This window comes from Leopardus geoffroyi, chromosome C3, assembly GCF_018350155.1.
Source record: "Leopardus geoffroyi isolate Oge1 chromosome C3, O.geoffroyi_Oge1_pat1.0, whole genome shotgun sequence".
Taxonomy (NCBI): domain Eukaryota; kingdom Metazoa; phylum Chordata; class Mammalia; order Carnivora; family Felidae; genus Leopardus; species Leopardus geoffroyi.
Window position 1 is genome coordinate 53967364 of NC_059338.1, and position 144179 is coordinate 54111542.

General features: G+C 41.4%; 3 protein-coding genes, 3 long non-coding RNA genes and 2 pseudogenes across 11 annotated transcripts in view; 4 read left to right on the forward strand and 4 right to left on the reverse strand.

Annotated features, from left to right (window-relative positions):
- Positions 1–16399, forward strand: part of SLC9C2 (solute carrier family 9 member C2 (putative)) — a 93190-nt gene extending 76791 nt beyond the window's left edge. For 2 of the 3 annotated variants that reach the window (XM_045452885.1, XM_045452887.1), the window contains 5 exons: positions 2057–2224; positions 4339–4470; positions 9728–9913; positions 11368–11452; positions 13575–13687. In XM_045452885.1, coding sequence (XP_045308841.1) covers positions 2057–2224; positions 4339–4470; positions 9728–9913; positions 11368–11452; positions 13575–13672 — 669 coding nt within the window. In that variant the 3' untranslated portion in view covers positions 13673–13687. Of the gene's footprint in view, positions 1–2056; positions 2225–4338; positions 4471–9727; positions 9914–11367; positions 11453–13574; positions 13688–15819 lie in introns of those variants that run through there. The other variant, XM_045452886.1, reaches the window with a different exon arrangement.
- LOC123585730 (60S ribosomal protein L23a-like) lies at positions 2844–3387 on the reverse strand (the record flags this gene model as incomplete). The annotated part of the gene is given in 1 exon segment (XM_045454160.1): positions 2844–3387. A coding segment is annotated over 1 exon segment (501 nt), but the record flags the coding sequence as incomplete, so codon positions are not given.
- A 3304-nt stretch (positions 16400–19703) lies between the features above and the next one.
- PRDX6 (peroxiredoxin 6) lies at positions 19704–31756 on the reverse strand. Its single transcript, XM_045452888.1, has 5 exons — positions 31441–31756; positions 27167–27323; positions 23730–23876; positions 22354–22500; positions 19704–20701 (listed from the first exon to the last, which is right to left on the reverse strand). The coding sequence occupies exons 1-5, from the start codon at positions 31533–31535 to the stop codon at positions 20573–20575; spliced, it is 675 nt and encodes a 224-aa protein (XP_045308844.1). The 5' UTR covers positions 31536–31756; the 3' UTR covers positions 19704–20572.
- Positions 31757–31800: 44 nt separating this feature from the next.
- On the forward strand, positions 31801–108240 carry LOC123585083. Of its 4 annotated transcripts, XR_006705895.1 has the most exons (5): positions 31801–31937; positions 60790–60999; positions 62320–62604; positions 91541–91593; positions 93872–94528. It is a non-coding gene; the product is annotated as an uncharacterized LOC123585083 (long non-coding RNA). The 4 variants fall into 4 exon arrangements; XR_006705893.1 differs by lacking the exon at positions 91541–91593 and having other exon boundaries at positions 31802–31937; XR_006705894.1 differs by lacking the exons at positions 91541–91593; positions 93872–94528 and adding an exon at positions 65302–65538 and having other exon boundaries at positions 31802–31937.
- Positions 54322–62545, reverse strand: LOC123585084. Its single transcript, XR_006705896.1, has 4 exons — positions 62437–62545; positions 57737–57855; positions 56523–56728; positions 54322–54720 (listed from the first exon to the last, which is right to left on the reverse strand). It is a non-coding gene; the product is annotated as an uncharacterized LOC123585084 (long non-coding RNA).
- Positions 108241–108994: 754 nt separating the features above from the next.
- Positions 108995–114892, reverse strand: LOC123585085. The gene is made up of 3 exons (XR_006705897.1): positions 114439–114892; positions 113630–113701; positions 108995–109113 (listed from the first exon to the last, which is right to left on the reverse strand). It is a non-coding gene; the product is annotated as an uncharacterized LOC123585085 (long non-coding RNA).
- A 3847-nt stretch (positions 114893–118739) lies between these two features.
- Positions 118740–120500, forward strand: LOC123585082 (annotated as a pseudogene).
- Positions 120501–138278: 17778 nt separating this feature from the next.
- The window catches only part of LOC123585078, an 18620-nt pseudogene continuing 12719 nt past the window's right edge, over positions 138279–144179 (forward strand).

Genomic DNA, 144179 nt, shown 5'->3' on the forward strand with positions numbered 1-144179 from the left:
ATGAACAAAATAAGCAGTTAGATATACAGTATGTTAGAGGTGATTGAGAGATGAAGAAGTTAGTTGTAATTTTTTAAAGGGTGGTCAAAATGGCAATATACTATGACAATTAATCCTTATAATAACCTTTTTTTTTTCATAGAAAAAAGCTGATGTACAGAGAATTAATTCGCTTGCCCCTGCAATGGCATATAGTAACAGGTCGAGAAAGGCTTTGAACCCATAGAGTTGGCCTCAGTAATGTCCTTAGCCATTATTCTCTTCTGATTCCAGTAGATGTGTCATGTTCCTATTAGAATCATAACAAAAGTACACTGCTACCTGTATTTATTAAGTATGTCGAATCAAACACTTAAAAGCTGCAACGTACATTTTCCTTGGAGGAATTTTCCTGCAATGACTGGGCTAGTTAGGTCTTCTTAAAGTATAAGTCCAACAATATTTGGGCTGGAGATGTTATTAGTGTTTAATCGATGCCATAGCAACTCAGGACAAATTTAGCAGTTTAGATTATCTCATAGTTCAGAAGTCCTATGGGCTTAGTTGCTTTCTCTGCTTGAATCTCACAAGGCCAATATCAAAGGGTCAGTAGGGCAGTGTTCCCTTCTGGAAACTCTGAGGGCAGAATCAATTTCCAGATTCATTGAGGTTGTTGGTAGAATCCAGTTCCTTATGGCTAGAGGACAGACGTCCCTGCTTCTTTGCAGACTATCAGCCGGAATCCACCTCCAGCCCCCACACCTCCCTTCCATCTTTGCACGCAGCCCCTCCCCGCCCCATCTCAGAGCTGAAGTACAGCCAATCCCTCTCTTGATGCTGCATCTCTCTGATTGACTCTACTTCCTTTTCTACTTTTGAGGGCTTGTGTGATTACATTGACCCAGCAGTATAATCCAGAATTTTCTCTTTAGAGTCTGCTGATTAGTAACCTTTGTTCCTTCTGCAAAGTCCCTTCCCAAGAGCTACCTAGATCAATGTTTGCTTGAATAACAAAGAGACAGGAATCTTGGAAGGATGCCTTTAAATTCTGCCTATAGATGTTATCTTCTTTTCTTGGTTGGTAAAAAGCAGAGATTGGGTTCACTGCTCAAAGAGCCTTTGAATTGCATTCAAAATTAAATTAGAAAAATGTCAAAGTCCTTTGGAAGCATGAATGCCTCTAAAAGTTTGAATGGTGATCACTGGCGGAGGGGACATTTTCCTAGCAACTTCTTCAGTGACCCTCCATTCCCTGTTTCCTGTGTCCTGAACAATAGCCTTCCTCTTTGATGTGCACAGCTCAACTTTCTGGAAAATTCTGTAATCCTTCTGGTCGGTTCCTGCAGCTTCCTCTGATAGCTTTTTTATTTCCCCCACCCATGCCTATCCGTTCTTTTCCTAAAGTGACTCAGCCACCCTGTCTGTATTCTCCCTAAAAACTTGTTCTGTTGATGTCCCATGGAAATTACTAACCATTTAAAGGGCGACTAAGTTGTGCTGAAATCATGGCTTGATTTGGAGGCATGTTAATTCATGCTGTCTGATTTAGTCTTCTTCCACCAGAGGCACTAGCTCATTATAATAAGAATTTCTAATAGACTTGAAATGGCTGGTTGAGTTAGTTGCAGACAGCAATCACTACTTTTGGTGGGATTTTTATAGAAGGAAGGTGTAAGTCAGTAGAAAGTTGTAAATAGGGTCATCTGTGAAGATAAAGATTAGAAACGATCCTTCCTTTGGAGAATTGAAATGTGAAAGAAAATTGTGATTTTTTTGGGGGGGGTACCTTAATTCCTTTTTCACACCTGAAAGTGTAGTAAAGAATCTTTTCCTTCCTGGAGGGGTGGTGGGAGGGGGGATGGGCTAAATGGGTAAGGGGCATTAAGGAATCTACTCCTGAAATCATTGTTGCTCTATATGCTAACTAACTTGGGTGTAAATTAAAAACTTAATTAATTAATTAATTAATTTTAGAAAAAGAATCTTTTCCTTCCATTGTTAATAATTGAAAGAAACAGTGGGAGCTCCTGTGGCTTGGTTTGGTGAAGGGTTTCTAATTTTGTATTTCCCTTTGCAGTTGCATAGCTCACCTCCTACCTTTGGAATAGAAAGTAGCCTAAGGTCTGATAGAGAGTTCAAAACCATGTTTACAGAATACTGTACCAGTGGGGACGTCATTGGAGAGCTGAGCTGTCTGCTTAAGCGTGAAATTGAATATACTGCCATTTGTGAAACTATTTTACAGGTAAGAAACTGGTTCTGTCTGTATTGTGGGCTATTAGTTAATTCTTCCTGAAGTAAATAAGGAATACCAGAATCTTTTCTTCCTTTGGGTTCCGTTATCTTATGCAGCCACCTACCCAGCTATTGTGAAGCAGTGTAGACTAGCTGAGAAAAGATTTAGTGTCTCACATCCTGGCTGTGGGACCTGGAGTGAGATATTTTAATCTCTTTGTGCCTTAGTATCCTTGTTTATTAAAAGAAAGAATGTCTAGCTTTGACGTTATGAAGATTAGGAAAATGTCTAAGTGCATGGCATGTATAGACAATAAATGGCCACCATTATGAAAGTAGTATTTTTAAAGAATACTTGTTTTTTTTTTTAATTTTTTAATGTTTATTTATTTTTCAGAGAGAGACAGAGCACGAGCGGGGGAAGGGCAGAGAGAGAGGGAGACACAGAATCCAAAGCAGGCTCCAGGTTCTGAGCTGTCAGCACAGAGCCCGATGTGGGGCTTGAACTCACAAATCGTGAGATCATGACCTGAGCCAAAGTTGGCTGCTTAACTAACTGAGCCACCCAGGTGCCCCTAATTGTTTTTTTTTTTATTATTATTTATGTACTATTATTATTTTTTTTTTTATGTTGAAAAAATTCATATTTAGATTTAGCCAGCTGGACTCAGTTTAGATGATCCCAATTTTGTTGGCAACATCCAAAGCATCATAGTCAGGAGCCAGTTGAGCATATGCTTTCTTTTCTCCATCGGGCCTGATTAGAGTGTTGGCCTTGGCCACATCAATGTCATAGAGCTTCTTCACGGCCTGTTTGATCTGGTGCTTGTTGGCCTTGACATCCACAATGAACACAAGAGTGTTGTTGTCTTCTATTTTCTTCATGGCTGACTTGGTAGTCAGGGGGAACTTGATGATGGCATAGTGGTCAAGCTTGTTTCTTCTGGAGGTGCTCTTTCAAGGATATTTGGGCTGCCTTCAGAGATGCAGTGTCTTGGGCCGTCGGAATGTAGGTGATGTGCAGATCTTTTTTTTATGACTGTGGACGCCTTTCAGCACTGCTTTCTTTGCCTTCAAAGCCTTTGCTTTAGCTTCAGCTTTGGGAGGGGCAGGGTCCAGAGTCTTAGGGGTGTGTGGGACAGAAGGGAATGTTGCTTTATCAGTTTCATACCATTTAGGACAGGAGGCATGAATTTAGTCACAAGGTTGAAGTGAAGTCACTGAAGTCCATGTAGCTTGAATTCTTAAAGAGCAGTCTTCCATATTCAGGTAAGCAGTTGGCCTCTGGAAACAAATCCTGTGAATCAGTCTATAGCCAACATGCAGGGGTACAAGAACACCCAGAGTGGGGCCCCAAGTCAGGTTCCACCACCCACTGCTGACAAAATCCAAAGGCAGAGAGACATGAGGGATGGTGAAATAAGAAAAAAATTTATTTCAGTGAGGCCAACACCAGGAAGATAGTGGATTAGCAGCTCAAAGATGATCTCCAATGTGCTGAAATACTTCTGGGCTTATATAAGGAAAATGTGGGGCAAAGGTGGATGGGTGTGAGCAGGTGGACAGTGAAGGTCAAATCCATCACTGTCTTAGAGTTAATCACAGGTGGGGTCTTGCTGGCTCAGAGCAGTTCCTATTGTTTGAGGGGGTAGTTTCATTCCCAACTAAGGATGCTTTGTCCCCAAGGCCTTCAGCCTGAGCCAAGAGACAAGCTGGAAAGAAAAACCCAACTAGAAGTCTGAGGTCAAAATTGAGGCAGCAGGAGTCCTCTTTTGAGCCCACTTCACCTACTGTGGCAGTAAAATAGATAAGTTTATGTGGCTTACTTCCTGAATCTTGGGCTCATGAGCTGTATCCTTTACCATAGCTATTGACTGGTATATATTTTCCTGGCTTATCACTAAGTGTATGCTTTAATTGAACTGTAAATTTTATCATCTTACATATGGCAAACAATTTCTCCACAGTACAATGCTTTTAAATGGCAGAGTATCATAATTTTACTAGAGTTGATGGTTTTTCTAAGGGGTCAGGTGAAGATTAAATCTATAGGCACCTTGTCTTCTGATGGCCTTATAATTTAGTTGTGAATCAAGCTTGCTGCTCGATATCTTGTGGTTTCAGGCCTGCTTTATCTCCCTGGAGGATTTGTATGAAGGCTTTGATGTCTTCTGGCCATCCTTGGAATATAAAATATGGCTAAAGCTTGCACTCAGTATTGCCTATCAGTATTTTGAATCAAGTCTCATTGATGAGGTAAGTTATAGGATTAAAATATGAATGGACTTTTATTTACTTTTACGAAATGCGTATCATATTTTTGAGACAGAGACAGAAAGGAAGGTTGTATCTGATATTCTAAAATGAGATTCTAGAATTTTAACCACACTTGTTCTGACTTCCTGCAGATCTTCAGTTCTCTTGTCACAGCTGATTTTCCAGGCTACCTGCAGTCATGCCTTAAAAAAACAGATTCAGCAAATATGAAATAGGCAGATTCCCAAGAACTAGGAACTTATATTTTGTGTGTGCTTTCGGGCTTTGGCATTTTTAAAAAAGCCCCCGGGTGTTTCGAATGTGCATCCAGGGATGAGAACACTGCTCTAAACTCTGTCAATAGGGAATACAAGAGGAATAGCAGTTTTCTGGAGGAAATAATGGTTCCTTTTCACTAATATACAGAAACATAATGACTTCTGCTTTCAAGCTCGAAATCCCCGGCATTATGAGCCAATCTACTCAGACCCAGGTAGATGCTAACTGAGTTTCCTCTTCGGACTGGGTGCTTGTTCTATGCAGCTTTTTGAATGATCTGAGTGAGGACTGATTGGCGTAGTGTTTCTTTCTTTTAAAAAAAATTTTTTTTTAGTGTTTATTTATTTTGAGAGATAGACCACAAACGGGCAGAGAGGGAGGGAGACACAGTGTGACAGCAAATACTTGGTGCCCAGGAACAGACAAGCCACGCACACTTGGGGAATCAGGAAAAGACTGTTTACTGCGCACTGGTCCTAGCCCAGCGGAGTCACCTCCAAAGGCTGAACCCTGAACCTTGGCATCAGCCTGTTATTATGGCTGGGATGGTAGCAGGTTGAGAGACAAAAGACAAAGGGGAGAGGGCACTTATCAGTGGTGCTATCTGGGCAGTTCATGGACACAGGAGGCAAACAAGATTGCAGAAGCCAAAAGTATGCAGGGGAGTATCCAGCTTCCGACATCTGGCTGGCCCCTTTTATCTTGTTTTTATTAGCTTTTCTTCTCAACAGAATCCGAAGCAGGTTCCAGGCTCCGAGCTGTCAGCACAGAGCTCAACATGGGGCTCGAACCCACGAACTGTGAGATCATGACCCAAGCCGAAGCTGGATGCTTAACCGACTGAGCTACCAAGGCATCCCTGGGGTGGTGTTTCTTAGTCTCCTCTACCTATGTTAATATGAATCTACTGTCTTTTTAAAATCTTTATTGGGGTGACTGAGCCTCTTTTATGAACTTTTTCTCCAACAAGTAATAGCATTGGCATAATTTACAATCCATATTTATATCCTATTTAATAATTATTTGAGCCCCTATTATAAGTTAGGAACTGGGAAAGTGACAGACCAGAGTTCAACAATGTTTGTTGCATCTCAGTAAAATGAGACTGGATATGAATGTTGGGTTAAAAGATTCGCACGTCTGAAAAGAATGAGAAGACAAGTCACAGAATGGGAGAAAATATATATTTGCAAAAGACACATCTGATACAGGACTGTTACCTAAAATATACAAATAACTTTTAAAACTCAACAATAGGAAAACAAACAACCCAATTAAAAAATGGGCCAAAGATCTTAACAGACCCCTCACCAAAGAAGATATACAGATGGTAAATAAACACGTTCTATCTACATCATACATCCTCAGAAAAATGCAACATTGTGATTCCATTATGCACCTATTAGAATGGCCGACATTTGGAACATTGAGAGCCCCAAATGCTGGTGGGGATATAGGGCAACAGGAACTCTCATTCATTGCTGGTAGGAATGCAAAATGGTACCGCTACTTTGGAAGACAGTCTGGAGGTTTCTTATAAAACTGAACATACTCTTACCATATGATCCAGTAATCAGTATCCTTGATATTTACCCAAAGAAGTGGAAAACTTATGTTCACACAGAAATCTGAACACATATATTTATAGCAATTTTATTCGTAATTGCCAAAACTTGGAAACAACCAACAAAAATGTCCTTTAGTAGATGAATGGATAAATTCATTCCTTTGTGGCACATCCAGACAATGGAATATCATTCAGTGCTAAAAAGAAATGAACTTGGGGCGCCTGGGTGGCTCAGTTGGTTGAGTGTCCAACTTCAGCTCAGGTCATAATCTCACGGTTCGTGGGTTCAAGCCCCGTGTCAGGCTGTGTGCTGACAGCTCAGAGCCTGGAGCCTGCTTCGGATTCTGTGACTCCCACTATCTCTGCGCCTCTCCTGCTTGTACTCTGTCTCTCTCTATCTGTCTGTCTCTCTGTCTGTCTGTCTGTCTCTCTCAAGATATAAAATAAACATTAAAAGATTTTTAAAACATTTTTAAAAGGAAATGAACTGTCAAGCTGTGAAAAGCCATGGAAAAAAAACCTAGATGCATATTACCAAGTGAAAGAGGCCACCAGAAAAGGTTACACACTGTATGATTCCAATTGTAGGACATTCTGGAAAAGGCAAAACTATGGACACAATAAAAAGATCAGTGGTTGCTAGGAGTTGGGGCAGGAGGAATAAATAGAGGATGTTAGGACAGTGAGACCACTCTGCATGATACTATCACAATGGATACATGTCATTACACATTTATGCATAAAATTTACAACACCAAGAGTGAACCCTAAAGTAAAACTATGGACTTTGGCTGATTATCATGTGTCAGTGTAGGTTCATCAGTTGTAATAAATGTACCACTCTGGTGTCGGATATTGATAGTGGGGGAAATTATACACATGTGGAGGCTGGAGTATATGGGAAATCTTTATACCTGTCTCTCAGTTTTGCTGTGAACCTAAAACCACTCTAAAAAATTCTTTAAAAATTAGCATGTCATGCTAAGGAAGTCATGTTTCTTTACTATGTGGCAATAATTTTCAGAAAAATTTTAGTGGAAGAGCAAAAAGATTTAGATTCTTCTCCTTTCCTTTTGCTTTGCCTCTTCATGAGAAGGTGGACATGTTTAGGGTCTAGTATGAAACTCCAGAGGAGAGAATTAAGACCAATAGGTTGAAAGCGTACAGAGTCAGATTTGACTCAATAATAAGGTGAATGTCCTTTCATTTGTTTTTAATGTTTATTTATTTTTGAGAGAGAGAAACAGAGCATGAGTGGGGGAGGGGCAGAGAGAGAGGGAGACAGAATCTGAAGCAGGATCCAGACTCCGAAGTGTCAGCACAGAGCCCAATGCGGAGCTTGAAATCATGGACCGTGAGATCATGACCTGAGCTGAAGTCGGACCCTTATCCGACTGAGCTACCCAGGTGCCCCTCCTTTCATTTTTTAAGAAAACAATTTGAAAGCCATGCATATTTATTATCTAAATTAGAAAATACAGATACAAAACATAAGAAAATAGTAATAACTTTCTAGCCTGATTTTACTCCCCCAGAGAATCTCTATCTAACACTTTGGCTTATCTCCTTCTAGTCTTTTCCCATCAAAGAACTAGCCAATTAAGACTTTTAGAACCTACATAAAGAGGTTTAGAAACACTGATAAGCTTATGCTGCAAACCCTCCTCTAAATCATAGAACTCAAAATTTACATGCATTTAACAGCCAAAATAAGGAGCTTGGGTGACTCAGGCAGTTAAGCATCCAACCCTTGATCTTGGCCCAGATCATGATCTCATGGTTCGTGGCTTCAAACTTCCGCATTGGGCTCTGCGCTGACAGTGTGAAACCTGCTTGGGATTCTCTCTCTCTCTCTCTCTCTCTCTCTCTCTCTCTCTCCCTCTCTCTCTCTGCCCCTTCCCTGCTCATACTCTCTGTTTCTCAAAATAAATAAACTTAAAAAAAAACCCAAACATTAAAAAAAACCAAAAAGCTTATTTTTTTAAAGATTTTCTCGTAAAATTTTGGATATTTGCTAATTTTCTTATGCTTTTCATGCCCCAGGTGAGCTGCTGCTCTCAGCAGTTAAGTGTTCAGTCTGCCCATTAGGGACCAAGGTCTGAGGGCAGGGTCACATAGCTGTGCACGGAGTGAGGGCACTGTCCAGGGGATTCCTACCATGGGACTGACCTCTAAGCAGGTGTACTAGTTTTCTGGGGCTGCTGTCACAAAGTACCACAACCTGGGGGGCTTAAACAACAGAAATGTATTGTCTCATAGTACTTGAGGGGAAATCTGAAATCGAGGCGTTGGCAGGGTTGATTCCTACTCAGAGGTATGAGGGAGGGAGAATCTGGTCCAGGCCTCCTCCTTGACTTGGGGATGGCGGTCTTCATCCCACATGGAGTCCCCCTGTATGTGTACCTGTGTCCAAATCTCCCCCTGGCCTTTTTTTTTTTTTTAAAGTAAGCTTTATACCCAGAGTGGGATTTGAACTCAAGACCCTGACATCAAAAGCTGAATGCTCTATTGACTGAGCCAGCCAGGAGCTCCCAAATCTCCCTAAGGACATCAGCCGTATTGAATTAGTTGTTCATCCTACTCCATTATGACCTCATGTGAACTTAATTATATCTGCAATGACCCTATTTCCAAATGAAGTCACATTCTTTATTTATTTAAAAAAATTTTTTTAATGTTTATTTATTTTTGAGAGAGAGACAGTGAGAGCCAGGGAGGGGCACAGAGAGAGAGAGAGAGAGAGAGAGAGAGAGAGAGAGAGAGAGGGAGACACAGAATCCAAAACAGGCTCCAGGCTCCGAGCTGTCAGCACACAGCCTGATGCAGGGCTTGAACTCACGAACCGTGAGATCATGACCTGAGCTGAAGTTGGACGCTCAAGTGACTGAGCCACCCAGGTGCCCCAACAAAGTCACCTTCTAATGTACCGGGGGTCAGAACTTTAACATACGAATTTTTGGGGGACACAAGTCAACCCATACATAATAGCTCCCTTCCAGCTCTGAGGACTACAATTCTGAGCTTTGAAGTATGACTCAGACTCAGTATATTACCTTGTTTTGTTTTAGCTTTTTGCTATTGTTTGTTCACTTGTTAAGTGGGGTGTTTGCTTACTGCTTGGTAAAACTGAATCCACAAAGCATAGCTGACCACCCTGCTGAGGCTGATTGAGAGGTCATGCCAGCCTGTAAATCAGGCTGGCATCCATATCGAGGGCCACTAGTAGTAATGATGTAAAAACTCTTGAGTTATAATCTTGTTGGAGGCCATTCTGAACTCTAAATAAATCATTTCTGTTGGTCTTAGGGTCTATATGCCTTTTGACAAGCCTGTAAATCAGTGAGTTTGCTTTCTTCTTGATTCCATGTGTCATCTGGTATGATTCATAGAAAAAATGTCATTTTATTGTAGAACTTAGAGTTTCAGAAGTGTGCGGCGTTCAATCTGGCATATGTGGAGACTTTATCAAGCTATAACGAAATGGTCATCGATAATGTGACTATGAAATTCGTTATTATTGTGTATGGCAGTGTGATTGATACTAAGACAGAGGTACAATATCTTGCACCTTGCATTTTGCCTAAAACCTGTGAGCAGGTAAGGACCGTTATTTCTAAAGAGTCATTTGCTTTCCATGGTGCCCCATAAGTGACTTTAAAACTCAACTGACCACCCTAAAAAGAAATTTAACCTGTAGTTCTTACCGCCCTTAACAAAACAGTCAGAGCATGCTTAGGGCTTCCCATGTACAGTTGTGAGGGTTGGGCCCTACACAAGAGTGTGCCCGAGGGGGAACTGAGAGCTGGAATCTGTCTGCTCTCTGCTTGCCAAGCCATTTGCCCTGGAGTAGGGTTGTACCTCCCAAAGGACGGGAGACATTTTTCCTTAGTTCACACCGAGGAAACGACACCATATGCTAGTGTGGCTCTGAAGGGGTCTGCACTGGTTAGTAAGAAGAAAGTTGAGTAGGGGCCACATCACTTTGTTGCCACGTGAGGGGCTGTGAGCATACCTTGACAGTGGGCCCTGGATAGCACCATTCCATGGATCTGTGAGGGAGAAGAGTGTGAACACCAAGGGTGTGATAGGATGGGGTGGCAGGAAGGTGGAGTACAGGAGTGGGGAGGAGGAAGAGGGAGTGAGAAGAGCTGACCTGTCCTTAATCGGGTAGGACGTTTCTCCTCTTGAGGAGAGACCCTTTCTGCCGGTTCATTTATTAAATGAGAGGTTGCTAACTAAATGAAAAATTTATGTCTCGGAAAAGTTGGTAAACCTCTTAAAAAGTGCATTCGTCCCTTTCGCGACATTATTATTTTGTACCTCTCAGCAATTCCGAGGATGACGGTAATTTAACTGCTTTTCTAATAGAAAATGAAAATCGCTTTAGCTTTGAAGTGGGGGGTGGGAGTGAGGCAGGGAACAGCAGGAGCTGTTTGGGATCAGGCATACTTGGGTGTAAAGCCTGGCCCTTGTGCCCACCAGTGTGTGAGCCATAGGTGACCTGCCTTCTGACCCTCAGTTTCCTATTCGTGAAGTTAGGATAACAGTTGTGGCCATCTCCTGAGGTTCTTGTGAGGATCGAGGGAGAGGGGACCTGGTATCTAGAAATGATAGTTATAATTGTTACTTGCACCCTACTTGCCTTCTGGGAGGGCAAATTTTGGAGGACACACAGGGCAAAAGTTCTGAGAAAATAAGACAGTCCTGCTGTCTGGGACGGCAGGGCTCTAAGCCCTTGGACATCCATGTAGGGATAAAAGCAATTGAGTGTATGTTGGGGGTTTCCCTGTTTTCCCAAACAGAATTTCCAGTCTGGTTACAAGTAAGGTGTGGAAAGTTCCTTCCTGATAATTGTAAATGTGCAAAAGGTAATTTTCTGGGCCAAGACTTCATGAAACCATGTTAGAGGGGATTTGAAATGAAAAAGATAGAGAGCTTAGGGTTGAAGCCCAGTTCTGAGTTTTGGCTTCTTATATTCTTTGAAAAGGTTAGGAAGCAGCCAGCTTAGAGATCAAAGTCTGCTCTTTTGACTAACTTCTTTTCTTCTTTAGATTCAGGGAACTTCAGATTTAAGCAAGCTGCTGGTTATCCAAGCATCCAAGCCTGCCAAAAATACCAATGACTCCAAAGTCATGGGTAAGGAGTAGCCCTTTCCGTGATAGGAAAACCATGAAACATTCATCTAATTCTAAGAAAATGATCTGAGGGTATTGCGTGGGTTTATCACCAGTCTCCATCCTTGGGCCCACCCTGGCCTCCATGTTACTTCTGGGAGGCCACCTGAGTCCTCCAGACGCTGAGGTAGCCTTTCTCTCTCCCGTCCCTTCCTTCACAGCTGGTGTAGGGCAGCTTCTGTGTGGTACTCTGTTCCCGTCCTGGCGGCCTGGAGACCCACCGTGCTGCTGGGGGTAAAGCAGGAATGGGGCGGGCATAGACTTTCTCACAGTGCGTCCAGGGGTGGAGAGCTGGTGTGTTCCCAACAATCAAGGGGAATATGGAACCTGAACCAGGCTCTTTGACTACTCCAAACCAGTCGCAGCCACAACTCAGCTCTCTTGCTTGAGGTGCGCTTCCATAGTTACGACCTAATTACAATCGCTAAACGTGTATTAGTGCCCCACTGCATGTATCACGGTGCTAAGCAATATTACTGAGCAGATGAGGTAGCAAGGCCTTGCTCTAGAGAAAATGCGCTGAAATCTTTCACGTAGTGCTCGGCACCCCTGCCTTGCCAAGCCCAGTGTTTTCATTTCCCCAACTGCCCGAGCTCGGAACCAGGCAGCCTTAATATGCGTCTCTAATTGGCACCATCCTGGTGTTTCTGACCCGCATGATCTGCTAGCTTAGAGGTTATGCAGTTCTTCACGAATTGTTACTTCGGGGGGAGGGGCTTACATGATTTCAAACTGCGTGCAGAAAGTGCATTTTATTAATATTTTATACCTCATTTCTCATTTGCACGATTCTTGTAAGACGCAGCCCCATCGTGTGCTGGGCACTGTGCCAAGCGCTAGGTGGTGAGCAAGCCAAACCAGGTGTCTGCCCTTGTGAGGAGGAGAGACAGACATTCAATAAGTGATTCCACTTCTGCCCTAGCAGCAAATTCAACCTCAGGCATTCTTGTAGCTTACTTTCTAGGCCCTGTTCTGGGGTCACGTGCAGCACTTGATTTGGGGGAGTTCTCTGTGTTCCCAGGTCTCCTGTCCAAGCTGGCTTAACACTGAGATAGTCGTTACCCCTAGCCCTCACGGTGTCTTCAGTTTGCCTTTCACAACACTCTTGGGGCACTGGGGTCTAGGGTTTGGAGCTCAGGGCCTAGTGTCAGCCCCCTTGGGGCACCCTGAGGGCTTTTGAGTCAGAGATCTTAGCACTGCCAGAAGCAGGGTACAGGTCCTCCTCTGTTCCTGGGCCTGTAGGCCTCTCTCTTTCTTCGGGCTCTCTGCAATCACTTTTTAGACCGAGGGTAATATATCATGCTGTATTTCCCGATGAATTTGGAACGAGAATCATAAATGGTAGGTCAGTGCACTGGATTGGGCCCACATATATGTTTTCTTTTAAAAATTTAAAATAAGTTGCAGGGGTGCCTGGGTAGCTACGTCGGTTGGGCGTCTGACTTCAGCTCGGGTCATGATCTCGTGGTCCATGAGTTTGAGCCCCTCGTCGGGCTCTGTGCTGACAGCTTGGAGCCTAGAGCCTGCTTCTGGTTCTGTGTCTCCCACTCTCTCTGCCCCTGCCCCCCTCACACTCCGTCTCTCTCACTCTCAAAAATGAATAAATGTTAAAAAAATTTTTTAAAATTTAGAATAAGTTGCAAAAAATGAACATCGACAAATTTCACATAAAAAAAAATCCAGATTTTGAGCTTTTCTTGAAAAACTCAGAAAGTCTGCTAACGCTTGGGCCTCGTTCCTGTATGTAGCAACATTCAGAGCTGGTTGTGGGGGAAGCAGATAATGTGCAGTTTGCCACAGTCCACACCTCACCCTCTTGTCTTAGGTATGGCCTGCTTCCTCTTTTATGTGACCTCCCTGTTCTCATTTGAGTTTGTCAGCCCTTCCATTAGGTTCTGGGGACCCTAAGAGCAAATGCCCTTGAGGGAAGAAAGGGAAGAAAGTAAAGAGCTCATATGAAAGGGGGGGAAGGGAGACCTACTGAGAGAAAGCAAATTGACATTTCAGACTATTCTTCTGCTACCTTTACTCTTAAATTCCTAATTTAGTTTTTCTGTCTGATGCATGTATTTGGATTGGTTCAGTCAACACTGGTCTTCGAACGACCCACAGAGAATATAATTGGAAGAGAAAAAAGGAGGTAAGAAACTTGACACATGGATTAGATTTTGTCTTACTGTGAATATTAAGCCACATAGCTGGAATCAATTGTGAAGCCAAGTAGCAAAATGTAGGTGGTAAGAAAAGAGATTCATAGTGGCAGCTCATTAATTTAGAAAAATTGGGATAAAACTCACCTGGATTATTAAAAATATTTTTTGAATGTTTATTCATTTTAAAAAATTTTTTAAATTTTTATATTTATTTATTTTTGAGAGAGAGGGAGAGACAGAACATGAGCAGGGGAGGGGCAGAGAGAGAGGGAGACACAGAATCCGAAGCAGGATCCAGGCTCTGAGCTGTCAGTCCAGAGCCGGATGCGGGGCTCAAACCCATGAACCGCAAGATCACGACCTGAGCCAAAGTCGGACACTTCAGCCGACTGAGCCACCCAGGCGCCCCTGAATGTTTATTCATTTTTGAGAGACAGAGAGAGAGAGAGAGAGCGCGCAAGCGGGGGAGGGACAGAGAGTGAAGGAGACACAGAAACCGAAGCAGGCTCCAGGCTCCGAGCTGTCAGCACAGAGTTCGAACACACAAACTGTGAGACCATGACCTGAGCCAAAGTCGGGCACTTCACTGACTGAGCCACCCAGGCGTCCCTCACCTGAATTATTTAAAGATGAAAATGATAGAATGTTTCTGGAAGATGTGATTTTGCCCCAGGCTGCCCCCACGCTCTGGCTCAGTTTCCCCCTGTGCACCTCCTTCCCAGTAGCTCAGTAGTAGGGATCTATGGGTTAGGGATGGGGAGGGTCATGCCATGCACACAAACTAGATGTTAGCATCCACAGGCCTGTGCCTCTCCGTGTGGAGTGTGTATTCCCTGAGGATGTGGGTGCTGTGCCGGGGAATGTGCAGCCACAGGCTCATCCAGGGCATCTTCCTAGAGTATGAGTTTTACTTGGTGCTCTTTTAAACAGAGGAAACTCATTTAACCATTAAATTCTTTAAAATGTTTTATATTAAAACACACATGGAGTAGGATGAGAAATTTGCATGAATTTTTAAGATAAAATAGAAGACTCCAGGCCATTTTATTATGAAGAGTCACTTAGGTTTTGCCCTGACATCTTTTCCTACTCTCCTCAGCAATCAGGGCTAATTTGGAAAATTTTGAGAAGTCCATGTCTGGAATAGGAGGGGGGAAGGCTGGTCACATCAGGCCAGGACAGAGTGGAGGGAAGTCTGGGGAGTGGGGGACCTGTCTGTGGGCCTAGTTACTCAAGGAGTCTCTGTCAGGGCCCCTAACAGAGGTCGTTTGGGCCCAAGCCCCCTGCACAGTAGAGGAGAATGTTGTTCTGACAGGGCGATGGGGCACTAGGTGAATGCAGAGGTGGGCCAGGGAGCAGTGAATGGGGCCAAGGATGGGCTTCAGCGGCCTCCAGCACCCTCTGTCTCCCAGCTGCGAAGTCACTCCACGTAAATACGTTTTCCGAGGGAAAATGGTATGCTGTGTAAGCGCGGCTTCAAGAGAAGACCCTTGTGCCACCACATCTCCAACCAAGGAGTCCTCCTAAGACCCTTTTAACAGAAATTCGGGGCCCGCACTGTCATTTATGACCGTCAGAGTGGTGTGCAGAGTGTTTGTTGGGGGAAGGAGAGTTGCATTGACCGAATGTGTGATTAATGGTTCCTTTAAAGAGAGCAACTTAGTTCTTTTTAGGCAGCCTTCCTAAACGGGAAAGGACCCTCTTTCACAAATGGGAAAGGACCCTGTTTCACAAATGGGAAACCTAATGGGGGGTCAAGTAATTGGCTTCATTGACTCCTCATTTTCACTGTTCTTTTCCAGGCCCCATTATTTTAAAAAGTTTCTCCTTGTGATTTAGGGACAAAGTTTCTGGTTACCTGGGAATCAGTCACAGAGTTACCCGGAATTCAACTCTCCTGACATTTCTCTTTTCCTGAAGTGCACCTTTGTTTGACTACTCTTAGTGAATTAATGGAGTATCTCTTTCCAAGATGATGCTTGATAGCACAGAGATGCATATGTATTTACTCGTAACTGATCTCTCAAAGCCCTTAATATGTAAGATCTTTTAGAGGGAACGTTCCAGATAATAAAATGTGAATTTTCAGTTAAGTTTTCTGATTGCATTTTGATAGTTCATGTTTTTTCCTGAAATGCTCATAGTCTAATATTTTGCTTTTGACTTTCCTTTATAGTTGGAAACTGGACCCTATTTTAAAAAGGAATACTAATGGTGCTAAGGTGATATGTGGAGTCAGGTAAAAGACTGAGCTAATATCCTGGCTCACGTGCTGAAGGATTACCTGGCAAGGAGGTTACTCAGAAGTTGCTGAAATGGCTAATAAATACTGCTGTATTTATTTCACAAGCAACTGAGCTGCTGGAAAAGCTCTAACTTTAAGCAGTTGCATTATACTTGAGATGTTCAAAATTCTTCAGGATGATAATATAATTCATGGCCTACCAAATGAAACCAAATAGAGCCATTTATGAGAATTCAAGTAATCAGAAGCATTGTACACTTAATATATTACTGACTGAAGCATACAACTTATATAATTTGATTTGTTGTTAATGACCCCCTAACATTTTCCAGTGAAAAGTTATTCCCTCCCTCCCCAATTTAGTATATGTTGAAAAATGGAACTATGTTCTCTAACCTTAGTTGCTGAAAGCAAAGTTTAGGAGAGGTTAATAGTCTTGCATTGCATAATACTGTTTGATATCACTTTTCAGTTTCTTTTTAAAAGTCAAATAAAGTTGAATGTTATGGTCTGATTGTTTATTATTTAGAATCCATTATGCCTTTTCATTTCAACAAGATTTCGAAAGGATATTTGATGCTGTACTCTAGGGAAAACCCTAAGAGAGGTAAGAATAAGAAGAAAACTAAGACAAAAAGTCAGGCCTATTTATTGGAACCTTTTGGACACCTGCCATAACAGGACAGTATTTCAGCGTGGACTGTGGATCCCCTGAGTGTCAGCAAATACTGGATGTGGCTGCACACGTAGGAACCCGGCCACTGTGAACCACAGAGGCTTCATTTTTTCTCTTTTTGATTATAGTTGATGCACTATGGTTACATTAGTTTCAGGTGCACAACATGGACAAGTGTAGACGTCACGCCGTGCTCACCACAAGCATAGCTACCATCTGTCACCACACGATGCTACTCAAACGCCATGGACGATATTCCCTGTACTATACCTTCCATCCCTGTGACTTAGTCTAATTAAAGGCTTCATTTTTCTTATAGTAACAAAACATCTAGAAATAGGCAGAAAGGGATGGGTGCAGCTGGTTGAGGAAGTAAGTTATCACGGACTAGGCTGCAGCCTCCTCATCCTCGGCCTGTGCCTTATCCCCAGGGTGGCAAAGTGACATCTGTACCTCCAGGCATCCTATTTGCTTTCCAGGAGGGCAAGGAGCTTTCTCTTTATGAGGTTTTGCCTTTGAGTCAGGAATGGACCTCATCCCAGGCCAGCACGGTCATGTGCCTCAACCTCTCACCTTAAGATGATTTTTTGGCTGGCATCTCACTCTGCCACCCTTAATAATGATCTGGGCGGTTTTAGTGAAAAGTACGGGGTAAGTGGATACTGGGTTAAGGGCAGTACCTGCTGTGCTCTGCGCCAGTCACATGGCTTGTTACAAATGAACACCAGCTGGCCACCTGCAGAGTCAGTCCCTGGGGGTAGGCCCCTGGGCTCTGCATTTTCACACTCCTGTGGGATTTAGTGCATTTGAAACTTGAGATACTTTAGTCTGCTCTACAGTCTTGCTTAGAGGCTCATTAGCATATCTGATGGAACCAGGAGATACTTCCTCCCACATACATCAGTTAGGATGCGTTTGGCCTAAACCCAACTCCAAAAGGCTTATGTCCTAAGGACATGTATTATTTTATGTAGTGTCAGTCAAGAGGTAAGATGGGTTCATGGTTGATGGACCCAGCGAAGATGATGATCAGATTTTTTCTCTCCACTTTGCTGTTGACCAGCCTCATTCTGTGGTTCCCCGTGCACAGGTAGTCAGATGGCTGCTAGCAACAATCATGTTTTGAGACAAAAAGGAAAAAAAAAGGTCTCCAATGCTGTCAGGATAGAATTCTTCTAGAAACTCCAATGATCCTGTTTGTGGCTCATTCTCAAGAATTGAATCACGTGCCCATTTCTGAACCAGTTACTGCCAAGAAAAGTGGTAATGACCTTTTGGCCAGTTAATACACCCTTTAAGCTAAAATTAAAGTTGTCAGGGGTGCCTGGATGGCTCGGTTAAGCGTTCAACTTCAGCTCAGGTCATGATCTCAGTTTGTGGGTTCGAGCCCCGCATCGGGCTCTGTGCTGACAGCTCAGAGCCTAGAGCCTGTTTCGGATTCTGTGTCTCCCTCTCTGCTCCTCCCCCATTCATGCTCTGTCTCTCTCTGTGTCTCTCAAAAATAAAAAGAAAAAAATAAAGTTGTATTTCCTCAATTCACATTGCCCCAAAGGGGTGGAGCCAAATGGGAGTAAACTACACAGCCATTCTGGCTCCCTACCCCTTTGCTGAGTATCTCAACGCAGATCCCTACACTTAGGGTGGAGGTTAGAGGCGAGATCAGACTTGTGGCAAGACCACACAGGGGGCCACAGATTTACCACTGTGAGAATCTTAGAAGACTGAGAAGGCAGTCCCATGGACTTCTCATGCTTCTCTCATAATCACAATTGTCATATGTGAATTCACTTTCAATAAATCTTGAACACATAATGCAGTTTATTCTGTTCTTCCATGAAAATTGAGAGCAGCAACTCTTGATGGGAACTCTATTCTCCACGCCCACTAGGGCACTGAAGATGTACTTAGGATCACTTCAACCCTGGAAGTGCGTATTATGTCACATTTTACATCTGGAAAAGAATCTTTTCACAAAGTCTCATGGCTTCATGGTGACAGAGCCAGAAATCCATTTGGGGATACCTGGCTGCCTTTTCTTTCAACCTTTTCAGCGTCTTTGTATTGACATCATATATGTGGACAGAGTAGAGATGGCCAAAAAAACACCAGGGTTTGGGTGCCTGAGTGATGAGGGGTGCAATACATTTATTGCAGGAAGTTGATGAATTTGATTTTGAATTTGCAAATCCAATGGCACACGTTCCATCCGTCAATAAAGATCAACACTCAAGTGTTGAATAACTGAAAAATTAACGTTGGAGATTTAGATGCTGGATTGTCACCATGAAAGAAAGTTGAAGCCAGACTCCAAGAGACAAGGACAAGAGGCATCAAATAGCCAAGGGAAGAAAAGAGAGCAGCAAGGAACTGAATAGTTGGAAAGGTGACAGGAGACGGAAGATCCAAGGACTAGTTAGGAGATATCCTATAAGAGGTCCAGATATTGGTTCTTTAAGGGCAAAGTATATTGTGACTCGAAGAGGTTAAGAGCAAGACACATTCCTCTTGGGTCTTTCAGACCAGGACTCCTCAGGATATTGGGTAACTTGAAATTTTCACTACCTTCCCAACCTTCTTGGTGTCACTCAAATTTTACATGTGGAGAATTCAAGGAAACTAAAGACTTAATGACTCGTCTACCATATGGCACCAGGCATCATGTTTTATATTATTCTACTCAATAAAAAAATATGGAGGGCTACATGCAAGGGACTATACTAGGTATGGGACACTTCTTTCTAAACCCAGGACTTATCAGCACAGCCTAACAAAAGTGTGAGAGACCATGAGTTCATAGTAGTTAGTATTCTTTCCAGAAACGCACAGGTGTACTACTCTCTTCAAGATTCATATTCTTAAGCCTTGTAAATCCAATTAAAGTAATATGTTAGGAGAGCTCTTTACAGCAGGGGGGGTCACAAACCCAAGGACCCAGGGAAGTAACAGGAAGGAGCGAAGTGGGCCAAGAGATGTGGTGAAATCTCCTTGTTCGTCAGCTGCTCCTCCACTTTCGTCACAAGAAATTTCACGTATCTGCCTTTGGAGAAAAGTACTGATGCCGATCCTAGCGAGCAAAGCTCTGCCCTTCGGGTCAGGAGTCTAAACTAGTACTTCAAAACGTGACAACAGAATTCTCTGATCCAGTTTTAACAAAGAATTTATTTGCTGATCCCCAAAAAGCAAAACTCAGAAAACAGCCCCACCCCCTCACTGCAAGAATAGTTCTATAACAAAACATTTTCAATCATTTCCTCCTTTCTTCCCAAGGTGTGCTCTTGCTCGCGCCCATCAGTGTAGAGCAGACAGACATATGGAAATACTTTGCATGAAAGGCACATGGCACTGTCGTATCGCTCACACCTCCTGGTCCACCTCCCCGGCAGGCAGGCAAGTGGAACTTCTATAGCCTCTCTTTTTTAATAGAAATTTCTCGAAAATTTTTCGTTATAACAAAATATTTAAAGATTCCTCCCCCGCTCATCCCACTTCAGTTATCTACTGAAAAAGTATAGAATTGAAAAGTTTGTTGCCCCCGCTGCGATCAAAACCCTGAAGAGTGGAGAATTTCTGGATACTCTACAGGTTTTTGGGTTATATACTCGTATCTACAGGGGAATCTGAACGTCAAGTTCTGGATTTGACTGGAACAGCTGAAAACCTGACAGTCATTCTATGATGGAGTAGAACAGACTTTCTCCACCATCAACTGACACTACCTCATCGACCCCACATCCTGTAGACATCCAAGACTTGAATCTCACATACAGACTACATTTCAGAGACAGCAGAGAGTGCTACGGTGGAGGAACAGAACAGAATGCTGGTGAAGGCACAGAGGAAAGGATCCCAAGAAATTTTTAGTGCCATTTTGTTTAATAAGCCAGTAGTATAGCAACCTAAAGGCCTTGGCTGTGATCACACCAGGATGTTGTTATGGAACAGGTGCAGGAGAACATGACTGGCAGCCGGTGTCCCCTGGCTCACTGTGCTAACCACCTCCTTGGGGGACTATGGCTGGGGCGTGTAACGGAGGTACTTCTTGCCAGACGGGAGCTCTTTGGTGAAGACTCCTTTAGGGAAAATTTTTTTGGCTTCATCTTCAGGGATGGTTGGAAGAACCATCACGCTATCACCATCCTATTGAAAGACATTGAGAATAATGAAATTCACTCTTACAGTGAAGCCTGAAGGCCAAGAAGTAGCTTCAGAAAAGTAGCTACAGGTGCTCATGAGAATAACCCAGTATTGGTCACTCTCTCCCCTCTGAGGAATTTTGTTTTCACAGGATGATCTTTGACACTTTGCTGAGAGAACAATGTCCCCATCTTAACAAGAAATGGTCTTGTTTTAAACCCAGTGACGTCTTGACACCACACTTTAAAATTTAAATTCTAAGTCCTTACCGCTGCCCTGTGTGAATGAATCGTGTCTCCTTGCCCCACCTCCCACTCCTGCTCTTCCAGGCACCCTGGTTTTCCTCCCTCATAAATAAGCACGACTTGGTCCCTTGCTTTCTTCATGTCCTTCCCAAAGTTCCCTTCAGAGAAAGGCCTTCTTTGACAGCCAATCATAAAACCTACCCTCCCACCCCTATGCTCCCACTCTCTCCACCTCTGCTTGATTTTTCTCAGTCACACTTATTGCCACCTAAAACACGGTAAACTTGCGTACTGTTTGTCTCCGCCCACTGGCATGTAAGCTCTCTGAGGGCAGGGACTCCTATTTACATTAATATTTATATTGTTCACCTTTGCTGTAGCCCAGAGCCCACTGCCTGGGCTCAATAAACACATGTTCAATGGACAGATACAGACTTTAAATGATTTGCCTGTCAGGAAAAACAAATCAACACAACCTGGTATTCAGGTGAGCATATTTTAAAAAGGTAGCAATGTTAAGATGCCCTTGTGATATTATCCCTGTCTGAGAATTCTACATGGGGTTTGAAAGACTAATTGACGGGGGCGCCTGGGTGGCTCAGTCGGTTAAGCATCCGACTTCGGCTCAGGTCACGATCTCACTGTCCCTGGGTTCGAGCCCTGCGTCGGGCTCTGTGCTGACTGCTTGGAGCCTGGAGCCTGTTTCGGATTCTGTGTCTCCCTCTCTCTCTGACCCTACCCCATTCATGCTCTCTCTCTGTCTCAAAAATAAATAAATGTTAAAAAAAAAAAAAAAAAAGGCTAATTGAAGCTTAAGAGAAGTGAAATGCTCCAGACATTAATACACTAAATAGTTTTATAGCCATGACTCAAGTGGCCAATCTAAGTTTTGCTATAAATATTTTGCCAACATTTTGCTCGTTTTGGGAAGGGTTAAAGGTTTTTTAAAAAAAAATTATTTTATTTAGAAATCATTCTGGGTGGCTCAGTTGGTTAAGTATCCGACTCTTGGTTGCAGCTCAGGTCATGACCGCACACTTCGTGAGTTTGAGGGCCGCCCCAGGCTCCATGCTAAGGGATTCTCTCTCTCTCTCTGCCTCTCCTCTCCCTTGCTCGTGCTCTTCCTCAAAATAAATAAATAAACTTAAAAAAGAAAAGGAATCATTCTGACCAATTAATTTGATCAAGTGATATGGAAGTTAGAAAGCAATACGGGGAGTTTGTATTTCATATAAAAATACAAAGAAGACCTTGACAATCTGAAACTCAGCCATAAGAAAAAGTCCTGCCAGTGTGTGTGCGTGCCAGAAAAAGAGCCCCAAGTAAGAAAGACCCAGAAGATAGCCATTTAGAGACTGGCCCCTTAGGCCTTGAAGGTGAGCTGGGTATCTGCCCTTTTAACGTCTTTACCTTCCAATCAACGGGGGTGGCAACCCTCTTTTCCGCTGTCAGCTGGAGAGAGGTAATTACCCTGAGAATCTCATCAAAGTTCCTGCCAGTGGTTGCTGGGTAGAGGATAGACAGCTTCAGCTTCTTATCAGGACCAAAGATAAATACCTGCAAAGCACACAGATGCATAAATAGGAATAATTCTTTTAAGTGTTTTTGATATCAAAGCCTCTTTGAAAGCTCTTTAGTTATTAGAAATGTTCAAGGGTGTAGAAAAAAACCAAAACCCAAAACCCTGCCCCCAACCCTGCCCTCAGCAAACATCTAGGAGGATACATCAAACTGTTAATCTGGGTGGCTTCAGTGTAGGTAATTTTCTTCTCCAGGTTCTTTTCTTTTTTTTTTTTTTTTTAACGTTGATTTATTTTTGAAGGAGAGAGAGACAGAGTGTGAGTGGGGGAGGGGCAGAGAGAGGGAGACACAGAATCTGAAGCAGGCTCCAGGCTCTGAGCTGTCAGCACAGGGCCCGATGCAGGGCTTGAACTCACAAACCGCGGGATACGACCTGAGCTGAATTTGGAGGCTTAACCGACTGAGATACTCAGGCGCCTCTCCATGTTATTTTTCTAAACTTAGAAGGGAATTCTATTTGGTTCTGGGTGTCTCAGTAAGAAAACCTGATATGCAAATTGAATCCAGGAAAGGCCTCAGGAAGGTAGTATGTTAACTAGGGATGATTACCTTAAAAATATACTAATGGGGGTGGGGGACACCTGGATGGCTGTCGGTTAAGTGTCTGACTTTGGCTCAGGTTATGATCTCACAGTTCCCGAGTTCAAGCCCTGTGTCGGGTTCTGTGAGGACAGTTCAGAGCCTGGAGCCTGCTTCAGATTCTGTCTCCCTCTCTCTCTGCCCCTCCCCCGCTGGCACACTGTCTCTCTCTCAAAAAATGAATAAACATTAAAAAAACTTTAAAAAAATATACTGATGGGAGTTGATACCGGTCTTCAAATAGTTGTATAGTTTTGCAGATGAGGGATTAAGTCTGTTCTCTAGTAGGTAAGGACAAACAGGAATTCCCAGCCACAGTTGCCTTATGAAGAAGGGTATTATGGCCCACCACTTTCAAAGAGAGGGCTGTTAGGAGAGCTGGGAAAAAGATTCCTCAAGTCTAGATGATATCTTATGATCAACTACTTATTTTATGTACATTTCCAAAAGTTATCAAATTTAGCTGAAAATTTTACTTTGCTTCAGCAGTACAGATGGTCAGTGAGATTGCCCCTAATTATTTCATAACTGGAGATATTCCCCTATTCCTCGAGTCGGTGTAAGCACTCAGCTGTACACGGAGCCTGGCCAGTCATGAGGACAACTAATGGATTTCTACAACTCACCACACGAGCTGTCACAGGCATGCCCTTTTCGTCCTTCTCTGCTGGGTCCAGCATGCCTAACAGGATGGCAAGGTCCCGACTCTTATCATCAATGATGGGGAAAGGTAATTTTTCTGTGGGCTCCTGACCATTGTAAGCATTGATATCCTGAAATGCAGGTGAAAGGGGAAAAAAAAAAATCTAAACCAGCCACATTCTCTGAATTCAATCAATGAACATCTTGCAAGATAGGGAAGATGAACAGAATCATAATTTTCTCTAAGCGATTTTAGTAAAAAAAAAAAATGAATGAATGAACACTCCTCATCCCAATCACTCACTGACAGAAATAACAGTACAGTACAGTACTTAGGTTATAACCAGACCCTTTTCATGCCCAGGTCTCTTAAAATTTGGCATGATTTTACTGCCCACAGAAAGCAGCAAGAAATGCTTTAAAAGTTGAATGCTGTAGAGTTAGATCCCAATCTAAGGTACCTCTGGGTACCCAATAAGCAAATACCATCAGAAATAATGTGTTCATTAAGTCCATCACATCTAAAAGTAATGCCACATGCAAAGATAATTCTACAGATCTGGTCCCTGCCCGCTAAGAACCCCGACCCAGACATTAAGCTACTATACAGCAGATATTAAGAAATGAAAAAAAAAAAACCCATAAAATTTGAAGCAAATCCAAGAATGGAGAGTTGAACATATACTTTAAGGACAAGTCCAAGGTAAATTTACACTAGGGTGAAATCCACATAGAAAACAAAGCATTTCAGGTCTGAACTGAAAGACAATAATGTACTTTCCTCCTTATTCTACTCTCTTCCCCTACTAAACTTCACTCATTTACTCATTCATTCCTACTTTTTCTATCCCTAGAAGCCTTTGAAAAAGAAAATCTAGCTCCCGTATTTGATCAAGTAATGATACAGCACTTCCCATGGGGTAAGCACGAGGGCAAGTACATGTGGATGAGTGAGGTGTGGCACCTGCCTTCAAAGAAACTTCTACTTTGGTTAAGATGATTCCCATGTGAAGTAGCAGCAAATGCAAGACTCTAATATTTACATGGCAGACTGTAAATGCTGAAGTATACTAATGTCCCCATTGATAGATAGGTCTCCTGAGTTAGGAAAGACTTCAGGAGAGATTCTACCTGGGGCCTTGAAGGATGGATGAGATTTTTCACAGGGAAGAGGAGCAGTATTAATGAAACATGCAGGCAGGTCTGAGCATAAATAACTGAGAAGAGAGTGAGTAACTTAGCTGGGTAGAGCTTTAGGAAGCAGCGGGAGAGAGGATTTAAGGTTGGAATAAGGTCTGTTTATTATGTGGAGCCTTAAAAGTAACATAGGGGTTGAGGTCATGGCGGATATAGAGCCTCTGTCAATTTCTCAGCAGAGATGCAACAGGACAGAAGTGGTACAGGTGAACTTTGAAACGGGTAACAACACATTTTGACGTGTTCCTTAATTTTATTATCTTAACTTCCTTTCTGTTGTCACTGGCCCCCCATCAACTCATCACAACTAAGTAATAATCAAAAGGGCTTTGTGCTAGAGGGGTCCTGAAGTTTCCTATGTAACCAGTTGAGTGCCAAAGTTTGGCCACTGCTTCTGATAGGTGGGACTTATTTCCTGTTCAGTGCTCTCACAATTCTGAAAATTCAAGGCAGAGGCTCACAAGCTAAAATGAGCCCGGGCATGCTCCTACTTTAAAAGGTGTTTTACAAGAGGCAATCAATTCTTCCTTTGGTGGTTTCTAGTTTCAATGGCTGCTGTACGGTAATAAACGGTCAACACTGCCACTTCCCTGATGGGCATTACGTTATATCCACGAACATCAAAGAACCACATGCTTTGGCTTTATTCTAGCCTAAATCAGATGAATTCCTACTCTCTATCATGTAGTATCAATGACAGCATTGGTTTGAGGTTCCAATTGCACTGCCATCCTTTCCTAGCTGGCTAACCCTGAGCAAGTCCCTCCAACTCTGTGGGAGGAAAAGTATTCTCACTGGCAAACATGAGAGCATAGTGCAGAAATGCACTTATCAGTCGCAGCCAAATGTAAGGGATGAAAAAAAAATGCCACTGTAAGCAAGAGAAAGCCCCTTCTCTTTTCTCCTGTATATGATGCTTCTAATCTCGGGCACTTAGAATTAACTAGCAGGAAATGGCCAAGGGCTGCAGCCCCAGGTGGCCAGCTCACAAGTCAGTACCACATCTTTTATTCAGTTGCATAACAAGTGCTTGACAGAGTGCCTAGTACATTGTAAGCATTCTTCAGAGCTTACCTATCATCACTTTTTAGTGGCACATCATCGCAAAGTCATCAAAATGTCAAGTTTAGATCACCACATTTATTGTCCAAGTAAATCGTTTGTTGAAAGTAGACAATTCCTTCCGTTCGTGCATTCAACACACAGAGACTGACTGCCTAGGATACACTGAGTGCCAAGCACTGTTCGACAGCACAAAACAGGAGTCTGCCTTGCTGAGCCTGATGGGTGTGGACAAATGAACAAATGAAACTAGCAACGTGCAGAACATTTTATTTTAGATGGTGACAATGCTAAAGAAAAAATCACAGGGCGATAAGGAACATGGAGGGGAGTTATAATTTTAGATAAGGAGGCCATGGAAGAAGGCCTTGATGAGGTAGCATTTGAATCAAGACTTGAAAGCAGGAAGGGCACAAGCCACAAAGCTACCTGAGGAAAGTCTTCCAAATAGTATTTTGCATCATTTTAAAGGCAGAGCAGACAAGTTTACTGATGAACCAGACGTGGATATGGAAAAACCAGAGGAATTCAGGATGATGCCTAGATTTTGGCCAACTATGAAAACGCAGTGTCCATTAGCTAAGATGAGTAAGATCTCAGATTAAGAAAAGGAAGCCAGTGTCAGACATACTAGGTGTGAGATGACAGGACATCCCAGGGGAGATGGGAGTTGGCGGTGGTCGTAGCAGTCTGGGAACCAGCAGTGTCTGGCCTAGAGATGGAAATTCGGGAATCACAGCATTTAGACGTGAGTGGATGAGCTCACCAAGGGGAAGGGTATAGGTAAAAAGAGACGGTGTCCAATAAATGAATTCAGGGCAACTTTAGCATAACTAGGAGCTGGGGGTGAGGAAGCTCACTCTGACCATAAACAGGAGTAGCTCAAGATGTGGTGTCTGGAAGCCATGAGAGGAAAATGTTCCAGGATATACAACGACCAGTGGGTTGAAGGCTGCTAGTGGGCCGGGAAAGACGAGGGCTAAAAACCGAGCATTGCATTTAGCAAGGTAGAGATCATTGTGCAGTTTAAGTCAGATTTTCAAATAATAGGTGAAGTCTGAACTTGAAGTTACTTGTACCTTTACCTCAAAAAACCCAAGCTACTCTACATAATTTATACGTTGATTTATAACCTCAAAGCACATACCAATTGGTACTATACCTTGCTCCAGGCAAGATGGTCTTCAACACTATCCACTGAGAGGGCAATCATTTTCACGTTCTTCTTGGCAAATTCGGGTGCCAGCTTTGCGGCTCTGCCGAGCTCTGTGGTACACACAGGGGTGAAATCCCGAGGGTGCGAGAAGAGAATGCCCCATCTGAGATGAAGAAAAAGGAAGCCACAGCTTATTGGAGGGATTATCACCGTCATGTAGAATGAGAAATCACAAATCCTATGTCAAAAATGACTTACTTTTTAAATAAGTGCTTATGAGGACAATTACTTTTAAATTTTTGTTGAGGAATGCTTTTTGATCTTCTGACTTCCAGAAAAGCCTATGTTGAAAGCCCAATTCAACCAAACATATGAAATTCCACATGATAAATGTCTTAGGAGACTGTAATTTAAGGGTGTTGCCTCCTTAAATAACTACAGGGCCACCCTGACTCTTTTTCAGCTCATAAAATCTATGCTACTCAAACCAACAAGCTTACTGAAATACCTTTTCCCCCCTTCTTACCCACTTCTACTTTTTTTCTAGGCTATAATAATGGATGTCCCAATATGCCCCAATCCAACCAAATGCCTGACTGCAATAATAAACAGGTTACATAATCTCAAATAAATAGGCTTCTATCCTCTATTTATATGTAAAATTAAAGCTGACACTTGGCTTCTTTGTAGTGAGTGGATATAAAAACTTTTGTAAAGCTACCAAGCCTGCCAAGCAGGACACCCAATCTCTGCACCCTGACGAAGCTACCGCACTTTTGAGTTTTACCTGTCTCTTCCTTTGCAGTTTCTTTTCCTTTTTGCTTTAGTCCAAGTAGGCAAGAAAACTGGCTGCCTACAACACAGATTTTGACAACTACAGATTCTTAGGTAAACATGAATATCTAAATCATCATTACCTAGGATGAAACTTTATATAGATTTTTAAGCATATTTCTAGCTAAAAGTCACCAAGAACTTTTGGAATACCATTTCCTTCTCCTTGGCAACAGAACTACTCTTCTGACTGAAAAGGAAAATTTAACACCGGGTTCTCCACACCCCGCTGGACTTGTGTTAAACCAGGATCCTAAACTACTAAATAACTCAACTCAGTCTAGATGCCAAGCTTGACCTCTCAAAATCTGCCAAGTTTCTTGAGGCACAAAGAACAAAGCAGAGACAAGGGTACCTCTCTCCCACCTACATCTGCCACTCAACTCCCAAGGCTTCAGGAAAGGAAAAGCCTTCCTACAATGAGGATAGAGGGCCCTATGGCAAGACTGGGAAGAGAGAGGTAATATTTTGAAGATTCTGGAGGTTTGTGGTATGTTTACTTTTTTATAAAGGACAATAAGAGGGCTATACATCTTGTGATATAAATAATCTAGGTATGGGTAAAAAATCTAGGCCTTTGATTCTATGGTAAAGGATCTGCTTAAGGGTCAGATGAGACTTACGAGAAAGTTTCCAAGAGTTGAGAGAAAAACAGGGCATTTCTTCCTGAGTTGTTAAAGGGCTGATGAATTAGAAGCGTCAGACACACTCTTTCCATTGTGCATCGAAAAGGTTTTGCTGAATCATGCTAAGGAACTCAGTTTAAGCCACTTCACATCCTGTCCCCCTCAGAGGCCAAACTCCAGCGTGCCACATGGCTAGGAAGAGGGTAAGTCTGAGGATGTCTTACTATGGTCTGCATTCCCCTCTAAGTCTCCCTAACTGTGTGTGCTCTTAAGAGGAGTCAATTACATTATCCCATTTCCTTCCTTCCTCATTTTCAAAAGACAAAAGGTTTCCTCCTTTAAGGGAAGGGTCCTCACTCACTAACCCCCAGAAAACCCCAGGAAAACAAGTTTTATTTGGTGAAGATGTACTGTAAAGAAGCTACTTCTACCATATACACAAAGAAACAGAGCTAAAGCTCATTAAATTCACTGAATGAAGCACCCAAACCCCTTAGTTGTTTCCAGTTGTCAGGGGTAGGGCAGGTACCTGTAATGTTTGAAATTATTATTATTTTTTCTCCAAAAAACACCTAGATCAAAAGCTGACCTCTGAATTGAGATCACACACAGAACGGAGTCCCTGGGGAAATTGCATTAGGCAAAACCATGTATTATAATTATAAAAAGAGCTCAAACTTCTTTTCAAGGTAGGGGAGGGAACACAATCCCAGGCGTGACCTGAGGCAGACTTGTTATATTTTTGTTTGTAGATGCAGATATTTTTCTCATCTTCCTACTGGTGGCTCCCTGAGAAGGCACCGCTTTTAATAAAATCAGGATAGACCCAGGGGCAAATAAACAACAGCAAGAAACCCAAAAAAGTAGGGTTAGCTTAAATAGTGACGGCATTTATAATTATTGCTATAATAAATGTTTTATGTCAATATTTATCTTTATACAATCTAAGAGTTCTGATAAGATTTTGTTCTATGGGGATGAGAACTGTAGATAGGAATGGAAAGGAACATACTCTAAAAATCCCATGGACTTTAGGAGAAATACTAATACCTAGATTACGAGATTGGACACAGTCTGTATATCTCTCCCTGCCTTTAAGGTCTGAATGTTCCATTTTTCATCTTTTTTCTAGCCTAGTCCTCTCTTTCACAAAGCTTAGCTTTTCCCTTAAATTGGCAGCTGGAAAACAGACTTAAGAGAGTGTAAAGGGCTGTGTAGGCCTAAGTGGGTAAGAATCCCTCCCAGGTTCTCTGCATAGCCCTGTCCAGTCATTGATGAATGTCATAAACTTCCCTCTCTCTGTCTATACACATATATATATCTGGACACTGTAAATAAAATAAGGACACAAATCATGGAGGATTTGTTAAGCCTCAGAACACCACAGTGCAGAAAATACGAACAAAAAGCCAGGAGCAGAATCATAAATGCAGAGAACTGGTGGCTGCCAGAGGGGGTGGGGGGGATGAGCGAAATAGATCAAGGGGATTAAGAGGTACAAACTGCAGTTATAAAATAAATTAGTCATGGGGATAAAAAGCACAGCATGGGGAACACTCAATAATATTATAATGCATGGTGACAGACGGTGACTACTTACTGTGATGGGCACTGAGTAATGTATAGAATTGTCTAATCACTATATTGTACACCTGAAACTAATATAACACTGTGTGTCAACTATACTTCAATAATTAAAAAAAAAAAAAGGGAAAACCAGTGTGGTGGGACCACTGGAACTCCAGAGCCATAATATAATGACACATATCTGGGAGGTTTCAGATTAAAACCAAGCAACTTAAAAGCTTGCTGATTCAGGGGCTGTAAAACGTAAAACCTGGGCAACACCAATTTACTCCTAGTCATAATGGTCTGACTGCCAGGCCAGATCTGGCTATCGCTGGCAAGGCCACGTGCTGGAAGCAAAGCAGTGGGGGGAGGAAGCAGTGAGGGGCACACGACTGGGAAACAAAAGGGTCTCAAAAGCGGGGAGGTCCAGGCGTCCAGGAGCCTGCAGTGGCCTACCGCGGCAAGAACAGGCCACTGCAACTGAGCAACCTCAGAAAGCCTTTCACTTCAAGTGTTGCAAGTTCTGGAATGAAGGACACACCTACATACAGAATGTTCTTGGTTCCTCCCAAAGCTGTTATCAAATCATATCCCAGCCACAGGAGGAGGCTCTGGACAAAAAGTCTTTCAGCCACTTATTTGGCAGCTGGTGGTTTAAATTTTTACATTTTGTGTCGAGAAGCCTGCAAATACCACTGCAGCAAGCAAGTCCTCCGCGCGCTGGGCCGTCCCGAACCTTCCGCCCACAGCAGTGTCCTCAGACTCTGGCCTTAGACACTCACCTTCCCCCAGGGAGCAAATTCCAGCACCGAGGGAGGGAGTGCGACCCTGGGCACAAGTCCCGTGAAGTGACCCCTGATGCAGCCCGGCCCTCGCCCCAGCCGCCTCAACTCGGCCACGCTCCTTGCACCCCTTACCAAACCGAGTGATACGGGCAACAAACCCTCCGCATCGGCCTCCGGTGCCCGTACCTGCTGGAACCCAATTTCGTTCCCCTCCCCCTTTCCCGCCGCGGAGCCGGCTCAGCCACATGGGGGCCGCCGGCGGAATGGGGTCGAGGGGCCGGCCCCCAGCAGCGCTCGGCCGACGCGGGGCAGGAGCCACTCAGCCAGAGGCACGTGCAGGAACCGGTGCGGGGAGGAGGCGGGCGGCGACCAGGGGGCTGAGCTGGGAGGACGGAAGGTAGAAGAAATAGAGAAGGCACCTCCGAGGCCGGGCGTAACCCGAGGACGCTACGAGGTGGCCACTTACGAGTCTCCCAGATAGTCGTGGAAACGGATACGGCCGATGGTAGTATTGGCCTCGAAGTTGGGAGCCTCGTCCCCAAGAAGGAGACCTCCAGGCATGGCGGCAGCAGTGACGCGGGAAGACGAGGACGCGCAGCAGCGGCAGTCACCAGCTTGCCGGCTCCGGCGGTGTGGGTGCCCGCCGCAGAGTATGTGGGGCCGCGAGGGGCGGGAAGCGAGCGGCGTGGGCGGGGCCAGAGGCGGAGTCTGAGCGGGGCTGGGCCGTGGCACGGCGAGGGGCGGGGCGGAACCGGGCCGCCGCACGAAGGACAGAGCCCCTGCTGGCGCGGGTGGGATGGCGGCCGGAGCAGGCCGGGGCAAGGGGCGGAGCGAGGGGCGGAGCAAGGGCGGGTCAGTTCTGGGTGCTGGTCTCCTGCCTCTGAACCTGCCGGGAACCTGTGGGCGCCGGCACCTGTCTCCACTCACGTGACGTGGGACTCAGTGACCCCTGAAGGCTTGGGGGTGAGAAGGTTTGATCGTGCAGTGCGTCTGGGCTTTGGTGGTGCAAGGAAGCGGGTCGCAGAAGGGGAGCCCCAAGGCGGAGAATCGGGGTGGGGGATGACGAATCCGCGATCCTCCTGTACGCTCACTCTTGGTCGCCTGACCCCTCCACTTACCCCTCTTTAAGTGTGAGCTTCTGGAATCCTGACCGCCCCAGCCAGCCTAGCCATCACGAACTCTGTATATCAGAGGATGTGGCAAGACCCAGACGTGTAAGGGACCTTATGTCAGAGGAAGTGGCTTTCATATTGCAGCAAAAATTCCAGCACCTATGTCAGTCAGTGCTTGGGGGAATGTGACTAAATTTTTATTGCCCTCCCCTCTCCCAGAGTTCATTATGAACCATAAAATATTCAACACAATTATCCTGAAATCTACATATGCATTTTAAAACATACTTCTTGTGGTCTGCTGTATGCAAGTCAACTCTACCACCCAAGGAAGTGGGAAGTTTTTTTTATATATAATTTATTGCCAAATTGGTTTCCATACAACACCCAGTGCTCATCCCAACAGGTGCCCTCTTCAATGCCCATCACCCACTTTCCCCTCTCCCCCACCCCCCATCAACCCTCAGTTCTCAGTATTTAAGAGTCTTTTATGGTTCACCTCCTTCCCTCTCTGTAACTTTTTTTTCCCCCTTCCCCTCCCCTCTGGTCTTCTGTTAAGTTTCTCAGGATCCACATATGAGTGAAAACGTATGGTATCTGTCTTTCTCTGCCTGACTTACTTCACTTAGCATAATACCCTCCAGTTCCATCCACGTTGCTACAAACTGCCAGATTTCATTCTTTCTCATTGCCAAGATTCCATTGTATATATATATATAAACCACATCTTCTTTATCCATTTGTCAGTTGATGGACATTTCGGCTCTTTCCATAATTTGGCTATTGTTGAAAGTGCTGCTATAAACATTGGGGTGTAAGAGCCCCTATGCATCAGCACTCCTGTATCCCTTGGGTAAATTCCTAGCAGTGCTATTGCTGGGTCATAAGGTAGATCTATTTTTAATTTTTTGAGGAACCTCCACACTGTTTTCCAGAGTGGCTGCACCAGTTTGCATTCTCATCAGCAGTGCAAGAGGGTTCCCATTTTGCCACATCCTCACCAGTACCTATAGTCTCCTGATTTGTCCATTTTAGCCACTCTGACGAGTGTGAGGTGGTATCTCAGTGTGGTTTTGATTTGTATTTCCCTGGTGAGGAGTGACGATGAGCATCTTTTCATGTGCCTGTTGGCCATCTGGATGTCTTCTTTAGAAAAGTGTCTATTTATGTCTTCTGCCCATTTCTTCACTGGATTACTTGTTTTTCGGGTGTAGAGTCTGGTGAGTTGGAAGTGGGAAGTTTAGGTTCATTTATTTGCTCTCTATGTGCCAAGTGCGAGGTAGATAGACAAAATGACTGTTCTCTTGGAGCTTTCATTCTAGTGGGGGAGACATAACTAAACGAGAACACATTAGATAGTAGTAAATCCTATTTAGGGAAATAAAATAAGGTTATATGCTAGAGGGTGACTGGGGTGCTGCTTTGCATTGGATGGTCTGGTCTGGGAAAGCCTCCAGGATAATGTAGGTAAACTACTTAGCACATAGTAAGTGCTCTGGAAATGGTAGCTGTTATTTGGCTGATGATAATAGCTTATGCAATACATCTTGCTTTGCCAACTATGTGCATGGCACTGTGCCAGGCCTGGTGACTGCAGTCCCTGCTCTTATAGGGAAGGCAGATGTACATGCAGTTTTGATAAAATTATGGAGTAAATGCTGATGGGAGAGGGTGCCAAATGGTTGGAGTTCAGAAGTGGGAAAAATCCTCTGCACGGAACTCCTTAGCCTTAGGAAGGCACATGGTAGTGTTAAGAGAAGTGACTCACATACTGCAGTTTTAGTTTGCATCGTAGTGCTGTGTGTGGGGTGCGTGTGTGTGTGTGTGTGTGTGTGTGTACGCTAACCGGATTTACTCAGTTCTCTTCTGAACAAGGATTTACAGTAAGATTATTGGTAAAATTTCTAGCCACTCTAGAGAACTCCATAAAGCTACTGTAATTTGATATCTCAACTAATTTGATTCCAGGCTTTGGTTTTGAAAGTGCTATGTCTTAAATCCTTTTGCGGGGGAGGGAGAAAGAGAGGAGGGAAAGGAGGGTAATTTTATCTTAATGCACTATTAATAACACCATGAAGATAGCATAGGAAACACAGATATACCACAAATATGGAGAATAAATACAAAAACAGACCACTGATCGCTATAAAAAGCATAATCATGGAACTGTCTGTTGTAAATTAAGCAAATGCACGTATAATAAAATCTGATAAACGCCTGTTAGCATTTATAGCTCCAGAGACTGCACCCCGGAAATCCGCATGTACTCTGCATGCTTATTTGCTTTGTCTTTGTAGCATTTTAAATTCTTTTGAATTAGCTGACAACATTTGAAAGATAGATCTTTCTTTTTTTCTTTCTTCCTTCCTTCCTTTCTTTCTTTCTTTCTTTCTTTCTTTCTTTCTTTCTTTCTTTCTTTCTTACTTTTTGCAAAAATATTTGGATTTCTGTCTCCTGGAAAGGCAGAAGGTCTAGCCACACTGGACCCGTATTCCATGTGGGTGAACAGTGGCTGGAGAGAAGCCTTCTAAGGGTGCAAATGTTCCCTGTTATTCAGAAGGTCCTTCGCCACTTACTGATGTTAAGTGCCTATTGTCATTTTAACCCCACTCTTGCACTGTTGTTTTTCTTAGAGTAGAATTAGGAGGAAAATGGATCCTATCCTAATGTATCCCTATTCTATCAAAATTGTGAAAATGAAAGGTTGACCAAGGGCCATACGTTTCCAGAAGGAACAAGATAGAGCATATCTTTGTCAAAATAAAGAATATTCCCATATACTTAATGTGCAAAGTTGAAAGAACACCATCTGTCCTGCCTGGCCCTTGTAGGGAGTTAGTTTAACTTCCATACTACATGGAAGGCGGATGCTTCATGGGCTGAGGCCATTCCAGAGGGAAGAAGTGCCACGGAAAAAGGAGGAAGGGAGGCAGGGCAAGGAAGACATTCCAGGGAGAGGCCAGAATGTGGAAAAAAAGGAGACAAGGCTAAGGGAGGGATTTACTTTGCAGAGGGGGTAGAGGCTCTGATATCAGGGGGAAAAAAGTTTTCAGGCTGCTGGCAGGGTTGGGGAGAATCTTGAAGTCCTTAGAAGGAACTCCCTGGTGACAGGAAGAAGGGGATTGCAGGGATTTTCAGAGGGCTTTGACTCCTGTCTGATTGATAGGCTCTTCTGTCTTTACTGCTTTGGACAGACTGAAGGAAAAGGTGAAGGAATTGACAATGGTCATTTGGAAAATCAATAGTGCATTACGTTTCTCTCTCTCGTTCTCTCCTTAGGTTGTGAACTCCTAAAGGCTTGACCATATTTTTTTACTGGTAAACATTTGTGACCCGTTAGATGCGGTGGGCATTGGGCTAGATTACACAAAGTGTTGGAGAAGCATTTGTCTACCTCCTGCAGCCACACCAACAAAGTCTGTCTGCCTGCAGCTGGAAATAAAAGAGCAATGTGTCCCTAGTTACAATTGTAGCTAGGGAAAAATTCTTATGCGTGTAGGAGGAGATACGGAAAACTTGAAATTAATGTTAGGAAGGTGGGCTTGGGTTTTTAAAAGCAGTTCTTATAAGCTCTCGTGTTAAATCTGATTGTCTTTATCAGAAATAAAAATAGAAAGAAGGCTGGCCTACAGGAAACTGTTCCTGCTATTCAGGACAGTGCTGTCCACCTGCTAGTGAGTAGGGCTGTTAATCTCTCCACTGCCCTTCTTTGTCTTGTGTAACGCGGTTGCTTCTCCCCTACTGTATCTGCTACAGGACATCTGCATTCTGGAAAGAAACCGATGTGGAAGAGAAAATGAAAGGCCGACAGCTTGTAAAATGCTAGACTGATGAATAACTCTCAGTAGGGCTCTGGAGTAGTAAGTTCTGACACTTATTTTCCCAAGTAAAGCACCCTAAAAGTTTACCGTTTACCCTGAAAGAGATTGCTTAGTAAGTTTTCACAGATAATGATTGGTGGGAGTGGGGGGGGGTATTTGTTACAAAGGGTTAAAGGATTAGGTTTAGAGATGTCATACAATCGTGGGTAACTAAAGACCACATGCCAACTTAAGTTTATTTGTTAGCTAGTTCTCTCATCTGCTTTTAGTTGAGCATAAGGGGCCCGAGGCTATATAGGGAAGAATTTATTACTGTTACAGAGCGGGCAGTGAATATAAATTTGTGAAGCTTCATATCTGGAGATCCATAGAAACTGTCATAGAGAGGAAAGAGGGGAAAGGGGAAGAGAGAGAGAAAAGAGAGAAAGTGGTTAGCACAGAAGTCACAAGAGCTGGTGGGGAGGAGACAGAAGGAAAACAAGGAGAAAGGGAAGTTTGGAGAGGAACAAGTTTGGATGCCTGCCCGCCTTGCCTGGACCTCCCTCCACAGGACAGCTCGCCACATGGTCCTGCCACTCTGGCCATTGGTGATTGCACAGGTCTGGGTGTCTGGCCCAAAGGTAGTTCAACCTCTAAACTGGCTAGCAGCCCGTGAGGGAGCCTGGCACAAAGTGTTTTATTATGGGATCCTCTCTTGGCGGCTGGAATGCAAGAGCGCAGATTCAGTCAGCAGTTCACGGCCGGGACAGAAGCTGAGAGATGGTCAGGGAGGGTAGTAAGCAGAAGCCATGACGCGGTCCTGAGAAGAGCAGAGAGTGGCAGGCACTCTAGAAGCAGAGCGGCAGGTGACTGATGCTGAGGGGAGATAAGCACGCAGTCACTACTGGCCTGCTAGCTTCCGAAGGCAAACTCTCTGAGGCCTAGTGCCAGGAGCGAACTAAAGGTCAGTGTTGGGAGAAGTCGTCCCCAGGGACAGGGAATCAAGTTATGCATCTCCTGGGGATTTAAATGTAATAAGATCAGTCTGCTTGTTATTATTAACAAAATCTGGCACTTCTAAGCAATGTTGGTGATAAAACAGTCCTAGAAAAATCTGGATGTTGGTCTAAATTGTCAACAATTGTTGCAGTTCTTGTTGAGTTTTAGGAATGTATACATAAGCTCCAGCTTAGCACATTTTAATTACTTCTTCTTTGGGGAAGAAAAGTATTCTGCATACAAGTTAATTTGGAGAACTCTCCATCATATAGTCAGCTCTGTATATGTGGACCTCATTTATTTCAAGATTGATTGTGGTTCAAACTGTCTTCCAGCACAGTTTCTGCCGATAACTCTGGCCTTTAATAATTACTGCATTTAAATAGTAGATTTGAAGTTAATAACATTAGCACAGTCGTTATAAAGGAACAGACCTTAAGTTATTTTCCTGTGACTGCTTGAAAGTTTTGTGTTTAAAATTTAAAACACATGTACACCAAAAACTATAAAACATTACTAGAAGAAATTAAAGAAGACACAGATTAATGGAAAGATATCCCATATTCATGAATTGGAAGACTTAATATTATTAAGATGTCAACTACCCAAAGCAATCTACAGGTGCAGTGTAATTCCTATCAAAATCCTGAAGTTATTTTTTGCAGAAATAGAAAAATCCATCCTGAAATTCATACGGAACATCAAGGAACCCTGAATAGCCTCAAAATTATCTTGAAAAAGAACAAAGTTGGAAGTCTTTCATTAAAAACTTTTTTTAATGTTTATTTATTTTTGAGAAGGAGATAGGCAGAGTGTGAGCAGGAGAGGGGCAGAGAGAGAGGGAGAACAGAATCCGAAGCAGACTCCAGGCTCTGAGCTGTCAGCACAGAGCCCAACACAGGGCTCAAACTCATGAACCGCGAGATCATGACCTGAGTCGAAGTTGGACACTTAGCCAGCTGAGTCACCCAAGCACCCCCAAAGTTGGAAATCTTGACACTTTTCTGATTTCAAACATATTATAAAGCTATAGTTATCAAAACAGTATGGTACCTGCATAAATACAGACGTATAGACCAATGAAACAGAATAGAGAGCCCAGAAATAATCCCTTACGTACATGGTCAAATAATCTTTGGCAAGAGTGTCGAGGCCACTTGATGAAGAAAGAAAGTCTCTTAACAAGTGACATTGGGAAAACTGGACATCCACCCACATGCAAAAGAATGAAGTTGGACCCTAACTTACACCATGTACAAAAAAAGGTTGGGAGGGGGAAGCTTTTTAAGAAAACATACTACTATGAAAACTCCCTTACCCAAAATTTAGTCCACAGCCTCCATAAGATTACATATCAAGGGCAAATACAAATCCTAAAAGTCTTCTGCATAAATAGTAAAAAAGTTTTAGCAATCTGAGTGGGTAACCTAACTTGTTCCATCTGCCAGAAACACAATTAGATCCAACTGTTCTTTTACTTGTGAGTTTTTGTGTTATCTTGTCTCATTGCTAAAATGTTCAAATCAGAGCTATAAGATTTCTGTTTGTATCCGTATGTTTATATATGTCTACATATGTATGTTATATATATGTGATACTTTTCTACCTCCAGATGGTATTTTACCCAAAATAAGTTGTAAAAGGGCTCTATTTAATTGGCTTAAAAAATAGGCACTTACAAAAATTAAGACTAGTCAAATGAGCTTATGTTGTCTCTATTAGATATTTAAGATTATAAAAGTTTGAAATCATCCTAAGAACAAAACATATAATAAAAAATAAATTGCTTAATGTATGTTAAGCACAGAAGTAGAGAGGGAGACAGAGAGTGAGAAGCCACATGTTTAACTTTATAGATCCTTTGCTTCTATGATGTTTGATGTTACAAAAATTATCAGCAAGAGAAATAACTTAAGATTATGGCTAACTTTGTCTAATGTGTCATGAAATGTTCATGAGTAATCTAAACATAATCATTTAGAACATGTGAATTAAACACATGTAAGTGGAATAAGTTTAGAAATGAACTTTTCCTTGGGGTGCCTGGGTGGCTCAGTCGGTTAAGCGTCCGACTTCGGCTCAGGTCATGATCTCGCCGTCTGTGAGTTCGAGCCCCACGTTGGGCTCTGTGCTGATAGCTCAGAGCCTGGAGCCTGCTTCAGATTCTGTGTCTCCCTGTCTCTGACCCTCCCCCGTTCATGCTCTGTCTCTCTCTGTCTCAAAAGTAAATAAACGTTAAAAAAAAAAAAGAAATGAACTTTTCCACAATGATTATGTTTTATAAAACATGTCTGCTTAAAAATAGTTTCCAAAATCTTTTTGGGAAGTTGAATCTTTAAAGTTGTACTAAGTTAAACTAAATTAACATACTAGATATTTGTTGAATATCTAGATCATTTCCAGTCAGATAAAATGCTGAAACATTAAATGCTAAATATAAATTTATCTACTTTGGCTTCTTATATTAAAGAGGCAAATGATATTTGGGTCTGTTAATAACACATTCTTCTTGCCACACTGAAAAAATTGTCTATTAAAAAGCATATGCTCCTAGAAATTATGAAATGATGTGTTTATTGTACATTTGCCAATCTACTACAGAACATTGGTGCGTCATAAACACTTCACAATAGGCAGCCTCCTAGTTTTCGCTAATATTAGGGTTCCTGAGAATTAAAAATTCTAACCAACAGATGTAACTAAACGTACTAGAAATAATAAGGAAAAAAATCTGCAGGCAAAATATACAAATAAGGTAGGATATGTTTTTGGTAAAAAAAATATAACGGATGAAGATGTCTCTTGTTATGGAAAATGGAAAGTAATATTGTCCTAGTTTAGAGGCTATTTACAGTCTGTTTCCAAATTAAAAGATAAAAAGGAGGATAAAGGACAAAAACTAAATAGATATAGAAACTTGGGAAGAAGACAAGGAAGGAGAGAGAAATCTTATTTTATGTAGTCAAGCTGACCCAAATTAAATGAATTTATTATAAGGGTTTAAAAAGTCAGCTTTAATATCACTGCATACCTATGCAAAGAAACAGAATGTCACCCCCAAATACGCCTCTTTGACATAAAATTTATTTTGAGCTGAAGGCAATGAAGAAGTGGCAAAGCCAGAAAAACCTCCTCCTTTTCTTCATCAAGGCAGGGCCTAAGCTCTCCTGTTGCTGGAGGCAGACTCTTACCACTTTAGAGAAGTCACTAGAGAAATCTGCAAACAACCCTACTCAGTTCTGTTCCCTCCTGCCTTTGTGCAGGATTTATTAGAAATGCAGATTATCAAGCCCCATGCCAGACCTGCCGAATCAGGAACTTTGGGGGTGGGACCGAGCGGTATGTATTTTACCAGGTCTTCCAGGGGATTCTGATACTCTGGACTAAAATTGTACCGTGCCATTTACTGGGATTGGTTCAAGAACGGGCATTCAATCCAGTTCTTGCTAATGAGACATAACACCCATTAGGACAACTTCTGGCAAAACTGTTTTTGATCCTGCGTGAAAATCAAAGAAAGTCAGTTTTTCATCTTTCTCTGGACATTCTGCCTGGATACTTACAAATATTGCAGTTATGGTGCTACAGACCTAGGAGTGACAGAATACCAAGGGTGGCGGAGCAGAAAGATGGAAAATATCTGGATTCTTTATGGCATCATTGAACTACAGCCTGCCCTGAAACTTATTCTACCTCTAGACATCCTGCTGAGTCAAGAAATATCCTTATTTTTTATTTTATTTTTACTTTTGAGAGAGAGAGTGAGAGAGCAAGCAGGGGCGAGGGGCAGAGAGAGAGAGAGGGAGAGAGAGAGAGAATCTCAAGCAGGCTCCATGCTCAGCGAGGAGCTCAATGCAGGGCTCAGTCCCACAACCCTGGGATCATGACCTGAGCTGAAATCAAGAGTTGGCTGTTCACCCGACTGAGCCACCCAGGCGCCCCAAGAAATATCCTCATTTTTAAAGAGAATTTGAGTCAGTATTTCTGTTACTTGCCACAAACATATCTGATGGTCTGATACATTAGATTCGCTAATATTATACTTTGGATTTTTAAATGATTATTCATTAGTAAAAATGACCCAAGATTATATTTTTGCTGGCATTGTTAGCTTTCAGTATCAGGATTAAACTTCTTCATAAAGTAAATTGGGAAGCTTGTCATGATTTTTATTATCTGAATAATTTAGATAACTCAGGAATTAGCTGTCTTTTCAGGTATGTTAGACTTTCTGGTAAAGTAATTTGAACCTAGTGTTTTTTTTGAAGTTAGATCTCTTGCTACACTTTCAAGTTCTTCGATTATTTGGCTAATTTTCTCTCTTTGTGAACCGATATTAGTAATTTATCTTTTTAAAAAATCTGTCTATTTCAGGGTGCCTAGCTGGTTCAGTGGGTGAGGCATGTGACTCTTGATCTCTGGGTCATGAATTCAAGCCCTATGTTGAGTGTAGAGCTTACGTTTAAATAAATAAATAAATAAATAAATAAATAAATAAATAAATAAGTAAATATCGTCTATTTATTGGCATATATTGGAAATCTTAGAATTACAAAAAAAACTCTTTATTTTCAGTGATATTCCCTTTTTCATTATATATATTTTTGTTTCCTTGCCCTTTTCCCCCTTGGTCAGACTTGCTAATGATTTTTGTGCCATAGCATTCAAGGACAAAAAAAAAACAAAAAAACAACCCATTATTTTATTTATTGGGCCTATGCAGTTTTGTTTTGCTATGCTTTCTAGTTCATTAATCTCTCCTTTTGTTTTTATTACTTTCTTTCTCCTATTTTCTTGGCTTATTTTGAATTTTTTTAAGTGTCTTGATTGAATGCTAAGGTCATTTATTTTCAGTCTTCTATATATATTAGTAAGGTCACTAAAAGCTCTGAATTTTCTTTTCAGTTAAGGTTTTTGTGGTATCCCATAAGTTTTGAAATGTAGTTGGTTTTATTAATTTCTGAACATTTTGTATTCTAGTGTTGATTTCCATTTTAACCCAAAAGTTATTTAGAAAACTGTTTTGTAATATTCATGTAATTGGACTGGGTTTGCTGTCTTTTTCTTATTAATTTCTTATTTTATTGCAATTTGATCTGTACCTTCAGAAGCATATCAAGATTTTATTTGCAACCTAGGCTTTGATAAGTGTTTATTAACCTTCAATGGCAACTTAAAAAGAATGGATAGTGTCTGTTTAAAGGATAGGACAAATATCTACCTATGTACACCTGTCTTTCTGTCTGTCTGCCCTTGATTGCACCCCTCCTCCCACTACTTAAGCTTATTAAGGTCTTCCCTCTTCTGCTTACTGTTTTTCTTTCTACATCATCGATCTCTGCTTCTCTTTTGGCCATTCTGTTAGCATGCAAGCATGCTCTAGTACAGTTCTCTCCAACAGGAATATAATGTGAGCCATACCTGTAATTTAAAATTTTCTGGCAGCCATGTTAAAAAAGTAAAAAGAGAGGTAAAATGAATTGTATTGTAGTTTACTTAACCCAACATATTAAAAAAATCATTTTAATGTGCAATTAATATAAAAATTATTCATGAGATATTTAATAATTTTTGTATCAAATCTTTAAAACCCGGTGTGTAATTTGCACTTACAGTGCCTCTCACTCTGCACAGGCACATTTCAAGTGCTCAGTAGCCACCTGTGACTAGTAGCTACCATATTAGACAGCTCAGTTTAGAAGTCCCAACATTTCCTCCTGCTATCACCCATTTCTTTGATCCTCTCTTTTTCTCTTCCTCTATCCATTAAAACTCATCTTGCTAAATCCAGTGGATGCTTGTCTTCACTTTCAATGTGTTTGACAAAATTGATCACTTTGTAGGGAAACCAATTTCTTTGCTTCCATAATACCAAACTCTCCTGGTTTTTTTCCTCTTCTCTCTTGGCTTTTCTGTTTGCTTTACTGATGCCTCATCTCTTCTCTGATTTCTACAAGCTGGAGCTTCTCAGGGCACATTCCTTAACCATTTCATCTATCTACATTTCCTTTGGTGGCGATATCAGTGAGATCTGTGACCCTAAGTAACCTCTATATGCTGATAGTGCTCATTTTTATCTTCAGCCAGACCTCAGGTTTGCATTGCCACCTATCTGCCCATTTGACGCCTTGACCTGAGTGTGTCGTAGACATACAACATCTGCCCCAAATATAATTCTTAATTCCCTATCTTCCCCATGAAAACACATTTGATACAAGACTGAGCATCCCCAGTTTTCTCCTTCTCTCTAGAAGAAAGTGGTCCTGACTCCTCTTACTCCCCTCCCAAAAGGAAGTCCAAGTGATTCTGCCTCTCACGTGTATCTTGTAATTGTTCACCTCCCTCCATCTTTACACCCAGCCCTGGGATTTAGGTGTTTCGGTTATTAATTTACTTTCCTTTAGACAAAAATCCACCTTTCTTTGACCTACTTTGTGATCCCGGACCTGTACTCTGCAAACTATAGTTTTTCTCTGCCAGCAGGGTTGATGTTAGTCTCCATCTAAGGGTGGGGGATGTGCTGAAGGAATTCTCAAGGTTGGAAGGGACTTATTTTCTTCCTGCTTTTTTTTTCCCCCCTTCACATGACTACGAATGGATCAGCACACAGCTGGCCCCAGCAGTATTATTTGTGGTAATGGATTGCTCCCATGGCTCCAGCAACTACATGTCCTCTGGAAGGTTTCTTCTTAATCCCAGTGATGGGTGGCATGTTTTTTTAGCAGCTAAGCCATCCTAGAGAGGCCTGAATCTTAGGCTGGTACATCCCTTCTCTATATTTTGAAGTTTCTTCCTTGTTTACCATTCCTTCAGCCCTAAGTATGATAGCTGTAGTCTGTGATTGCCATCTCCATTACACCATAAACTTCTCTTTTACCATTTTCAGTAGCTAGCCACTTTTTAACCAAATGTATAGTTCTTTATGTTATGCTTTCCCTGTTTGAATAGCTGGTGGTTTCTATCTCTTGACTGGAGGCTGACTGAAATAAAAATTGGTACCAGGAATAGTCCTAGGACAAAAACTCAGCGATTGTTTTTTGGGGTTGGTTTGGTCTGAACCTCTTGCCAGTGGGAAATACAATGCTGATAACACCTGACATTCGATGGCATCACAATAAGATGATCACACATGGTTGATTTTGATGAAATCCCAACTGAAGCATGTGCTTTGGGGGCCCCGGGAGCTGCCATGCTTGGCAGTGGTGATCACCACAAGGGCCACAGTGTAGGTTGGTCGTATAGTGGAGTGGTTGCAGAAAAATGAAAATCTCAGGTCCCTGAACTCTTGGTTCAGTTCTTGGTTTGAGACTCAGAGAGTTTCTATGGCCGACCTAAAAGGATTTTTTATTTCTTATAGCCACAAGGCTGATAGAGTTGAAAAATCAATTGCAAAACTTAATTTTGTTGGTTGCAGAATTACATCAGTTTCAATTCACAGACTTGCCAAGTTTCCAGTGTGAAGGGAACCAGAAAATATCCGAAAAGAATAGGATTCTCACACTTTAAATAGGGAGTTCTGGTGAGACTCACATGAAGTCTGAGTCTCTGAGGAGTCTTCCCTTCCCCCAAACCCTGTAATCCCCTCACCTGGAACTAACACCTCACAAAAGAGAGGATGCCCATGCTCCTTAAAACCTATACCAAATACCCGTTATTGCTATTAGACCCACAGCCAGGGTTTAATTTCATCGTGTTCTAGTGGCCTGGCGGCAGCAGTGGGTCTCTCAATATAACTGGTGCCCAGCCCAGGTTCCCAGATTTGCCCCTTGTTCCAGAGAGTCACGACTTGCTCCGCAGAGTGTGTATGGGCCTGGAAAACCTCAATAAATTCTTAGACTCAAGATTCTCAACCAGTATCTTTCAACACCATGGTTTTAAAAAACTAAATTTGAGGGGCGCCTGGGTGGCTCAGTCGGTTAAGCGTCCGACTTCGGCTCAGGTCATGATCTCGCAGTCTGTGAGTTCGAGCCCCACGTTGGGCTCCGTGCTGACAGCTCAGAGCCCAGAGCCTGTTTCAGATTCTGTGTCTCCCTCTCTCTGACCCTCCCCCATTCATGCTCTGTCTTTCTCTGTCTCAAAAATAAATAAACATTAAAAAAACTAAATTTGAGAAGTAATTTTCAGTCTCTTACATAGAAGAATTCGTCCTAAAGAGCCAGAGCCATATCTATGGTGACTATTTTCAGTCCCACACCTGTCAGCCTTGTCTCCTTCCTTAACTTTCAGACTGTTTGTGTGACATGTAGGTGGCATATAGACATAAATCTGGACATACAGAATGGGGTGTTTAGCAGAGGCAGTGCTCTCTTTCTCTGCCATTTGTTCTTCCTGAGCTTTCTGCGCACTGAGTTATCTTTAGCAAATGGCCGGGATTTAGCCATTGAAAGCGAAGCTCTCTATGTTCCACGGAGAAGGAATGTGGGCTTGTTGTAGTCCTTAGATACTGAGCTCAAGTGTCGCTAAGCTAAATTCTTTCGTTGCACAGAGAGCTAGACAATGAAGGCTTTATCAACAAAGTCTCTACATGTGCTACTCAATCAGTGACTGCCTCTTCCAGGACTCCCCGTGGACAGATAAGTTTATTGTTGCGCATACTCACTTAGGTGTGTAGTCAGTTCTTGTCAATAAGCATTCAACCTTCATTTCCATCTCATGTTAGTTAAGAATACAGTTCCAGGGCAAACCAAACCATGGCTTCAGGCCTAGTTGGGAACCTGTTAACTTTGCTCTGTTCCATGGTCCTATCTCTGGGGTCAATACCTTGATCATAAAGGGAGCTGGGCGGGATATATGGCTGATTCACTTGAAATAGAGGCTACCCAGTGAGAAGCACACACTTCTTTTTTATTTTTTTTAATGTTTTAACATTTTTTTATTTTTGAGAGAGAGAGAGAAAGACAGAGTGCGAGTAGGGGAGGGGCAGATGGAGACACAGAATCTGAAGCAGATTCCAGGCCCAAAACTGTCAGCACAGAGCCCAGCGCAGGGCTTGAACTCACAAACTGCGAGATCATGACCTGGGCGGAAGTCGGACGCCTAACGGACTGAGCCACCCAGGTGCCTCCGGAAGCGCACACTTCTGACTGGAAGAGCTGGAAGGGAATATCATTGGTGTTGGCTTTTTATATAAAAGCAGATTTACTTGCTATTTAAAGAGACTTATTGAATATTTATAAATAGTTACCAAGTTAAATTATTCATACATGTAGTTTCTCTCCCCTTTCCCCTCCTCATTCACTTGTTCATCCATTCAGCAAGCATTTGTCTCTCTATGTGCAAGCCATAGTACTAGGTGTTGGTACAAGACCTCAGTGAACTTAGAGTGTAATGCTTTTTCCTTCTCAATTTTTTCATCCTTTTCCTCTAAACATTTCTTCTGTCCTATCCCATTTTTTCTTTTACATGTTTTTTTTTTTTTTTTTAATTTTTATTTCAGAGAGAGAGAGAGTGAGTGCAAGAGTGGGGAAGAGGGCCAGAGGGAGGGAGAGAATCTTAAGCAGGCTCCACATTCAGCATGAAGCTGGATGGGGGCTTGATCCCATGACCCTGGGATTATGACCTAAGCCTAAATCAAGAGTTCAATGGACTGAGCCACTCCTGTGCCCCTCTTTTACATGGTTATTCAAGCATATAATAAAAATAATTTGCTGCCTATTAAGAAACAGCAAATTCAAATCAGGAAGATTTGGGTAGTTCTTATAGCCATCATGGGCCACACTCCATTTTATATCAGTCACTAACAATGCCTGCTTGTGGGACAACTGGAGGCATGGGGGTGATAAGCAGTGCTAGCTGCCTTACTGAGATCAATTCCCTGGGGCTGGACGCTGTGCTCTAACCATCTGCTCCTTCAAATATCATCTACCTTTGTCATCCTCCAGCATGAGGATAACCCCTACTTCCCTCAGAAGCACTTTTAGGGTATTCTGTCTGCACAGCTACCTTGCCCACGTGGAGTCTGGAAAATTCCATCACCTAGAGGTGTGTCACCCACTGAAAAGAGTTTGGGAATGCTCCAGTAAGCACAATCTGTGAAGACATAAAGGCATGTGTTTACTCTTCATCTAGAATGGGCTCTTGAGGGTTGGGGGGTGGGGCTTTGGCTTTGTATTTTCTTATAGCTATGTAACATGTGATCTGTTTTACTTGCCCAGTAAGTTTGTTGTCATTACTTAATAAATATTTAATGACAGCAGTGAATAAAAACTAAGAAGCTAGGCTAGGTATTTCAGTGGTCAGGTTGACGAATTCTGTTAGAACAAACTTCCACCTTCCTTTCCAAACTTGTTTGTTTTGTACTTCAGCCTTAAGTCCTAAATTGGAGCCAGAAACTGTGGGTCAAAGGAGGAAACAACCACTGAAAATAAACAAGGCAAGAGTTGGAGGCTATGCGTACCTTAGGCTGTTTCATAACATGTATTCAGGGAGGACATGCTATTTAGATTATCTTGGCCCATACATGCTCTGCAGAGCAAGTAGTGACTCCCTGGAGGAAGGGGCAAATCTGGGAAGCTAGACTCAGCAGAGGCACCTGCTGTCACTAACAGGCCACTGGAACACATTGAAAGGTAATCCAAGTTATGGGTCTAGTGGCAACAAGGGCGATTGGAGTAGGTTTTAAGGAACGTGGCCGGCCTCTCTTTTGTGAGGTATCTGCTCCTGGTTAGGTAATTGCAGGGCTTTTGTAGGGGGAAAAAATGACTCATATGCAGAAGAGCAAGTAACATTTTTTCTAGAAGTTAATTTGCATTTATGCCTATGATCTGTTTCAAGTTGATTTTGTGTAAGGTGGGAGGAATAGATCAAGGCCTATCTTTGCATTTACGTATGTATGCATTTATTTGCATCTGAATATCCAAATGTTTCAGCATTATTTGTTTAAAAAATACCATGTTTTCTCCATTGAACTGCTTGGCAGCTTTAGCAAAGAACAATTGACCATAAATAGAGGGTGTATTTTTGGACCCTCAATTCTATTTCATTGATCTATAGTTCTTTTTTCTTTTTTTTTAATTTTTTTTTGTATAACTTAACTTTATTTTTTAAAATTTATATCCAAATTAGTTAGTATATAGTGAAGCAATGATTTCAGGAGTAGATTTCTTAATGCCCCTTACCCATTTAGCCCATCCCCCCTCCCACAACCCCTTCAGTAACCCTCAGTTTGGTCTCCATGTTTATGAGTCTCTTCTGTTTTGTCCCCCTCCCTGTTTTTATATTATTTTTGTTTCCCTTCCCTTATGTTCATCTGTTTTGTCTCTGAAAGTCCTCATATGAGTGACGTCATATGATTTTTGTCTTTCTCTGACTGATTTCACTTAGCATAATACCCTCTAGTTCCATCCACATAGTTGCAAATGGCAAGATTTCATTCTTTTTGATTGCCGAGGAATACTCCATTGTGTATATATACCACATCTTCTTTATCCATTCATCCATCAATGGACCTTTGGGCTCTTTCCATACTTTGGCTATTGTTGATAGTGCTGCTATAAACATGGGGGTGCATGTGTCCCTTTGAAACAGCACACCTTTATCCCTTGGATAAATACCTAGTAGTGCAATTGATGGGTCGTAGGGTAGTTCTATTTTTAGTTTTTTGAGGAACCTCCATACTGTTTTCCAGAGTGGCTGCACCAGCTTTCATTCCCACCAACAATGCAAAAGAGATCCTTTTTCTCTGCATCTTCACCAACATCTGTTGTTGCCTCAATTCTATTTCATTAATCCATAGTTCTTTTTTCTTTTTTCTTTTTTTCTTTTTTTAATCTTTATTTTTGAGAGAGAGAGAGAGAGAGAGAGAGAGAGAGAGAGAGAGACAGAGTGTGAGTGGAGGAGGGGCACAGAGAGAGGGAGACACAGAATCCAAAGTAGGCTCCAGGTTCTGAGCTGTCAGCACAGAGCCTGACGCGAGGCTCGAACTCACGAACCGTGAGATCGTGACCTGAGCTGAAGTCGGGTGCCCAACCGACCGCGCCACCCAGGTGCCCCTCATTGATCTATATTTCTATCCTTTTGCTAATACCACTGTGTCTTGACTGCTGTTTAGCCTTGAAATTAGGTAGTATGAGGCCTCCAACTTTGTTCTTTTTCTATTTTTTGTTTGTTGTTGGCTATTGTGGTTCCTTTGGCTCTCCATATAAAATTTTGAATCAGCTGTCTGTGTCAACAAAAAAATCCTGCAGAATTGTGATTGGGTTTGCACTGACTCTGTACATTGGTTTGGAGAAAACTGTCATCTTGACAGTCTTGAATCTTCCAATCCTTGACTATTGTATGTCTCAGCATTTATTTAGATTTTCTTTGGTTTCTTCCATCAATCTTATGTGGATTTTAGCAGACAGATTCTGCACGCGTTTTATTAGGTTTATACCTGAGTACTTTGCTTATTTTGTACACTAGTGTATATAGTATTTTTTAAATTTGAAATTCCAGTTGTTCATTGCTGGTATATAGGAATAAGATGACTTTTGTACGTTGACCTGTATCCTGTCACCTTGCTAACTCACTAGTTTCAGGCACATTAGGTCTTTGAAATTTTTGATGTACACAATCATGTTATCTACAAATAAAGCTTTTTGTTCTATTCCAATTTATATGTTCTTTACTTCTTTTTATTGCATTATTATACCAGTTAGGACATTCAGTACAGTGTTGAGTAGGAGGGGTCAGAGGGCATCCTTTCCTCATTCCCAATCTTAGGAGGAAACCATCGAATCATCATTAAGTAAGAAGTTAGTTTCAGGTTTTCCATAGATGCCTTTTATTAGGTTAGGGAAGTTCCCTTCTGAGTTAGCTGACAGTTGCTATCATGAATGGATATTGAATTTATTCTAATGCTTTTCCTGCATCCAGTAAGATACTCATGTGGTTATTCTTCTTCAGATTTTGACAAGGTGAGTTGCACCAATTGCTTTTCAAATGTTGAAAAAGCCTTGCATTCCTGGGATAAATCCCACTTGGTTGTGTCATATTATCTTTTTCATATATTGATGGATTCAACTTGTTAATAATTTGTAAGATATTTTTGTGTTTTTTTTAAAGATTTTTAAAGTTTATTTATTTATTTTGAAGGAGAGAGAGCATGCGTGAGCAGGGGAGGGGCAGAGAGAGGGAATCCCAGTGCAGAGCCTGATGTAGGGCTCAATCCCATGAACGGTGAGATGGTGATCTGGGTCGAAGTTAAGAGTTGGATGCTAAGCTGACTGAGCCCCCAGGTGCCCTTTTTGTAAGATTTTTGTATCTTTGTACATGAGGGATATTCAATTGAAATTTTCTTGATTGTAATGTCTTTATATGATAATTTTATTGGGTAATAAAATACTAACCTTACAAAATCAATTGAGAAATATTCCTTTATCTTCTTTTTCAGGATGAGAGTGTATAGAATTATTATTTCTTCCATCAGTGTTTGGTTGACTTTACCCCCTGGGCCTGGAGTGTCCTTTTTAGAAGGTTTAAAATGACAAATTCAGTTTCTTCAATAAATATTATATATATATATATATATATATATATATATATATATATATATATGTGTGCGTGTGTGTGTGTGTATATATATATATGTGTGTATATATATATATATACACACATATATATATATATGAAATAAATAGATTTCTTTAATAGAAATGCATCTATTCCTTCCTGAATGAGTTTGATAGTTTGCTTACTAAAGAATCTCATCTAGGGGCACCTGCGTGGCTCAGTCGGTTAAGCTCTGACTTCAGCTCAGGTCATGATCTCACAGCTTGGAGTTCGAGCCCCACATTGGGCTCTGTGCTGACAGCTCAGAGCCTGGAGCCTGCTTCAGATTCCGTGTCTCCCTCTCTCTGCTCCTCCCCACTCACGCTCTGTCTCTGTCTCTCTCTCAAAAATAAATAAACATTAAAAAAATTTTTTTAAATAAAGAATTTCATCTATATTATCAAATTTATAAACATAGAGTTTTTCATAGAATTTCCCTTATGATCTTTTTAGTGTCTGTGGGGTCAGCAGTAATTTACCTTCTTTTATTCCTGATTTTGGTAACTCATGTCCTCTCTATTATTCTTGGTCAGTTTAGTGAGAGGCTTATCAATTATACTGAACTTTTCAAAGAACCAGCTTTTGGTTTTATTAATTTTCTCTATTCTGTTTCTATTTTCAATTTTAATTGATTTCAGCTTTTACCTTTATAATTTCCTTCCTTTTTCTTGCTTTGGGTTTATTTTGCTCTTTTTTCCCTAGATTTTTGAAGTGTAAGATTAGATCATGGAATTGAGACAGTCTTCTTTTCCTACATAAGCATTTAATGCTATAAATTTCCTTTGAATCACTGCGTTAAGTGCCTCCCACAAATTCTGATATGTTTGTTGTATTTTCATTTTCATTCAGTTCCCCCCACCCCAATTTCCCATGTGACTTTCCCTTTGACCCATGGATAATTTAGAAGTATGTTATTTGATTTCCAAATATTTGGGAGATTTACTAGATATCTTTCTTTTATTACTGTCTAATTCAATCCCATTATGATCCAGGAAGATATTTTGTATGACTTCAGTTATTCTAAATTTGTTAAGGTTGGTTTTATGGCCCAGAATATGGTCTTTCATGGTGAATGTTCCGTGTATACTTACAAAAAAAATGTGTTTTCTGTTATTGTTGGGTACAGTGTTATAGAAATGTCAATTACATCAACTAGTTTATAATATTGTTCATGTTTTCTATATTGGCACTGATTGTCTGTCTACTTCTATCAATTACTGTGAAAAAGATGTTGAATATAATTGTGGATTTATTGTGGATTTATCTAATTGTGGATTTATCTACTTCCCATTCCATTTCTGTGTCTGTTTTCAGTTTTTGGAAGTTCTCTTATTAGCTAAATACACATTTAAGATTGTTGTTATTTTTTTTTTTATTTTTTTTTTTTTTTAGTGTTTATTTATTTTTGAGAGACAGCATGAGCCGGAGAGGGCAGAGAGAGAGAGAGAGAGGGAGACCCAGAATATGAAGCAGGTTCCAGGCTCTGAGCTGTCAGCCCAGAGCCAGACGCGGGGCTCGAACTCATAGACCACGAGATCATGACCTGAGCCGAAGTCGGACGCTCAACCGACTGAGCCACCCAGGCGCCCCAAGATTGTTGTTATTATTTGTGTGTGTGTGTGTGTGTGTGTCTGAGAGAGAGAGAGAGAGAGAGAATTGACCCTTTTCTCATTATGAAATATATTTTTTTATCCCTGATAATATTCCTTGTTTTGAGGTCTACTTTGATACTAATATAGCCACTCCATTTGTCTTTTTTTTTAAGTTGATTTATTTGTTTTGAGAGAGAGAGAGAAGGGGAGGGGAAGAGAGAGAAGGAGAGAGAGAGAATCCCAAGCAGGCTCCACACCAGCAGCGCTGAGCCCGATGAGGGGCTTGAACTCACAAACTGGGAGATCATGACCTGAGCTGAAACCAAGGGTTGGACGCTTAACCGACTGAGCCACCCAGGTGCGCTGCCCCCCCCCCCCCATTTGTCTTTTGATTAATGTCTGCATGATGTCTCCTTTTTCCATCTTTTCACTTTTAACCCATTTATGTTTTTATTCTTGAAGTGGGTTTCTTATAGATAGCATATATTGTGGTACTGTTTATTTTTAATTCAATCTGACAAACTGTTAATTAGTATGTTTAGATCATTTACATTGAATGTACTTACTGATATTTTTAGATTTGTTTTATTATTTATTATCCAGTTGTCCCTCTGGTTTTGCCTCTTCCTCCTTTCTATTGATCTTTCACTCTGTTCACTGACTCTTCTTTCTTTTCTTCTCCATTTTGCCCTTGAGGCTTCAATTGAAGTATTAATTTCAGACATTGTATTTTTTCACACCTAAAATTTCAATTTGGTTCTTTAAAACTTTAAAAAAATAAATTTCACATTTTAGAGCAATTATAGGTTCACAGTGAAATTGAGAAGAAAGTACAGAGCATTCCCATCTGCCTTCTGCCCCTGTACATGCACAAATTCCCCCATAATCAACATCTGGCATGAAACTGGGTCTTTTGTCACAATCAATGAATCTATATTGATACATCTTTATCATCCAAAGTCCACAGTTTACTTTAGGGTTCACTCTTGATGTACATTTCATAGGTTTTAACAAATGTATAATGACATGTATCCACCTTTATAGGTTTGTACAGAATAGTTTCACTGCCCTAAGAATCCTCTGTGCTCTAGTTATTCATCCTTCCCTCTCCTCTAAGCCGTTGGTAACCACTGATCTTTTTTCCTGTATCCATAGATTTGCCTTTTCCAGAATGTCTTATAGTTGAAATCATACAGTATGTAGTCTTTTCAGAAGGGCTTCTTTCACTAAGAAATATGCACTTAAGTTTCTTCCATGTGTTTTAATCGTTTTAGCGCTCATTTCTTTTTAGTGATGAATAATATTCCATTTTGTGAATGCACCACAGTTTATCCATTCACCTGCTAAAAGGCATCTTGTCTGCTTCTAATTTAGCAATTATAAAGCTGCTCTAAACATTCTTCTGCAGGTTTTTGTGTGGACATAAGTCTTTAACTTATCTGGGTAAATGCCTAGCATACATTTAGTTTTGTAAGATGGGCTTTTTTTTTTTTTTTTTTTTTTTTTACAGTTTTTATTTCTCTGCCTGTATTTTCTGTTTTCTTTTTCCTTTTTTTCAACATTGTTAATTTTTACTTCTCATAGCATGTTATAATAGCTGCTTAAAGTCTGTACCTGATTATTCTAATATCTTGGTCATCTCAGTGGGTGGCATTTGTTGATTGTCTCTCCCTTGTAAATTGGTCTTTTCTTGGTTCTTTGTGTGTTGAGTAATTTTGGATTGTATCCCAGACGTTTCGAATATTGAATATGAATGATTCCCATTAAAATCCTCCAGAGAATGTTGACTTGTTGGATTATTTTAACAGGTAGTCTACCTAGGTTATTTCAGACTGTCTGGCTACATTCTGTGCATGATAGCTCCAGTGTCAAGTTCCAGTGTTTTTGGAACCTTTGCTAGGCTGCCTGGAATATGTTCCATGCATATGCAGCTCAGGATTAAGCCTATGCCTTGTGCTAGTTTGTACACAGAGTCAGGAGAGCCCTCTCTCCAACTTCTCTAGCTCCCTTCTTCTTCTTTTAATGTTTATTTATTTTTGAGAGAGAGAGGGAGCAAGCGGGGGGAGGGGCAGAGTAGGGGGAAGAGAGGATCAAAAGAGGGCTCCGCCCTGACAGCAGAGAGCCCAATGTGGGGCTCTAACTGGAGAACTGTGAAATCATGACCTGAGTCAAAGTCGGATGCTTAACCGACTGAACCACCCAGGCGCCCCTCTCTAACTCCCTTCTATCCAGGATTCCCCCACATTCTCCCACTTGCAGAGACTCCTTGGTCCTCTGGCCAGATAGGTGGGGTTCTCTTGGAGTCTTGGATGCCTGTGCTGCTACATAGTTCCTGTAATCAGGACTACTTTTGGTGCTAAGAAGAGAGTGAAAAAAGAGAAAATTTACCCGGTGATTTATTCCAATTCTCTTTGGACCGTAAGAACCATAAAAAAAATGTTTGACCATAAAGCAAAGTTTTTACTGGGTATTAGCTTATCATGCCATTTGACACCCTGGCTGATTCTGCTAGGGTATCACCCTTGGGAAGCTCTGAGAGAAGGGACACACACACACACACACACACACAGGAAAAGAAACCCAGGTTCTCTCCCATATTTGCTCAAGGCACTGCCTTTCCCAGTCTTTCCAGACACAGGGTCCTTTCTTGAGGGGTTAGCTGTATGTGGTACCACCATTGTAGCTCTGTTGCATGACTGCCCTTAGTTCAGCACTGTGAAAAAAAAACAGGAAATGAAATGAGAGCCCCCTGGGCGCCTGGGTGGCTCAGTGGGTTGGGCATCCATCTGCAGCTCAGGTCACGATCTTGCTGCTTGTGGATTCTAGCCCTGCATCAGGCTCTGCGCTGACAGCTCGGGGCCTGGAGCCTGCTTCAGATTCTGTGTCTCTTTCTCTCTCTGCCCCTTCTTCACTCACACTCTGTTTCTCTGCCTCTCTCAAAAATTAATAAGCATTAAATTTTTTTTTTTAAATGGGAGCTCCATCCCTGCACAAATTGCTTTTCCAGCTTTTGACTCCCCTCCTAACTATGACTGGGTTTCTTTACTTTTCAGATGCTTTAGGTTGTTGCTTTTTGCATTTCATCCGGAATTTGTCACTGTCGTCAGCAGAAGAGACAGGCGCTAGTGAGCTGCCTCTTGACTGCACTTTCCTTTGTGCTCTCTTTCCACTTCCATCTCAACTGCCCCTGTCACAGTGCAAGGACAGACCCCTACCCTATCCTTGCAGTCTGTGAACGGAAACCACAGCTGTCCTTTTAAAACTATACCTTTCAACTTCGTGTTTTACTTGTGGTTTTTACATCCTGGCTAACTAGGTAAAGCTTGATTAGGTGTTGTAAAATTCAAGAACTTCACTTTGAAGTTGACTGATTGCTAGTGGAGTTTACCACTAAAATGCAAGTATGCAACCACACCAATGGATCGTCTGTCTCTCTGGTGTTTTGTTTGTTTGTTTGTTTGTTTGTTGTTTTTTGTTTTTTGAGAGAGAGAGTGAGTGGGGGGCGGTGCACAGGGGTATGTTGGGGGAGAGAGAGAGGGGAAATCTTAAGCAGGTTCTGTGCTGAGGCTCGGGGCTCAATCCCACAACTGTGAGATCATGACCTGAGCTGAAATCAAGAGTCAGAGGCTTAACCTACTGAGCCACCCAGGTACCTCTCTCCTGTGTCTTCATAATCAGTCTTCCTCCTCCTTCCCAATCCACCTATCCAATCTCTAATTCATTCTTCTGCTCCCCTCCCAGTCCACTTCTTTTCCCAACAAACTTACCCATGTTTATTCTTTCTGAAAGGACCTTATCCTTTACGAGAATTTCAACACTAACTTCTAAGAACCAATCCCACCTTTGTCTCACGTCTCTATCCACAATTAAATCTCTCAGAAAAATCCACAATGAAATATCTCAGAAAAGTAAAGGGTTATATTTTCATTTTCACTTAAAAAAGGATTATAGTTATTCTGGAACATTTACGCATTTGTTACACATTTGTTCATAAAAACAAAAAGAATTTCCCATTAGTCTGACCATCCAAAGAGAATATATGTGTGGCCTTGAGTGTAATTTAAAATTTAAGTTTGAAAAACTTATAAATTATCCATATCCTGTGTAGAAAAAACAGAAAACGTAAATAATCAAAAAGGAACAAAACTCCCCCATAATTCCACCCAGAGGTAAATACTGTTTTTAGTTCCGTGTGTGTTTATACACACACACACACACACACACACACACACACGCACAGACACATTTATGTGGGTTGGTTGGTTAGGGAGGGCAATTGGTTGGGCCTGAACTGGTATCACAGCTTTGCTGTGTTGGAGAAAGGGGTTGGGTAAAGCAGGTGTTGATTTGCAAAGGTCGATTTGCATAAAGCATTTTTGATTTTGTTATTTGGACAAGGCTGAAACTTGGAACAGATGGAAACTCCTGGGGAGCAAAATGTAGGGAATAGAAAGAATTTAGTCATGTGTGTTATGTGCCTTCTTGTCTTTCTCTCTCTCTCTTTTTTTTTTTTACCTGCTTTCCCCAAAAGCTCACCCAGCCGTTCTGTAAATCTTAAGCCTGTGGAGACAGAGACTATCGGCAAAAGGCTTAGATGACAAAGGAAACAGGAATGGGAAGGGGCTTCCTTCACATTTCAGTCAGAGCATGGCCTGTCTCCAGAGTGGTGCACGCTGAGGTCAGCTCCATTTTGTGCTGCATTGGTCTGTAGCTTCCTGGGCCTGTAAGAGGCAACCTCTTGTGTCAGGAACCAACATTCTCCCAGTAACTCTGGGCAGACTGTGGCAGAAGCCAAGGGAGGGCTGCAGTGGAGGAATGTGAGAGCATAATTTATGCCGCGAGAGCATAAATGAGGAGCACATTAATAAAAGCAACTCATGGAGACTCTAAAAAAGAATGGGAGGTGATTTTACTGGGGAAGGGTCCTGGGGCCAACAGTTTGAAGAAGTATGTGAATGTGTTTATTTCTATATCTATATTTCAAAAATGGGACTCTTCCACACATACTATTCGGTTATCTTTTTTCTTAGTAATATGCCTTGAACATCTTGATATGTTAAATATAGAGATATTTTTATCATTTTAAGGCTGTATTCCATTGCATGTGTTATCTACACGTGTCATAATGACTTTAACCATTCTCTACCTTTTAGGTTGTTTTCAACTTGTTAGTATTATTATCAATTCATTTATTGTTGGTAATTTATTAGTAAAATAATAATGCATTTTCTCGTTTTTTAAAAAAAAAAAGGAAGCCAAAACACTGTTCGAGCTCCCATACTTTCAGTCTTAGAATCCTATTTGAGTCCCTTTACCTAGTTTGGTGCCACTTAAAATGTTTTACTGATTTCTACACATCTTTTCTGTATATGTTAAATCTATTCTCAGTTTGAGTTCCACAGCCACTAGTGCTGCCCCAAAAAGAAAAACAAAATGGGCCCTAATAGTGCCCGTATATTTGTACCCTCCCTCCTGGCCCATCTCTAGGCCCACTGTCAGCAAAGGGGCTCACAGACATATATTCTAAATATAAATGTTATAAAACTGAATAGACTAGACTTCCCAGGGACAATTTCATTTTAAAGGCAACAAAGAAGTCTTGGAACCAAATGATTAAAACTCTTATGTATATGGCAAAGGTATTTGGGTTTGGGGTGGGGAGAAGGGTAGAGAGGAGCTGGGGAGCAGGGGCACTGAGATACCCTTGAATCCCACAGAACGTGACCTACTTTTTCCGATGAAAGATTGTTCCTGGCAGTACTGGATTTGAAAGGATTCTCAACGTCTTCTTCTAAAGGTTGTCACAGCAGTTAAGCTTAATGATCCATTCTTGTCATGATCAAAGACACTTTCATGATTTTTGCACCCACGGCACCAGTATTTTGAGATTAAAAAAAAAAAATCAAACATGTATTAATTACCTCTGCTTCTAAAAATAGAAATACTTAAAAAGGTTTTTTCTAATAATCAAAGAAATATGTGCAGATTGTACCAAGATTCAAGGATTATAGAAATGAACAAAGTAGAGAGAGTCCCCAGAATCCAATCCCCAGATACAAATAGTTTGTACATATCTGAATAGATTTAATTCTGTGCCTGTATATCTGCCCCCCCAATACATAACAGAAATGGAATCATACTATACTATTTTGCAAATTGCTTTTTTTCACATAAAACATATAATGGGCAGATTTCTCCATCCATTCCGATGGAGGTATTGTATAGATTTATGATAATTTATTTAACCTATTTTTCTTCATTGATATTTAGATTCTCAATTTTTTTTGATATTTTAAACAATAATGAGGATTCTTATAGTTGCACCATTGCTGACTTTCTGTTTTTTTTTTTCTGAAGGAATTTCTAGAAATAGAATTTGTTGTATCAAAGGGTATGAGTATTTTAAATTTTAAAATGTATTGCTTAATTGCTCCACGAAGGTTGGACTAATTTATATTAGTCCAGGTTTCTTGTAAAGCAGAAATAACCAGTTAGAAAACCTGTTTATTTCCACACTTCCTTGCCAAGAAAAGGGGTTATCAAACTTTTTAATCTTTGTTGATCTGACTGGTAGAAAAATTTCTAATGTGAATTAATTGCTCTAATTTTCAGTGCTCCTTTTGCCGTATGTTAAGTTTCCTCCAAAATCTAGGACTATTTTTAGGCTCTCTTTTCCGTTTTATTGGTCTTTCTTTTACTTTACCAGTACCATACTGTTTTATTAACTTTTCTAACATAATTTAGATATAGTAATATAATTGTTTTGATAGCTACTAGGGATGACCTACCTTCAGGAATTTCTTTTCTAAAAATGACTTCTTGCTTATATAATCTTCCATATAAACTATATTTTTAAATTTTTTTTTCAACGTTTATTTATTTTTGGGACAGAGAGAGACAGAGCATGAACGGGGGAGGGGCAGAGAGAGAGGGAGACACAGAATCGGAAACAGGCTCCAGGCTCCGAGCCATCAGCCCAGAGCCCGATGCGGGGCTCGAACTCACGGACCGCGAGATCGTGACCTGGCTGAAGTCGGACGCTTAACCGACTCCGCCACCCAGGCGCCCCTAAACTATATTTTTATCTATGGATCCTTCCATATAAACTTTAGAATCAATTTGGCACTTTTAAGAAGCAAATACATAAAAACACAAGAACTGGCAAAAATTAATATTGGAACTACATTAAGCTTACCAATGAAGTTGGGGAAAGGATTGATATCTTTTAAATAGTAAACTTTTTCATTTAGAGACTTGGTAGGTCTTTCCATTTTTCTAAGACTACTTTTATATTTTAATATATAAAGAATACAATTTTATTTAGATAGGCATAGCACATGTCTTGTTATTCCAAGTTGTTCTCTCTTTTTAGTTGCTCTTGTGAAAGGGATTTGTTCCCTGTTATGTTTTCTAACTGGTTATTTCTGCTTTACAAGAAGCCTGTGTATTTGTATGTAGTTATCTCATAGCTTGCTACCATAGTGAAATCTCTTTTTAGCTCTAATGGCTCTCGGTTTACCCTCTTGAGAGTTTTCTCATTGTGAAATAATAATGTATGCAAAAAATGTGTTTTCTACTTTCCAATGTTGTTAATTTTTCTTATTGCATTGAATTGTGAAACAGCCTGCAGAACAATGTTGAAACATAGTGGCGATGGTGGGTACTTTTATCTTTTCTCATGACTTTAGTGAGAACGCCATTAATTTGGTCATATAGTCATTTATATTTATTAAATTAAGGAAATTGTCTTCTAACCTTAGTTCACCAAGTATTTTTAGCAGGGATCGGTGTTGGATTTTAATAGATGCACTTTTAGCATCTTTTGAGCTGTTGGTATGATTTTTCTTAGTTACTCTACCAATAAAGTGACACATATTAATAGGTTTCCTTATATTGAACCACACTTTCAATCCTAAAAAGAAATCTACTTGTCACTTGCATTTGACCTTGAAATACACCACTGATTTTGGTTTATCAATATTTTTGTTGGATTTTTGTATTTGTAAATGCGAGATGTTTAGGGCTTATTTTTTTCAACTTTTGGTATTAGCATTATGCTCAATTTGTAAAATAAATGAAGAATTGTTTCTTTTGCTATTATATATGTAAAACACTTTTAATAACTTAAGTATTATCATTTTCTTGAAGGTATGATAGATTATATGTAAACCATCAGGGTCTGGATAATTTTGGCAATTATTTCCATTTCTTCTATGGTTATTGATATATTTTTTGTTTTATCTCTTTAGTTAATTTTGGTAACTTTGCTAACTAGCTTTTCATTTTCAAATTAAAAAAATATTTACATTACATTTAAAAATGCTTTAAAAATTTCCTCCATGTTGTGGTTGTGTTCCCTTGTCTGGCATAGCATTATATATGTGTTTCTCTCTCTCTTTGGGGGGGTCAGATTTGCCAGAGATTTGTCTATTTTACTTTTCTTTCAAAAATACCGGCTCTTGTTTTTATTCATGAGTTCTTCTATCTAATTTCTTTGTTTCATCAACCAATGGCATAACTGCCAATCAAAGTCACAACTCAATACGCAGTAACTAGCGTCATCAACCCAACTTGAATTCTATCCCAAAACAAAGAAAGTTGACATTTTATTAACCTCTGCAACCTTATTGTAAATGAAATGACAATTTTACCACATTTTACTACTGTGTTGCTCTTGATGTTATTTACACTCATCGTATGAACAGTGGGCTTACTGGGCATCTACCCCCAGCTCAGCGTTCAGTGATGTCACTTCAGTAGCCTGAAATTGGTCATTCCTCAGTTTACCAGGCTGCTGCACAAAATTCACTCTCCAGCCCTACTTTGGAGCAATGAGGAACCCCAGCGTCTTGATCTGTCGTTTTGGAGCTGCTTCACGTGGAAGATGGAGAGGACCAGTTTCGACAAACCTAGTATCTGTCCATTAACAAGAGATGATGGAGTTCAAGCAGGTTTGATGGGGCTTGTCCAAAGAAATACAGTCCCAGAGCAGGTACCCTTTTCTCTTTCAAGGTCCACTAATCCCCAAGGGGAACATGATGAACACACATGGGGCACGAAGAAACACACATCCATGCGCGCCCACACATAAAACAGTAAATTTTTATCTTAGAGTGAAAAAGAGAAAATGTTCAAAGCACCTACTTTAAAAATTAAAACGCAGAGTTCTCAGAACAAGTAATACCAATTTATCTTTGGACTTAATTTTATAGTCTTTGAATGGCAAGGGGTGGGAGGCATAAGAGAGATTAAGACCTGAGACTGAGGTAGGAAATGGGAAAAGAAAAGAGAGGGGAGAGGAAAGGGTATGGAACAGAGGAAGGGCGTGGGAAGAAAAGGAAATGTGTGGAGAGGACAGGTGTGAGAAGAGGTGCGTTGTGGGATGAATAGGAGCCCACTGGGTGGGGGATGGAGTCAGGTGACTCTGGTTCCACTTGGCCAAAGGGGCAGGAGAAGAGTTGCCCCTGCTCTGACTAGCACCCTGAGATGGTTGCGACCATCTGAGAAGTAGCTTTTATTCTTGATAATGAGAGTATTTTCTCATGAACATCTTCACCTTGTGGCAAAATTATCTAGAATTTAAGATTTTAGTAAAGTGGGGCGCCTGGGTGGCTCAGTCGGTTGAGCGTCCGACTTCGGCTCAGGTCATGATCTCGCGGTGTGTGAGTTTGAGCCCCACTTCGGGCTCTGTGCTGGCAGCTCAGAGCCGGAGCCTGCTTTCGATTCTGTGTCTCCCTCTCTCTCTGCCCCTCCCCTGCTCATGCTCTGTCTCTCTCTGTCTCAAAAATAAATAAAAACATTTAAAAAAAGATTTTAGTAAATTATTTTAGGTTTTGTAAGTGTAGCCTGTGTTTTGCTTTGGTGGATTTAAAATCTGACAGGTGATATTATTTTAAAGAGGGATTCAAAATGCTTCATTTCACCATGTCTAGAGATTACATTTGGAATCAGTGTTTATTTAAAAATAAAGCTGGGGTGTGCCTGCGTGCCTCAGTTGGCTAGATGTCTGACGACTCTCGATCCCGCTCAGGTCTTGATCTCGGGGTCGTGAGTTTGAGCGCCGCGTTGGGCTCCATGTGAGGTGTGGAACCTACTTAAAAAAAATCTTGGGGCAACTGGGTGGCTTCATCAGTCAAGCATCCAACTCTTGATCTCAGTTCAGGTCATGATCTCATGGTTCATGAATTCAAGCCCTGCATTGGGCTCTCTGCTGTCAGCACAGAGCCCACTTTGAATCCATTGTCCCCCTCTCTCTTAGCCTCTTCCCCTCCCAATAAATAAACACTAAATTTTTTTTTAAATCTGTTTTCAGTCTTTTTAGGACCTAAACATACAATGCGAACAAGAACATGAGAAAAGACACTTTCACAGGAAGCTTCCCAGGTTTATTGTTTATTTAACTGCTTTGAACGAAATGCTTGGGTCTTACCTGAATGAGAATGTGGACGAGACGCAGTCATCATGAAGATGAACACTGTGTTCCGGCTGAAGCTTCTGCTGTTGGACAACACTGTCTCCTGAGGCGTGGAAGACTAGCATCATCTTAAAGCAAGAGGGAATCGACAACGAACAGTACTGGGTCCTACCCAGGAGGAAGGTAAGTTCGAGTAATTATTGACAAGCCTCATGTTTGGTGCTGGGGGTGGGGTGGGCAGGGTATCGTGCCGCCCCCTGGTCACAAGCAAATCTGCAGAATCATTCCACAGCTTTTCTAGTGAACTTAGCCTGTGTCCTGACTGTCATTGACTGGAACCGAAAGCTGTAATTGGTGGCCTTTGACTTCTCCCGGCATACATGCAACTTTCCTCTCTTCCTCCACCCTTTCCTTGCCTCTTCTCTCCTGACTTCCATGAGTGACTGTGGCAACTGGCATGCGAGAGTGATGCCCAGGAATAGCATCCGATCTTTGATGAGACCAGGACCTAGAGGCTGCGGGTGCCCCTGTCAGCACACAGGGCAGGTGGTCGGTGACCAGACGGAAGGCACCTGTGATCGGCAATGTCAGTCTTAGTTTGAGACGTGAGGGCATCTGGAGAAGAAAAGTGTTACATGTCACTGAGTCACTAGGATTGAATGTTGTAGGTAGAAAATGGCAGAGCGGAAGAAAGAAACATGGGGATACAGGACGGAGTGTAGAATAATTGTGGCAGGAACAGCCCAGTTGGCTGTAACAATGTCACATGTCTGCGTGTAAGGCGCGCTGTTGATTAGAAAAGAGACTCTTTGTTCTGAAATGTCTGCATCAGTGAAAGTCAAGGATGTGAGCTCGGAGGGGGCACAGGGAACTCAAGTGCACTCCTTTGCCTTGAGAGGGTCTCAAGGCTTGGGTGCAGAACTCAAGTCGCATTTTGGAACAGCGTCCCCTCTCTGTTGGGCTACATGCGACACAAGAGATGGTCCTCCTGTCAGCCGGTATTGGTGGTGGAGTGGACTCGAGCTGTCTCATAGACGCAAGTTTCTCACTCTGTTAGGTCAAGGATTGTGTGTCATATTTCCCTTGCACTCCTATTTATTTGTCAAATAGTAGGTACGCAAAAGCTCGTGCTAAATGGACATAGTGCAAAGGGCTCTGAACTTGGAGGCACGTCGGCCTGAACTTTGATATGGTTTTACACCTGTCAGCCCTGGGAGCTCCGGCAAGACTTTGGGCTTCTGCGTCTCTCCACAGAGAGGAGGGATCTCTGCTCTGCCTGCCTTGCTGGGTTAACGAAAGAGTTCCCAACACCCATCCTTCAGGTCTTTATTCAGCTGTCATCTCCACTCTGAGAACTTCCTGGTTTTTTAGCTGGATCAGGGCTTGGGAAAAGCGAGACAGCCCAGGTGGTGTGACTGGTCGCAAGCCCGAACCTGCCCTTGCCTGTGACACCCTGCTCTGAGGACAAGCTACTTGCAAAGTCTCGACTGTTTACTTCTTTTATTTCTAAGGCTGGGTTTTTTTTTTTTTTTAATGTTTATTCTTGAGAGAGAGAGAGAGAGAGAGCACGCATGCACGTGCACTAGCACACTAGTGGGGGAGGGGCAGGGGAGAGGGGAGCCGGAAGATCCAAAGCAGCATCCAGCTGACAGCACAGAGCCGGACACGGGGCTCGAACTCATGAGCTGTGAGATCATGACGTGAGCCCAAGTCAAACACTCAACTGACTGAGCCACCCAGGCGCCCCCAGAGATGGATTTTAAAAAAGCTTATAGTCCAGTGAGGGAGGCAGGGCACACAAACAAGAAGACATAGATACAGAACTGGAGAGTGTGATGCTAAGTGAAATAAGCCATACAGAGAAAGACAGATACCATATGGTTTCACTCTTATGTGGATCCTGAGAAACTTAACAGGAACCCATGGGGGAGGGGGAGGAAAAAAGAAAAAAAAAAGAGGTTAGAGTGGGAGAGAGCCAAAGCATAAGAGACTGTTAAAAACTGAGAACAAACTGAGTGTTGATGGGGGGTGGGCGGGAGGGGAGGGTGGGTGATGGGTATTGAGGAGGGCACCTTTTGGGATGAGCACTGGGTGTTGTATGGAAACCAATTTGACAATAAATTTCATACAATAAAAAAAAAAAAAAAAAAAGAAGACATAGATACAGGATTAGGAATTGTGCTAAGTGCCAGGAAGAAAACAAGGACGGAGGATAAGGTGGAGGGAGACCCATTTCGAGCAGTTGGAAGTGTTCTCTATTAGCAGGGACCTTCGGCAAAAAACAAGCTGGCCAGGCAGAGATAAGATAACAACAAACATTCTGGGCTGAAGGAACAGGAAGGCCTGGCTAAAAAGTTTTCTAAATGAAGATCTGCAAGTTGGCGGGTGAGGCTGGAGTCTAGGGCCGAGAGGAAGAGAATGGCCCAGGATGCGTTCAGAGGGTAGACTGGGGCCAAGTCCTGAGTGACTGAAAGCTGGAGTAGGTAGTTTTAAAGTGACCTCATGGTCTGAGTCTAGGACATTTCTCTGTCTCAAAGTCAAACTAAAAATACTGCCTTTGATGCTCACACTTACATACCCATCGACTGGGAAATATTCTTATCTCCCCCCTCTCTCTGACCACCCCATTCCATATCCAATTTGTCTGCAAATCCTGCTAAGTCCATCTGCAAATATCTTTCCAAATCCGTCCACGTATGTTCACCTGCCTCTCACCACCCTACCTCAAGCCACTGCCCCTCCTGCCTGGTCTACTGTAGAGGCCTTCTCGATAGTAGTGGGCTGGGAAACTGGTCAGGAGAGTGGGAGGGTAGGGAAGCTCCGATCTGTAGCCTTTGCAAGTTTCTTTGGTATAAAAACTCACACCATGGCCCATTTCAGTCTACCAAACTGATGCCACTAAATGTGGCCGTGGGAAGATACGTGCACAGTCCACTTTCTCAAGCCAGAACAAGCCAGCCGCAGCACCACCACTGCTTGGGTGATCCTGTTTCCTTCCCCCGCCAAAAGGAAGAAAATCCTGCCATTTGACATGGGTGGACCTTAAGGGCAGTATGCTAAGTGAAGTAAGTCAGACAGAGAAAGAAAAATACTGTATAATCTCACTTATTTGTGGAACGTAAAAAAACCAGAGTCATGGATTTGTGGTTGTCAGCGGTGGGGGAGGAGGAGTTGGGGCAGGTGGTTAAGGGCACACACTTCCAGTTTTAAGGTAAGTAAGTGCTGGGGGTGTAGCGCACAACGAGATGACTGTAGTTAACTCTGCTGTATGGGTATTTCGAAGTTGCTAAGAGAATAAATAATAAAAGTTCATTTTTTGGAACTGTATGAGGTGATGTGTGTTAACTAAACTTCTGGTGGTAATCATTTTGCGATACACATAAGACAAGTCATTATGGTGTATACCATAAATTTACACAGTGTTGCCCATCAATTATATTTCAGTAAAACTGGAAGAAAAAAATAAGTACAAATAAAAATAACTCTTATTTTTATACCAACATTATTCAATTTATAAATAAAATAACAATTTTAATTTGCATCTAGTCTTTTCCAGGAAAGTTTTAAACTCTTAAAACTAGTTTTGGGGCAACTGGGTGGCTCAGTCAGTTAAGCATCCGACTTCGGCTCAGGTCACGATCTCATGGTTCATGAGTTCAAGCCCCGCGTCAGGCTCTGTGCTGACAGCTTGGAGACTGGAGCCTGCCTTGGATTCTCTGTCTCCCCCTTTCTCCCTGCCCTTCCTCTGCCTGTGCTCTCTCTCTCTGTCTCTCTTAAAAATAAGTAAAATAAATAAATAAATAAATAAATAAATAAATAAATATAAAACTAGTTTTAACTAAGGGGCACCTGGGTGACTCAGTCGGTTAAGTGTCTGACTTTGGCTCAGGTCATGGCCTCATGGCTCATGGGTTTGAGCCCCGCATCAGGCTCTCTAATGACAGTGCAGAGCCCCTTGGGATTCTCTCTCCTTCCCTCTGTCCCTCCCCTGCTCATGCTCTATCTGTCAAAAAAAAATAAACATTAAAAAAAAAAAAAAAACTAGTTTTAACTTAAAGATCTTTTTTTTTTTTTAATGTTTATTTTATTAGTTTTGAGACAGAGAGAGATAGAGTGTGAGCCAAGGAGGGGCAGAGAGCTAGAGGGAGACACAGAATCCGAAGCAGGGTCCAGGCTCTGAGCTGACAGCACAGAGCCCAAAGTGGGGCTTGAAGGTGGGAACGGCGAGATCATGACCTGAGCCAAAGTCGGACGCTTAACCAACTGAGCCACCCAGGCGCCCCATTAACTTAAAGATCTTTTTAAACTAAGTTTTAAAATGTATGACTTTGGGAGGCTCAGTTGGTTAAGTGTTCTTAAGCGTCCGACTTTGGCTCAGGTCATGATCTTGCAGTTCGTGAGTTTGAACCTGTGTCGGGCTCTGTGCTGATAGCTCGGAGCCAGGAGCCTGCTTCGGATTCTGTGTCTCCCTCTCTCTCTGCCCCTCCCCACTCATGCTCTGTCTCTCTCTCCTTCAAAAATAAATAAACATTAAAAACTTTAAAAAAAACAATTAAAATGTATGACTTTGATAAACTAAGTATCACTTGAAAGACAGGAAACTGTTAGGGATCCTTTCAGTTTGCAAAAATCCTCTCTGACATTAAAAACTCAATTGCCATCCCTAAGTAGGGGAAATTTCTGGAAAGACAAAAATACAGTGGCTACCCCAACTCGGGAAGGAAGATTTACATTTTATTGTATAGCCTTTTGTACTGTTTGAATTTTTAAAGCCACATGTCTGATTTCTTTTTCAAGAAGAAATAAAAACCAGTTGAAGAATGGCCTTCTAAGCTAGAAGGAGAAAAACTCCTGATGGAAAGAAGGGAGATAAGATGAAAGTAGGGCCTCCCCAGGGGACTAGAAGAGCTGGAAGGAATTGCTTCATATAAAAAGCACTGAAGTCTTATAGACTGCACAAACCTTTGAACCAGCTGAACTTTTTAATCATGTACAAATATTCCATTGACTCCACATAACTTGCATCTAACATCCTTTCTCTTTCCGGGTCTTAACACTGCCCAAGGTGGAAATGTAGGCCAGGCTTGTGAATACCCTCTGGCCAGTGATGTATGTTGAGTCATTACGGAGCTCATGAACCCGGTGCACCCAAAAGTCAAGACAAGAAAAGACAGGACTGTCTTACCCATCTTTATTTTGCTAGCTTATCTTTTCAGCACATGGTAGGTGCTCAGTAATTGTTACTCTTCTTTTTCCCCTCTCGATGCAGTGTTTAATTTGTTGAAGGCCCTGCGTGTAAGCTAAACTGAGGTACATGTCTTCCCTGGGAAGTGCTGTAGGTAGGAAGCTTGTGCGGTTCAAATGCGGGGCATGACTCTAGGGGAGGCTGCGGGTGTCCAGATAGTGCTTGCCGAGGACAGGCTGAACGGGCCAAGGACAGCAGGTACCACCTTCTCCTCCTCAGCAAGAGAAGTAGCATATTATGAGTTAAATCATAGGCTAATTAACGACTACACTGTTTGACCACTGCGGTACAGTATACACAGTACATTCATATAGGTTTTCCATTTAGTTCTCTCGACAAGCCCATGAGCTCCACCATTTTATAAGAGGGGAAGCTGAAACCCATTAAGTGATTTACCCAAGATCAAACCATTGGTAATTGAACAAGGACTTCACTCCAGGTTTTTCAGACGTTGAACCTGATGGTCTTTAGACTGTACCATATTTGCTGTCAGGAGAGGTTTTTCCTGCTTCTTAGTTCCGCCGTACGGATAGTATGTTGCTGGAAATCTTGGACTCCAAACACATTTGACTTCTCAGAGGTTCATGTTTCCCTGTGGTAGAGCAGCTTTCTTGTAAGAATGTCAAACTTGTGACTGTAAATTAATTCCTTGTGCCCTTGGGGGATTGAGCTTTCCAAGTGAATTGTAGCAACACAGTTTTACAGATGCTGTTGGAAAAATAACCTGGTTAGCTCTGCAGACTTTCAGAGGGCTCACAAAAGCCCCAGCAGGGCAGCAACTGGCAGCCGAACGATATTCCACATTCCCTAATCTAAAAGGTACCTTGTTACATACACTAGTAAGAAGGCTTCAGCTGTAATTGCTATAATTTTTCTTCATAATGAGAACATTTTATTACTCCACTGAAGGATGTGTGCCAAGAAATTCTGTACTTAAAAATTACTAAGCAAACCAAATAGCTTGGACACAGAATAACTTCCTAAGAGAAGATGCCCATTGGTCAAGGTATAGACTCAAACCAACCAACCCTTAAAATTCAAAACAAAATCCAGTCTGTACTTCAGTTATATCATACACTGGTACAAATCCAATGTGGATTAGGGAATTGAGATTTAAATAGGAGCTATAAAAGAAATAGAAGAACAAATATACGACTACAAAAAATGTACACAAACCCTCTATGATCTTTGAATTAAAGGACTTCTTGAATACAATGAAAAAAACCCACAAAGAATAGGTTTGCATAGATGGAAAAATTAAAAAATCTGTATAGCAGAAAATGTAGTAAAATTAAGAGGCAGAGGACATACTGGGAAAAATATTTCTATCTGGTAAGTCAAAGTGTTCTTCCTGTAGATTTTTTTTTAAAGTAAGCTCCATGCCCAATGTGGGGCTTGAATTCATGATCCCGAGATAAAGAATCACATGCTCCACTGACTGAGTCAGGCAGGTGCCCCAATTCTTAGTATAGAAAATAGGCAAGGGGTCCCTGGGTGGCTCAGTTGGTAAAGCCTCTGACTCTTGATTTTGGCTTGGGTCATGATCCCACAGTCATGAGACTGATTGAGCCCCAAGTTGGGATCTGCGCTGGGCAGGGAGCCTGCTTAAGATTCTCTGTCTCTCTCTCTCTTTCTCTGTCCCCCTCTCTCTTTCTGCCCCTTCCCTTCTATCTCTCTGTCTCTCTCTTTCAGAAAAAACAAACAAACAAAAAAGAAAATAGGCAAAAGATAACAGTTCACAAGGAAGGAAATACAACTGGCCAATAAGTATATGTAGAATCATTCAATCTCATGAAAAGTCAAAGAAGTACACATTAAATGCATAGTGAGATTCTTTTTTTTACTTGCTCAGTTTGGCAAGGGGATATTTTCAGTCTTATGTGATGCTGGTTGAATTGGAATTTTTCTGGAGGTAACCTAGCAATGTGCGTTGAGAGCCATAAAAGTTCTTATTTCCTTGAGGTTAACAAGAAACTTGCTGGACCTGTATGAAGAATATCAATTAGGGGCACCTGGGTGGCTCAGTCGGTTGGGCGGCCGACTTCGGCTCAGGTCAAGATCTCGAGGTCCGGGGCGCCTGGGTGGCGCAGTCGGTTAAGCGTCCGACTTCGGCCAGGTCACGATCTCGCGGTCCGTGAGTTCGAGTCCCGCATCGGGCTCTGGGCTGATGGCTCGGAGCCTGGAGCCTGTTTCCGATTCTGTGTCTCCCTCTCTCTGCCCCTCCCCCGTTCATGCTCTGTCTCTCTCTGTCCCAAAAATAAATAAACGTTGAAAAAAAAAATTAAAAAAAAAAAATTAAAAAAAAAAAAAAAAAAAAGATCTCGAGGTCCGTGAGTTCGAGCCCCGCGTCGGACTCTGTGCTGACTGCTCAGAGCCTGGAGCCTGTTTCAGATTCTGTGTCTCCCTCTCTCTGACCCTCCCCGGTTCATCCTCTGTCTCTCTCTGTCTCAAAAATAAATAAACGTTAAAAAAATTAAAAAAAAAAGAATATCAATTAAAAATGTTTTAAATATTTTTGTGTTTACAGTGGAATGGTGAAGCTGGTATATTTTTCTGCATGGAAAGATTCCATTTTGCAAATAGCATATCAATTTCCTAAAGTTAATTTTTAAGTTTAAGTTCCAATGAAAAACTGTAGTAGGTTGTTATTTTGGAAGGCTGATCAGAATTGACAAACTGATTTAAATCTTTCTTTTATGTTCTGAGTACTGCATTTCCAAGGGGTGCAGAAAATTTTATCATGGAAGAATAAATAGAGCAAGCCAAGAATATTTTATATTGGAATAATATGTAGGAAAGATCTATGCCATGGGATCTTAATATGTATTCCAAAGCCACAGAAAATAAAGACAGGGGTGATGAAAGAAAAAGACAGCCATGTAGATGGAACAGAATAGAGTGATCACATACAAACCCTAGTGTATGTGGGAATTGTGCATGTGATAAAAATATAGAAAAATATGATTATTCAAAGATGGGTCGATTGAGAAACTATTTGGAAGAAAGTAGCCATAGATGTTTACCTAACAACAAATCCCAAACAGAATTAGGTAAATGAGAGGAAATGATACTGTAAAGACTAGAAAATAAAGATGAATGCCTATATGATTTTGTAGTGAGAAAGGCCTTTTTAAGTAAATAAAAACTACAAAGGGAAAGATTGATAGAACTGAGTTCACAAGAATTTAAAACTACCACAATTTAAATTATTAGGCAAACTAGTTACAGCAACAACAACAACAACAAAACCCCACAAAGTTGAGGCACCTGGGTGGCTCAGTCGGTTGAGCGTCTGACTTCAGCTCAGGTCATGATCTTGTAGTTTGTGGGTTCAAGCCCCACACTGGGCTCTGTGCTGACAGCTCAGAGCCTGGAGCTGCTTCAGATTCTGTGTCTCCCTCTCTCTCTGCCCCTCCCCTGCTTGCACTTTGTCTCAAAAATAAATATTTTTTAAAAATTTTAAAAAAATCCCACAAAATTAAGTCCTTAAAAAAGAAAGAGCCTAGAGAGCTTGTCCATGACCACTCTCAGGTCCATTAATTCTCTGCAGTGACCACAGGACTCCGGAAAGTGCTATACTCATGATTACAGTGAAAGGAAACAGACTAAAATCAGCAGAAGTAAGAGACATGTGGGGCAGAGTCTGTGAGGGCTCTCCCCCTGGAGTCATGGGTGACATCGCCTCCTGGTCATGATGTGTGACACACAGAGTATTGCCAACCACTGAGGCTCACCTGAGCTTTTGGCATCCAGAGTTTTTACTGGGGCAGGATCACATGTTGTCCGCCCAGCTGGCTCAGTCTTCATTCCCTCCAGGAAGTCAGACTAATGCCTTTAGTCTCCTGTCCCTCCTGGGGTTGAAACTGGTACAGCATGGCTCAACACCCCCATCATAAATCACATCATTAGACTGGTGGCCAAGGCCCCCAGGCAAAGAAGCCACTCTTATCAGGCAGAGCTTCCCAGGGGCCTAAGATCACCCGTCTGTGTCCAAACACAAAGGACAGAACTCTCCTTGAGGAAGGTTCATTCTTTACTGCATAGAAAGAAACCAAGCATTTCTGGCCTATCAGGTTGACAAAGTATAGCAGAGGCCATCAGTGCTGGGACCTAGCCTAGACACTTGACTATACCCCATGGGCTTCTAACTGCCAGTATCTCCATCTCTGTGCCTGAGAACTTTTTCTGCTAAAGAACTCTGTGTGTGTGTGTGTGTGTGTGTGTGTGTGTGTGTGTGTTTTGACTACAGAAGGCCCTCTGCCCCCTTCTTCAAGCAGCCCCACTTATAACGACTCTTGGAGGTAATAACTACCTTGTTCCACCTGGGTCAGATAGTTCTGAGGCATTCCATGCTCTTTCCCAGGGTTTCTCTACAAGATTAAGCTCTAGTCATCCACTGTGGTGGCTGGGTTAGCAACACACTCTTCACCAGCTGCCTTTCCTTCTGAGTACCACTTACCAATGGAGTACTCTCCTTGTACTCCATTACTCAAACTTCTTACATTTGGGGTTTCAGGATCTGCTTCTGGGACACACTCAATACAAAATTTAAAACAAAATTCAGGGGTGGCATGAGTGTTTGGACAGACATTCTCATCCACTCGGTCATGGAGTGTAAATTGGTTCAAACTTGTCGGTGGTACTTTGGAAATAGTTATCAAATAGCCTTCAAATGTGCACAGTCTTCAATATAATAATTCTGCGAATGTTTCTGAGAAATAGCCTGGGATGCATACAAGATTTTATTTTATTTATTTTTTAATTTTTTTAACGTTTATTCATTTTTGAGACAGAGAGAGACAGAGCATGAACGGGGGAGGGTCAGAGAGAGGGAGACACAGAATCTGAAAGAGGCTCCAGGCCCTGAGCTGTCAGCACAGAGCCCGACGCGGGGCTCGAACTCACGGACTGTGAGATCATGACCTGAGCCGAAGTCGGCCGCCCAACCGACTGAGCCACCCAGGCGCCCCTACCAGATTTTATTTTTTAAACAATGAACTACTTTCAAAATGAGGAGAAAAACAATAAATAATATCCTTCACGGGTAAAACTTGTGTCTCATGTATTTAAGGTAGGATACAAATAACTGACTGCAATTTTCCCTTCACCAGCAACTAACAACGTTTTAAAATTTTTCTTCAGAGGTAGATTAACTTTTGTTGACTATAGGTGTCCATGGGAAATTATTAGTTTTCTTGTACACTATATCAGTCTGCACAGGTTGCCATTAACACAATACCATAAACTGGGTTGTCTTAGAGAACAGAAGTTTATCTTCTCACAGTTTTGGAGGCTGGGAAGTCCAAGATCAAGTGCCAGTGAGTCGCTGGTGAGAGCTCTCCTGGCTTGTAGAAGTCTGCCTTCTTGCTGTGTTCTCACATGGTGGGGAGAGAGCGAGCAAACTCTCTGGAATCTCCTCTAACAAGGATACTAATTCTATTAGATCAAGGCTCCACCCTTATGACCCCATTTAACCTTAGTTACTTATTTACTCCAAATACAGCCACACCGATAGGTTAAGGGCCTCAACATGTGAATTCTGGGGAGGCCTGTAGCATATAAGAAATCTCTCAGTTATTTAGTGAGTGCTAGAACTTTCTTATTTCCTCTACCTTGGCCATTTTGAGCCCCCCGGGTTATATCTAGAAACGATATCTCTGGTAGGCACAGGGCTGTTTTCCATCGCTTTCTGGATCCATCAAAACTTAATGTCATTACCCCAAAAGATGCAGCCTTGTTTCCCATCATGTGGCACCAGTGCCAGAGAGGGTCATGAGTACCCATCAAGCGTAGAGTCTCAGCAGTCCTCACAACCTTCCATTTGCTGTCCCTTTCCTGTCCTGTTTTGGTGGTCCAGCCTATAGGTAGAAACGCAGTATGATTCATGCCCAACATTGCAGTTTTCTACCAGGGATGGACCTTAGGCCATTTGACTACGGTTCTGTTTATTTAGTGTTTCATGTCTCCTGTGGGAGCATTGGGTTGCTCTCCTATCCCAGAGCACACTTATCACCAGACACCGAGAATTTCCCTGGATTTCCTTCTTTTGTCTGCCAGATTAGCTCTCGTGCTAATCACCATGCTTAGCTCTCATCTGTCACCATGCTTATATTCGTCATTCTCTTCAGACACTGTATATCAATTACTCAGATGGCATTATGGGTGCCGGCCTCTGCAGAGGAGGGTCTTTGCTGGCATCCCCCATGTAGACCCTATGACATTGAATATCCATCCGATTTCATGATCCTAAAACTTCCCAAACATTAAATTGTAGTTTTTAGAAAACAACCAAATAGTGGGAATGCCCCTGCCACTCCCTCCAGCACATCTATGAGCCCTCACCCAGGCTCTACTCTACCCCATTAAGAAAATTTTTTTTAATTTTTATTTATTTTTGAGAGAGAAAGAGAGAGAGAGAGTGGGAGCCAAAGCAGGCTCCAGGCTCTGAGCTGTCAGCACAGAGCCCAACGTGGGGCTCGAACTCATGAACCGAGAGATCACTACCTGAGCCGAAGTCAGACGCTCAACTGACTGAGCCACCCAGACGCCCCTTAATTTTTCTTAGTGTTTATTTTACTGCGCCCCATATTTTATTCCCACTCCCACACTGAGCCTCACTAGCATCTTCCACTGGTTCAGCACTTGGTGATAAAAAAAAAGGTGAAAGGTTAGTGGTCAAATTGGCTACATCAAAATATCCATTATGTTGCTGCACATCAGTTTGTTGGTTTGCTCACCAATTTTTCTGCCAGGTCCCCTAAATCATCTTTTGTATACAAAGAAGAAAAGATGCCACAAGGGAAATTATATGAGGTTCACCAGGGACCAAAAAGCAACTAGATCATCACCACCATCATAATTATCATGCTCATGTAATATCTTTAAAAATTTTTTTTTTCAACATTTATTTATTTTTGGGACAGAGAGAGACAGAGCATGAACGGGGGAGGGGCAGAGAGAGAGGGAGACACAGAATCGGAAACAGGCTCCAGGCTCTGAGCCATCAGCCCAGAGCCTGACGCGGGGCTCGAACTCACGGACCGCGAGATCGTGACCTGGCTGAAGTCGGACGCCCAACCGACTGCGCCACCCAGGCGCCCCATCATGCTCATGTAATATCTTAATCAGACACAAGGCAAGAAAAGTAAAGGAAGGTAAAGTCATTCAAGTTGTTTATATATTAGTTTTCTAGGGCTGCCATAACAGAATGCCACAAACGCATGGCTTAAACAGAAGTGTGTTGTCTCAGAGTTCTGGAGGCAGTAAGTCCGAGATCAAGGTGTCAGCAGACTTCGTTCCTGGTGAGCCTGTCTTCCTGGCTTACAGAGAGCCCCCTTCATGCCGTGTCCTCACATGGCCTTTCCTCTGTGCAGACAGAGCTCTCTGGTGTCTCTTCTTCCTCTTATAGGACACCTATTGGATTAAGGCCCTACCCTTATAATCCCCTTCCATCTTAATTACCTCCTTAAAGTCTCTACCTCCAAATACAGTCACTTTGGGGGTTAGGACTTCAATATATGAATTTTGCAGGGGACACAGTTCAGTTTATAACACTCTGGTTTTGACTGCAACTTTCTAACAAAGATCCAGCTGCCTTGGGCTCCGCAGGGTGTCTGAGAGGGCTGGTCTCTGGGTTTAGATCGGGTCCTTCAGTGGGGAAGAACCTGTAACCCTGACCAGCTGTGTCTTGCTTCGCATTATTTATGCACCAAATGCTCATTATGGAGGGGTCTTTTTCCTTCACCCTGCCAGCCATTAGCGATTTGGTGTTAGTTATCAATCCTCATGGCTTCCTCCCCCCACTTCCTGCAGGCCCTCTCGGGTCATTGCCACACTCTGCTTCTTTCTCTTAGCTGTTCTCATGGAATACACGTTCTGACCAGAGGGGTCCATACTGAGCTTTAACAAGAGCCCTTTGTTCATCAGACACCTTTGGTCACAAGTGAAGCTGGAGAACAAGTCCGCTGAGGAAATAAGCACACGCCCTGATGACTCACCTTGACCCTCCCCTTCTGACAGGAAGACCTCTAGTAGCCATCACAGAGGGGAACCTGGGCTCTTTCCAGTTCCCTTTCATGTGTCTCCATGACTTGGATCATGGGTGGCAGGAGGCTGGGGAGACAGACTCTTCCCTTTATCTGGCTTCCCTTTTCAGACTTGCCTCCCACAGAAAGTTTCCCTGCTTTTCTACCTCTTGGTGTTGTATGTCCTCACCTCGAGGCCCCTGTATACAAGAGGAGAGAAAGGAAGCTAACATACTTTGAGTACTTACCCAACAGTGGGTGTTTCTTATACATCACCTTACTTATTTTCCATATAGCCCATTCTGTGAGGATCAGTGGTGCTCACAGGTTAGGTAATGTCCTCAGGTTGCCCGAAAGCTAAACACTTGGCTGGGATCTAAACTCAAGTCCAAACTTCATCTGAATCAGGTTATGGTCCTGGATCCTCTTTTTATCCCATGCGTCCTGAGACCATGGAATATTTCCAGTGGAGGACGCATGCAGGGCAAGGCATGGGAAAGCAATCTGTCAACTGAGAAATACTCTTTTCAGAAATTAGTAGTATTGGCAAAAAGGATCTTTTTAGCGGCCAGCCTTCCCCCTGGGAAGGGGGTCAGCTGAGGTTGGCTCAGGAAAGGCAGATGAATCGGCAAGTTGTAGCTGAGAGCCAACAAATGCATAACAAGACAGTGTTTTCAGCTAGCAGGAGGGCTGGGCAGAACCCAAAGCCCAGGGGTCAAGGCAAGACTCTTCTTCAGTTGCCTGGCCAACAATTCCTGCCCCAACATGCTGAGAGCGCCCTCTGCTGCCCAGCATCTTAAGATGGAGCATAAAAACTTTTAAAAACCTTGACCTGAAAGGCGCCACGGTATTTCTGAATTTCAAACCCAATTTGAAGGTTATTATTTAAGGAAACCAACATGTTTTATTAAAAACCTGATTGTGCTGAATGATATTAAAAATGTAAAAGTATTCTTCAAAGAAAACTGGAAACAACTACAGTTATTCACTCACTTTATGTTTGTAAATCATAAATATTTATTTAACAATATGAATAACATGCTCTTTAGCCCTTTGGAGGATAGCAACAGGGAAAACTGAAAAATAATGATCTAGCCACTGTTGGCTGAACCACATTTTAAGAAATCTAACTAGAGGTGCTTGGATGGCCTTGGCGGTTAAGTGTCCGACTCTTGATTTCAGCTCAGGTCATGATCTCACGGTTTGTGAGATCAAACCCTGAGTCAGGCTCTGCTCTAAGAGTATGGAACCTGCTTGGGATTGTCTTTCTTCCTCTCTCAGTGCCCCTCCTCTGCTCACATATGTGCTCTCTCTCTCAAATAAACATTAAAAAAAAAAGAAAAGAAATCTAGCTAAGATGAAAGATGAAAATTCAAAATTCAAACTGTCCCTTGGGAGGCTGGTTATACCTGGATTCTTCATTTTACAAAAGACTTTGGTTTAGGCCTAGGCTTGGCTACCAATTACCCTAACTAACCCCAGCAGAGTTTTGAGAGCCTGAGAATGATAGGGGTTTGTGGGATCTTTGGGCATTGGGGGAAGAGTGTCTAGATTTAAGATTTTTCTGAGATTAGGTACATAGCCTCTGAGTTACATCTGACCTAGTTAACAAATTATATAAATGTTGGGATCGCATATGATATAATACAATTATTTTATGTGCAGAGTATGAAATTAGTGCCTACAGCGAACACCTCCACAGTCTCTTCATCAGAATATACTACCATTTAAATGGAATCCTATTTCCCATGCACACACTTTTTGAAAGAATCTGTAGGGAATGGGAATGTCAAATTAATCATTCTTATGAGAAACAACATTAAGGAAGAAATGAAACCCCTGTTGCATCCCCTCCCCCATAGCACTTTTCCCTTTCTTTGCCAAAAGTGCATTCCCTCTGGGAACCTGCAAGGCCATTAAATGTTTTTCTCAACTATGCTACCAGTTTCATAACCTCTGCTCTTGACACAGGAAAAGTGTATGACTTTATGCAACTTGTTTTTAACAGCAAACATACAAATGTAAACAAAGGTCCATGACCAACAGGCGTGTGTTAAGAAAGCAATTGTGAATTCTGCTCCCTGGTTATGAAATGAAGTGTATTTGCACAGGATAGATAGATACCTGGCTGGGTGAATAAAGACCAGCAAACTGGCCCCACGGCTCTTTCTCAGCACTGCCTGAGCACCAGCTGTCCCTTCCGAAGTCTGTGACCCAGAATAGCAAGCTCTGCAATTCACTCTTCTAATTTTTTAAGGTATTTTTTCTCCTTAAAAAAAAAAAAAACTTTATTGAGCTGAGATTGACCTACAGAAAGCTATACATAATTAATGTGTACAATTTAATGAGTTTGGGGATAAGTACACACCTGTGAAACCATCACCATGGTATATGCCATAAACATAGCCATCTCTTCCAGAAGTTTCCCCTTCCTTCCTTCCTTCTTTCCTTCCTTCCTTCCTTCCTTCCTTCCTTCCTTCCTTCCTTCCTTCTCTCCCTCCCTCCCTCCTTTCTGTCTGTTTGTATTTATTATTTTTGTGATAAGAACACTTGGCTTAAGACCTCCCCTCTTAGCGGGTTTGTAAGTTTATGATGATGTGGTGTTGTTAACTCCAGGCGCTGTGCTTCAAGGCAGACCTCTAGGCCCAAGCAGGAGGGGTGGAGCCAGCTGGGGGCTGAGGCTGTTGAACTGTGGGCCAGGCCATCCGCACTCCACCTTGAGGACTGTGGTAAAGGTAAAAAAAATAATAACATGCAGCATTTTAGTGGGCTTCCTGAGCACTACCTATTTAAATGTGAGATTTATTTGACAAAGCCGTAGCTGATAGCTTCAGCCCAGCACCGCCCTGAAAGTTCTTGCTAAGACACAGAGCCCCTACGTCTGCTGTCGTGACGTCACTTTATGGTTGGGGCAGTTCTGCAACAAGACTGTTGGAGGAGGGTTGAAGATACTGGTAAAGTTTGGTAAGACATTTAATTCATGCTCACTTACGAATTAAACACACTGAATCGACTTCCCCCCTCTCTTTCTTGGGAAACATTTGAAGGGTACCCACCATGTGCCAGGCACCTGCCAGATGGGATTCACAGGCGACGCAGCCTAGTGGTCTTTTTTCCAGCAGGCACTGTGACTTAGCCTGTGCCCAGGGCTGGTGCGAGGCTTTTCAGGATCAATTCCTCCTTGGGCTCCTGTTTCCAAGAGCCACAGAGAGCTAGCATCTCTCCCTTTGCAGGTGAATGCCACACACTTTAAATTGGAATGCTTTCTTATTTCTTTGGCACCTAACAAATGGTAAGAGAATTCTGCGTATTTTTTCTTTTCTGTTTTGGTTGGGAGCACAAGTCTAAGCATTGCAAATGTAAGCAGATCATCTGGAGAGAAGAGGAAATACAGGAGAGGGGGAGAAGACCATTTTCTCTATTGCTGAAGAATAGAAATTTTTCATAGAAATAGACATTATCATAATTGTCTGTAAAAATGTTTTAGAATGGAAAAATTTAAACATGCATGAAAGTAGAGAGAATAGAATAATAACCCCATGTACCCTCTGCCCAGCTTCAACAATTATCAACTTGTGTCCTGACATGGTTTTATGCATAGCTCCTCAGCTGTATTATTTTGAATCAAATTTGATATATTTCATCTGTAAACATTTTAATATGTAGTTCTGATAGAGACTCCTTTAGAAAAAGTAATCACAAGATAATCATTCACCTAAATTAGCAATAATTCTTTAATATGGTGAACCATCTAGTCAGTTACTTAAATTTCTAACTGACTCATAAGCATATATGTGCATATTTTACAGTTTGTTTGCTTGAATTAAGATCCAAATCATCTCTACTTATTGTACTCGGTAAATCTCTGAAATCTCTTTTATTCCATAGATTTCCAATCGTATCCCTCTGTCTTTTATGACACTTGTAATGTGTTGAAAAGCTGAGAAGTTCATCCCATAGATTTTGCTGATTGGGTCCCTGGGGTCCTATTTTACAAGGTCCTCCACCCTCTGTTTTCTGTAAACCAGCAGTTGGATCTGGAGGCCAGGTCAGATTCAGGTTCCATTTTTATGTCAACATGTCTTCATTAAGTGGTAGAATAAGTTCTTTCTTTGGTATTCTTTTTTTTTAATTTTTTTTTTTTCAACGTTTATTTATTTTTGGGACAGAGAGAGACAGAGCATGAACGGGGGAGGGGCAGAGAGAGAGGGAGACACAGAATCGGAAACAGGCTCCAGGCTCTGAGCCTTCAGCCCAGAGCCTGACGCGGGGCTCGAACTCACGGACCGCGAGATCGTGACCTGGCTGAAGTCGGACGCCCAACCGACTGCGCCACCCAGGCGCCCCTCTTTGGTATTCTTTATAATGCTATTGGTTTCTGAATTTGGTTGCAGCCTGTAAGACCGTGTTTCTCGATCTTTAAATGTTCAAGTGTTAGTCAATTGACCATAAGGCCTTGGCCATCCACTACACCTGTTGTATTAGTTTCCTATTGCGGTAATGACAAGTTACCACAGACATGGTAGTGTTTAAAACAGTGCAAATTTCTTATCCTATAGTTCTCAAGGCCAGAAGTCTGAATTGGGCTTTACTTGGCTAAAATCAAACTGTCAGCAGGGCTGGACTCCTTCTAGAGGCTTTAGGACAGCATCTGTTCCCTTGCTTCTTCTAGCTTTTAGAAACTGCCATCATTTCTTGGCTCATGCCCCTTCCTCCATCTTCAAAGCAAGCAAGGTAGTAACATCAACTCTGTCTGTCTTTCTGTCTCTGTCTCTCTTTGTAAGAATTCCTTAATTCCCTTTATAAGAATCCTTGTGATAGCCCACTGGAATAATCCAGATAAGGCCTCCATTTAAAAATCCTTAACTTAATCACAGTTGTGAAGTTCCCTTTGTCATGTAAGGTAACATAGCCACAGGCTCTGAGGACTAGGACTGGACATCTTTTGAGAGCCATTATTCTGCCTTTCACACCCATATGGCAAAGAGTCCGAAGGAGTGGAAAATTCATCAACAGAGTTAAAGAGTGATCCTAACTGAAAAGAGAACAAAAGTGTGTAGAAAGTAGGACCAGTCATAATTTGGTCATAGTCCCCAGGCTTGGCCTCCATGTTGCTCATTCATAGAGCCTCCATGGACACATGGAAGGTTGTGTGTGTGTGTGTGTGTGTGTGTGTGTGTGAGATCTACCACCTCTCATTTCTCCCTTGAACAGGACTAAATTTCTAACTGCTGGAGGAAAAACCAGAGCTGGACATAAGGGGTAAAAAAGATTTCCTTTAGAAAAACTATTTCAGCAGGAGAAAGGCTGGCCACAACAAGTACAAGCGGAGGTTAATAGCTAAGGGACAAAGTGGGGAGGGGGAAGTCGGTGGATGGAAAATTACTAGGAGGAAACATTAGGGGTGAGGGAGTTGGGATTCTGGCTAAACTGACTTAGCAGGATTCTTGCTAAAGTGGAACAATGCAGAGATGAACATAGAAGCTCAAAAGAAAGGGCCTGGTTGAGAAGAGAGTTCAGGGGAGCCTGAGCAGGGTTTTGTCAAGGAGAGAATCTGTCCCTGCTCCGTGCCCTTTTCTGTCTGGTTGCACTACCGCTGGCCCTTCAAACTGAATGTATCCCAAACAGAGTCACTGACTTCCCTTCCAAACTTGCTCCTTTTCCCTCTTCACTGGTTGTATTAATGATACTAAGTCCTTCTAGAGCCCAGAATTCAACCTCTTCCTTTATCTCTTGTCACATGTCAGTTGTTTGCTAAGTCCGAGGGATTCCATTTCCATGAGAATTCTAAAATTTATCCTTTCTTCCCTGTCCCCATCACCATTCTCTTATTTCAGGCCTTCGGATTCTTTTCTTGGGTTATGAAATAGTCTTCTTAAATTACCCCCCAACCAGTCTCCGTGGCTCCAGTTTCTCCTCCTCCCAGTTTATCCATCAATGATAATAATGGTCATTCTTATGGAGCATGCTCCATATATAATCTCATTAATCCTTACAACCCTTCTGTGAGCAGAGTTGAGCCAAGGGACAGGCCAGAGGGGAAGAAGTTCAAAGTCACAACCAGTAAGGGGTGCCAAGACATCATTAGAAATGAAATCGAGCAGAAACTCCTAGTGGAAGGTTGGTACCCAGTTTAAAGAAAGAAGACTCAGCTTAACTACAGAGTAATGTTTGGCTGGGTGGAACAGTGAAATTACTTGGGACAGTAGAGGAAAGGCAGAGGGTCTCTGCCTGAATCAGGGCTCAGCCTCTCTTAAAAAAAAAAAAAGTTGAGTCAATAAAGAATCTCTGCTAGAAGGGACAGTACATCATTGCACACCTGAGGACCCACCTGTCTTGGTCCCATTTTACAGATAAGGCAACTGAGGTTCAGAAGATTTAAGTAATCTGCCCAAGTTCACACAGACTGTAAATGCAGAATTGGCATTTTATCTTAGGACTCCAAAATTCCATGTTCTTTCCACCCAATGATCTGGCTTTACCTGTGTTTGCAACTTAATTTCCCACTCTTTGCTTTCTATCTCCAATGTTACAGTAAAACCAAACTCCTCACTCCTCTTTGCTGGACCTTGAGTTTTTCCACCTTTATGTCTTTTTGTGTGTGGTTTCCTTTGCCTCCCAGAATGGCCTAGAATCCATCTCTTCATCTTTGCAAAGCCTACCCTCCTCACAAGCCTGGCAGCAACACCATTGCCTCTAGGAAACCATCATAAAGACTCCCACCTGGAAGTAATGGGTTTTTCCAATGACCCACAGCAGCCCATACCTTGTTTATGGCTGTTTCTACTGTGTACATTTTATTACAGATATTTGTGCACGGGTCATTCTCTTAGTGAACATGTCTGTGAGGGCAGGTCTGTGCTTCATGCATCTTTGTGCCTCCCACAGAGCCTTGCCCGTTAGAGGCACTCAAGAAGTATGTGTGGCCTAAAGGAGCAAGTACAGAGATTCTGCAACCAGAATTATCTATTTCTCTATTTATCAGGGATTCTCTATTTCTCTATTTATCAGGGATTTGGCAAGACATAGTATTGAAGCCGGAGACGTGGAAGGGGGGGTGTAGTTTTGTTTTACTTTGATTCTGTGCCTTTGTACAGATGGTTTCTTCTTTTCTTCCTATATCACATGCTTTTGTCAATTCATAGCTACCACTTTCTTCAAGATCTGGCTCAAAGCTTAGCCCTTCCTCCAGGAGTTCTCTCCGGAGTCCAGGCCACCGTCATCGCTTTTTACCCACACAGATTTGTAATTGGCAGACAAGCAAATCATTGATCATCATTGTCAGTCATCAGACTGCTACTGAGTATTCGGTAAATGAATGGCTGTGCTGTGTGCTGCGAGGTCGAAGAAAGCTTTGCAGGGGCTGGGACCCAAGCAGAGTCTTGAAGGCTGTGTTTCAGTTAAAGAGGTGGAAAGGAAGGGGAAGTAAAATTGAGTGTGATATTGAAAGGTTCAATTCCTACTCTTCCTGTTACTGGCAATCTTGAGAAAAACCATTTAATCTCATCAGGGATCAGTTTCCTCTAATGTAAGATGGGGATAATAAAATTAATGTGCGGATGGTTATGAGAATTAATGTGGGAGTCCCATGTATTGGTTAGGACTGTTTTGGTTACAAGTGATATTAATGCAGTTAATTAAAATGTGACATGTAATAACATTTTCAGTGGTTAGTATATGGCGCTGAAAACCTGTCAGTTTATGGTGCGGACACACTCTTTTCTCCATGTCACCAAATCTCTCATCTTGTGGTATCCACTTGGCTGATGTTGGCTGAAGATGTTAGAAGTCTTCCATTTGGGCTTCCTTCCGTAGGGGACCACAATCGGCTATCTGTCGTGCTAGTCGCTATGGATCGCTCAGTAATTGGCCGGTTTCCCAAGGGAGAGAGGAATTGAATTGTTTCCATCTTCCCTGCACACATTTCACTGTTTTAAGTCTGTGCCTTTACTTAGTGTTGCCTCTTCTACCCGGAATGTGCAGTCATTCGAAGCTTAGCCTGGCCAGCTCTCGCTGCCCCAGTAAAGGACGGCTTTAGAGGTGTTACTTTAGGAAGTCACCTTGACCCCTTTTTGACCACCTTGAGTGTCCCAGGTGCCCCTTGTCTCTGGGCATCACTCTCTCATTGCACAGTTATCACATGGTGCCATAAAGACCTGCCTCTCTCACCAGACTCCCCAGCCTGTCAAGACCGGCGCAGAGCACTCATTTATTACATGACTATTAAATGAACGAGTAGACATCCTCCATTCTCTCCCAGTCCTATCTTCTTTTTCCCTCTGGGCACCACAGTTTCTTCTCTATTTTTGTGCATTGTTTATGGCCTATTAGTTACAAAACCGCTTCCTGACCTGGCCATCAATACTGTCCCCATGTTTTAAAATTAATGATAACATTAGCTCACATCTACTGAGCACTTACTGTTTGCCTGGCACTGTTTCAAGCACTTTACATGGATAAACTCCTTTAAACATTCTTTGTTGCCGAATTCTTCTGGTAGAGGTTAACCTTGACCTTGTGGATGGAGTTGTACTGTACTACTACAGTCCCTCCATACCGCAATAAATGCTGTAATGAGACAAGTTAGCCGGATCTACTATCATTCAAATATCGGAAGATACGACTAGAAGCAACAATAACAAAAGGCTATCCTTATGGCGCAATAACACTACGGGGTATTTTCCTCTTTAAATTTAGCTTTAAATTACTATATTATGTTTCAAGTAATGTAAGCCAGAAGGACAAGTTGGGATGGACTGTTGTATTTAAATTTCAGTTTACAGACATAGGCTTGAGGGATTTACAGAAATGTGAGTATGAACATGAAAAACATGAGGGAGATTTTCATTCTTTTTTTCAAAAGAGGTAAGCTAGCAAGGAAGATAGATTTGGGAAAATTAGTCGTGAGAATTCATCTTTCAGAGAATCCTTCTTGGCTGGGAAGGAAAGCTTTTCTTCTAGTGGGCTAGGAATGGTGGTGGGGTTATTCTACCAGAAGGAAGCAGCTGGCAGATGAAGAGAACTCTCTGGACAAGTGGGGGCAATGTAATATGGAAGAGACGGGGTTCAGTGAGTCTGGGGATCAGAGCTTGGCGACACTGCTTACCAGATGTTAGCTTCCATCAAGTTACTTTATCTTCCTGAAGGCTGGTTTTCTTATCCATAAGGGTCAGGTTACCAATTTTACCAAATGGAAATATAGGATGCCTAGTTGAATTTGAATTTCAGATAAACAGAAATTATTAGTATAAAATATGTCCCATGAAATATTTGTGCCCCATGCAGTATGTCTTTAGTATTGCATAGGACATATTTATGCCCAAGTATTATTCATCGTTCATCAGATTCAAATGTAAGTGGTCTTTGGGTTCCTGGATTCAATCCCGACATGTACATGGGGGCCTGGGGGTACCTCCAAGCAAGTCTCTGGACACCAGCTAGGTATCCTACCATTCAACTCAATTCTGACCCTATCTACCCAGGGATAGCATCAGAGTCTACAGGTTGAAGGCTCAGTCCTACAAGAGTGTTCCCAATATCCCCCACTTCAGATACCAGTTGCAAGTGCTTCTGACTGGCTACAAATCAGGGAAGTTCCCATGATCCTTTCCTGGGATTCTGTTTGATTAATTTGCTAGAGCAGCTCATAGAACTCAGAGAAACAATTTACTTACTGGATTACCAGTTTATCATAAAAGGAAATGAAAAAGAATACAGATGAACATCCAGGTGAAAGATACATGGGACAAGGCATGAGGAAAAGGCACCGACCTTCCATGCCCTCTCCAGGCATGCCACTCTCCCACAGCACCTCCGTATTCACTGACCTGGAGGTTCTTCATACCCAGTCCTTTTGGGTTTTTATGGAGGCTTCATGGCCTAGACAAAATTGATTAAATCATTGGCCATTGGCAATCAATTCAACCTCTCGCCCCTCTTCCCAGAGCCAGCCCTCAGATCACAGGGTTGTCTCCATGACAACCAGCCCCCATCCTTAGGAGCAGTCTGAAAATCACCTCATTAACATAACAAAAGACACCTTTCTTATTCTCCACACTTAGGAAATTCCAAAAGTTTTGGGAACTGTGAACCAGGAAATAAAGATCCAATGTATACTGCTTAATATAAATCACAATATCACAACAGGGCATCCTATATTTTATCTGTCAGTGGGGTGTGATAAGAATGATTATCGTGTAAGGGTGTTGTTAAGGATAAAATGATACCATACTTAAGTCTTAAAACAGTAACTGGTACATAGTCAAAAGCTGAACAAATGGATGTTATTAATATAATAATAAAGGTCTTTATTTTAAAATTTCAGCTTTCTTGAGGTATAACTGATAAACAAAATGATAAAATATTTAAAATGTACACACTGGTGAATTGATATATGTGTGCATTGTTGAAAGGACTCCCTCATCTAGTTAATTAACATGTCCATCACCTCACATATTTATTTATTTTTTTCTTTCTTTGAGAACATTTAAGTTCTACTTTCTTAGGAAATTTCAGTTATACAACGCAGTGTTCTCAATTATAATCACCGTGTTTTACATTAACTCCTCAGACCTTATTCATCTTATAACTGAAAGTTTGTATCCATTTACCAATCTCCCCTAATTCCCCCACCCCTAGCCCCTGACAACCACTTTCTACTCTCTGTTTCTATGATTTGATTTTGTTTGTTTTTAAGATTCTGCATATTAGTGGTATCGGCAGTATTTGTCTTTCTCTGTCTGGCTTATTTCACTTAGCATTTATTTGCCCTCAAGATCCATCCATGTCGTTGCAAATGGTTCTTTTTTTATGGCTAGATAACATTCCATTGCATATACACACCACCTCTTATTTATGCATTCATCCATTGATGGACACTTAGTTTGTTTCCATTATCTTTGTTATTGTGAATAATGCTGCCATAACATGGGAGTGCAAATATCATTTTGGTCTCCCATTTTCATTTCCTTTGGATTTATCTCAGAAGCGAGATTGCTGGGTCATATGGTAATTTTGGTTTTAATTTTCAGAGCAACCTCCATATTATTTCCCTAGTGTCTGTACCAATTTACATTCCCACAAGGGTTTGCTTTCTCCACATCCTCACCAACACTTGTTATTTCTTGTGTGTGTGTGTGGTTTTTTTTTTGATGATAACCATTCTAACAGGTGTGAGGTAATATGTCACTGTGGTTTTAATTTGCATTTCCTTGATGATTAGTGATGTTGAGCACGTTTTCTTGAACCTTTGGCCCTTTTGTATGTCTTCTTTGTGAAAATGTCTATTTAGGTCATCTGCCATTTTTAAGTTGGATTTTTTTCTATTGAGTTGTATGATTTCTTTATATATTTTGGATATTAACACCTTATCAGATACATGTTTTGCAAAAATTTTCTCCCATTTCATAGGCTTTCCTTTTGTTGATGGTTTCCTTTGCTGCGCAGAAGCTTCTTAGTTTAATGTAGTCCCACTTATTTGATTTTGGTTTTGTCGCATTTGCTTTTGGTGTCACATCCAAAAAATCATTGCCAAGACCAAAGTCAAGGAGCTTACCCTTAAGCTTTTTCCCTAGGAGTTTTATAGTTTCAGGTCTTACATTCAAGTCTGTAATCCATTTTGAGTTAGCTTTTGTGTATGATGTAAGAAAGTGGCACATGTAGCTGTCCAGTTTTTGTCCATTTTTGCATGTAGCTGTCCAGTTTTCCCACTGCCATTTACTGAAGAGACGGTCCTTTCTCCATTGCATATTCTTAGCTCTGCTGTCATGACAGACAGATGCATGGGTATATTTCTGGGCTCTCTATTCTGACCCATTGATCTATGTGCCTATTTTATGCCAATACTACACTCTTTTGATTAGTATAGCTTTGTAGTATGTTTTGAAACTGGGAAATGTGATGTCTTTGGCTTTGTTCTTTCTCAAAATTGCTTTGGCTATTAAGGGTCTTTTGTGATTTCATTCACACTTTAGGATTTTTTCTGTGAAAAATGTCATTGGAATTTTGATATGCATTGGATCTGTATGTCACTTTGGGTAGTATGGACATTTAAACAATATTAATTCTCCCAATCCTTGAGCACAGAACATTTTTCCATTTATTTGTATCTTTTTCAGTTTCTTTCATCAACTTCATAGTTTTCAGTGTACAGATCTTTCACCACCTTGGTTAAATGTATTACTAGGGTTTTTTTTTTTTATGCAATTGTAACTGTCCTTGTTGTTACAATTATGCAATTGTAACTGTCATTGTTGTCTTACTTTTTCCTTCTGATAGTTTATTAATAGTGTATAGAAACAACTAATTTTATATATTGATTTTGTATTCTGCAACTTTGCTGAATTCATTTATTACTTCTTATAGATTTTTGGTGGATTCTTTAGGGATTTCTATATATAATATCATATAATCTGCAAATGGTAAAATTTTGGTTCTTCCCTTCCAATTTGGTGTCTTTTATTTTTTTTCTTGCCTGATTGATCTGGCTAGGACTTCCAGTGCTATGTCGAATAAAAGTGGTGAGAGTGGATAACCTTGCTTTGTTCCTGATTTTAGAGAAAAAGCTTTCAGCTTTTCAGTATTGAATATAATCTGTTGAAAGTGGGGATATTAGAGTCACTACTATCATTGTGTTGCTGTCTGTTTCTCCCTTCAGGGCTTTCAGTATTTACTCTAAATATTTAGGTACTCTGGGGCACCTGGGTGGCTCAGTCAGTTAAGTGTCCAACTTAGGCTTAGGTCATGATCTTGCAGTTCATGAGTTTCAGCCCCACATTGGGCTCTGTGCTGACAGCTCGTAGCCTGGAGCCTTCTTTGGATTCTGCATCTCCCTCTTTCTCTGCCTCTTCCCTGCTTGCCCTCTGTCTCTCTCTCCCTCAAAATAAATAAACATTAAAAAAATTTATAAATATTTAGGCACTTCTAGGTTGGGTGCATAAATATTTACAAATGTTATATCCTCTTGGAATTGATTCCTTTATCTTTATATAATGACTCTATTTTCTTTTATTAAAGTCTTTGTCTTAAAGTCTATTTTGTCTGATACAAGTATAGCCACGCTTGCTTTCCTTTCGTGTCCATTTGCATAGAATATCTTTTTCCATTCTTTCACGTTTTCCCATTATTTTCACCTTCAGTCTCTGTGTATGTCCTTGAAGCCAAATAGAGTCCTTTTTAGGTAGCTTTAGTCCATTTAAATTTGAAGTAATTATTGGTAAGAATGAATTACACATTGACAAATTTGTAATTATTTTCTGGCTTTGCAGTTCCTTTGTTTCTTTCTTCTTCTCTTGCTCTCCTTTGCAATATGGTGATTTTTCTCTAGTGGAATGCTTCGTTTCCTTTCTCTGTATCTCCTGTGTATCTGCTATAAAATTTGCTTTGTGGTACCATGAGGCCTACATAAAATAGCTTGTATTTATAATGGTCTATTTTCAGCTGATAACAACTTAACTTCAAATGCATGCTAAAAATCTACATTTTGGGGCATCTGGGTGGCTTAGTTGGTTGAGCGTCCAACTCTTGATCTCAGGGTTATAAGTTCAAGCCATGCAATGGGTTCCACACTGGGTGTGGAGCCTACTTAAAAAAAAAATCTACATTAAAAAAAATTTTTTTTTAATGTTTATTTTTGAGAGGGAGAAAGAGCACAAGTAGGGGAGGGGCAGAGAGAGAGGGAGACACAGAATCTGAAGCAGGCTCCAGGCTCTGAGCTGTCAGCACAGAGCCTGACGCAGGGCTCGAACTCATGAACCGTGAGATCACGACCTGAGCCAAAGTCGGAGGCTTAACCGACTGAGCCACCCAGGTGCCCCCCAAAATCTACATTTTTACTTTCTCTCACACATATTATGTTTTTGATCTCAATTTATATCTTTTAATCTTGTTTATCAATTGGCAAATTATTATAGTTATACCTATTCTTACTGCTTTTTGTCAGCTAATCTTCATATTAAAGTTATAAGTGATTTACTCATCACCATTACAATACCAGAATATTCTGAATTTAACTATATATTTACCCTTAACAGTGAGATTTATACTGTCATATATTTTCCTGTTACTAATTAGCATCCTTTTGTTTCAACCTGAGAAATTCCCCTTAACATTTCTTGTAAGTTTAGTGGTAATGAACTCCTGCAGCTTTTGCTTATCTAAAAAATTCTTTATCTCTCCTTCAATTCTGAAGCACAACTTTGCTGAATAGAATACGCTTGGTCAGCAGTTTTTGTCGCTCAGCACTTTGCATGTATTATGCCACTCCCTTCTGGCCTGCCAAGTTTCTGCTGAAGAATCTGCTAGTAGTCTTATGGGGTTTCCCTGGTACATAACAAGTTGTTTTTCTCTTGCTGCTTTTAAGATTCTCTCCTTTTAACTTTTGACAATTTAAGTATAATGTGTCTTAGTGTGTGGGTCTATTTGGATTCATCTTATTTGGAACTTTCTGGGTTTCCTGGATCTGGATGTCTCTTTCCCCAGGTTAGGGAAGTATTCAACCATTATTTATTTGAATAAGTCTTCTACCCCACTCCACATCCTTTACCCTATCCTCTCCACCGCCCCCCCCCCCCCCCAATATTTTTCCTTCTGGGATCTCTATAATGTGTATATTGGTCTGTTTCACAATGCCCCATAAAGTCCTTAAGTTATCTTAATTATTTTAAATTATTTTTTCTTTCTGCTCCTTTGGATGAATTCCACTGTCTTGTTCTTGAATTCACTAATCCTTCTTCTTTCCACCAGATCCAGTCTGCTGTTGAACCCCTGTAATGAATAGTTCAATTCAGTTATTACATTTCTCAGCTCTGTGATTTTTTTTTTTAATTTTTAAAGTTTTATGTATTTATTTTGAGAGAGAGAGAGAGAGAGAGAGAATCCCAAGCAGGCTTCACACTGTTAGCACAGAACCAGACATGGGGCTTGAACTCACGAACCATGAGATCATGACCTAAGCTGAAATCAAAAGTCAGACGCTTAACTGACTGAACCACCAGGTGCCCCTCAACTCTGTGATTTCTGTTTTGTACTTTAAAAGTATATAATCTATCTCTTTGTTGAAATTCTCACTTGGTTCATGTTCTTGTGACCTTAGTGAGCACCTTTATGACTATTATTTTGAACTCTATCCAGTAAATCACTTATCTTTGTTTCTTTAAGGTCTATTTCATGATTGTTTTCTTGTTCTTTTGTTTGGAACATAGTCCTCTGTTTCTTAATTTTCCTTCACTCTCCATATTGGTTTCTGTGCATTAGATAAAACAGCCACCCTTCCAAGTGTTGATGAAGTGGTCTTGTGTAGAAGATGAAATTATTATTATTGTTATTGTTATTATTATTATTATTATGTTTTATTTTAGAAAGAGAGCACGAGTGCATGAGCAAGGTGGGGAGGGGAAGATGAAGAGGAAGAGAGAATCTCAAGCAGGCTCCATGCTCAGTGTGGAGCCTGATGCAGGGCTCGATCCCACAACCCTGGGATCATGACCTGAGCTGAAATCAAGAGTCAGATGCTCAACCGACTGAGCCACCCAGGTGCCCCTTGTAGAAGACGAACTTTATCATTCATCCTGATCATAGATGCTCTTGGTTGTCTCTTAAACCTTTGTGATTGTCTGAGCCACCTTCTTTGTTTTTAGTCAGTCCTAGTAGTTGAAGGTGTACCAGTCATGTGGGTATTTTCTTGTTCACTCAATGTATAGGAGTCACTTGGCTAGTTTCTAGATTTCTTTCAGAGGGAATTGCTCCAAGGGTAGCTGTAGATTTGGTGTGCCTGTGGGAGAAGGTGAGTTCAGGAACCTCCTGTGTCACCCTCTTGGACCAGAACTCTTTCAATATCCTTCTCTCATTCCAGCTCCTCCATGAAAGCGTTTCCTGAACCGACGAGACCTTGGCAGCAACGTCTCGGTACGTTGTGCACCTTAATGTCATTCTATGTGCTGAGTACACTGCTCTCAAAGTAAGGTGCTAAAGAAAGATTTGCCCCTTCAGCAGAGGTACAGTCTAAGAAGGCACACCAGCACCCCTAAATATCTTTAAATGGCAATTTGCCCTACAGATAGTCCTTGGCAAAAAGTTTCCTGCTATAATCTAGGGGAAGGTGAATTTTAATCAAGGATTTAGAATTACATAATGATAATTGGGAGGAGGGAGGGGAATTAGTAAATTATGTCATTTAATACTTGGGAGATTTTCCTTAAAAGTTTGTTCTGTAGGATACTGGTAACCTATATCTATATCTATATCTATATCATCTATATCTATATCATCTATATCTATCTATTCAATGACACTTGGTAAAGATGGTAAGACAGACTATATTCAGGACCATTGCAATAGCTATAGGGACTATTGCAATGGGGTTTTACAGGGGAAGAGAGATTGGGATCAATTCCAAATATAGCATGAGCAGGGAGGAATTTAAAGCCAAGAAGCTGAGTAGGGTTTAGTGGATGGAGAATTACCAAGAGGAAACATCATGGATAAGGGGGATTATGGCTAAATTGACCTAACAGTGTTCTTGCTGTTAGGTCAGCATGCCAGGGTGACCAGACATTACCTTTGGGATGCTGGAGGATGAGTAACCTGATCAGATATTGATGGTGATCAGATATTGAGAAGGGGGGTCCTGGTTAAACTGACTTAGCAGGGTTCTTGCTAAAACTGGATTTTACGAAGTTTACAGATGGGCCTAGGAGAAGGCTCAGGAACTTGACTAAAGTTTGGTCAAAGACTCTTTGTCAGTATCATTTAAAAATTATATTTAGTTTATGCTAGTCAAGTTTATATGTTTGTGGTTTTAGATATTTATTTTCTTTGTTTTGTTTTTAAACAGAGGGAAAGTATATTTAGCTTTATCTTATGAAAATTATGTGGTCATGTTAAAACTGCCAAGCTCTTCTTTCAAGGAAAAAGGCTTTTAATGACACCTGGTGGCCATGACTTCTTACTGCAATGTTTTCAAGAGCAGCCTCAGAGAAAAGCCAGCATTCGAACTTTGCCAAATCCTGAGGGCACTAAGGATGTGTCATGACAACGAGACATGAACAACTCTATTCTTTCCCCCACTCCCCTCTTTCCCAAGGCTTGAGGTTGAGAATGAGCAGCTTGCCAAGGGAGGCAGAGTGAAAATGCTGAAGTCCATACCCTCCCCCTTGCTACTGAGGATTTCCAAGCCTGAAGTGAAAAGCCAGAGAAGGAAGCTTTGTGTTGAGTGGAGTACTGGTTATTACAATGGACTGGTCTTTTAAAGGACAAGACAAAGAGCCTCTTTATTTCATGGCTAAAAGGGGCTAGAAAATCCATGGTGTTGCTCAGCTTTCATCCGAAGGGCAGGGAAAGTGCAAATCCAGATGGTGGCATCTAAGGGACAAAGAAAAAAGAAACAATCATGGGTTTCACTTGCATCCCATTGTGTGCAGTTCATTCAATAAACATGTTTCAAATGCATAAATGTATTGTAAGGAAAAAACCCAGTGGGAAAGGAAGCACGGTGATTCTGCCAAAGAACAGGCAAACTGAATTAGATTTGGATTCTGTCTTCTCATCTCACTCTTGAACAAACCAAGGTCAAAATCAGAGGAGGCATGAGCCCAGGGTAAAGCAGGATTCATAGTAAATCCATTCAAAAAGAAGTCTGAAAAAATTCTCAAGTCCATTATAGCTGGGACAGGAGCAGAGTCTAGTCCTGGTCTACTGACCCTGACCCAACCATGGCAAAAAGAGTTGTTTCTTTTTGGCCTCTCTTCCTCTCCCTGGTGGGTCTTTTGCAAGCACTGCAGAGAAGCATGGGGCTGCTTGGATCAGTGCCTCTTCCCCAGCCTTCACCCTTCTTTCTTTTCTATGAACCGTCTGTCTTCTGCCTGTTCCTCGAAATAATGCCTAACTTTTGAATCCTGCCTGGCAGTCCGCCCCTGTGTTCACACCCACTGGCTCAGTGAGTCTTTCCTGCCTCCCAGGGAGGCATTATGTCTCTATTTGCAGGGGGAGGGTCCCCAAGAGCAGGGGCTGACATGCCCAACGCCATCACACAGCTATAAGTGGCAGGACCAGAGTGAGACTTCAAGTCTAGGGCTCTCTCCATTATATTTACTGCCCTAGCATCTCTGCCGTCTTTTTCTGCCTTTCCGTTTTGGACTATGACCCTTTTTTGACTTTTTTTTTTTTTTTTTTTTTTTTTTTTTAGTGTGAAAGTTTTCAAGACGCCCACGAGTGGAAAATGTACTCCCCCCCCAGCCAAATCAAACTCTGCCAGATTCCTTACAGCTGTGTGCCGTTGAAATGACTAATGAAAGCACCTTCCACTGCTGGTGGAACTTTCACATAGGGCACTGCTTGCCAGGACCCGACCCTGCGTATTTACATACTGGATGTCACCCCAAAAGCCCCCCGACCAGGGGATTTCCGGGATGTAATGAGAACGCCACTCTGGGCCTTGGAAGGTGCACTGTCTGAGCGCTTGTCCTGCAGGGAAGGAGGGTAGCATTTCGGACCCCAGCTGGCTCTTCTTCTGGGGAGATGTGTATTTCAGTCACAGATCCACTGGTGGCAAGATACTGCCTGTCTGCCAAGTGTTAAGGTGCTGGGAATACCTGCGTGAGACTTCAGGGCCCCTGTGCATCTGGAACTTGGTGCTTGGCTAAGGCAAGAGATACAAACGCTCTGACAATCTCAATCTGTAACATGGGTAAAAAGGGGGCATTCTGGGAGCTCCCGAGAGGGGCACCTAACTTAGGGGTGGCCAGGGAAAGCTTCCTGGGACTTGTAATGAAAGGGCTGAGTCTTCAAAAAAAATTTTAAAGTCCTTTTTCTTAAGAATAAGAAAATCTAGTTACAAAGGTAATACATCCCCTTGAAAATAGTTTAAACTCTGTAGAAATATGTTCCTTTAGAAAGTTTAGGGAATGAAGAAGAAAGAAAACTTGATTAGTAGGATTTCTACTCAGTTGACACTGGCTGTCTTCCTGAGAAGTTGTGTGTGTGTGTTGGGGGGGTGGGGGAGTCACCTGGCGGCTCAGTTGGGTAAGCGTCTGACTCTTGATTTCGGCTCAGGTCATGATCTCACGGTTCATGAGTTTGAGCCCTGAGTTGGGGTCTGTGCTGACAGTGTGGAGCCTGATTGAAATTCTCCTTCTCTCCCTCTCTCTCTGCCCCTTTGTCTTTCTAAAAAAAAAAAAAAAAAAAAAAAAAAAAGTGTGCATACGTGTGCATGTGTAAGGGGGTGGAGTAGTGCCCAAAAGAGAGAGGTGAAGACTCTAGGGGAGGCCTTCCTTGTCCCTGTGGCCACAGCCTCTCTCTGTGACAACAGCCAGCCTGAATGAGAAATCAGCCACTTACTGGGTACCCACCCACTATGGGACTCTGGTTTTTCAACCTGATTTTCCAGATTTGGGTCTTGACTCTCACTGTCCTATAGCTTCGGAGTCTCATCTCTGCCTAGTCTCCGAACAGTTTATCATGGTGTTTTTCTATGTGAAATGAATCTCTCCCTAAAAAGCATTGGAAGACCTGGTTTAAGATGTTCATATTTAGCCTGCTGCAATGCCAGTAAGAGCTTTTATTGAGGACTTTCTGTGCCAAGAGCTTTATGACTTCGTAACATTAATTCTCACAACCTTCCGAAGCAGCTGTTTCATTATTCCCATTTCACAGATGAGCCAATGAAGGCCATTGCTTGGTCAAACCACGTGGCTGATAGTTGGCAGAGCCTGGTCTCAAACCCAGGTCTGTGTGACTTCTAAGTCTACGCTCATGAACGTGATCCTCCCCTGCGTTATTTCTTAAGCATATTTGGCCACAGAAGTGTTTTTTAATTGCATGACCCTCATCTCTTAGCATTATTATTATGATGCCATGGATCACAAGTTGGGAAATGATGCCCCAGGGAGAGGCCTTGCGCTTCCTGTAGAGTAGAGATAATAACACAGTCTCAGTGCTGTGATGATTAAAACACGTTTCAGAAAATCAATGCTGATGGTACTTCCCTTCCACGAGGAATGTACATGTTTTAAAAATAACACTTGTAATAACCTTGATGAAATGAAGCTGTGTTTTGGCTGGGATGATGGTTCTTGAGCCCAGAGAACCCCTGGCCCTGGGGGTGCAGGGCTCTGCACGCTGCCCCCACCTCCTTGGTCCCTCAGGTCCCCTTCCTTCCTTTTACCCTCTGATTCTCTCCCCCTTCCCCCTGCAATGCTTGTCTTTGTTCCATGAACAGTGGCTCAGTTGTCTACTGCTGGGGCGGGGCCTTGCTCTGAAGCACTGCCTCCTATCAGGTCAGCCCCAGAACCCTCCTCTGCAGCACTGACTGTGTCTGGAGCTCCAGCTGTAGGCCAGGCCTCTGTTACTAACTGGTCAGACCTCCCATGGTCCTACTGCTACCACCCGACAGACTGCCAGGCCTATGTCGGCCCAGAGAATACGCAGCCACCCCATCACCATCTACCACATTCCAGTGATGGGAGGCCTTTGGAGATAAGGACCAACCTAGAAGATGAGGGACTCAGCTGCAGCTCCCTGGCCATTGCTCTGGGCAGCTCACCAACCCCCAACGGGGCCAGTCTTTCAGCCTGGTTAGTTCCCTACCTGCTCCTGGGATCCTGTCCTGCCCCATCAGACTGTTCTAGGTGGGTGCACCTGGCGGCCAAATCATGACATTCCTTCCTCCTGTGCATCCGTCTTCCGCAGCTGTTATTTTTCTTTTGAAATTTTAGCAGTCCCGCATCTCAGGGTGCACTTAAAGCACACTAGAAGTAAAACAGACAAGGAAACACAACCAGGCCCTCAGCCCCAGCTCCTTAACTCTACCTGGAAAAAGTATTTGCATTCTTTTTGATAGATATCAAACACTACTGAAAAGGAAAAAAAAAAATCCACATAGTTCTTTCCTCGCATGTGTGAAGGGGCTGTTGATCTCATTTCACACACAGAGAGACAGAGGATCGGAGGGGTTCAACGTCCTACAACTAAAAGGAGCGAAGCCAGGGTCAGAGCAGTTATCCGGTATTTGTCCCTCTGCCAAACACTGCCCCTTGGCCTTGGGGCCCATTGAGGTCGGGGCCCTTTTCTCCTGCAGTGGCCCAAAGTGGTTCTAATTGACTGTGACATGTGTGCTGGGTTCCCTCCATTTTCTTCGCTTTGCCCTCTCCAGCTTTCTGTTCCAGGGTTGATCCCACCTGCCACTCTTCACGGGCATCAAGCTGTTTCTTGGGCTTTTCTCAGTAGCCAATCCATGGGTTTCTTTGCTGTCATTCACCTGCCCAGCCACTCACTCACCTTTTGACAAAGTACCAGTGGAGCTACGTGCTAAGTGTTGTGGAGATATGTGCAGGGAAATATGAGACATGGGTCTTGTCCTTAATCAACTGTCAAAGAAAAATAGTTCTGACAGTTGTAAAAAATGGCGAGGAAGATTTCATTCAAGATCATTGAACTCCACTTTTATACAATGGGGAGATTTGTAGCCAATGAGCAGGGTTGGGGAATGGGTAGAAAATTACTAAGAGGAACTTGATTATCAAGAGCGAAGGAAGAGGAGATTGACTATCAAGGTAATCTTGATCAATACTGACTGGTTTAGGATTCTTTGCTAAAACTAGGCTCAGCCAGCCAGGGGACGTCTGATGGAGAAGAGGATTCAGAGCTTGACTGAAGTTTGTTTCAGGAGGGAGTTATTGTCAGTACTCCTGAAGCAGCGCAAGAGTCAGGACCCAGATATAGGACCCAGAATGATGAGAGTCAGGAAGCTTGTGCTGGCCATGGACACAGATGGAGCTCAGTGGGGCACCAGTGGGTGTATCTGGGCTATTCCAGACACTGGCTGCGGGGCTGACCTTTAGACATTCACACTGGCTTCCTCCCATTTTTTTTTTTTTAAGTATCTTACTACATCCACATACTTTCTTCTAGGGCTTTGCAAGCTTTCATTTCTAGGATTTCATACTTTCTGCTTCAATCGAGACTGGCAAGCACAAAGGTTTTATTTCAACCTTGGCCAAGGTTTTAACCTTGTTTTAACAAGGTTTTAACCAAGGTTTTAACTCATGTTTCTCTTCTTCAATATTGGGACCATATCTGTTATCAACTGACTTGTGTCCCCTGAAATTCATGTATGGAAGCCCTAATTCCCAACATGATTCTATTTGGAGATAGGGCCTCTAAGGATTAGGTAAGTAAGGTTGAATGAGGTCATAAGGGTAGAGCCGTAATCTGAGAAGATTGGTGTGCTTCCAAGAAGAGGAAGAGAGACCACAGAGGAAAGGCCATGAGGACACAGTGGGAAGGGGCTGGCTAGAAGCCAGGAAGAGAGGCTCACCAGAAACTTGAAGTTTACAGCACCTTCATCTTGGCCCTCTTGCCTCTAGAACTGTGAGAAAATAAATGTCTCTTGTTTAAGCCACCCAGTGTGTGGCATTTTGTCATGGCAGCCCAAGCAGACTAATGCAGGCTCATCTCATGGGTTCATTTCGAGAACTAACGTAACACAAGTTGAGGACCTTACAGCAATCCACACATTTTAGCTCACTCAGTCCCTTGTCTTCCCGTTGTGTGATTTGTGGCCTGTTTGCCACCAAACATCTTTCTTGTGACCAAATGATGGCATGGGATATTCATCCAGCAGAATCACTTCTTTGCATTCAGGCTTTGTCTCTCCATGTTGCAAGTAACAGAACTTTCACAAACTAGTATAAACCAAACGGGGAATTTTCTGGAAGTGTGCTGTTATCAGTTAGGGTTCCTGGTTTCAAGTAGCATAAACTTAGTCTGGTTGACTTAGGCTGAAAAGGAACTATTAAAAGGGATACTGAATCTAGTCAGGAAGACTGGAGTCCCAGGTGTGGGGCCTTATTAGGCAGAGCATGTAGAAGGATGAGTGAGGACCATTAAGCCACACTACTGGGCGCCTGCTGCTGCTGCTGCTCTGATGTCTCCAGCACTGGACTGCACCGGCACTGGTGGACCATCTTGCAGAGTGAATGTTCCTGTGGTCCCTGTAGTTCAGGAGCAGTGCTATCTTCTTGGCAGAAACTACATTACCATCTGCTACATTCTAGCCGCAAGGAAGTTTGGAAAAGTGATTATTTGGCATTTTCACCATTGATAGTGGGAGGTGGGTCTGCCTCTCATTGAGATTCGCAAGGTGGGAGAGCTTTCCCAAACAATAAAAGGAGGTTCAAGATGCTGAATGGCCAACAAGAATGAGAAGTTTCCTCACAGATAGGGAATCTTACAGAGCCCCAAATAGGGAGTGTAGCTTCACTCATAGGACCAAGAACCAGAAACTGGAAAGCCAGAAGCTGGATTTTTCCGTGTCTCTCTGTACCCTCTCTGTCTTCCTGAGGACTGGGTTCCTGATCCACTTGCTCCTGGTGAGGGCCACCTCCTTCTGGACTGTTAGAAATTAGTTGTCTGTGTCTCCTAGGATGTCTGTGTCCTCTTCTTCCAGAAACACTTCCCTATTCCCTTTTGGGGGCCCCCTCCTCTGTCCATTTATGGTCTGGGTGGGCTCCATCACCAGCTCTAGGAAGGATCTAGACCCATGATCCAGGTCCAAGCCAATCATTAGCCACAGTGATCTATCCAAGGATGGACATATGACCTAAGACAGCCGGGCACTTTTAAAAATTGCACTATAACTCGCATGTTATAAAGTGCACAAATTTTATACAGCTCTCAATGAATTTTATGTATTTCTACACTTGTGGAATAACCACCAAGATGGAGCTATAGGACATCTCCAGCAGCTCAGAAGGCTCCCTTTCAGTTACTCTGTCAATACTCCATCCAAAGATAATCCCTATTCTGACTTTTGTTACCATTGATAGAAATCTTACCTTTTTTTGGATTCCATTTAAATGGAATCATATGGTATACATAATCTTTGGTGTCTGGCTTTTTTGCTCAACATTATGTCTGTGAGATTCATCCCAAGTTGTTTTATATAGTGTTGGTGTATTCATTTTCACACCTATATGGTATCGCATTATATGGATTTTACCACAATTTATCCATTTTACCATTGATGGACGTTTGGGCTGTTTCTGGTTTGGGGCTATTAAATAATGTTGCTATGTACTTTGTTGTATGTATCTTGGTGGATACAAGCACTCATTTCTTCGGGTATATATCAAGAGTGGAGTTTCTAGATCACAGAAAAAAATACATAAGGTATTACCAAATAGTTTCCCAAATGATTGTACCACTTTACACATTTGCCAGCAATATATGGGACCTACAGTTCGTTGCTCTTCATGTTTGCCTATCCTTATTGTTGGACTTCTAAATTGTGGCTGTTTTGACTGGGGATCGCAGTATTGCACTGTAGTTTTAATTTGTATTTCCACGATGACTAATGGTGCTGAAGACTTTCATATGCATATTGGCCATTTGGATATCCTGTTTTGTCAAATGGCTGTCCAAGCTTTTGCCCACTTCTGAAGAACACTGGATTGTTCGTCTTTTTTCTTTTTTCTTGACTTGTAGCAATTCTTTATGTATTCTCGATACATGTGTTTTCTGAATCCAGATACAGATATTTGCTTGATAACATAAATTGCAAACATGTTCACCTACTCCATGATTTGCATGCTTAGTCCCTTAATGATGTCTTTTTAGGGGCATAAGTTCAATGTATTAGTATTTTCTGTGGTTACTGCTTTTTTTTTTTTTTTTAATTTTTTTTTTCAATGTTTATTTATTTTTGGGACAGAGAGAGACAGAGCATGAACGGGGTAGGGGCAGAGAGAGAGGGAGACACAGAATCGGAAACAGGCTCCAGGCTCTGAGCCATCAGCCCAGAGCCTGACGCGGGGCTCGAACTCCCGGACCGCGAGATCGTGACCTGGCTGAAGTCGGACGCTTAACCGACTGCGCCACCCAGGCGCCCCTGTGGTTACTGCTTTTTAACTTGCTCTGTTTAAGAAATCTTTGCTCACTCTGAGATCATGAACTAGTTAGCAACTTTGAGGGAGATAGAGGTAGGTAAATGGCTCCTTTGTGTTGAATTTGAAGTTGTGAGAAGGTGAGGCTGAGTTAGAAATGGGGGCAAAAAGCAGCAAGACTTGCAGGTGGTCTTGGGGGGTTTAAAGGGGAGGCCTTGTCAGAACATGGCCAGTCTGAGCCTCCTAGGAGCTGTCCACTATGGCTTTGGCTGAAATCACAAGGCAGTCCAAGAGGGCACCAGATCTCTGTGAAGATTCATCTAGTCCTTCATAAAGTATTTCCCGAGTGCTTATTCTGCATCCTGATGCTCTCATGGAATTTATGAACTACAGGATTTCAGAAATTATTTGAAAACACTTTCTTATATTCCAGATTTGGAAAAGAAGGTTAGAATATGGTAAATAATTTTCTTGTCATCATAGCTGGAGCAGAGCCACTGGTAAACCAGAACCACAGCTAAAACCCAAGTCTCCTGGATTGAACCCCCCTCCCCCACTCCTGACTAGTCTGTCAAAGAAAGGTATGAGGGGTGGTGATGAATGATGTCCCTTTTGTTTCAGGGACATCAAGGTAGATGGTAGACCAAGGTAGGTGGAGGTTTTCCTCTCTTCCTTTGACCCTGGGCAAATAGGAAGTGAGATCCCCTCTAGTCTGCAGTGGCAGAGACTTCAGGAAGCCCACACAAGTCAGAGGGCCAAAGTAGATCAGTGTCAACAGGCAGAAATTAGAGGGACTTCCCCCAGGTCCTTCCTGTCAAAGAAAGAAGCGTTAGAGATCTTTGTGAAGAGAAAAACACCTTGAGGACTATTCCAGACTGGGTAAGTGGCTCCCTAATGAGACTGCTACTCCTTGGGTTTTATCCCAGGACACTGGGATCCATACCACTGTGGTCAGTTTGGGCATCTGGGATTGAAATCTGGATGCTTCACGCAAGTGCTCATCCGAGACTCAGCTCCAAGGAGCAACAGGGTCTTCTTATTGGCAGCAAGAGGGAAGTGATGGACATTTGGATGCCTTGGTATTCAATGATAAACTGGAGATCAGTGTCATGGTGAGATAGGACATGAGGCCTTTCTGGCCTCCTCTCCCCAGCTCCTGACTTTCAGCCCATGACTCTAACAACTGGCACCACAGGAGCTCACTTAGACATGCTCATGACTGTCAAAGTGTCACTGGGGTCTCTTCCGACAACAGACATATTTTGAATGTCTCCTCCCACAATTAGAGAAAAGCAGCACCTTTCCAAGTGGCTCCTAAAATCAGATGAGTGGACTGGTGCCAGGCTGTGTAAGAATTACCCTTGTGGGTCATGGCTTGGGCCTGAAACCTGGGATTGTTTTTAAGGTTGTCCAGGTGATTATGATCAACCGATGATTCTGAAAATCATTTTGCTACTTAGAGCTTGGACTCTGACAGATGGGGCTTTCAATTCTGCCTCTGCTGTACCCCTTAGCAATTGCATTTTCTTGCACACAAATAGCCTCGTGAACCCTCAGTGTTCTTGTCTGCAAAATGGGGCTAACTATACTATGCACCTCATGATGTTGTCATGCAGACTAAGTTAATGTGAAGCATGTAAAGCTGAAGCACAGGGCTTGCCGCTCAGTGAGTCATAATACTATGTGCTACTATCGTTATTATTTATTATTAGTCCAGATTCATCTCTTTCACCTCCTTTCTCCACTGTCATGGTTTATTTTTATGCCCAAATGACATATTAACGTTGCTTAGTTATATGAAACCACCCACACTAAATTTTACTTAACACAAACAGAACAAAGAACGTATTAGCATTTTGATTTTATAGGTGAGAAAAGAGGACAGAGAAGTTACATGATCTTCCCCAAATCATATAACTTGTAAGTACCAGGGCTCAGGCGTAAACATAGGACTGTGGGTTCTATAGCCAAGAAGGGTGACCTTGACAGAAACACAGCACAGCAGCAAGAGGGGACACTATCTATTCACACCCTTCTCTCAGGCTTCATGTTCTATGTTTTGAGTGTTTGCGACATTGTAAAGAAACTCAATGAATTCATTGTCCACTTGGTTTTAACAGATTAACTCTTTCTCACAAAGGGGAAGTGAACATGAGGGCTGGTCTTTAACACCTGGCTGACCAGGAGAGGCCACCGAACAGCAGCACCAGCACCAGCATAAGCACATTAGAAACGCAGAGTCGCCACCCCACATTTGAACCCACATTTTTTTTTTTAATTTTTTTTTTCAATGTTTATTTATTTTTGGGACAGAGAGAGACAGAGCATGAACGGGGGAGGGGCAGAGAGAGAGGAGACACAGAATCGGAAACAGGCTCCAGGCTCTGAGCCATCAGCCCAGAGCCCGACGCGGGGCTCGAACTCACGGACCGCGAGATCGTGACCTGGCTGAAGCCGGACGCTTAACCGACTGTGCCACCCAGGCGCCCCCCCACATTTTAACAAGGTCACCAGGTTGAAGTCTGAGAAGCAGTAAGAGGAGGCAGGACCACTGTGTGGAGGAAAGGGGTCCAAGTGCCTGTATAGGGCAGTACTTGCCCGGTTCAGGGAGTTGGGATTTCTAGGTGAAAACGACACCCTTGGTGAGGAGGACACTTTGCACATGCAACACATCACACAGTAGATGCATTCCCAGTAGACACATTCCTTCTTATTTTTACTCACATCCTTGGGAATCCTGCCACACGTATGATTTAGACAGCAGTACCACGGGACCTTGCTTAGACACACTCCTAACTGTGCAAACATCCTTGGAGTCTTCAGATTGACCAAGTGCCTGTACAGGAAACATCTTTGAATGTCTTTGAATGTTAGAATCTCTCCTCACGTTATTAGAGGAAGGCAGGAACACGGTGGTAGTAAAATCAGATTCTGACAGCTATCTGGCATACCTGCAAGAGAAGATGACATGGAGAGCTGATGAGTGAGCGTGGTTTTTTGACTGTGGCCTTCTGCAGTGACCTTCGCTTGAATTTCTGTTGAACCACAAACTGAGAGCTTCATTGTAGGTTACTTTTTTTTGTGCTTCACTGTTGATTTGTGAGTGTGACAGATGTAACTCTGACAAAATTGTTGTCATCTGGTGTTTCTGGTGGTTTGTGGATTTTTTTAAGATGAGGGACTATGTCTCTTTTTTTTTTCACTTAAATTGAAATTTTATTGATACAACATACAGACAGAAAAGAGCACAAAGCTTAAGCATGAAGCTCGAGGGAATACATAAGGATGCACCCAGCACCTACGTCAGGAAACAGAATGCTAAAACAGCAGAAGTTCCTCCTGGCTCTCTTACAGTCATTACTTCCTCTTTCTCCTCCTACCGGCGGGAACCAAAGTCCTCGCTTCTCGAACCGCAGATTCGTTTTGCATGTGGGAGCCATACTTTTAGGTCAGCAAAAAAACCAAAAAACAAAAAAAACCCACTTCATTTAAAAAATATTATAAATCTTTGAAAGCACATGTTCTTCAGGGAACACACAACACTTCAGTAACAAATTCTGTAGTCCTTGGCTAAAAGTCCTGTAAAAGTTGGAAGATTTTCAATTTAATTTTATCTTCTTCTATTGAAATGATTTCAAACTTAGAGAGAACTTGCAAGAACAGTGTAATAATTTTTCTCTCGAAACATCTGAGGGCAATTTGCTGGCATCGATGCCTTGTCACCACTGCCCCCCGTCCCCCACCAAACGTCTTAGTGTGTGGTTCTCTCACAAAGGATGTCCTTCTACATAATGAAAATACAACCATCAAAATCAGCAAAATAACATGGATACATCATTACCATCTAGTCTGAAGACAGCGTTCAAGTTTTGTCAACAAGTCCAGAATCATGTACCACGTTTACTAGTCTTTTTCAAAACAGGAGAGTTCTTCACTCTTCCCTGGACTTCTTCTAGAAACTTCACACTTTATAAAATCACAGGGCAGTTATTTTGTGAAAGGTACCTCGATTTGAGTTTATCTGAGATTTCTTCATAATTATATTTAGAGAACGCTTTTTTATTTTATACTTTTGGCAGGAATGTCACAGAAGGGTTGGTCTTCTCATTGTCTCCAATAGGTGGTGCACAATTTTAATTTGTCTTATTAATGGTAACATTCACTTTGACCACTTGATTAAGAGTACCTGCCAATCTCCTTTACTGTAAAAGTATTCTCTCTCCCCTTTTAATTAGTATTTTGTGGGAGGTGTTTTGAGACTATTTAAATATCCAATTCTATATCAAATGTTCACTCATGAGTTTTAGCATCCATTGATTATTCTTTTTTTATTCAAGTATAATGAACATACAGTGTTATATTAGTTTCAGGTGTACAATTTAGTGATTCAACAATTCTATACATTAGTCAGTGCCCATCATGATAAGCATACTCTTACTCTCCGTCATCTGCTTCACCCATCCCCCATCGACCTCCCCTCTAGCAACCACCAATTTGTTCTCTATAGTTAAGAGTCTGGTGGGTTGCATGTGTGTGTGTGTCTTTTTATCTTTGTTTTGTTTCTTAAACTCCACATATGAGTGAAATCACATGGTATTTGTCTTTGACTGACTTATTTCAGTTAGTGTTACACACTCTAGATTCACCCATGCTGTGGCAAATGGCAATCTTTCATTCTTTTTTTATGGCTGAGTAATAGTCCATTGTATATATGCCACATCTTCTTTATCCATTCATCTATGGATGGGCATTTGGGCTGCTTCCGTATCTTGGCTATTGTAAATAATGCTGCAATAAACATAGGGGTGCATATATCTTTTCAATTGAATGTTTTCATTTATTTTGGGTGAATACCCACTAGTGGAAATACTGGATCGTATGGTAATTCTGTTTTTAATTTTTTGAGGAACCTTCATACTCTTTTCCACAGTGGCTGAACCAGCTTGCATTCCCACCAACAGTGCGCGAGGGTCCCTTTTCCTCCACGTTCTCGTCAACGTTCATTATTTCTTGTGTTTTTGATTTAGCCATTCTGACGGGTGTGAGGTGATATCTCATTATAGTTTTGACTTGCATTCCCCGATGATGAGTGATGTTGAGCATCTTTTCATGTGTCTGGTGGCCATCTGGATGTCTTCTTTAAAAAAATATCTATTCTTGCCCTTTGTGCAATCCAGTGATTATTTTTATCTGAATCAATATTATTATAATGGTTGCCAGACAGTGATTTTTAATCTAATCATTCATTCTATATTTATTAGTTGACATTCTGCTGTAAGGAAAAAAAATTCCCTTCTCCTTATCAATTAGTTCATTAACTCATTCATATCGGTATGGACTCATGGATACTTATTTTATTCGCTGGATTCTAATCTCTTGTTATCATTATTTATTAAATCTATTATCAAATTGTCCCCAATTTGGCAGTGTCCCTATCATTTTTTTAGTACTTCCTTACTTTCTGGAATAAGATATTCTATGCTCATTTGTAATTTTCCTGCCATTTCTTCTGAGAGTCCTACTTCTTTTATTTTTACTTTAAAAAAAAGTTTATGTACTTATTTTGCAGGGGGAGGGGCAGAGAGAGGGAGAGAGAGAGAGAGAATTCCAAGCAGGCTCTGCACTGTCAGCACGGAGCCTGATGTGGGGCTTGAACCCACAAACTGTGAGAACATGACCTGAGCCAAAACCAAGAACCAGACACCCAACTGACTGAGACACTCAGGTGCCCCAGTCCTACTTCCTTTTAAAGGAGAATGATGTTTAGAAATCAAAATGTGGAGCTAGGTATGTTTATTGCTAGTGGAACGTCACTGCTCCCAGCTTTTCTCAATGACTAGCGGTAAGGCACACATACACACACATTCCACTCAGGCTTCTGACAGCCTGCACTAAGCTGTGAGGTCACTCTCCTCATCTCTTGCTCTATGATCTCACCTTACCACCCTTACCATGTGCCCAACCCACAGCTAGATCCTCTCTTCGCCCTGCTCAGAACCTAACATCCCTCAGCTGCTGTCACTGTCTCTCCATACAGTCATCCTCTTTACCCCTTTGCCACAGCCCTCTCTTCCCCAATTTGGAAACTCTTCATAATTACCCTTCAAGACTCCCACACCCTGGAATTCTACCTGTCATCCCCACCTATCATGCTCAGCCCCTTTGAGTAACTTTTGAATTATGCAGGATTGGGGCGCCTGGGTGGCTCAGTCAGTTAAGCCTCTGACTTTTGATTTCGGCTCAGGTCATGATCTCACGGTTTGTGAGATTGAGCCCCACGTCTGGTTCTGCACTGACAGCATGCAGCATCCTTGGAATTCTCTGTTTCCTTCTCTCTCTGTCCCTCCCCTGATCATGCATGAGTACACACACACACACACACACACTCTCTCTCTCTCTCTCTTTCAAAATAAATAAACATGAAAGAAACACGTTATTGAATTATGGAGGATGAAAGGCAGGAAGGCAGACACTGTCACAGGGCCAACATCTCCATTAGGCACATAGACACAGTGCCCAAGGCCTATGACACTTGTAGGGGCCCACAACAATGTTGTAATTTTAATTTATTTTAAATTCAGAAAAAAACAATGAACATAATAATGAATCCGGCCTGAATTATATTTATTTTTATATCAAGACAAAATAAAATGTTTACTTTTTTTTTAAGGTATGGGAGGCAATTTATTTAGCTTTGTGAAACTTTACTTTCACAATAATACATACCCTTGGCACTGTAAGACCTTATTAAAGTTTTGTAAATTGCGCTAAGGTAAATATTTAGGTTGATTTTATGAGGTTTTCAGACATTAAGTTTGAAAAAGTTAGTGGTTATCATAATTTGCACACATGATGACAATGAAAACAGTAAATGAAATCAATGAATACGATTTACCACCCCTGGGGCACCTGGTGGCTCAGTGAGTTAAGCATTGAATTGTGGGTTTGAGCCCCCCATCGGGCTCTGTGCTGACAGCTCGGAGCCTGGAGCCTGCTTCAGATTCTGTGTCTCCCTCTCTCTCTCTGCCCCTTCCCCACTTGCACTCTGTGTCTCTTTCTCTTAAAGATAAATAAACATTAAAAAAATTATTAAAAAAATAAACATTAAAAAAATAAAAAACTTGATAATTGTAAATAAGCTAACATTTAAACATGTATACTTTGATAGGTATATGAATAATTAGGTAAACTTGACTAATTAGGAGAAGCTGACTGGGATACACACATTAAGCAATGTAAGTGTTCATCTAAATTTTTTATATTTCATTTTTTTTTTTACAAAATACCTATTCAAGTTGTTTAATGTATAACTTCTCATGTGCCATTTTGGAAGTCCTTTATATTAAAGACTATTATTCGTGTGTCTGATGCCAAACAGTGCTTATTCTGGACCTCCATGTTTGTATAAATTTGATTTCTTCTTGAGACACAAGTTTCTTGCTGGATTTCTGAGGTAACATTTTTATTATTTCTGCAGTGGGTGGTGGACCCTGGTGCATCAGCCAGTCTGGTGATTTACTTCCCTCAGGATGCTGTGAAATTGAATGAGAGCGAGATCATCGTCCTGCTGGTCTCAAAACTTCTGACATGTTTGGTTTAGTATTGTCTCTTCTGTCGGGGAACCTTATTTTTTAAATTAAATTAAATAATTAAATTAAATTAAATTTTATTATTTAATTTAATTTTATTTTTGAGAGAGAGAGAGGCGGGGGGAGAGCACGTGTGAGCAGGGGAAAGGGGTAGAGAGGGAGAACCCCAAGCAGGCACTACGCTTAGTGTGGAGCCAGACACAGGGCTCCATCCCATGACCCTGGGATCTTGAGCTGAGCCAAAATCAAGAGTCGGATGCTCAACTGAATGAGCTACCCAGGCACCCCCTGTCAGGAAACCTTATTAATGGAGTATGTGCCTGAACAACCCTGCGGGCAGATGCCATCTCACTGCCCATCAGGACCCAAATGTTTAATTAATTTTTATGGAGGAAGGAAAGTGTCTATTCCCCTTGAAAGCTGCAGTGCAGTCCTGCGGCCTTGATTAGTTTTGTAAGTCCAGTTCCTTGTAGAGTTTCTGGAACATAGCATATACTCGATAAATGTGAAATAAATGAATGAATAAGTGGCCAAGTGTTAGGGCTTATGTTTCTTGTTTTTCCCATGGCAGAAAAGAATACAGCAGAAAAAAAAAATCATCATATTTGTTGATGGCCTGTTTACTAGAATGAGTGTTTTCTTTGCCCCCAGTAGTTCAAAGCTATCTATATATTCATCCATTAATTCAAATACTTATTGGCTCCCTACAATAGGAAGTGCTTCCTTTGTGTGTCAGTATGGGATTGTGGAATGTCCAGCTTGGTCTTAGGAGAGCAGGCTGTGTCTATAAGAACAAAGTCCTGAACTAACCTCTCCGGCACAGCACTGTCGTCCACGGGCCCCACACGTCGGAAACACGCTGAGCTAATCCTCCAGTTCCAGTTCTACACATCCCCGCTCATGCAGCCTTTTCTATACCTTTGACACGAGCCAACTTCATCTTTTCTCAGCATGAGTCACTGTCAAAAACATACACATTGTTATAACTGCTGTAGCTCTAGTGCTGTCTGTTGCTTTTTAAACAATCATAAAATCAAATCTAAAGCTCACGTTGAGAGCTTGTTTTATTGATGACGTACAATGGGAGATGGATGAGATATCTGGGGCCAGAACGGTTGACCATCTACCATCTTTATTGAGATATTTCTGATTTCCAATCTAACTAACTCAAATGAGTCGTAATTCAGAGACGTGATAAAGTTAAATTTTCCTCTGTGCTATGAAAAGCACTTGGGAAGCACAATAATAACATAGACATGATTGTATAAGGAATGCTCAATATACTTAAAATAACACTTTCAAGTACCCTCAAATACTTTGGCATAAAATATTCCATTTGAACTTTTACTATTTCCAGGTCAGCTGTTGGCAAACTGTGGCCTGGGGTTGCATCCAGCCTTCTCCCTGTTTTTTTATGGCCTGTAAACTAAGATTTTTTTTTTTTTTTTACATTTTTAAGTGGTTGAAAAAAATAAAAAGAATATTCTGTGATATGTGAAAATCGCAGTAAATTCAAGCTTCGACGTCCATAAGTAAAGTTTTATTCAACTCAGCTATATCCATTTGCTTATGTATTATTTGTGGCTGCTTTTGAATGATGAAGGGCAGAGTTTAGTTGGAACAGAGACTGTTGGAACAGAGACCAAAGCCAGAAATATCTGCTATCTGAAACTGTACACAAAAGTTTGCCTTCCTGGGTTTGAGGTACTAGAGACACATCAATGAACAAAACAGAGATCTCTGTGTTGGGGGAAGTCATCAAGAGGGCGTGACCACCAGCTGATCTGAGAGCTAGACCCAGGTGACAGGAGGCTTCTTAGTCCCTCCCCATCATTGGAATGTACATTCTGAGCATCATTCCCGTAGCCAGAGCTGTTTCAAGGGCACAACCTTAAAAAAGAAATGTGTCGTTGAGACCATTTGGATTGTATATGGGACTGAACCCTGTTAAGCGCTCTATATAAACTTTTAAGATTCTGGCAGGTAGGTATGATGACCTACCAATCTGGGCTGGCCTGCTTCTTTCTTTGGTCTCTCCTTGCCCTCTGTGTAGGGGGACCAGGTTTGAATTTCAGCCGGAGAACTCCCAAAGTTGCAAACCAATACCCTGCCCTCAGAAAACTTACATTCAAATACGGGAAGACAGGAAACAGTAAGCATAAGTACATTATATATAGTATTATTAGGATGTGATAAATGTGATGAGAAGAAAAGATGTAGAAGAGGGTAAAGGGAATAAGGATTTTCTTTTTTTGGTGAGGGGAGGATGTTACACTTTGGAAGACAGCAATCAGGGTAGACCTCATTAAAAAGGTGGTACCTGAGCAAAGAATTGAAAAGGGTGAGGAAGTGAGCCACGTGGGTGTCTGGGGAAAAGCATTGGAGGCAGAAGGGATAATAGCAGCTCCTCATATGGTTGTTGTGTAGATTGAGTTCATGTATTTAACTAAAAATAGTGCCTGGCAAATGGTAAATTCTCAAAAAAAAAAAGGGGTTCTTTTTTAGAACGAGCTAGCTGTAGACGCTCCTTTCCTCTCTGCAGTGGGCGGATGTACTGAGTGCCTCTTGGTAGGCGCTCACTATAGCAGAGAAAGGCTCTCCTAAGTACGCGGGGTCTTGATATCTTAGCTTTATCTATCCCAGGATTAGCTTTCATCCCTGGGGCTTAGCTTTCAGGGGCAGAGCCATCCTGGAGAATCATGAGCTCGGGAGGTATCATACCTGTGGTCTGTGTATTTATCAGATACAGATCCCGGAGTCTGTCGGCACACACAGGCACAGGGACTTGCCCTGCCGTCACACAATTAGTCAGCAGCAAAGCTTCGATAGGCATGGGGTGTTTTGCTTCCAGGTCTAGTGTTCTGTTCCTGCTCTGTGCTCCTCGTCCTGCAATAAACCTATTTTTACACTGCTTATTTCTTCCAGTAAACTTTCAGGTGTCTTTGCGCAGGGACCACGTCTTACTCATTTTTGTTTTCCCCTTCAGAATCAGGCACTAAACAAACAAAAAACCAAAACCGTTGCAAGAACAGTCAGTGCTTGAATTTGTTGGGTACCGTTTCAAATCGTAACCACTACCTGTAAGTCTGTCAGATAATGCCAACATGGGACCGACCGTCCCTTGTTTCCTGCGTTTGTATAAAGCATGGGGACATAAATTGTCCTACAAATCAGGGAGCTCCCAGAAGAGATACCGGACATTTACATTTTCAAACTTTTTTATGTTGCTAAATATCATGTGAAGATCCTGGAGCATAAAGATGATTCATGAGCTTTGGGCTTTGATGAGCAGTAGCGTCAGGCTGCTAGATAAGATATGGCATTTCCAGGACAAAAAATGAGGCAGACAATGCAGGACAAACACTTTGTTGTCCCTTGTCTTAATCCAGGGTGGGTTCTCAAAGTGTGGTTTATGGATGGGCGGCATTAGCATCACATGATGCTAGTCAGAAATGCAAATTCTTGGGGTGCCTGGGTAGTTCAGTCCGTTGAGCGCCCGACTCTTATTTCGCCTCAGGTCATGATCCCAAGGTCATGGTATTGAGCCCTGTGTCCGGCCCCACGCTGGAGCTGAAATAAAAAAAAAAATAAATAAAATAAATGTGTTCAACAAATTTTTTAAAAATGGGAGAAATAGTTAAGGATATGTGAACTTCCTGGGGACTGCTGTGAGGTGACACTGGATTACGTTTATCACCTGATTCCCATATGCCCTTGCTCAGACTGGCCTATTTTAGAGTGGTGTTACAGGCCCTAGGAATTAGTATTCAACTCAAGAGTTTGTAGCCAACATTTCCCAAAGATTTGGTGGGTATTTTTTAGGTAAATGGCTGCAGGCTCATTTGGGTAAAGTTATGAAATTTCAAGGTCCTGATGTTTGAACAGTCTGGCTTCTGTAAAATATTTGCTTGTAAAGTCCTGCTTTTATTTTATTTTGTAATAAAAGACACTCAAAACCTCTCAATTTTTGTGCTTGGAGGCTCCATGCTCTACAAACCAGAGTTAGAGATCTCCAAGTGTCAGGCCACTAATTGCTATAAATATTTTCATGGTAATTGCTAATCATGCCCATTCTTTTTTAGAGGTTTGTTTAAACCCTTGTTTAAACATCAGTTCTGGGTAAATAAGGCTGAGATGATCTAGGAGTACATTTTTTTCTTTTTTCTTTTCTTTCCAAGGAAGATGGAATATGCTAGTGGGAAAGCCTTAGATGTGTCAAACATTTTGATGAGATGTGTGTTCATTTGAGAAAGGAACCAGAGAGAGAGAGAGCCAATCTGGTGTGTACTGGAGGGAGAGAGAGAGAGAGAGAGAGAGAGAGGGAAATCTGAAGCTGAGGATGGGGATACATCAACAGGGAGTGCGAAAAAAGAGCCCATGAGACCAGATAGTGCATTGGGAGGGCCAGAGCAAGAATCCTCTGATGGCAAAACTGCCTGGAAGACTGATAATAGAAATATTAAATGTAGGGGCGCCTGGGTGGCGCAGTCGGTTAAGCGTCCGACTTCAGCCAGGTCACGATCTCGCGGTCCGTGAGTTCGAGCCCCGCGTCAGGCTCTGGGTTGATGGCTCAGAGCCTGGAGCCTGTTTCCGATTCTGTGTCTCCCTCTCTCTCTGACCCTCCCCTGTTCATGCTCTGTCTCTCTCTGTCCCAAAAATAAATAAACATTGAAAAAAAAATTTTTTTTTTAAATTTAAAAAAGAATCCTCTGATGGCAAAACTGCCTGGAAGACTGATAATAGAAATATTAAATGTAGATTTTTAACATGTCTGCTGTGTTTATATACTCTTTAGCAGTTGAAGCAACAGGAGAACACAACCAGTTCTGTGATTTACAGTTTCTCTTAACAGAAGAATGTCAAAATTATGTTGGCAATAAGAGTGTTGATAAAGGATTTTGCCTTTCCGCTCTCATATGAAGTTGGAGAAATGCAGCGATTTAGGTTTGAGAAGAGAAACAATTTGGAGGATAAATTTGGTTTTGTCTTTAGGTGACCTAAACTTGAACAATAAAGAGTAACGAGGACTTCTGTTTCCAGCGATATGGCAGACTAAGTTATCTGTTACCTCTTCCAACGCAAAACACTTAAAAATGCTAGACAAATTACAATGGGCATCCTTTTCGGTGCATAGCTGAATTTATAAGAAAGAAGGGGAAACTCCAGGGCCAAAACTTGAGAGTCAAATGAAAAATTGGAAGGGTTTGTAGGTCTCAATAACCAATATACTTGGATTTTAATGGCGTCACAAGGACGGAAGACAGGTTTTAGGTCCATTGGGTAAGAAATTGATGAGACTTGCAGTGGCAGCAACAATGATGAACAAGGTGGACTAGAAAACAACTACTTTCGGCTAGTCGCTGACCAAAAAAAGCGTTTCCTGATGAATGGTAACTGCAGGACTATTCTCACATGGTTTAGGCATCCAAATTTATTTTGTCCACATGCTCTAATAACATTCAATCAAAAACTTACCATAATGGTGCATCCTTGGACACCTGCCAGAAGCACGTGCCACATCTGGAAGAGCATGCTCTCAGTCCAGGCCTTTGCAAAACAAACGACAGGATTAATCCCCAGGGTCTTCAGATTTTGGAATTATTCATGTCTTTAAGTATGTTCAAGTGAATAAATAACTAAACAAATGAGGGAATAACAATCATAATAGAGAAACAAAACCTTACGAACAGAAGATACGGTAAAACCTTGAGTTGTGAGTAACTTGTTCTGTGAGTTCTGCATGACGAGCGAGTGATGTCTTACAATAAGGGTAGTACTCGGTGTGGAATGTCACATGATCACAACTGAATCAAAGGTTCTTGAAATTTGCTTTGATATGTAAGTGCTTTGGACTGTAAGCATGTTTCTGGAATGAATTATGCTCACAAACCAAGGTTTTACTGTAGTAAGTATTAGAAAAAAGAACCAGAGAGAACTCTTGGAACAATTATAGCAATCGACATTAGGAACTCCGTGGAAGGGTTAGTTGCAGATTAAAAGCAGTTTAAGTGAGAATCAGTAAGTAAGAAATACAGAAATAATCATGAATTCACCAAAGATAAAGAGGGATTCCTTCTTTGGCTAGATTCATACATCTCTTTGGGTTACGTTATAATTATAGTTATGTTGGCTTAGGAGCTGTTACAAGACTCGCAAAGAGAAGAAAATGAGTTAGCACTCTGAAGTCTTTACAACTATCTTATTAGCTTAAAGAGAAGGTGATCTCAAAAAATTAAAAATGGAAATTTTCTTATGGTCATAAACATGATACGGATTTCTCTTACCCTGTCATTGGCAGGTGAACAACCAAAGAAAAGTGGGTGTCATTGAATGCCTCAGTAACAGCTGGGATAGTAAACACAGCATGCTCCAAGGGCTCTTCTAGAGGGAAGAGTTGGAAAGTGTGATGAAATAATGATCACTTTTTCTTATTTCAAAATTCTCAATGTGCATAACATACTACCATTTGTAAAAATAAAAATAATATGTCTTACATAATATTTATTTTACGTATATGCATGCAATACACAGGAAACTGGTAACGAAGGCTGCCTCTGGTGAGGGGAATTGTGTACCTAGGGGGATAGGTATGGGAGAGAGACTTACTTCTCACAGTTCTCAACCTTTCTAGTCTTAGGACCCCTTTTGGTCTTTTAAATTTTTTTTAATGTTTATGTATTTACTTAAACTTTTTTTAAACGTTTATTTAGTTTTGAGAGAGAGAGAGAGAGAGAGAGAAGTGGAGGAGGGGCAGAGAGAGAGGGAGACACAGAATCCAAAGCAGGCTCCAGTTTCTGAGCTGTCAGACAGAACCTGACGCAGAGCTCGAATTCATGAACCATGAGATAATGACCTGAGTTGGACGCTTAACTGATTGAGCCACCCAGGCACCCCAGGACCCCTTTTGGTCTTAAAAAATTATTGAAGTTCCCCAAGTGTTTTTGTTTATATGAGTAATATGTTCATCAATATTTACTGTACTAGAAGTTAAAACAGAAATCTTAAAAAGATCTATTTAATAATTCACTTAAGGGGCATCTGGGTGGCTTGGTCGGTTGAGCGTCCGACTTCGGCTCAGGTCATGATCTCACGGTCTGTGAGTTCGAGCCCCGCGTCGGGCTCTGTGCTGACAGTTCAGAGCCTGGAGCCTGTTTCAGATTCTGTGTTTCCCTCTCTCTCTGTTCCTCCCCTGTTCATGCTCTGTCTCTCTCTGTCTCAAAAATAAAATAAACATTAAAAAAAATTTTTTTTAAATAATTCACTTAAAAGTAAGAATAAACCCATGATTTGTTAACATAAATAATATCTTGTTAAATAAAAAATAAAAAGAGAGCCTTGAATAATAAATAAAATAAATAATAAATAAAATAAATAAATAAAATAAAATAATAAAAAATAACTATATTTTCTAAAACAGAATTTAGTGAGAAGAATGGCATTGGCTTTTTTTTTTTCTTCCTGTAAATCTTTCTAGTGTCTGGCTTAAGAGACAGCTGGATTCTTACATTAGCTGCTGTATTCAGTGTTTGCGATCTTACACATCATGGAGATTCTGGGGAGCACCACTGTACCCTTGAGAGAGAATCAGAGTGAGAAAGGGAAACAATATCTTAGTACCATTATGAAAATAGTTTTCATCTCACAGACCTATGCAAAGGATCTCAAGAACCTTGGATTGCACTTTCAGAATTGCTTCTGTATAAAATCTGTTTGAATTCTATACCATGTGCATGGATTAGCAAGTCACAATACATCCAAACTTGCATACATACAAATATCCATACATGCATATGCATGTATAAATGTACACCTTTCAAGGCTCTCTCTTCTGATCTTTCTGGAATGCAAAAAGAAAGGTAACTGGAGGTTCCTGTGAAACAACCGTGTCACAGTTTTGATAATGCTTTTAGAAAGGAAAAGCGAATATATAGCTATTATATCTAGTATTTATTGGGTGCTTATTATGTACTGGACAGTGTGTCAAGAATTTTACCTGCCTTATATAATTTAATCTTTTCCTGAGCCATATGAGAAAGGTGCTATTATTTTCTTCACTTTATTAAGGAGAGACTGGGACTTAGAGAAGTTCAATTATGTGTCCGAGATCATGCAACCATTAGGATTTTGCTACGTCCAACTCCAAAGCACATCACTTTCAAAAACTAGAGTCTAAATGGTTGTCTTTTTTCTTCCTTTAGTGTTTAAAACTGTGGTAAAATACACATAACGTAAAATTTACCATCTTAACCCCTTTTGAGTGTATCATTCAGTAGTATTAAATACTTTCATAATGTGCAACTATCACCACTATCCATTTCTGTAATGCTTTTCATCTTGTAAAACTGAAACTCTATACCCATGAAAAGATAACTGTTCTTTCCACCCTTCCTCCAGACCCTGGCAACTACCATTCTTTCTGTCTGTACAATTTTGACTACTCTAAGTATCGCATATAAATGGAATTACACAGTATTAGTCTTTTTCACATAGCAAGGTGTCTTCAAGATTCATCCATGTTGTAGCTTATATCAGAATTTCTTCCTTTTTATTTTAATATATGTGCTGCTGAAGTGAGCACAAAATTACCTCATTTTTAAAAGCTGAATAATTTTACATTGTAGGCATCTATCACATTTTGCTTATCACTTCCTTCATCGATAAACACTTTGGTTGCTTCCACATTTTAGCTATAGCCAATAATGCTGCTGTGAATAAAGCCTTTAGTTTAGTTAATATTATTATTATTATACCAATGTTCTTAAGTTTGACAAATGGACCATAGATATGTTAATAACGGGGCAAGACAGCTTTGGTGAAGGAATTCTGTGTATGTTCTTGTAACTTTTCTGTAAATTGCAAATTGTTATAAAAGAAAGATATCTTTAAATAGTGAATGACAAACTTTTAATATTTGGTCAGTAATAAATATACCTTCAGGAAGATTCTTCTCACATGTAATTTCTTTCTACTTCGGTATAAGCATGTATTGCTATTTTTGTCTATTTCCTGTTAGTCATTAAGAACCTCTGCTCTTTACTTGCCATAAAAAGTGTTTTTTTATGACTAAAAATTTGAGAATTACAACAGCTTTTCACATATATTTGCATTTTAAACAATTCATGTTATTTAAACAACCCAAAATCATGGTTCAATTTTAATCCCTGTATAACTATTTGGCCATATTCTTTGGCAATACTGTCTTAAAGTCACATAGGCACAGCAAGCTGACAATCATTATGATTGGCTTTATTTTTTAACTTTATTGAGATACAATTGACATAGAACATTATGTAAGATTAAGGTATACATGTTTTGATTTGATACACTAATATTTTGCAAAACGATTACCACCCTAGTGTTAGCTAATACTTCTGTCACATCATCTAATTACAATTTATTTTTTGTGGTGAGAACATTTGAGATTTATTCCCTTAACAACTTTCAAGTTTATAATACAGTATTGTTAGCTATAGTCCCCATGCTGTACCTTAGATTCCTCAGAACTTACCATCTTATGACTGAAAGGTTGTTCCCTTTGACCATGTCTCCCCACTTTCCCCACCCCACCCCCTAGAAATCACCATTCTACTCTCTGTTTCTATGAGTTTGATGTTTTTAGATTCTACATATAAATGAGATCATTCAGCATTTGTCTTTTCTAACTAATACCCTCAATTAGCATAATACCCTCAATTTCTATCCATGTTGTTACAAATAGCAGGATTTCTTTCTTTTTTAATGGCTGAATAGTATTCCACTATACCACATTTTCTTTATCCAGTCATCCACTGATGAATACTTAGGTTGTTTCCCTATGGCTATTGTGAATATTGCAGCAAAGAACATGGGAGTGCAGATTCCTTTTTGAGTTAGTGTTTTCATTTTTTTTTTTTTTTTTGATAAATTCCCAGAAGTGGGATTTCTGGATCATATGGTAGTTCTATTTTTAAATTTTTTCAGTAATCTCCATACTATTTTCCATAGTGGTTGCACCAATTTATATTCCCTCCAACAGTGCACAAATACTACACATCCTCACAAATACTTATCTCTTATGTTTTCAATGATAGCCATTCTAAATGTGCATGAAATCACAAGAACCCAACTAACCAAAACAATTCTGAGAAAGAAGAACAAAGCTTCAAACTGATGATGATCCAAACACTATGGTATTGGCATACAAAGTGATCCAAACAGTATGATATTGGCATAAAAACAGACACATAGGTTCTAATTAATGGAACAAAATAGAGGCCCCAGAAACAAACCCGACATATACGGTCAATTTACAACAAAGGAGCCAAGAATATGCAATGGGGAAAGAACAGTCTCTTTAATAAATGGTGCTGGGAGAACTGGATAACCATACACAGAAGAATGAAATGGGACCCTTATCCTAAACCACCTACAAAAATTAACTCAAAATGGACTAAGGACTTAAGCATAACTTGAAACCATAAGCTCCTAGAATAAAACATGAAGAAAAATCTCTTTGATATTGATCTTGGCAACAGTTCTTTTTTTATTTGACACCAAAAGCACAAACAACAAACACAAAATAAATGAGTGGGGCCACATTGAACTAAAAAGCTTCTGCAGAACAAAAGAAACAAGCAGCGAAATGAAAAGACAACCTATGGAATAGTAGAAAATGTTTGCATATCATATATCTGATAAGGAGTTGCTATCCCCAAACTATGAAGGACTCCTACAACTCAATAGGAAAAAAAGAAGAATTCCATTTAAAACTGGGCAGAATAACTTGACCAGGCATTTCTACAAAGAAGGCCTACAAATTACCAAAAGATTTATGAAAAGATGCTCAACATCACTAAGCAGCAGGGAAATGCAAACCAAAACCACAGTGAGAAACAGTTAATTGTTGCTGTTAACAAAATGGATTCCACTGAGCCACCCTACCTACAGCCAGAAGAGATATGAGGAAATCGTTAAGGAAGTCAGCACCTACATTAAGAAAACTGAGTACAGGCCCAGCACAGTAGCATTTATGCCAGTTTCTGGTTGGAATGGTGACAACCTGCCGGAGCCAAGTGCTAACATGCCTTGATTCAAGGGATGGAAAGTCACATGTAAAGATGGCAATGACAGTGGAACCACACTGCTTAAAGTTCTGGTTCTGCATTTGGCTACCCGCTCATCCAGCTGACCCTTGTGTCTGCCCCTCCAGGATGTCTACAAAATTGGTGATATTGGTACTGTCCCTGTGGGCCAGGTAGAGACTGGTGTTCTTTTTTTTTTTTTTTTTAATTTTTTTAATGTTTATTTTTATTTTTGAGAGAGACACAGAGACAGAGAGAGACAGAGAGAGATAGAATGTGAGTAGGGGAGGGGCAGAGAGAGAGGGGGACACAGAATCAGAAGCAGGCTCCAGGCTCTGAGCTGTCAGCACAAGCCTGATGTGAGGCTCAAACCCACAGACTGTGAGATCATGACCTGAGCCAAAGTCAGACGCTCAACCAACTGAGCCACCCAGACACCCAAGACTGGTGCTTACACCCAGCATGGTGGTCACCTTTGCTCCGGTCAATTTTACAACTGAAGTAAAGTCTGTTGAAATACACCATGGAGCTTTGAGTGAGGTTCTTCCTGGGGACAACGTAGGCTTCAATGTCAGGTATGTATCTGTCAAAGATGTTCATCGTGGCAATGTGGCTGATGACTGCAAAAACGACCTACTAATGGAAGCAGATGGCTTTATGGCTCAGGTGATTATCCTGGACCATCCAGGTCAAATCAGTGCCAGATATGCACTGTGCTAGATTGTCACACAGCTCACATTATTTGCAAGTGTGCTGAGCTGAAGATTTATTGTCACTCTTGAAAAAAGCTGCAAGATGGCCCCAAGTTCTTGAAATCTGGTGCTGTTGCCATTGTTGATATGGTCGCTGGCAAGCTTTTCTGTGTTGAGAGCCTTTTTGCTGTTTGTGACATGAGACAGACGGTTGCTGTGGGTGTCATCAAAGCAGTGGGCCAATAAGGCAGCTGGAGCTGGCAAGGTCACGAGGTCTGCCCAGAAAGCTCAGAAGTCTAAATGAATATTACCCCCAATACTTGCCACCCCAGTCTTAATCAGTGGTGGAAGAACAGTCTCAGAACCGTTTGTGTCAACTGGCCTTTTAAGTTTAATAGTAAAATACTGGTTACTGATAACAATGCATTGTAAAACCTTCAGAAGGAAAGTAGAATGTTTTGTGGACCATTTGGGTTTTTGTGTATATGGCAGTTTTAAGTTACTAGTTTTTAAAAGCAGTACTTTTTAATGGAAACAACTTGACCAAAAATCTGTCACAGAATTTGAGACCCATAAAAACAAAATTTTAATAAGGAAAAAAACTACAATGAGATATCATTTCACATCTGTTAGAGTGGCATGATAAGAGATAACAAATATTGGTCTTGGCACTTGATTTTTTTGAATTTGACACCAAAAGCAAAGATAACAGAAACAAAAATAAACAAGAGGGGCTGCATCAAACTAAAAGGCACTGCAAAGGAGGAGAAAGAGAAACCCTTTTGGATTGCGGGTGGGAATGTAAACTGGTGCAGCCACTGTGGAAAACAGTATGGAGTTTCCTCAAAAAATTAAAAATAGAGCTACCCTACAATCTAGCAATCATAGGGTAAAGATCCTAGCACTACTAGGTATTTATCCAAGGGATACAGGTGTGCTGTTTTGAAGGGCCACATGCATCCCAATGTTTACAGCAGCACTATCAACAATAGCCAAAGTATGGAAAGAGCCCAAATGTCCATCAACAGATGAAGGGATAGAAGATGTGGTATATATACACAATGGAATATTACTTGGCAATCAAAAAGAATGAAATCTTGCCATTTGCAACTACGTGGATAGAACTGGACTGTATTATGCTCAGAGAAATTATTCAGTCAGAAAAGACAAATATCATATGATTTCACTCATATGTGGCATTTAAGATACAAAACAGATGAACGTAAGGGAAGGGAAGCAAAAATAATATAAAAACAGGGAGGGGGACAAAACATAAGAGACTCTTAAACATAGAGAACAAACTGAGGGTTGCTGGAGGGGTTTTGGGTGGGGAGATGGGCTAAGTGGACAAGGGGCATTGAGGAGGGCACTTGTTGGGATGAGCACTGGGTGTTATATGTAGGGGATGAATCACTGGATTCTACTCCTGAAATCATTATTGTATTATATGCTAACTAACTTGGATGTAAATTAAAAAAAAAAAAAAGCACAGCAAAGGAAATCATTAACTAAATGAAAAGGCAACCTACCTATCGGGAGAAATATTTATTTTATCATCCTGTTTAGCTATTGCAGCGTGGTGGGAGGAAATGTTTAAGTACTTGCTAGGCCTTTCTGCCAGAGTCAGGCAAACAACTTCTGAGGTGCAGCTTTGATCTTGACAGCCCTCATTTGTTAAGGCGCAGGCTTTGAAATGGGAAATTGGGAAAGACTTTAGAGAAAAGGTGTTTATTTCATGGTTATATATGGGTATGGGTCTTTACAGACCTGAATCTGTGTTATCAGCCAGGCTAATAGGATTGGGGAGAAGCCAAGGTTAGTGGTTATGTAGTTAGTATCTATGGCTGCTGGTCTGTGTGGTCATCATAGCCGGAGTGGAGTGGACAGTATGATAAAGGAATCTTTGACTCTGGTTAAATGGTCTGACCCATGTTTTCAGATCAACGAGCTTCCCATCCAATGTGCTCTGGATACTCATGTACAGAGAGAGTGAGTTATAAGGTTAACTTACTACATTATAAGGATAATAGTGAGGAGAGAGGGCAAGGTGATCAGATGGTTAAGGAAGGCAGCAGAGGCAGTGATTTGAGCTTTGTAAGATGGAAAAAGCAAGTCCTTGAATTTTCCTTTTTAAAAATAACTCCGAGGGGGTGCCTGGGTGGCTCGGTTGGTTAAACATCTGACTAAGGCTCACGTCATGATCTCGTGGTTTGTGGGTTCGAGCCCGCATTGGGCTCTGGGCTGACAGCTCAGAGCCTGGAGCTTGCTTGGGATTCTGTGTCTCCCTCTCTCTCTGCTCTTCCCCACTCACACTCTCTCTGTCTCTCGAAAATGAATAAACGTTAAAAAAAATTAAAAATAACTCTGAGACTGTGAATGGAATTTGCTTATGTTTATATGTTTCCTTAAACTATGAACTTCTTGAGAATAGGTTCTGTTTTATTTATTTATTAATTTTTAAATTTTAGTGTTTATTTATTTTTGAGAGAGAGAGAGAGATGGAACGTGAGCAGAGGAGGGGCAGAGAGAGAGAGAGGGAGACACAGAACCCTTAGCAGGCTCCAGGCTCTGAGCTGTCAGCACAGAGCCTGATGTGGGGCTCAAACTCATAAACCGTGAGATCATGATCTGAACTGAAGTCAGACGCTCAACTGATTGAGCCACCCAGGTTCCCCACGGTTCTGTGTTTTAATAAATCTTTTTATCCCAAACAACTAACACAGTGCTTATTGAATAATGTTTGTTGAAACAACCAAATTCTTGGGATCAGGACATGCACATCTTTTGGCAAGTCCTTATTCGGCCTACTCATGTTTTCACCCCACCTATCTACAGTGTGAATTATTCTTACTCATGTGTGCCAGGTACTATGCATAACGGTGTGATGGAAGGAACTGCTTTGGAGTTACCACACCTGAGTCCCAGAGCTGCTTCTAAGTAGCTATGAGGCCTTGGACAAGTCACTTAAATTCTCTTGGTTTTTGCTTTTTAATTTATGAAATGAGGTTTTCGGACTACATCACGGGGGGAAATACCTGGGGAGCAGCATACTGTCAACCTTTCCTCCTACACCTATAACAGGGATGATGTCTTCACATAGCCACTGCCAGGGAGCCAGAAGTGACACTGAAATAAGATCTATTTCCTCTCCCTGAACAAGATCATCTCAAAGGTCTGTGGCCTAAGCTGTGAAAACACAAACACAGCTAAAACTCAACTAGCCTCATCATGGGTTATTGGATACCCAGAGTCAATTGATTCCCTTTCTTTTTCATATATTTTCTCCACCGCCCCCCCCTCCTCCAGTTTTTTCCTAGACCTATTAACTTGGCTAGTTAGTATTTCCTATTTCCATGCCTTTCCTTTGAAGTGAGCAGTTAGGGGCAAAAAGAGACATAGAAGACCTGAAAGGTCTCCCACGTCATTTATCAATTAGGTATGAATGAGAGCTGCCCACACAGAAGTTCTGCCACCATGGCCAAGACTCCAAGCATGACCAGACTGTACTTGTGCTGATAATTTGTACTTACACTTACTCCTGTAGCTACCTGTAGCCACACCTGTAGTTACATCAACCCCAACACCTATGCCTACACCTATGTCTATAACTATACCGACACATACCCTATACTTACATTTGAAAGCTCATGCCCTTTTTTCCCCCCCTTCCTAGTATACAGAGAACACTGCAACAAGCTATACTGTTTGTTGCCAGACTCCTAAGCCAGGAAGAATTCTCTCAAAAACAACTGGCAATGACACATGTGAAACATCTTACTGAGAGTAGGTGCAAAACATTAAAGACATACAGCTTGGACCATGAAAAGGCTGCGAGACAAGGATGTGAACTACTGGAAAGAATATAATGTAAAAAACAAAACAAACTCAAAACAATAACAACAACAACAACAACAACAACAACAACAACAACATGGAGAGACATAAGTTGCTCACCAGGAGCAAAGTCCAGTGCTAGGCAAACCTCAGAATACTCAAATAATCAAATTGTCTATAATATGTGATTTCTGGAATGCATGAAAAGTGACAGGCCGATTTTCTAGTAAGACAATCGTTCCTTTTCAGAATCTGCCCAGACTTGTTAAAACCTAGCTCTTTCAACGATCTTTGGGTAAGATTTTCCAAAGAAGAGATCATCTTCCTGATTATTCTAATAGCTCGCCTCATCAGAGTGGAATTTTGGATTACTTCATTTCATAAGCACAGGTCAGAGAATAAGCCTCTTGAGAACTGAGTTCCTCACTGGAAACTCTTGGTGGAGACACAGACAGACAGGCAGGGCTCTGGAATGGGCTATCTTCCCTGAAGAGTTAACACATCCCTCTCCTTCTGTATTTGCCCTCACATAAGCCCGTTTTATTTTCCACACACGAGGGATTGATAGCTGAAATTGTTTTATCTTTTCTTTTCCCTTTGGGATGGCTCCCCTGTGGGTGATGGATGAGTGGGGTGCTGACCTTTAAAGTTGCAGGCTCATTTCTTTGGCCCACAGGGGAATATACACCAATTTTTGAATCTGAATGTTTTTAGGCAGAAACTCTCCAGCTTGACATAATCACCACTCCTTCCTGTCTCACACTTGCTTCTTCACACATCTGCGTTCTCTGCCTTATGCAGTAAGGCAAGAGAGTGTGGGAACTGTGGCTTCCATACAGTGGGTCTCCTGAGGGACCTATAACTTCACAGAGTGGGGACCTCATACGCACATCAGCATGTACAGTGGCAAATGTTCAACAAGTATGTGTTCACTGGGGTATAAAGTGAGAGGTTTTATTTTTGGCTCCTTCCAACTTGTAGGTCAAGGAGGGGGCATCTTACCCGTCTCATACTTTCACTTTCTCACCTGTAGGAGAATTGAATGAGGTAGTATGTGGAACTGAGAAGGAACTGGAAGGTAGAGTTCCTGTGAAGATTCTTTTAAGACCCCTGATCGGTACTCACCAGACAACGAAGAACTTCCTTGTAGGCCAGCTTTCCAGAGGACAGAGCTGCCCCCTTAGATGGGGAGCAAAGCTTTATTAGTCTCAATATTGTAATGCCCCTCTCCATGAAAGATGAAGTCATGAAGAATGATGTGGCCAGTTTTATCCTTTTTGGTTCTTGTTGTTTTGCAGAGGGGATTTGCTGACTGCTTCATGGTGTCATAGCTACAAGCCCATCCCAATGGTACTTTAAAACCGTTTAAAATTTTTTTTCTAGTTGGTAGAAATACATTTGGTTTTTTTTTGCATATTGGTCTAAATTCATTAGGAATTCTAACTGGACATCTAGTTTCTTTTGGATTTTTCCAAACATAATTTTTGACTAATGGCTGTTTTAAAAATGCCTTTTATTTCTTTTTATTGGTTTATTTCATTGGCTACTGTCTCTAATATGATGTTGAGTTGAAATGCTGAATGGGTATCTTTGCCTCATTTCCAGTCTTAGGGGCAAAACTTTCAATATTTCCCTCTAAGTTATACTTGCTACAGGATTTTTGTTAAGTATTCTTAATTACATTTAGGAAGTTCTTTCTAGTTTTAAAACATTTTTTTAAAAATCATGAATGAGTGTTGAATTTTATCACATGCTTTTTATGGATTCATTGATATTATCATGCTAGTTGTGAATATTAAACGTTGTGTTCCTAGAATAAATTCAACTTGTTGATAATGCATTATTTTTTATATGTCTCAATTCATTTTGGTCACATATTGTTTAGAGTTTTTGAATTGATATTCATGAAAAGATTGTAATTACTCCCTCTCCCCCTTGTGATATCCTTACCTCGTTTTTGGTAATAAGATTATGCTGACTTTATAAAATCAGTTGAGAAGTGTTTTTGTTTTTTCCAATTCTCTGTAAGGGTTTGAGTATATTAGTATTATTTCTTCCTTAAATATTTGGAAGAATTTATTAGTGTAGGTGTGTAGACCTGAAGATTTCTTTGTGGAGATGTTTTAAATTATAGATTCAATTTATTTAAATATATACAGTAAAACCTTGGTTAATTCATTCTGGAAATATGCTTGTAATCCAAAGCACTTGCATATCAAAGAAAATTTCCCCATAAGAAATAATGGAGGCACACTTGGGTGGTTCGATTGGTTAAGCATCCGACTTCAGCTCAGGTCATGGTCTCATGGCTCATGAGTTTGAGTCCTGCATCGGGCTCTGGGCTGACAGCTCAGAGCCTGGAGCCTGCTTCAGATTCTGTGTTCCCTCTCTCTCTGCCCCTTCCCTGCTTGTACTCTCTCTCTCTCTCTCACAAATAAATAAATATTTAAAAAAATAATGGAAACTCAGATGATTCGTTCCACAACCCAAAAATATTCATGTAAAAATGATTACAACACTGTAATATAATACAAAATAATAAAGAAAATACAAAATATAAAGAAAAATAAATAGCCCGCACTTACCTTTGAAAACCTTCAAGGCTGGTGTGAGGGAGACAAGAGAGAGGAGGGTTATTGTGTAAGATGACTTTCACTATCACTAACGTATGTTGACTACAGTAAAGTATTAATAACTCTTGTCCTATACTGTATTTAATGTAACTGGCAATAAGGCAGCAGAGGAAAGGGTCTATGTCTGCAGGCAGCCTGACCTAGAATGAAGCAAAGTATCCCTAAGGTTACTCTTGTATGGAAAAGCAAAGGACTGTCCATAGGTTCTTTGAAGTGACAAAAAATACACCAGTGCCAGCTGTGGGCACCTTCCAATGTTCTGAAAAATCACTGATTTCTGCCAAACACCGCAGCCTGGGAACAAGCATCCGAGCTTGGGAAATGATCACCCATAATCCTGCAATGAGAGAGAGAGGGAGAGAGAACCATTGGCTCAGTTGTGGTCATCTGACAGTTGGTGTCACGTCCTACTCGTATTGCAAGATATTGCTTGTTTATAAAGTTAAAATGTATTAGAAATGTTTGCTCATCTTGGGGAACACTTGTACAACAAGTTACTCGCAATCCAAGGTTTTACTGTATTACTATTCAGATTTTCTATTTTATTTTCAGTTTTGATATTTTGCATTTTTCTAAGACTTGTCTTTTTTCTTTTTCTTTTTCTCTTTCTTTCTTTCTTTCGAGAGAGGGAGCAGGGGAGGGGCAGAGGAAGACAGAATCTTAAGTAGGCTTTTGCCCAGCACAGAGCCCGATGCAGGACTTGATCTCACCACTGTGAGATCATGACCTGAGCTGAAATCAAGAGTTGAACACTAAACTGACTGAGCCACCCAGGCGCCCCTGTCCTTTCTTTAAAAAAAAAAAAAAAATTGGAGTATGTAGTTGACAAACAATGTTACATTGGTTTCAGGTGAATAATGATTCTACAAGTGTATACCTTATGCTATGCTCACCACAAGTGTAGCTATAATCTCTTATCATACAATGCTATTACAATATCATTGACTATATTTCTTATGCTGTATCTTTTATTCCTGTGATTTCTTTATTTCATAAGTGGAAGCCTGTTTCTCTTATTCCCCTTCACTCATTTTGCCCATCCCCCCACCCCCTCCTCTCTGGCAACCAGCAGTGTGTTCTCTGTATTTATAGGAGACTTGACATTTTCATCCAAATTTTCAAATTCATTTCCATAACATTGTTCCTAACATCTCCTTATGATAATGTTTGTAGGATTTGTAGTGCTGTCTATTCTTCATGCTTGATACTAATAATTTGTGCCTTGTTTCTTTATTGTTCTTGATAGGGTTATATAAATTTTATTAAAATTGTCAAAGAACTAGCTTTTGGCTTTGTTGATTTTTCTCTATTGTGCATTTATCTTTCTCTATTGTATGTTTATATTTGTTGATCTTTGTTTTCATCTTCATTATTTCATTCTTTAACTTGATACGGGTTTGGTATGCCTTTGTTTTCCTAGCTTTTCAAAATAGGTACTTAGATTACTGATCTTTTGTCATTCTTCTTTTCTATGTATTTGAAGCTATGTTTCAATCTAAGGACTCCTTTAGCTGCACCCCCCAAATTTAAGAATCATTGCCTAAGACTCGGTCTCAAGTTTATGCCAGTGATGAGTGGTTTTTAACTGGGGTGATTTTACTGCCCCCACCCCCTGCCCTCAGGAACGTTTGGCAGTGTCTGGAGACCGTTTTGGTTGTCACATCTAGGGGAGGGGAGCTACCAGCATCTAGTGAGTAGAGGTGAGGGCTGTTGCTCAAAATTCTACAATATACAGGACAGCTCCTCATAACAAAGAATTATGTGGCTCAGAATGTCAATAGTGCTGAGGTTGAGAAACCTTGTGGGTTTAGATCTACTTATTACCCATAAATGTACTTGCCCCCCTGACCCCCAACCCCATAATGCCCTCCACATGGCTTGTTTCTTTACTACTTTAGGATTCCCAAGATGCTACCCCTAATCACACTATACATGTAGTTCTGCATCATGCTATATAATCTCTACTGTTGTATTTTCCCTCATAGCACATTATGCATGTTATCATATGATATATTATAAATACCATGTATGGCCATACATATGGAATGTTTATTTCTTCTTGCTTGCCTCCCCCATTAGAATAGAAAATTCCTGTCTATTTTGCTCACTGTCCTTTTCCCAATATCTAGAATAATGCTCAATGGTTGAATGAGTTAATATCTGTTGCATGGCTGATGCATTGTTGCATCTGAATGAGCATTATTTCCAGTTTGAGGTAAATAAGGCAGATGTTGTGTTAGGGGAAATACAACTGTAAACAAGAAAATATTGAATTATCCCTGGTGCAAGAAGGGAGACTCCTCCTCCCCCTTTCCTTAGAGTATTTACTTAAAGAAAACTGTAATTTTGAGTTCTTTGCCTGTTTGAGATGTCTATAAACCTTTGTAAAAGGTAAATAAGCCTCTAGACAGTTTTTAAAAAATGTTTATTTATTTTGAGAGACAGTGTGCAAGCAGGGAAGGGGCAGAGAGACAGAGACAGAGACAGAGAATCCCAAGCAGGCTCCATGCTGCCAGCGCAGAGCCTGACACAGGGCTTGAACTCATGAGCTGTGAAATCATGACCTGAGCTGAAACCAAGAATCAGACGCTTAACCAATTGAGCCACCTGGTTGCCTCTAGCCAGTTTTGTAAGTAGGGATCTTTTTCAAGGACTTGGGAGCCATCCTTTTGAAATGTAATTGAGGAAGATAGCACCTCTATTTCCCAGTCTCTGGGAATAGGGAGGAGCCCAACTTTGGTAGTGTGTGACCCCAAGTTGCTATTTTCCTTCTTGTCTCAAGTAAATAAGCAATGTATATTTCCTTTGGATAAAGGCACATTAGTAAAAACGGTGATTTTATCAGGTAAATTTGGGAGGAACTACACGCGGCAAATGGTGTCGTCAAATGCTCTTCCTTGAGGACTAGTTATTGTTTGTCTTAAGAACAATGAAATGGGTTGTATCTGCTTGACTATAGAAAAGGATGAGATTTCTTTTCCGCCTTGCGATCTCTTCAGTGGATTATCTGTGATGTGGATCACCTTCTGGTTTAATGTTTACTCAGTAAGAGGGCTGTTTTTCTCTGGTACTTTTGTGGTGAGTTTTTCTGAGTTGGCAGGACACCCATGGTCTCTGGCTATGTCAGGGAGGTGGGTTTGTAATTTAAAAGATGCTCCTCTGCATTTGTTCTTATTGAAACCAGCACCCTGTCCTCACCTTTCTGTCTCCCTTGGTACTTGTCTCAGGCACATCAGTGCTTCTGAATCTGAGGGAGACCATGTTCCATCAATTCCCTTCTCCCACACCATCTAGGAGCTTCTGTAATTGTCTGGAGAGTGTATGCAAACTCAATTTCAAGTTAGGGAATGAACAGTTTAACACACAAATGGACTCTTCTTTCACTCCTTCTAGTAGATGTGTTTTAGATGGCTCCTTAGTGGGAGCGGGGCAGAAACCAGAGGGATTTTTCTTTTCTTTAAAAAAAAATTGTTTTTAATGTTTTTTATTTTTGAGGGAGAGACACACACAGAGCACAAGCAGGGGAGGGGCAGAGAGAGAGGGAAACAGAGAATCCGAAGCAGGCTCCAGGCTCCAAGTGTCAGCACAGAGACTGATGTGGGGCTCCAACCCATGAGCTGTGAGATCATGACCTGAGCTGAAATTGGATGCTTAACCGATTGAGCCACCCAGGTGCCCCTGATTTTTTATTTTCTTAGGGGAGGTGGTCATCATGGTTGGTACTGTGGTCCAGCGATCCACAGTGGGGTGTGCAGGTATTTTTTTCTACAATCTGCTCCTTTCTGAGGACTCGTGTCTTTTCTGTGGATAGGACACATAATCCGATTTAAGATGTTTAAACAACTCTCTTCCTGAATGGTTGAAAGAGTGAAAGAGTGAAAGAGTAAGTGTCCTACAGCTGCACAGAGTTGGGGTGGAGGTGAGAGGGTCAGAGGGAGGTGAAAGGTTGTGGCTTTGAGCTAGATTACTCCTGGTGGGGGGTAGAGTTAGGTGGGGGCTCATGAGGGGTGGATATGGCTTCATCTTATGTCCTCAAGAAGGTGAACCACCACAAGGCTTCCTCATTCCTTCACTCTCTTTTTCTTCCAGTCCTACCCATTTTCTCTCATCAGTCCTCCCTTCGGTCGGTCCTCCCTTAGGTCCTCCTCACCTGAAGTCCCTGGCCCTTGCCCTCAGGGTCACTCTTGCTCTTCCTTCAACATAATGAAACAACATGTTCAGACCCTTCCTAGGCTTCACAACTCGGGCATCTCAGGCACCAGTCATTTAACACTGGGGTCTTCCTCTGCTGGGACTGCTTGATGATTTCCCTGCGGCGAGGGTCACTGGCGATGGTAGCTGCTTTAACTTTGGTTCTCTCTCTCTGTTGGCAACGCTAAAGCCAGTTTTTCTCCCAGAGAACTTGATGACAAACACACTTCTCTACTGGAGTAATTTTTTCCAGAAAAATTTTGGTCTATTCTGTGTGAAGTATGTGTGTTCTTCACGAGACCCTACTTCTCATGAAAACAAAACAAAACTGATCCCGGTGTTGTTATGTTACAGGCACATTTTTTTTTCTTCTCACCTAATTTTCATTACAAAGTATTCCTGGATTAACTGAGATTGCTTCTGCCTAGCTTTTTGGATCAAAGAGCTCTATATTCAAATACTCTTTTGGGGAGCCTGGGTGGGCTCGGGTTGGTTGAGTGTCCTGCTCTTGGTTTCAGCTCAGGTCGTGATCTCACAGTTTGTGAGTTTGAGCCCCGCATTGGACTCTGTGCAGACGGTGAGGAGCCTGCTTAGAATTCTAATTCTGTCTCCCTCTCTCTCTCCTCTTCCCCTACTCTCTCTCTCTCTCTCAAAATAAATAAAAACAAAAAAATAACGTCTTTCTCTCTCTGACCCCAAATTTCTCCTATGACAGATGTGGTTGAAATTTCAGCTACCATATAAATATTCAGTATTGGAAAATATACTTGCAGTGTGAGAGGCAGAAATGTTCCAATGAGAGAGATTACCCCAACTTTTTGAACAGATCTTTTTTCTATATATAGCTTTGCCAATGATTTGATGAAAACACCCTGTGATTGTGATAAGTCCTAAGTAAATGTTGAAAATATGTACAGAACTTTCAAAACTATTTTTATTTTGTGTAAGTGGAATATAAAGTAATTCAATATCCGTTGTCTTCCTTCCTGTCTTCTCATAATACATTTGGTCTCCAGATGTTGAAGTGAGATATTTTTTTTAATGGAAAGTAAAGGAGTCAGTGTGGGTTAACATAGGGAAGATATTAATGCATGCCTGAAACTGAGGCTAATGCGAATTTAAATTCCTGGGACCCCTGATGCAACCCTGCCTTATGTTGAACTTGGGACTGAGAGAGAAGGAAGCCCAGTGATGTTAAAGCACCAAGTATTCCAAGGGAGAACTGTAGATGTTTTCCCACATTTTATCCTATTACATTTTCTTGACAACCTTGCCAGGTAGGTTTTCTCTTCTCTCTCTCTCTCTCTCTCTCTCTCTCTCTCTCTCGCAAATGAAGAGAGTCAAGCTTAGAGAGTTTAGGTAGTTTTCTCAGGCTTCCAGATATTTAGGTGCAAAACCCAAGAACACTTGACTTAGAAGCCCTTGAACTGTCCCACACCTGAAAGTCCTGCATGCCCAGTTCTATAGTCGTACCCTACAATGTTACTTCAGGACAAAGGTACTAGGGACTTGCTTCTTTATGGCTTCATACCGACATGCCTTTGAGGCCAGAGATCATGACATATCTAGCTTTTTCTTACCAGCTCTGAGCATAAGGAAAGACATTTAGGAAAAGCTCAATATAAGGCTATTAAAATAATGAAAGAAGGGGCACCTGGGTGGCTCAGTCGATTAGGGGTCTCACTCTTGATTTCGGCTCAGGTCACGATCTCACAGTCATGAGATTGAACCCCACATCAGGCTCCATGCTCGGCATGGACCTTGCTTAAGATTCTCTCTTCTCTCTGTCTCTGCCTCTTCCTGACGTGCATGCGTGTGCATTCGTGCTCTCTCTCTCTCAAAAATAAATAAATAAACAAATAAACAAATAAATAAAATGGATGAATGAATTAGACATGGCTATCCTAAAAAACCTTTCCAAAAGAGCTCTTCTTTTACGAATTTCCATTTCTTGGGGCTAAGCCTGGCTGGCTCAGTTGGAGGAATGTGCAACTCTTGATGTGGGGGCTGTAAGTTAGAGCCCCACACGTGATAAAGAGATTACTTAAATAAATAAAACTTTAAAAAGTTATATTTTTCTTAAGCCTTGCAGTTTTTAGAACCTATGAGATCACTTGAGGAACTCTTTTTCCATGCCCACTTTAACATTCATAAAATTATCAGATATTTCATTTTACATTTACAATGTCTCTAACACCTGTTTCCTCCTCTTTATTCCCATTGCCATCACCTCTATTCCAGCTAGCCTCAGGAAGTAGAGAACTATCTTCTCTCCTTCCATTCACTCTCTCTGTTTTACTCTGTTTCATACATCCATCCATCCATCCATCATCCATTTTTTCATTTCTTCAACAAATGTTTTGTGAGTTCTTACTAAAGACACAATAAACAGACTATCCCAAAACAGTGTGATAAATGCTCAAGAAAGGATTGTTTAGGGTGCTATGAGAATACAGAAAAGGGTCACTCTTACCCAATTCAGGGAGGACAATTCAGAGAATTCTTCTTGGAGGAGGTGTCTATGTGAGCTAAGCCTTGAAGAATCAGTTGAGTTAGAAAGAAGAAGAGAATGGGGAAGTGCAAAATAATAACCATAGGGTCCCTCCCCTGTTGCCTCATCATTTATTTGCCCTTGTTTCGATTTTTCTCCATAGAAGTTTGTAATATCTGGCATACCATGTAGTTTACCTGCCATATCTCTTCTCAGAGTTATCCAATGACTTTCCTTCTCGCCCTCAGTAAAAGCCAAAATAATCACAGTGGTTGCCCAAACTACTGTGGTGTGGCTTCTGTTAGTCCTCTGACCTCTTCTCTCCCTACTATTCTCTTCGGTCACACTGGGATCCTTGTTGTTTCTTGAATGCATCAGGCTGCTGCCTGTCTTGGAGCCTTTGCACTCATTCTTCCCTCTGTGTGCAACGGTCATCTCACAGATGTTTGCGTAGCTAACTCCCTCAATTCCTGCAAGACTTACTCATGTTATTGCACAGGGTTTCCCTGATTATGTTATTTGTAGTTATATCCATTCACCTCCTCACTGGAACTCTCCACCCTCCCCCCCCTTTTTTTTTTGGCCTAGAAAATAGCACCTTTGATCATACATTTACTTATTTCATTTACCCCCCAAAGAACACAAGCTTCATGAAAACAGTGGTCTTTGAGTCTTTTATTTTTTAAAAATGTTTATTTATTTTGAGAGGGGGGAGGGGCAGAGAGAGAGGGAGAGAGAGAGAATCCCAAGCAGGCTCAGAGCCTGACGTGGGAGCCAAAATCAAGAGTTGGACACTTAAGCCACTGAGCCACCTAGGGGCCCCTTGAGTCTTTTAAAATCAATTCTGTCTGGGGCACCTGGGTGGCTCAGTCGGTTGAGCGTCCAACTTCGGCTCAGGTCATGATCTCGTGGTTTGTGAGTTCAAGCCCCGCTTCGGGCTCTGTGCTGACAGCTCAGAACCTGGAGCCTGCTTCAGATTCTGTGTCTCCTCCTCTCTCTGCCCCTCCCCTGCTCATGCTCTGTCTCTCTCTGTGTTTCAATAATAAATAAACATTAAAAAAATTTTTTTTAATCAATTCTGCCTTCACTACCCTCATGAGTGCTGGTAGTGAAGACACAATTGATTTTAAGTGAAAAGTCTTAATAAATAAATATGGGTTAAATGAATAAATGGAAGGCTGGAAAACAGGAAACATAAAAGCAAGTCTAGAAGAAATTGTAAGAAAAGGCCAAAACTCTAATTTGGCCTGATTCATTTGGAGACCCCTGATTGAATTGCTAGAGTCAAGGATTCAGTAGTGTGGTATCTCCCTCCTTAGACTCTTGAGGAGCACTGATTTTGCTAAAGGGAAAGGAACATTTCATTTTGGTTGGTGGTAATGACTAAATTTCCCCCTCTCTCTTAGATAATATTGTTTTAAACTTTCATCACCACCCAGAGTCACTTATCTTTGACCAATACATGGGATTCTTCCATAGAGCTACAGATTTCCTGGTTACTGTTTATTGCCCTAGTATAGACATTAGGAGGTGGACATTAGGAATGTTGGAGTTTTTGACTAATGGCCTCTGTTTCCTTGGTGTGTAGGAGGCTAGAGTGAGAGAAGGTGGAGACAGAGTGGAGATAACATTTGGAACTGCCACCCATTGGATTGGGAAATGTGGCTGATGACAGAAAAGAGAGATCTTGAGCAGAATGAAGTGTTGGGAAATATCTTTGATGTGTATTTTTTTGCATCATTAGTGCTGTGGTTTCCTTAAGAAGAAAGAAGGAACACAAATTCTCATTGTTAGGAAACTAACAAGTGAGAAGTAATAATGTGTTGTTATTTGCTTGTGGGGATCTTATTGTCCTCAAATGATAGGAACTACTGCAGGGAGTAAAGCCCCACAAGGCAGGCTAATCATTGTATCAAAGGATCAGATGTCCAGCAGATATATAAGGGAGAGGATAAGAACCCTGGGTCTTCTGGAAGGCAGGCCATTTCCTAATCCTGGCGAGATTAACACTGAAGTTGAGATTTTTTTTTAAGTTTATTTATTTTGAGAGAGAGAGAGAGAGAGAGAGCATGAGCAGGGGAGGGGCAGACAGAGAGGGAAAGAGAGAGAATCCCAAGCAGGATCTGCGCTGTCAGTGCAGAACCCAATGTGGAGCTTGAACTAACTGTGAGATCATGACCTGAGCCGAAATCAAGAGTCAGATGCCTAACAGACTGAGCCACCCAGGTGCCCCAGAATTGAGGTTGAGATTAGCCAAAGATTCCTTGTGGGAGCCCTACCAATGACCAGGCAAGCCCTCCTGGGGGAACATCCATGCTTGTAGATCCCTTCCCTCTGGTGGTAGAAGAGGCTGCTGGAGACCAGTTGCCCTGGTTCCCGCCTTCATCACACTCCCCTAAACTTCAATAGTGAGATTTTTTTTTCAGACCACAAACTTGAATTTAGCAGAATGTCCACTAGTGTGCTATAATCAGACTTTAGATAAGCAGAATAGGAATATAAGAAATCAGGTCAGGGGAGGAGCAGGAATTTTAGGGGTAATCCTAGAGCTACGGAGACTTCCAGGAGGGGTGAGAGAACATCGATAGGATCCAGGACCTAAGGAATTTGGGGGCAGGGAATTGTGAGGGCACTTCTACGATGGAATATGGAGAAATTTTATGTCATAGGGACAAATTGGAGCCCACACCAACAGAGAAGGAAGGAAAATAACATTAATGGGGCACTTACTATGTACCTGGGATTTGTCTAACGCTTATGACATACCACTAATGCATATCATTTATATCTCATGACAGTTCTGTGAGAGTATTGTAATCTCAGTATTGTAATCTGTCAGCACAGAGCCCAATGCGGGGCTCGAACTCACCACAAGATCATGACCTGAGCCAAAATCAGGCGCTTCACTGACTGTGAATCAGGCGCACCCCTGTCACATGTAATTTTAAAGGAGCAAAAGTGTCTGGGATTCTTCACTTGTTATTTGTGTCCTTTCATCTACTAGATTCTAAACTTCTACATGATGATGGCAAGGATTTATTTATTAAACAGGATTATATCTTCTGTATCTTTCTTAACAGCATGCGGGTGGGCACTCAGTAAATACTGTTTAGTGCTCCACATTAATCCAGTTGGAGAACATGTTTCAGACCACTTGGATCCTAGGAGAGCAGCTGGGGAAAGTGACTATTGAGACTGACAAGGGGATCTCAGCCCTTCCCTCAGCCTTGTGCAGGTCCTCACCCTGGGGCTCTGGGCTAGGGAAGACTCTGGCTTTGCTTCTTCACTCTTGCTGGGTGAGAAGAGCTGGATCTGAGAGGCTCCCTTGCAGGTCACAGTCATTCTGGCACATCTAGGAGATTTGCCTGCATCCAAGGCATTGGTTGGGGAAGCTGAGGGTAGCTTGCATTTGTCTAGAGCAGGGTTTCTCAACCTCAGCACTATTGGCTTTGGGCCAGATAGATAATTTTCTGGTGTGAGGGGCTGTCCTGTATATTGTAGGATGTTTGGCGGTATCTTTGGCCTTGACCTGCTAGATGCCAGGTGGCATCTGCACCCTTAGTTGTGACAATCAAAAATGTCTCCAGATATTGGCAAATGTACCCTGGGGAGCAAAAGCATTTGAGAACCACTGATCTCGGGCTTTGTTTTTTCACAAAGAAAATTCACCGATGTGATCACATTGTGAATCAGGAAGGAACTTGTTCTTTTATCTATTTTTTTAATGTTGTTTTTTAAAGTTTATTTTTGAGAGAGAGAGAGCGAGCTGGGGAGGGGCAGAGAGACACAGAATCTGAAGCAGGCTTCAGGCTTAGAGCTGTCAGCACAGAGCCTGAGGCGGGGCTCAAATCCATGAATCTCGAGATCATGACCTGGGCTGAAGTTGGACACTCAACCAGCTGAGCCACCCAGCCACCCCTCTTATCTATTTTACACAGTTCGTCTAATGGCAGGAAAAGAAATAGAACTCACATCTTCTGACTTTAAGCTTACAGGTCTTTCTCTTTTATATCTCCAAGGGAGATAAGAAAGACCACTAGGAATGAATGACAAAAGGAGAGAGTAAATTGACCCCACCCTGGAGGAGATGTCATTTTTGAGCTGAAGAATGAAAATCCTTATTAAATTACAAGTTTTGACAAAGGGATACCATTAACCACTTTGCTATTTTCAGACTCCGTTTCTTAATTTTATTTGATGACCTTTCAGTTTGCCCTTTTGAAAGGAAAGACGTTTAGATTTCCTTTCATAAGGAGCTAGTTTTATTTTTGACTGCAGGATTTCCAAAACTTCCAAACCTTTTAAGAGGAGAGGTAAGGTCCTAATAATACTTGTTCACTTCCTCTTGAAGATGCGTCATCGTGATAACATTGTGTGTGCTGCCTTGGCAGTGGTGGTTTCCAGGAAACCCAAAATACAGTACTGCCCTTCAGAACAGAAGTTTGTGCTAATTGTTATTGAGACTAGATTGGAAAACTAGAAGTACTAAAATAAGCATCTGAAAGGCAACCCATTTCTGAGACTCTGTTAATTATTTTGCCTTCTGGGTTTTGAAAAGAGAAAATGTAGTGTGTCTTTTTAAAGTAGGGTGTGAAAGGAAAGAGCCTGAATTTGCTAGGTAGGGGTAAGAGTATATCTAAACTTAAGATTTTAGTTAAATTCTTCACCTTGGAAATACAATTCAACTATGACTAGGTACCAGACTTTAACTCACCATATTGAAAGCATGTTGTAATCAGTGATTATTATGATTAGTCAGGGTTTACTTTTCACCACCACTGTTCCAGGAGCTCGACTTTCAAAGGGAGGCAGTGTGCTGAGGCACAGAGCATGGCTCGAAGGTCTGTCACAATCTGGCTTTTCTATATGTGTGAAAATGCCTTGGCCTTTTCTAGACGGTTGGCCTTATGCAAATTAGGTAGCCTCTTTGAGCCTCAGCTTCCTCATTTGTAAAATGAGGTAATAATATCAACTCTTGTATTTTGATTAATGACATCAGCTTTTGTGAAGACTAAATGAAAAAAATTGTGTAAAAGCTTAGTTCGTGTTCAATTAGTATTTAATGTTGATAGTTTTTAATCACATTTTACAAATTACATAATAATATGTGATTGATATTGTTAATTAATACCACATATTAACATCATGTGATGCAAAATGAAAATCATGTGAAAGAATAATTAACATCAGTATTAATTATTAATTATTATTATAATTGATAATTATTTTTAGGTATGCTGAATTGGTTTTGAACAGTTATGAATATTCCTGATCAACAAGGTGGGTTGGTGTTTCAGGGTTTCCATATTTTTCTCCAAATTTGGTTTATTTATTTATTTATTTATTTATTTTGTATTTTTATTTTGACAGTTTCATTTTTGAAAGTGCTAGTCTTATTCTTCTATATCCTAAACAAATCCCATGGATGGGGGCAATGTGTAGATATGAAATAAATGTCATTAAAAGATGATGAATAGAATGTGTGCAACACTGGTTACACTTGTTTTGGGAAAGCTATCTGGCTTGCACATGATGATGGTATTTTTGAGGAAGTGCAGAACTAACTTGTAAGTCTGGGATCATTCAGCAAAATGCTCCTACTAGCTTGCTTTCTCCTTCCCCCTCCCACACTCCCTCCTTCTCTCTCTTTTCCTTCTTTCTTCCCTTCTTTCCTTCCTTCCTCTTTTCCTCCCTCCTTCTCCCTCTCTCTCCTTCTCTCTCCTTCTCTCTCCCTTTCTCTCCTTCTCTCTCTTTCTTTCTTTCTTTCTTCCTTTTTCTTTCTTTCTTTCTTTCTTTCTTTCTTTCTTTCTTTCTTTCTGTAAAGACAAATGCCTCATGGTGAAAACACATGTTTTCCTTTTGAAATTTCTTAGTAGTAATACAGAATGCTGCTTTCCAGATAATAGGTCCTAGGGTACTGCTTGGCATTGGTCCCAATACTTGCTTGTTGAACTAAACAAGTTGCTCAAATTACATCAAATTTGCTACAGCTGTGAAATTTGATTTTCCACTTGTTTGAAAGGGGAAAAATCCCCCAAAGTTCTACTTTAAAAGACAGTTTTATTTAACTTTGTTTCATTTTTCTATTGTTTTTGCATTTTATACATTGTTATGATGGTATCAGACTCTATTTTCACTGTGCTTTTTAAAACTGTTATAGCATAAGCATTTTTTGTAGCTTTTTTTAAGCATAGTTTTAGGATGCATAATAGTTCCTTTACTAAATAGCCTATACTTTATACAACTGTTTACCTGTTATTAGACACTTATGTTGTTTTCCAATATTTTAATTGCTATAAAAATGCTCTGGTGAACATCTTTACATCTAAGGCATTTTTCTTTTTGGTATTTCACAGTCTTTCCTCAAAAATAGCTTTCCGTACATGTAATTACTAAGTCAAATGGCACAACACATATTTAATAAACATTAATATTTAATATTAATATTTAATACTAAGGCACATATATTAATGTTTGTTTATTTTTGAGAGAGAGAGAGAGTATGAGCTGGGGAGGGGCAGGGAGAAAGGGAGACACAGAATCCTGGAGTGGGCTCCAGGCTCTGAGCTGTCAGCACAGGGCCCAATGTGGGACTCAAACTCATGGACTTCAACTCACGAACTGGGAGTGATCATGACCTGAGCTGAAGTCAGACGCTCAATCACCTGAGCCATGCAGGCACCCCTAAGGCACAAAATATTTTAAGTCTCTTCGTTCATATAGCCAGATTGGTTTCTGAAAGATTTTTAACAGCTTTGTATACAAATTCTTGTTTCCTAACCCTTGCCAGAATTGGATATTCCCATTAAAGTTTTTTAATATGTCAAAATATATCTCAATATTTAATATACATATTTTTAGATACTGATGAGGCTGAAATGTGAAAAATATATTTTGTTAGTTATTGAATTTCTCTGTGAATTTTTTTTCATTTTCATTTAATTTATTATTATTATTTTGAGAGAGAGAGAGCAGAGGAGGGGGGCAGAGGGAGAGAGAGAGAGAGAGAGAGAGAGAGACAGAGAGAGAATCTTAAGATAAGTGTGGAACCTGATGAGGGGGCTTGATTCCACAACCCTGGGATCATGACCTGAGCTGAAATCAAGAGTCAGATGCTCAACCGACTGAGCCAGGTGCCCCATCTGTGAATTTTCTATTCTCTTCTACTTCTCTGAACTTGAGAATGACTCTTTGCTTTGCCCTACAGTGACCTAACAGCTTTAGGACTGAATTGTTCAGGGAGGAAAGGAAAGGGAGGAGGAAGGGGAATGGCTTTCCACTGTTTTAAAATGAGTAATCAACCTCATATTGATGCTTCTAGTCTTAGTGATTGATACATTTTAGAATGACTCTTTAAACCACTGTAATATGTTATACATGTCTGATTTGAAAATTGAAATTTATGAAAATCTGTATTTAACAAATAGCCAACCAATTCTCCAACTACCATGTATTGGAGTAATCTTTTTCTTTTCCAGTGATTTGTGATCCTTCATTAAAAAAACTGTGTGTAGGGGCGCCTGGGTGGCGCAGTCGGTTAGGCGTCCGACTTCAGCCAGGTCACGATCTCGCCGTCCGTGAGTTCGAGCCCCGCGTCGGGCTCTGGGCTGATGGCTCAGAGCCTGGAGCCTGTTTCCGATTCTGTGTCTCCCTCTCTCTCTGCCCCTCCCCCGTTCATGCTCTGTCTCTCTCTGTCTCAAAAATAAATAAACGTTAAAAAAAAAAAAAAAAAAAAAAAAAAAAAAAAACTGTGTGTAGGGGCGCCTGGGTGGCGCAGTCGGTTAAGCGTCCGACTTCAGCCAGGTCACGATCTCGCGGTCCGGGAGTTCGAGCCCCGCGTCAGGCTCTGGGCTGATGGCTGAGAGCCTGGAGCCTGTTTCCGATTCTGTGTCTCCCTCTCTCTCTGCCCCTCCCCCGTTCATGCTCTGTCTCTCTCTGTCCCAAAAATAAATAAACGTTGAAAAAAAAAAAATAAAAAAACAAACAAAAAAAAAAAACAAAAAAAAAAACTGTGTGTGTTCGGCCCCTGGGTGGCTCAGTCAATTAGGTGTCCGACTCTTGGTTTCAGCTCACGTCATGAGGATCTCACAGTTTGTGAGATTGAGCCCAGCTTTGGGCTCTGTTGCTAACAGTGTGAAGCCTGCCCAAGATTCTTTCTCTCTCCCTCTCTCTCTGCCCTTCCTCACTCATTCTCTCTCTCTCTCTCTCTCTCACACACACACACACACACACAAAAAACTTTAAAAAGAAAATAAAATCGGTTTTGAAAAAAAGATATGCTTAGATATTTCTTGTATTTTGTTGCTATTATGGATGGAGTACTTTCTTCCATTCTAGTTGCTTACTTTTAAAGATTATATTTTAATTACATATGTAATTATTAACTACATCTCCTAGAAAAAATAAAGTGTTATTCTACATAAGGCTAAAAAGTCCCCATGATCATCTTTGATCCTAGCACCTGCAGTAGAGGTACATAGAGTTACCAGATGGCCACACAGGTTCAACCTGGATCATATTTTGGTGTGATGCTATCATACAGATATCATCCATGGATTTTCCTATGCATTTACATCATATACATGTCCGTGGGGAACATATATAATATTGTTTTGTGTAAACTTGTGTTTAACAAAATATATTATACTGGATCATCCAGTCACTTACTCTTTTTTCTCCATGATTTCCCTTGGAGACTTTTCTATCCCAATACTTAGAAACTACCTCATTCTTTTAAACTGCTTAGCAGATAGGTTGTGATTTACTTTGTCATTTTCCTGTGTGTGGAGGTTAGTTTGCTTCCAAGTTTTGTTATTTTAAAACACCCCAAGGAGCCTTGAGGTACAGCCCTCTTTTGCACAGGTAGAGTGGTTTCTATAGATACATCCTTTGAAGGAGTCTTACTGGATCACAGAATGTACATTTAAACACATTCATAGATGTGCCAAATTATTCTCCAAAGTAGCCAGTAATGTATATAAGATTACCCATTTCTTCATACCACTGATAACACTTAAGAATATCAAACAAATCAATTGTGGCTAATCTGGTAGGTGACATAGTAATCATAGTGTTGTTTTAATTAGTCTATTTAAAATTTTTGGCTATCAGTGAAAATTGAACATCTTTACCTGTTTACTGTTTGTATTTCTTCTTCTATGACTTGCCTATTCATATCCTGGACGTGTTTTTCACTTGGTATGTTCATCTTTTCTTTTTTTTTTTTTTAATTTTTAAAAATGTTTTTATTTTTAAGACAGAGAGAGGCAGAGCATGAGTGGGGATGGGGCAAGAGAGAGAGGGAGACACAGAATCCAAAGCAGGCTCCAGGCTCTGAGCTGTCAGCACAGAGCCCGACGTGGGGCTCGAACTCACGAACTGTGAGATCATGACCTGAGCCAAAGTCGGACGCTCAACCGACTGAGCCACCTGGGCGCCCCTCACATTTTCTTATTATATTATGGTTCTTATATACTCTGGATCTTTTGTCTGTAAATTTTTTGTTTATGGTAACTTTTACCATACAAGTTTTAATTTGAATTTAGTCAAGTTTATCTACTTTTTGAATTTTGCTTTTTATATCTTTTTAAAAAGGCCCTCATGACTATAAAGTCCTGAAAATATTCTCCTATTTTTTCTTTTAAAATTTTTACTATTTTGACTTTCATGCTCAGTGCAGAGCTCAACTCAGATTTGAACTCATGACCATGAGTTCAAGACTGGAGCTGAGATCAAAAGTCAGGCACTTAACTGACTGAGCCATCCAGGTGCCCCTCATGACAACTTGTATGAGGGAGGCATCATTGTCATTTTTTAAAATGTTTGTTTGTTTATTTATTTAAAGAGCAAGAGAGCAAGGGAGAGGCAGAGAGAGAGGAGAGAGAATCCCAAGCAGAAGACATGAATAGATACTTTTCCAAAGACATCCAGATGGCCAACAGATACATGAAAAGATGCTCAACATCACTCATCGTCAGGGAAATACAAATCAAAACTACACTGAGGTACCACCTCACACCAGTAAGAATGGCTAAAATGAAAAACTCAGGAAACAACAGATGCTGGCAAGGATGTGGAGAAATGGAAACCCTCTTGCACTGTTGGTGGGAATGCAAACTGGTGCAGCCACTCTGGAAAACAGTGTGGAGGTTCCTCAAAAAATAAAGAATAGAATTATCCTATGACCCAGCAATTGCACTACTGGGAATTTATCCAAAGGATTCAGGAGTGCTGATTCATAGGGGCACATGTATCCCAATGTTTATAGCAGCACTTTCAACAATAGCCAAATTATGGAAAGAGCCTAAATGTCCATCAACTGATGAATGGATAGAGAAGATGTGGTTTATATATACAATGGAATACTACTTGACAATGAGAAAGAATGAAATCCTTACATTTGTAGCAATGTGGATGGAACTGGAGTATATTATGCTAAGTGAAATAAGTTAGTCAGACAAAGAGAGATATCATATGTTTTCACTTGTATGTGTAACTTGAGAAACTTAACAGAAGACCATGGGGGAAGGGAAGGGGAAAAAATAGTTTCAAACAGAGAGGGAGGCAAACCATAGAGACTCTTAAACACAGAGACCAAACTGAGGGTTAATGGGGGGGTGGGGAGAGGAGAAAATGGGTGATGGGCATTGAGGAGGGCACTTGTTGAGATGAGCACTGGGTGTTTTATGTAAGTGATGAATCATGGGAATCTACTCCCAAAACCAAAAGCACACTGTATACACTGTATGTTAGCCAACTTGACAATAAATTATATTAAAAAAATTTTTTTAAAGTATTCATGTGTAGGATTGGGGCGCCTAAGTGGCTCAGTTGGTTAAGTATCTGACTCCTGGTTTCAGCTCAGGTCATGATCTCAGTTCATGAGTTCAGGCCCTGTGTTGGGCTCCATGTTGCCAGTGTGGAGCCTCCTTGGGATTCTCTCTCTCCCTCTCTCTCTCTGCCCCTCCCCTGCTCATGCTCTCTCTCTCTCTCTCTGTCAAAATAAATAAATTAAAAAAAAAACTTTAAAAAGGTATTCATGTGTAGGATTTAAAGCAATGAAAATAGCTAATGTGTGTTTTAAATGAGGCAGATATTGTTCCCTGTGTTTTATGTGTACTCATT

Coding starts and splice junctions, on each gene's coding strand:
- PRDX6 (XM_045452888.1), bottom strand. CDS start 31,535: ATGCCTGGAGGTCTCCTTCTTGGGGACGAGGCTCCCAACTTCGAGGCC. Junction 27,324..31,440: donor CACGACTATCTGGGAGACTC/GTAAGTGGCCAC, acceptor TCTTCATCTCAG/ATGGGGCATTCTCTTCTCGC. Junction 22,501..23,729: donor TGCCTGTGACAGCTCGTGTG/GTGAGTTGTAGA, acceptor TGTGCTTTGCAG/GTATTTATCTTTGGTCCTGA.